The sequence below is a fragment of the Pangasianodon hypophthalmus genome, chromosome 1 (genome assembly GCF_027358585.1).
Source record: "Pangasianodon hypophthalmus isolate fPanHyp1 chromosome 1, fPanHyp1.pri, whole genome shotgun sequence".
In the NCBI taxonomy this organism is placed as follows: Eukaryota; Metazoa; Chordata; class Actinopteri; order Siluriformes; family Pangasiidae; genus Pangasianodon; species Pangasianodon hypophthalmus.
Genome location: NC_069710.1, coordinates 5,833,342 through 5,952,501, shown reverse-complemented (window position 1 = coordinate 5,952,501; position 119,160 = coordinate 5,833,342). Strand labels below are relative to the sequence as shown.

General features: G+C 38.1%; 1 protein-coding gene across 4 annotated transcripts; it reads left to right on the top strand.

The window, feature by feature from the left end:
- Positions 1-1,559: 1,559 nt before the first annotated feature.
- scn5lab (sodium channel, voltage gated, type V-like, alpha b) lies at positions 1,560-117,477 on the top strand. Of its 4 annotated transcripts, XM_053234764.1 has the most exons (27): positions 1,560-2,309; positions 22,325-22,632; positions 25,684-25,802; positions 29,520-29,609; positions 31,481-31,609; positions 34,557-34,648; positions 36,301-36,552; positions 40,564-40,627; positions 47,701-47,842; positions 47,984-48,181; positions 48,490-48,666; positions 49,070-49,420; positions 52,976-53,075; positions 58,618-58,856; positions 65,252-65,425; positions 66,355-66,711; positions 87,217-87,669; positions 100,086-100,206; positions 102,316-102,470; positions 104,923-105,096; positions 106,952-107,074; positions 109,664-109,936; positions 110,729-110,782; positions 110,923-111,064; positions 111,189-111,289; positions 112,023-112,293; positions 113,314-117,477. In XM_053234764.1, exons 2-27 carry the CDS (start codon positions 22,366-22,368, stop codon positions 114,537-114,539), a joined length of 5,844 nt encoding a protein of 1,947 aa, XP_053090739.1. In that variant the 5' UTR covers positions 1,560-2,309; positions 22,325-22,365; the 3' UTR covers positions 114,540-117,477. The 4 variants fall into 4 exon arrangements, with proteins under 4 accessions (XP_053090739.1, XP_053090729.1, XP_053090733.1 ...); XM_053234754.1 differs by lacking the exons at positions 1,560-2,309; positions 22,325-22,632; positions 25,684-25,802 and adding an exon at positions 106,401-106,523 and having other exon boundaries at positions 27,851-29,609; positions 110,923-111,060; positions 111,185-111,289; XM_053234758.1 differs by lacking the exons at positions 1,560-2,309; positions 22,325-22,632; positions 25,684-25,802 and having other exon boundaries at positions 27,852-29,609.
- Positions 117,478-119,160: the final 1,683 nt, after the last annotated feature.

Below are 119,160 nucleotides of genomic sequence, written 5' to 3'. Positions count from 1 at the left end.
AAAAGTGTGCAGCTTTTCTACACACTTATAATAATAATTATTAATAATAATAATTATTATTATTATTATTATTATTAATAATAGGGTTGGGGGTTCGAAGCCCACATCTGTCCTGTGTGCATGGAGTTTGCATGTTCTCCCTGTGCTTTGGGGGTTTCCTCCAGGTACTCCAGTTTCCCACCAGTCCAAAGACATGCATTGTAGGCTGATTGGCATCTCGAAAATGTCCACAGTATATGCACTTGTGCCCTGCAATGGGTTGGCAACCCGTCTGGCTCCAGGCTCCCGGTGACCCTGTGTAGGATACGTGGTACAGAGAATAGATGTATTATTATTATTATTATTATTATTATTATTATTATTATTATTATTATTATTATTATTATATTATTGTTGTTGTTGTTGTTGTTTTTGTTATTGTTATTAGCACACTTGCCTCACGCCTCTAGGGTTGGGGGTTCGATTCCCGTATCTGCCCTGTGTGCATGGAGTTTGCATGTTCTCCCTGTGCTTTGGGGGTTTCCTCCTGGTACTCCGGTTTCCTCCCCCAGTCCAAAGACATGCATTGTAGGCTGATTGGCATCTCGAAATTGTCCATAGTGTGTGCACATGTGCCCTGCAATGAGTTGGCACCCCGTCCGGCTCCAGGCTCCCAGTGACCCTGTGTAGGGTAAGTGGTACAGATGTATTATTATTATTATTATTATTATTATTATTATTATTGTTGTTGTTGTTGTTGTTGCAGATAGAGATATTATTGTTGCAGTTAGAGATCAATCTGAGGGTGACACATTGCAGCTCAAAGTACAAGTAACAGTTTGTCTCAGGTATGGCTTTCACTGTATTCGGAGGTGTTCTGAGTAGGTATTTGGAGAAGCCTGGTGTCAGTCCACCATCTGAAGTGATTTTATATCATATAAGACTTCCACCCTTGATGAACCTATGGTGGCTATGATCTCACCACTTTTGGGCCCTTAGCCATTAACTCTGCACTGCTCAGGTGTTTGGATTGGGTCTGGTATCAATTGTCAGCTGCTTTGTTGGTAGAAATGACAGAAACGCATGTGAAGGTCTTGTGTGCCTCTAGCATTAGTGATTCGCCAGAGGGAGCTGCAGATTCAGCAGCTGTGTGTGTGTGTGTGTGTGTGTGTGTGTGTGCGTGTGTGTGTGTCCACTCTTAGGTAAGCGCGCTTTGATCCACATCTTCAACTATAATAAACAAAATACTCAAGACTTTATTTATATACTGTATAAATAGCCTATAATTCCCATTCCTCCATTGTAATGTCACTAAATAAATTAATTAGTAATAAGTTATTATAAGTGCTAATGTACATATTAAGGTAATAATCTTTGCTTTCCTCAAGAAAGAAAAAAAACAAACAAAAACAAATCGGTGTCCTTCACTGAAATATCTGTGCAAACACTTCAGTCCCATATTAAAGGGTGAAAGCAAGACATCAGGCTTAATTGCTCCAGTGAGTTCATAAACAACAGTTGTTCGCATGATATTAAACACTCCAGTCCCCAAAGACTTGTCCTAGATCAGTACAGTCCATTTCCACTGCGCGCTATCCATTCACAGAGCTATCAAAATGTGCAGGATTTTTTGGGGTGTTTTTTGGACAAAGAAAGTTTTAAAGGGCCAAACAGATGTGAGTCGGAGCGGTGCGTAAAGAGAGCGCAAAAGCAGGCGGGAGTAGGCGTTTCCCGTGCGCCGACCAGCTCACTTCCTCAGTCGGCGGCTCGACGGCGATCACACAGGTTTCCTGCGCGTCTGCGCTCGAAGATTTACAGGAGAGCGCCGGGAACTCAAGTGCCTGCGATACACAGAGCCTCTTATTCCCGAGACGCCGCTTGGACATCATTAGAAAGCCGGGAAGACTCGGGTTTGGCGTCACTGACCTGTATTTTTTTTTATTGTTTGTATTTTTTTTTGTTAAGACAACGAGGTCAACTTTAATATGTTGGAGTCTTTCTGATTTGGATGATTTACCAAGAGGAGCCAGAGGGGAAAGAATTTGTGCTGCAGGTTTAGGCTGTTCAGAGCTGTGCGCCATGTCGTATGGAGCGGAATTTAGGCTGGCGTCGGTTTGCGCCTGAGCCGCGAATGGATGTGCGTGTTTAGCGCGAGTGAACAACTCATCACAGGCCGTTGATCTGGACGGGATGAGTTTCCAGAGAGGGCTTCACATGCCCTCAGGCTACTCTGGGTTTTGCTAGCGCTCATTGGGAAATGTCGGAAGTCGCTGAACTATAAGGGCCGCTTCTTTTGGATGCAAAGCTGTCAAGAAAAGAAAGTTTCACACGTAAGTAGCAGCACGATCAGTACCCGTGCCTGGGTCAGTCTCTCTCTCTCTCTCTCTCTCTCTCCATGTTTTACAAAACAATCTGGAACTTTCTATTTTACAAATCAGACCTGTTTTGTCAATCAATAATCCCTAAAGTTGATCAGTTGGTCAGTTAGGTTCTTTGGAAGTGAAAATGGTTCCCATATTTCCAGTATTATTCACTTCATCCCTTTGTTGCAACTTCTAGACGAGCCAGATTGCAGGAAAGAGCATGCACCGAGCAGTTGTGTACATGTCGGGTGAATTAGGGAAGGAGAACAGCCCAATACTCAGAATAGTGCAGGTAGATTATATAGGCTCAGGTTAACCTCAGGTGAAGTGAGGGCTGATGAGGAGCTCAACATATGCTGCATGTCTGAATTCAAATCACAGCTATGCTCGTGCAGAAAGACTTAATCACGTTTAGTAGCCCTCTACAGCTGATTGCATTGTTTGCTGAAGTATGCATGGAGGGGGAAACTGATGGCAATGTTCAGACAACATTTACAACACTGATCTATGGAATAAATTCACATTTATTTTTTAGACCTAGAACTTTTCCCCTATTTTAATCCTGATGATTTTACACAAGTGCACCTCTGTAGCAAAAGCTATACTTTTTGTATTTATTTATTCAATTATTTATTTATTTGTTTGTTTGTTTGTTTATTCTTGCTTGTTGTGCACTCTCAGAAAAAAAAGGTATTATAATTTACCTTTCCTTATTACTAATCTGACCTTCAAGTATACATCTTTTGTACCTTTACTGATTATCTTATACCTGTAAAGTTGTATATAGTGCACCTTTATTCTAAGTATTTCACTCAGATCTAATTAAAGGTACAAGTGTGGCCTTTAAGATCTAATTATAAGGCACACTGCATCTACATTCCCATGCAAAAGTTACAAATTAAAGGTACAATAGATGCATCATATCAGTGACGAGAAGTTTATAGCCTGCTTTTTCCTGACAGTGTACACATTAGGACTTTAAACAGGTTTAAGTTTCTATTTCGATTGAGAATTAGAAGTGAGTGAACAGGTGTGTGTGTGTGTGTGTGTGTGTGTGTGTGACCGGGTGCGCCAAAACAAGCCACTGGTTGCGTCCCAAACCCCACATTACTACTAAACACACCAATAAAATTATCCAGAACCTCTTCGGACCTGTCACACACTGTGCCACTTACACACTGATTAGGATGGCTGTGTGTGTGTGTGTGTGTGTGTCAGCCCGTGGCTCGCTTGGCGCTTAATTCCCGCTTCTGAATGAGTTTTCAGCATGTCGGAATAGGTGGAGTGCTATTTAGACACAGTATTTAGTAGACAAATATGCGGCTTTGGGAACAAGCCCCGCCCTCTCACTCAGTGACCTTTAAACGCGGAAAAGCTAAAGCTTCGGGACGCCTCGCGCTCCTGTCCAAGGTCCTGAAAGTTCAGCTCTCACCGTGCCATGGCAAAAAATGCACGATTTTAGGTAAAATACCTTGAAGAATAGCTTTGGAGGATTGTAAAAGAGGGGCTATTAGGAAAGTGGGTTAAAAATGATGTAAGTAAGTAATATAGCAGGCTATAATCTGGCCATTTTTCTTATAAAGTGCAGCCAAACAACACCAATGTAATAAATATCATCGACAACGATAATAATAATAATAATAATAATAATAATAACAAGGGCAAGGTTGTTTAGTGGTTCACACGTTTGCCTGACACTTCCAGGGTTGGCGGTTGGATTCTCATTCTCGCCTCTGCTCTGTGTGCGTGGCATTTGCATGTTCTCCCCGTGCTTCCAGGGTTTCCTCCGGGTTCTCCGGTTTCCTCCCCTGGTCCAAAGACATGAATTGTAGGCTGATTTCCAAAATTTAAGCATTTCCAAAAATGTCCATTGTGTGTGTGTGTGTGTGTGTGTGTGTGTGATTGTGCCCTGTGATGGGTTGGCACCGCGTCCAGGGTGTCCCCAGCCTTGTGCCCCGAGTCCCCTGGGAAAAGCTCAGGGTTACACTGTGACCCTGTGTAGGATAAGCAGTACAGAAAATGGATGATGATGATAATAATAATAATAATAATAATAATAATACAGAGTGTCCCAAAAGTCTCCATACATAAGGGAAATTAACACTTATTTTTAGAAAAATGTAACTTTATTTACAAAACATTCTCTAGATGATTGCCATTTCTTTGTAAACACACACAGCGTCATCTCTCCCAACTTTGGCTCCCTGTTTGGCAACAGTGTTGTGTGTGATGTGCTCGCCATGTTTCCTGTTAAAGTCCATCGCAACCTTGCAACAGCTGCCCAGTCCAGCCATGAGAGCAGTTTCAATACGTTCTTCTTCTGTCAAAGGCATTCTTAAAGTCTATCTGAAAAAAAAAAAAAAAAAAAAAAAAATATATATATATATATATATATATATATATATATATATATATATATATATATACATATATATATATATATTATGTGTTTGCTATGTATGGAGACTTTTGGGACACCCTGTAATAATAATAATAATAATAATAATAATAATAATAATAATAATAATACACCAACATGTTAAAATGGCCTTATTCCAACAAAGCCCTCTGACTGTGTGTCCTATACATGGAGCTTGTTTTAATAAGCTTTACTGTTAGCTCCCCCTGACATAATGCTGTCACTGTGGGCTAACAGACATGGGATCTCCATCAACCCTTCCTGTTAACAATTCTTTCATTATCAGTACTTCAAAATAATCAGTACTTTAAAATACTAAACTGCTCAAAAGCAACCTCTTTCTGTGTCTTTTGGTTATGATCGCCATACAATTCCACTGATGTTGATCAGGGCCGCTTGTCTCACTCACGCTGTGTGGTTGTGACAACACCAGGTGACCTTGGAGTCATTATTTGTTTTGTCACTCGTAATTTATTTGTGACAACTGCCCTTATGTCACTGATCCAATGATTGTCTCGTAGAGCAATTTGAAACTACTGTGTCCCTGTGGGAAAGCTTCATTATAGTTCTTTTTTACTTACGTCTCTTAAGTTGTAATATTGAGATATTTTAAATTCACATGTAAGACTCTTCCTGGGTCTGGTATTTCTAAATGTAAAATTTCCCTCTGAGTTAATGTTGTATAAACCTCATGAGTGTTGCACAGGAGAAATAGTCACGATCTGGCTTATATATATATATATATATATATATATATATATATATATATATATATATATATATATATATATATTTCTCAGTATAACATCAGTGAGGGCAGAATATGGCCAGGATGTGTATCTGTAACTATATGTTCCTGCTACACTCAGTACATATGGGGCTTTAGTTGACTATGCAATAAACAGATATGAGCTGCTGAGAGTAAAAGATCGGATAGCGATTGTCACTGGATGTTTGCTTATACCTTTGGTACTGACAAATCTAAACAAAAAGTTAGATCAGGTTGCATAGAAATGCATTCGTTGTTGTTTCATGGAAAAGATGGATGATAAAATAGAAAATACAGGAGGCTTTTCGAGAATTTTGTGGATAGATAATCAAATAGAGAATATGGAGAGGCTTTCTGAGAATTGTATGAATGTATACAGAACTGTGCAAAAGTCTTTGGCACTTCTAAAGAAATTTTGTGAAGTAAAGGTGCCTTAAAAAAAAAATGAAACGAAATGTTTATAAGTATAAATAACCACTATGTTGAAAGGGGACAGTAAAGAAACCAATAAAAAAGAAATCAGATGATCATTTGCCTTTGTATTTATAGTGTACATTAATTCTCTTACACCATTGTGCAGTTTTATAAGGAAATCGACAAAGCTTCTTGGAAAACGTCTGCTTCTAAAGGTAAAATCAGACAGCCTTGATGATGTTTTTTTTTAAATCAGAAACATGGTCTATTACTTTATATTGTCGATTACTTACCAATACACAAAATTTTGCTTTTTAAAAATTACTTTTTGTTTTTTTGTTAAAAAAAAATAATAATAAAATTTATGCCGTGGGCATAAAATAAGAATCTAATAGAACATTTATATAAAAATGTAGTGTGCCTTAGACTTTAGAACAGTACTGTATAATATTATATTATATAAATAAACATATTTTCCACAGTTACAGTTTTATTTCTTTTGATCTCTTTGTAGTTTTGCTTTTTACTGATAGTCGTACATCATTGTAAAAATGCTTGTCGTCCTTCAGCCGCTGTTGTATTGACCACAGGCCCCAAAAGGGCAGTCAGAAATGATCTCTTGAAAAGGCCCTTGTTTAGTCCTTCAGGGAGAGATTTGTCCCTGCCTGAGAAAAGCGTGCATGACATTTGGCTGTGCATCTACTGAAAATGACAAATGATGAGTGACCTTCATGCCTCACTCCTTAACCTAGAGGACCTTCAGCGTTTGGGGATTTGGATCCCACTCAAAGTTTGGTTATTTTGTGCTGTTTTGATGAGTACACACAGAAACTATGAGTTAACATGCGCGAATGGCCAGCTACTAATCTGGACTTTGAAAGGAGCCCCAGGGGAACGTGGATACTTATGTCAGGTCCTCCTTTATCTTGTTTTATTGATCCACTAGTTTTCTGGTGAAGGCTTGTTTTTAATGTCAGTGATTCACAGAATGGATGAATCACCTCCTGATGGGAATTGGTTAAATTTTTACAGTACTTAATGTTTTCTGTTGCTGGTGACACACTGGTTCTACGCATACATTCCTCCCTCTTGTAACTACATACTTTTCATATTAGATTTATTGTAGTTATTGACTAAATTCTAATAATTGCTGAATATGCTTTATGATAAATAACCGAATAATAAGGCACAAGTTTAAGGTGTTAAATAATGCACAAAGCATTACAAAACTGTATTGCCTTATTCTGCTGTTGTTGCATTTAGCTTCGAACCAACTGTCCTGTCTGTTACGGTGGCTCCTGATTGAGGCTTTAAAAGCAATTTTGAGGTCTGCAATCATTCTAATCATATGGATGCACTTTGATTGTTCCTATGAAGCATGCGCCTAACATGCTATGAATTTACAGTCTCTCCTAAATCACTAAGAAGGCTTGAGTTGATTGTTATCTAACTAGGCCAGCAGAATCATCAGCTTGGAGAGGAAAAGTGGATAGCTTCAGGTGACACCAGCATGCTGGGGATATTTATCTCTGCCGGAGGTATTTACAGTGGTGCTCATAAACTGTCCTTGAACCTTTAAATGCGTGGTTATTCTTCAGTGTCTGGCATACAGACGAGTGCACAGTGCTCTCTGATAAAGAAAAGGTCCAGCACGAAATAGAAAAGATCAACTGTGAGCTTGTCAGACACTTGTGTAAGGTTAGAAGAGAATTGCTTTCAGTGAGGCGTGCTGTTGCACAACTCCTTTCTGCTCATGCACCGACAGTCTCCTGGGAAATAAACACCAATTATGTATTCACTGATGATAGGCGAAGTTAGTTCATCAGCTTGAAAACAAACATTCTTTGGTCTCCAAAAGTCATCCTAACCACGCTCATGCTGGAGCAGTGTTCAGCAATGTAACGGGAACTTTTCCTTCAGCTATTTTTCTCTTTACCTTTAGAAGAGCTAAGATTAGAGAAGTGATAGCGAGCGGGAAAGAGGTGACGTATGATCAGTATTTCCTGTAAACAGGCAGCACCACATATACAGTAGAATCCCATAGATTGGATCATCACTTAAACTGTATTGGATCGCGTGTTATTATTAGAGAGATGTTCAGACCCGTTATGAATTTCACACACACACACACACACACACACACACACACACACACACACTGATTGATTTTGGCTTCTATTACACTCTGTGCTGGCTAACACTCAAAGGGAAACACAGCCATTGCACTTGTAGCATAGTTGCAATGCAACACTGTTTTATCGTGCTCCTTTCCAAGTCTGAAAATTAGTGGTTGAGCTTGGCAGGCATCGCTAGCATCATGTCTGAGCTGAATATAGCAAAATATTGATAATCTTAAGTGTCCAGTGAATGTGTATGTTTATCAGAGAGTCGATGCAAAGTTTAATTTCTAAAGTAACATAATTCTATGTATCTTTTTCGTTTTTTTAATTCGATTTATTATATGGCGTAATTAGTAGGTAATGATGTTTTGCGTGTTTCCATACAAAATGCAAACAACAGCAGAGGCAGGCAGAGAGATGAGCTAAAGTGCACAGAGGGTGCTGTGTGATTGTGAGAAACAAGGTTTTACAAAAGCAATGAGTGTAATTAAAGAGGCGTGCAGTCCCAGCGACACAGCGTCGAGGGCAGAGCTCAAACAAGATGAATCTAAGTGGGTCGCAGGAGCACAATGCATTCTTCCCGCTATAGCACGGCCAACAGCGGAGAAATCGATGTAAGCATTATTAGAGTAATCAAGATCATGCCGTCTCAGACCAAAGTCTTGAAAAAAAAAAAAAAAGCATTATTAGCTTGTGTAGCATTAGGCGTTTCTGTAGTGTGTCTGCACTTCCAACCTCTGAACTCTTCTCAATCCTAAATTGATTAATAAGAACATGTGTGAACATGGCAGTTTGGGTGCTGCTGATTGTATGTAAAACTAAACAAAGTAATAGCAATCTTCCGTTTGATGTTAAGAGCTCTGATTAAATAACAAAATAACAGATAAGAGGTTTTTTTTTTTTTTTGGAAAACTAAAGTGATATTATTTAATGATGAAGATATCAAATACTCTCATAACTGATAATGTCTGTATGATATGCCAGCGCCACACGTCTCTGTTGCCTAACAAACGACAGCTTCTCATTTTACTGCTCTCAACATGGCCATTCATACCCCAAGGTCTCTCTATGAAAACAGGAAAAAAAATGTACCTCTATTTTACAGTATAAGTTTTAGAAAATTATTAACATTCCAAGAAGTTATAAATGAAATGTTGGGGTATCTTGCAGCAAATCCAAATCTTAAGGCAGAATCAACAGGAAAATAGTTTGAAAAGATATTTTGCCACAGCATGATGGCAGATAAAAAGGTGGACAAATAGTGGGCATATAAAACGACAGCACTGTTCTCGATTCTGATTGGTCAGAACTTTCTGAATTAGTCAGAATTTTCTATAACAGTAGCTCTGAGAGTAGTGACAAGGAAAATAACAGGTTTATATTAATGCATTATATATTAATATGTTATTGTTTTATGTAGTAACAACTTACACAGGGATTTGTATGATGGACGCTCCATATAAATGGATTAAAAACATTCTTAATTTTGGAAGGAGTCTCCAGTGTCAGTGCTTTGTAACAGTCAGAGGCAAAGATGTTCCTTGAAGTTTTCCGATATGGAAAAGTCTTCACTGAGGACGACGTTGTGCTTTTTTCGTAACACAACAAGCTGCATTGTGTTATCTTCAAAAGAAAGAATGTAGTTAGTAGTATATAGTAGAGGGAATGTTTATAGCCGTTATAACGTAAGTGATAACAAGAACTAACTGGTTTACACAACTTTAACTGGATAAAACGTATGATGTGTTTTTCTTTAATAAAAAAAAAGTCAGTGTTGGCAAATTGCTGTGGTCGAGGAACAAAACACTATAGTGTTATTGTACGATAAAGTGCAGTAACAGCCCTCCACTTGACATCACACCACCCCGTCATTGATTATTTTCTGTCATATTTTATACCTTTCTTTTTACGTGCACCATTCGACCGTTTTTAAAAACGTGTGATGATGAAGGAACATCTGTGAAATTTCTTTGTCTTTTTCATTTTAACCTCAAAGGTTATGCAAAAATTTATGCTCAGCTGTATACTTTGTGGCATCTTTTTTTCAATTGCTAACATGCCTGCTTTGAATGTAAAGATATAACGTAACATTTAGACTTTCTTATTAGAAATGGGCTTATTGTTAAAAGCAGTGACCACTGTGTTGAACAAGGTGGTGTGTTCTCTCTGTAATATTCAGTGTTTGTGACTCTTTTTTCAGTATTTGTGACTCTTTTTTTCAGTATTTGTGACTTTTTTTCATGACTGGCATTTTAATGTAATGACTCAAATGTTCCTTTGTGTGTGTGTGTGTGTGTGTGTGTGTGTGTGTTTGTGTGTGTATGGAGATGAGGGTGACTGTTGACAAAAATTAGATAAATAATTACAGTTATGCCGCAAATGGTTTTCATGCCCAGTAAAGCAGTTTGGTCAAAGGGTTATTAGTATTTTGGGAAAAGAAGGATCTTTTGGTGTAATTAGTTTCAACAACATTACTGTTGATTATCAACCTTGCTGCATAATTGCCCCCTACTCTAATTGTTTGTTTGTTTGTTTGTTTGGACTTTGTTATATCGGCTCAGCAATGTACAAATTTTCCTCTGTAGCCAGCACCATGCTAGTGATTGATCCAAAACTTACCAACCGCAGCGGCTGCTTTACTGTTATTCTGCCTTATTGATGTTTAGGGTAGTAAATGTCAAGAGGAAAGTCCTCATGTGTGCAGCCTGCTGTTGCCTTGTCAGTGAAAAATGGACCGGAGTGAAAACTGACGCAACAAAACTGCTAGAGACAAACAGAGAACAGAGCAGCCCAAACTAATGTGACCTCTTTGAAGTGAAATTAAAATGTGTGTCAGAGCAGTGGGAAGGCTTAATGAGAGAGAGAATGCACAAGCCGAGCTTAAAGGAGAGCACTCTCATAAATTACTGAACCCCAGGCCTCTATAAAGAGGTGGAAATGGAGTGAAAATGGGACTGTTTCCACTCTCCTCCTCCCGTCTCAGGCACTCAGAAAGTGTGCACCCCTTTTAATTTGGGTGTTCCTAATATCAGTGGAGTACGGCTTAATAATGGCATAATAGCCATGATAACTGCTAACAGCTGTTAGTACTCTGCATGTACATTCAGATCCAGATTTATCCAAGGCTTTTAGTACATGAAAAAATGTTTTTCACTTTTCAACAGCATTTCAAGCTACATGTACATGTAAGTTTATGTCCAAGGATCACCCTAGCTTCAGTGGATAATCTTACATGGATACTGTGGAGCTGCTGCTCATGTCATCTCAGGGAGTTTTTCCTTGCCACTGTTGCCTCTGGCATGGCTCTAAATCTACAATCAGATTTCTGTGAAGCTGTTTTGTGACAATGCCTATTGTTAAAAAGCGCTACACAAATAAGATTGAATTGAATTAAACAGGTTCATGATTTGATTGCTAATTAAAGTACACTGCACAGCACCATTGATGCTATTTGTTCACCAGTCTTAACTTGTGAAGTTACTGGCATTCACATGATGCTGTCTCCCCATTATAACACTACAGTATATCAGCTGATAAAGTGCTAAGTGATTTCCATAAATTCCATGAACACCCCAGATAAACCAGTAACACAGCTGTTATTTTGGTCCCTTAGAATTAAGAAGCCCATCATATTTACCGAAGTTCTATTGCGATCATAATGATCACAGAAAGCACACTGACTTTCTATGGAAAGCACATTTACTTCTCCCTGAAATTGAAAAACTGCCCATGCTTGTACAGTTCAATAAAGCCATCACAGGTAGTCATGACCACATCCTACATCACTGTCTGGATTGTTTATTCAACTGCACACTCCAAAGGCAACCTACAGGATAATACCAACTGTGCTGCTCGCCCTCCTACACAAACCTTGGGTGGGATTCAAAGTTAGACGCATGTTAAGGAGCTGCTATTTGAAAGACAAACTCCATACACTGTGTTCTAGTACATAATACTGTTACACTCGTCCTAAGGAGTGGGCGATACAGCGTACTAACTCTACTACTAACTACTAACATCAGCATTTTGAACATTAGAGTACTGTACATACTGTGTGTTATAATTATTTATTTCCAGACAGTACATGTTTTGGAACATAACATATTGAGGTTATTCCAAACCCTATACGCATGAAGTATGAGAGTAAAGGAATGTAGACAAGGAATGGGAATTTATAAAGAGCAACTTCATACACAAAGGCAATGCAGAATGATATACAAAAGCATGCAAAAGAATTAAAATGACCTCTAAATTAAGACCAATATTAAAATAAAAATAAATTAAATGGGTGTCGTCAATCAGTGTGATCTGGACTCGTGGAGAAAACAGGGTTGCATAAACAGAAACTTTCTTCTAAGTGGCTCCAGGCCACTAATAATGTCATGTGGCTCATTTGGGGCGCGGCTTAGGATGCTTGAGACAGCTTATAAAAACATTTTCTCCAGTCACCTACACAAACTCTTAATGTCTGGCTCTTTAGACGACATTATCCTACTTTAAAAGCGATATCTGAGCAATAGCAAGCAGACACTTGAGCGTAGGAGGAACCTGAATCATGCAGCAGAGGTGAGCAGGGCTAACCCACACTCTACTTTAGACCCATTGAAAATACTGGACTTGACTTTCTAAAGGCTTGGTCATATCTGGGTTATTTTAACATAAATAATGCTAGGCTTGACCTTTTAAAGGCTTGGTCTTAGGGTTATTTTAAAAGAAAGAGAGTCTTTGTTCTCAAATTATTTTCAAACAGACCTCCAGTAGACAAAAACTTTGAGCATAGGATCATCTTTATCTTTGATACTGCCTGATAATACACAGTTTCTCAAGTGCTAGATAAGGCTAACAATTGATATTCGGTGTCTAGTTGTCTTTCAAGGATAGTTAATTGTACGCTGTACCCCAGATGAACCCTTTAACCCTTGGCTGCATGACTGAGCCACTGAGTGGACATGGTGGTTATAATGTTATAATAAGGTGTGGCCATTGTGGCCATGAAATACTTAACTTGTGGCAACTGCTGTATTTTATTAGACCACGAATTAGACCTTTGTGGCCACAGAAACCTAAGTATGGAAATGGCTGATAAAATTACACTTTACTTCAATCTTGGAATGACATAGAAACACATACTGGAGTCACTGGAGTCACAGGAGTTGCGGATATGGATATAGCCTACCATTAGCCCGTGTTCTCAAAGTGAATTCTCAAAATTAATAGATTTTCTGCCAAATACTGAACTAGAGGTCACGCATTAAGTATGACATTCCACAGAATATTAAGTTGTGGTTGACGCTACTCAATTACTGGACTCAATTACTGGTATATTTGTGGCTATACGTTATTAAAAATAACCATCATGTCACCTCAGTAGCTCTGTAGTATATAAATGATTATGTATTAAAATCATTATGTAATAAATGATTATTTATTTCATAAATGAAATAAATAATAATAATAATTATAATTATTATTATTATTATTATTGTTGTTGTTGTTGTTGTTATTATTAAATAGAGTGAGTGTAATAGAGTGTTAACATAGTGTGAAAGGGTCATATAACATAATATGACAAAAATATGACAAAAATTAAGCTATAAAGTTGTCAGTTGTCCATGTTGCTGCAAGTTAAATGTATGGTCAGCAAGACGTGGTGGGAATGGTCTTTGTGTCTCCTGAAAACCACTGAGTGCCACTGTAGATCTCTGCAATCAGGATAATCGCTGCTTAAAGTGACACTGAACACCACCCTGAAGATTTGAAGCACAGCGCCTCACTGTAAGGCCCACCTGAAGTGGCTGCTGAAACACAGATGTCAAAGCTATCAGGGAGCTGATGACATGGTCCGCCCACCTTCCTCTCCATGGCAACCGCGCTGCCATTCTGCAGCAGCTAGCATTTAAATCCTAATCAGCATATTAATCACTAATTGCTTCCCCTCACACACGGCCTGTCGTTCCCCTGGAAGGTGAGTGAGCGTGGAGTTCCTGATTGACACCGAGTTCAGTGGGCTGTTTTAATCACAGTGCATGCTGACTGAATATTCTCTAGGTTGGCATTCTGGTGACGCACTAATGACGAAGAATGCAGTACCATTCTGTCGGCAGCGTCTAAAATCAGTACACCCACTGAAATCAAGCTTAAGTGACTCCTTAGCTCCAACAGCCACCTCCTTTAACATAAGTCACAGCTCTAAAGTTCCGAAGAAGGAGAGTGAAAAATGAAGGGCTATTGTTTTGATTAGTCACTTTCGAATGAAAGGTAAGATTCCTCTCCAGGCATACATTTTGCATGTCTCAGATGATCCCAGTTATTCTGTCGTCTCATCTCTCTCATTGTGACCTTTTTTTTTTTTTTAGTCATCCAGTGGATCATGCTTCACTTTTATTAAACTCATCAGTGATCATTGTGGCTTAAACTCTACTTGACAGTTTGCATATACTTAGGATAAAACCTCAAGAAATTCTTGTTTCATAATACTGTTATGCCCTAGTAAAAAATAAAAATATCCGAACAGGGAGTTTATATATAGAGGAAATCCCCAACTGATGCTTATCCGAGCTTGCTCAAAGCCGTGGTTAATTTAATTTCATCAAAATAAAACAGATATCGGTTACTAGAATGATACTAGCTACATAGAATTTCACAGAACTTTCTTTATGTAGGCCACACAGATTTCTGAAGCAAGTAGTGTCTAAATCTTTATTGCCTTGACATTCAGACAACAGTTTTATCCTGAGGATATGCAAACTGACACATAATTTCAGTCATAATGATAACTAATGCAAGTGGGATGTGTTTCGCTTGATGACTAAGATAATCTGACAATGAGAGAGCTGAGATAACGAAAAAATTCTCTCACATCAATTGAGACTCACAATAGGAGAGGGATCATGCATTTTATTTGAAACAAAACCTAAAAAAAAAAATAGAGCATCCTGTTGCTTGTTAACTTATTTAATGAAGGCCACACCATCACCTTACAAGTGACATCTTAAGGGAAAGTGGTGTACTTGTTTGCCATCTCACCTTCAGAGCGATCGTATTTCACTTAGTCTCTATTTCCATGCGCTCGTATCACCTGCACAGAGCACAACCCATCAGTCAGCTCGAGTTTAGTCTAAGAGGAGATTTCATTCTGGCAGGTCACATAACCGCACAGGTGTGTTTAAAATCTGACGCATGAATATTACAGTGTCAGGCTGTCACTTAAAATGTCTTGCTGGCATTAGAGGTCACGGCACACAATCAGATTGTACCTCGCTCCGTTCCAAAATCACATCGTATTGGATACACATGCATCATGACGGCTGGAGTTCAGACCAGGTTTCAATTAAGCTCAGTTCGCACTGCATAAAACTATTTTGCACGTAATCAAGCTTAACCTGCTAAGGCTCTAGTCCTAGCCATGTTTCTGTACTTCATGCAGGAAAATTGCTTTGCTGACCCTGAAATTCTTCTGGTGAGTACGCTTAAAAAGAGATGAGAGCGGAAAGAAAGAAGGTCAGGAAGGGAAAAAGTTTCCTAAGATGTTCTGCATAGTCTTCATTGACATTTAAAAAAAAAGTGGAACAGCGTGGAGGGAAAAAACTGCACAACCAGCACACTCATCCTCAGTGAGTTTTATGTTTAGATTATATTAGGAAATTACTGTAAATCAATTATAGACTAACAAACACATAAAATCAGAGAATATTCTAGAATATTTTCTATTTTTCTAATCAAACCAGTCTATATCATAGCAAATGTGCTGCAAAGCTGTCTGCCTTTCTGACGTAGTTATAGTTATACCTCAATCTCTATTTATGCAGGTTGATTTTTATAGCACTGTTAAATACAGAAATAAGCTCTAAACCTAAATATCCATGCTGACCAGGCTAAAAGAGTTAAATCATCTTTGCCTTTTGAAACGCTGCCATTTTTTTCTACAATAGCACCTGCCTGTAACTGCCCGTCCTGTCAGGTGCTTGATCATCAGATTTTGCTTTGCTCGTTTGTTTCGTTAGGTCTCTGGAGTATATTGAGGGACGTGATTACTTTTGGGTTCATTTAGAACAAAACTGTGGCCATGCACAATCCATTGTTGATGACATTAACCACACTGGTCACTCATTAATTAACAACATGGCATCTGAGGCTTTGAGGAATGGAACAGCAGTAGTCAGTAGTCAGTAGTCAGAAATAGTCTCAAAAAAAAAAAAAAGTTCCAGATTAAATGCAGCACATAATCTAATTGAACCGAGCATCATGTTAATAAACATGTCAGTTATTTAACATGGCACTATTAATTGCCCATTTTATTCATATATTTTAATCTATTGCCAGACTGAACTGACAAATTGCTTAGGAAAGGAAACATCTCCACAGCTCTATGATCAAAGGCTCCTCTCTGTACATGCATTAGATGATGCATGTGAGAATGAGACCAGCCTATCAGAGCTGTCACCCACAACAGCCACAACAACAACGAACACGACAGCTCTCTCTCTGAGCTCCTGTCATATTTCCACTGTCACTGCAGAGTACACATTTGAGCAGTACACTGAGTATGTTCAAGACCTCAAGGATGCCTAATGTCATTGATACAGAGTCTTCATCAACTGAAGAACTGGAAAGTCTAGCGGTATGATATACGCTACGGTATTCAAGGAGAGGCTATGGTAATATATCCTATATCACTGTTGCTGAATATTTTAATCTGATTCGTCAGAAAGTGTTGATTCATTTTCCATAACTTCACGGCTCTGACGCTAGTTCCGGCTGTAATTCAAATGATTTACATTAATGCGCTTGGTCTAGTATTTTTTCGTTTCTATAGTAACAGCAAATTCACAGGGACTTGTATGGCACACGCTGCACATAACCTAAGGCTAATAATAAACTGATTAGAAAAATGTGTTGTTATTTAACAAAGAAAAACCTCATACTCATTGATATGGAGAAGTTTTCTGTTAGGAGACATTAATTTAACATCTATGGAACAAGTCTCGGTCATCAGTGCTTTGTAACAGTGACTTTTACGCCAATGGAAAGTCTTCAGGACACAGGAGTTTGCACTTTCCGATTTCTCTATGACATGACAAGCTGTCTTTTTTGGTCTTATTAACTTAAAGAGAGGCTGGTAAGGAAACGACTATTTATATCTCTTATAACATAACAGGAACTAACCTGTTTTGCTAACATTAAATGCACCTATATACAGGTAAAAAGCATGATGTGTTGTTAATTAATGTATTATTAATACATTCAAAAATTATAACTGTTGGCATATTGCTGTGGTATAAGAGGAATTAATTGCTTCAGATCTTGCTGTTATAGAAAATAATCCACTTCGAGGTGGTAACCACACCACTTCATTGTAGATTATTTTCCTATGAAAGTATGGCCCCTTTTGTTGACCCATCTTTTTAAAATTCTTTTTAAACTTAACACCTAATGGATGGTTTATAGCAGTGAAAAACCAAATCACTGTAGCAGAGAAATCACACAAGAGTGTGTGTCCTGGCCTGAGCCAACAAGCACCCTGCTTCCTGTTAATGCTCTCCGCTCATGTATGAAGACTTTATTGGTAATTTCCCAGAGGACCAGGCCAGTCCATTGGAGGAGAAGAAGCAGGGCAATAGGGAGGCTGGTGTTAGTGCTGACCATTACAGCCAGGCAAATATGAGATCTGGCTGAACAGAAACTTTTTATATTACTTCTGGTGGTTATTAATGGAACAAATAGTTCAACATGCATACAATTTCAGGTTAGTTTCTTCTGCTTTCTTCTGCTCTGTTTGTTTTTGTACTATGTGACTCACAAGTGAAATGGAAAAATGCTATTTATTGTGGTTTATATTTTATTCCGTTCATGTCAAAAAGACCTTTAAATACACTGTAACGATGACAAAACAGTCCTTTCCCTGTAAATCTTGATGAATCAGCAGAATGCATAACGAATGGTAACAAATGCGCTTTTATGCAGCTTATACCTAAAGGCATACTCTTAAAGATTGTACTACAGGATTTATTGCAGCATCGAAATGCACAGATATGCCCAATGATTATAAATGTTAGCTGTCGCCTGGCATCACTTCTCTTTGGCATGCTATTGCTATTGCACTTATGCTTGACATTCTCTCAAATGTTTATGTGGTACAATGAATGCCCATGTTTTGGTTTCTTTTTTGTGTTTTTGCCATTTGATCTGGTCCGAGAGCTTTTTTTCTGATGTCATTCATGATACAGAGTTGCTAGTAGTGGCTATGCTGACATTTTGCTCAGGTTCTGTAACGGCTCAGTGTCAGGTTCAGAGATAAGGCCAGCATCGCCTTGGCGCTCGCTGGCCCCTCTACAGGGCTGCCAGCACAGCCACTAGTGACTAATGACAGCACACAGCATTACAGAGGTACGTGAAGTCCACGTGCCTGACTGGACTACAGAGCCAGTCACTTCACATTGTAGTGCTCCGAGTCTGATAGAGTGGTATTAGGTTTTGAAAACTGATCAGCTGTACACATCCATTCTGATTGCATTCGAACTGCTTAAAGCAACATTCATTTGTAATTAAATGAACATCATTGCAGCAGTTACAGTATGTATGTAATTGAGCCAGTTGCCTAGTGTTTTTTTCCCCTACACAATAAAATAACTAGTGTAACTACCTCCCACAGGGTAAAGCTGGAGTAACTGTAAGAAATTTAACTTTGTAGCACAGAAATTTATTCAACAAAATTAAGTTACTAATTCCAAACCAGGCTCTCAGAAAATACATTTGCATGCAACTTATCTGCAGCCTCAAATGAGGTGTATGAGACATTCTGCACCAATGTATTTTTAACCAAGCTAACCTCTACCACTACACTATTTGAATAAAATCGGTATGTAATAATTTTACTTCTTTTTTTTTTTTAAACATATTGAGCATTGCGCACTTCATATGTAAAGTTTGTGCTTTTCATGACATTAGACTTACTGTGCTCAAGAAATTTCAGGAGATATATTTTCAAAATGTGGAAAGTGTGTATTCTCATTAGCCTAAAGAATTTACAGGATATAAAACTATCCACTTTTTGAAAATATGCACGCTAACGTACTGCATTACCATGTGACTTGCAAGATTGTGTCTGATTGTGTCTGCAGAGAAGAGCAGAAGTTTCATGAGCCCACACTCTGAGAACCACTACTATATACTGTGTATCATGATATGCTTTCACTTTCAAAGGTGTTGGTGCATCCAGTCATGTCACACTCCTTCCTGCCTGACATCCGCCACCTTTTTGCTCATCAGAGCCATGTTTCATCCCACCCCAGTCAGCTGACTTGGCTGGAGCTGTGTTTGTGTTTTGTTGTGTTTCAGCTCCAGAGAAGCAGCGAGTTGAGCAAGAGGCCAACCCTGGCTTTGCCTGAAACAATCTGGGCGATTAAAACACAGAGCGCTGCTCTCAGTGACAGGCCTGCTCCCCTTTATAGACATCTGGAGCATAATGGTTCATGTAAAAGACACAAAGCAAGAGGATATAGAATGGATGCAAGAGGGATAGAAAAAGAAATGAGAAAAGAGAATGATACAACATAGGGAAAGAAAGAGAACCGAAAGAAGAGTACATAACACTAGGCTATGGGTTTTATTTATTTATTTATTTATTTATTTATTTTTAAGATTTGTTCAGTGTATTTTGCTTTTTTCTCCAGATCTTGGAGATGGAGCCTTTAAATTTGACAAGTTCACTGATTCGAATGACCAATATACTATAGACTCTACAGCACAGTTAGCAAATATCTGGCTCATACAAAACCACTGAGATGACATGGTGGTTGTTTTTTAATAATTCATGGGCACAAATGAATATATTGTTGCTATGAGTTAAGTTTCTCGAAATCTATTTTGTGGCCACAACTTGTGGCAACTGTTTGTGGCAAAATGAGTGAGAGACAGAGAAATCAATTGATTTAGACCATTGTGGCCACAGGAATCTAAGTATGCAGATGATTGATAATATTATACTTCATTCACATACTGGAGTCACTGGTTTTGCGACACGGATATTGAACTTGTGCTTGCATTCTCAAAGCGAATTGAATTTTTCACTCGTTCCTGCCAAATCATGGACTGGAACTATCATGTTCCTACAAGTTCTGAGCTCAAGTTACATAATTCGTGGCCGTGAATAAGAATAATTTGTGGCCATGAGATACTCAGTTTGTGGCCTCGAAATATTAACCCATGGTCTCAATATATTCATTTGTGGCTATGCCTCATTAAACGTTAACCACCATGTCACCTCAGAGGCTCTGTAGGCTCATGTAACTAAGGAAAGCCATTGCTGTGTAACAAACTGGCACTGACTTTGCTCATTAATTTGTTCAGAAATGTTGTATACTTATATGTTGCATACTAATGTTGTATAATAACCAGTTTGTTCTTCAGATGTTCTTATACAAATTCTTGCCATAACACATCCAGCTAAGTGGCTAGATCTTTGTCAACGCTGCACGATGAGTGTGCTTTGTTATAAATAGTCTAGTCACCGCCTGCAGGTTTGGTGTCCATGCTTTCATCTCAGCTTAGCTCTTAACAAACAATTACCTTAAGTAAGCTGAGAAAGTGCTCATATTCTGCTCTCTTAAAGCATTTCTTTGCATTTTTTTTTTTAAACATGACTCTCTATAGTATGCATACTAATATACTGTATGGATATCTATTTGATATAATGATGTGTGCTAATTTTAAGGACATTAGCATAATAAATGGGAATACATATGTATTGTGCCTCAGTGGATAGTCTAGCAAAAGTAGAGACACAGATTCACACAGGGTAAAAGGGGGGCATGGAGACTGCAGGGTTTTGTTCTTCCTCAAAGGAAATCCAGAAGTCTGAGATGCTGCTGCGAGGCGAGGGAAACTATTGGGCCATGTTTGGGTTTTTGTTCCTTTCAGCAGGATATAACGTTTGCTACATGGGCTCTCACACTGTGAATAGCTGAAATGGTACGGAAATAAAGAGCAGGATTATGTTCTGTGCTCAGGCCAAAGGAAGGTCCTGGCTTTAGTGCAGACTCATTTAACCTATGGAGGACAACAGGGAGGTGGCGTAAAATTCATAGTCACAGAACTTCCTTTAAAAAGCTTTGAAACTGGATTCTCTCACTTTTTACTGTTTTAAAAACAACAACGTACAATATATTTAAGTGCTCTTGCTTATTTCCATGATTTAACCTCCTCAAATCCCAGGACCTGATTTATATTTAGCTCTATGGTAACTCTATGGTAACTTTCATATTTCAGTATAGTTTCTGAATTTTATAATTACTTAAAAATGCTCTTAAGTGAATTATTGAATAAGAAACTTTAAGGGTTTATATGTGAGATTATGAGGCATCTATTTACCATGTTAAGTATACTTTCGTTCAAAGTTGCATAAGAAACTGTAACGATACAAATAGTCTGGTTGTGCAGATGATCTCTTGTGTCTATCATGAACACCTCCTGCTAGAACACTGCATGCAAGAACAGATGAAAAATGATCTCTTCTCCAATTATTTTGCTGAAAGATATAACAGATGGCTGGTCTGTATGAATATGCACACAGGCGTGTTTTTGTTCAGAGGAATACCAGTCATACAGTGAGGAAACCCTGCTCCATTCACACGTTTAAACAACACAACAATGACATTTCACTGTTTGAATTATATTTCATATTATTTGTATATGGTGCTGGAGAATTGTAGATTTGTTAAAGTTTTTCATCGGTCAGCATGGTGGCTCTGCAAGAAGAGTTGCCACCTCATAGCTCCAGGATCCCCGGTTTAATTCTGTGCTCGGGTTACTGTTTGTATGGAGTTTCCCTTGTTCTTCCCAGGTTCTCCTGTTTCATTTCACCTCGCAAAAACATGCGAGAAGGTGGACTGGGGACTCTAAATTGCCCCTAGATGTGAATGTCTGTGTGTGATGCCAAATGATAGACTAGTGTCCCATCCTAAATGCTTACTCGGGATGAATGAATGATGAAAATCTTCAGATATCACACCCTTTACAGTAGATAGTAATTAGGGGTCTTCAACATTGTCAAAAAAAAGGGCAGACGTGGCTACAAGTTTTCATTCCAGCCGCACCTAATAGTTGTTTAAAGTCCAAGATCAGTTGAGTGAACCAGTGGAATCAGATATGACTCCTTCTTGGTTAGAATGACAATCTGCAGCTCTTTGTGGACTAAACAAGACTGATCTATATTTTTACAGTGGAATGAGCTCTCTATATGTCTCTTTCTTGTCTTCCTCAGCTGTGAAGTAACCATTAGGACAGGACGCTCAGGATGAAAAGATGGCAACCTTGCTGTTTCCACCGGGTTCCGACAGCTTGCACCGGTTCACTCGTGAATCCCTGGCTGGCATTGAGCAGCGGATCGCCGAAGAAGAGGCGCAGAAGGCCAGGGAGTATCAGGAGGACTTGGGTGACGTGGAGACTCCCAAGCCCCGGGCAGACCTGGAGGCCGGGAAGCAGCTCCCCCGCATTTTTGGAGACATTCCATCAGGACTGGTGGGGGTGCCGCTGGAGGACATCGACCCATTTTACTTCCAGAACAAGAGAGTGGGTGCTGAAGTTTCATACTTACACTCACGCACACACATAGCACAAGCACACACAGGCCAAAGACAGTGTTTGGTGATAACTGCATTCATCTTTTCGATGCATTTATACCATTTAGACATCTGCAGTACCGAAAGTAATTAAGCCAACTATGTCTTTACTTTAAGCAATTAAACAGATGTCCTATAATGTGAGGAAGACTGTTTGATGAAGGGTAACTCTCAGTGCAGATTTTGAAGTTGGCCAGCATAGTTGATTTTTTTTTTTGAGCTGATTCAGAGAAGCCTGGGAAAAAAGGAAATAACTGATGACAAGCATGAGTCACTGAGCTGATGATGGCTACTAATGCTGGCGCTGCTGTGCTGGCTGGTGTCTTATACACATTTTCTCTGAGACCCACCACACAAATCTGCCTTTTCATGAGTTTCAGATTAGGCTAACATTTCGGTGCATTGTTGTGTGCGAAAACTTGGTGTATTTAGAATAAGATTCAGCTGCTCTTATGGCTAAAGCTAAAAAGAAGCTTTATAGCCAGAATTATGATTTCCTCTGATTTTTTTTTCCTGATTCTTAACTCTGGCTTACTGTGAAAATATTCATGAGGTTTATTTTATTTTCTACATTACATGTAATACTTTTGACTATTGTAGAAGCAGACAAATGTGCATCAGTGACTTTGCTTTTAATAGACCTCTTCACGGTGTTATCAGCAAACTATGTCTCCCACATGCCCTGCACTCGTGAAATCCATGGTCCAGCGCAAGCCACAATTGTCAGCTTAATACGTGTTCTTGTTGACACTGACAAGGCCACTGTACGGGAGGATTAAGTCAGTTATCTGAGACTGTGAGCCAAGGAGAAAGGTTAGCTATAGCAGATGAAGGGTAGCGTGGTCTTTTATTCAGCCTTCTGTTTAATTCAGCAGAAGGGCAAGTCTTGAGCAAATGCTGCTGTTGTTGCATGCGCTATGTTTTTGGTTAAACCTAGCTTCTGGCTTGGAGAAGTCTGTGCTAGGTTACACGAAAGACAATCCTAACTAAAGGCAGGCTACTTTTTCGACTTTATCCTTTTTTTTTGTCTGCTCTGTGTTATTTCCCCTTTTGTCCTTTCTTTTGTTATTTCCCAAATTTCATATGCCCGCACTCTGCTTGCACTGCAGACAATCTCCCACAGGATATCTGAGGGAGGTAGAAACAAATAGCAGCAAGCGTGACCCAAATGTTACATAAAGATATGCAATGTGATCCACAAATCACTGCATTTAAAAAGGTTACAGAAGGGCAGGGGGCCAGAATGCTGAGAAAAGTGGCTAGCATGTTTCTAACACAATATATTGTTGCAAGAAAAAAAAGAGAAGGAGAAAAAGAAGAAAGAGAGAGAGAGAGATCTGTTGACACATCGTGCCACAGTTGCAGTGGGAAAATTTGCTGACCCTGATGGTGGCAATTATTCTTCATGCGTTGACTACTCGCATTATTTATGCGAGGGTGAGATGGTATAAATTTAGCGCGGTAAGGAAGCCATGAATCCTGGGCAACCAAGCAGGGCTGTTTGCGCAGCGTGAGGATAGAGAGCCTCCCTGTTCCTGTCACCCATAGTGACAGTGTCCCCCGATAGCACATATCCTCCCATTGAACCCTGCTGTAATTCATTTGTTAGCTGCTCTTTCCTCTTTGTCTTCTTAAAATTTACTGGTTTGGGGATAGGAAGGCTGTTTGTATGAGAAAGAATTATGAGTTTGCCATTGGAGGCACACGTTTATATTTTTAACAAATTAGCACAGCACTGAGTAGCTCAATAATAGAAGAACAGATCAGGTGGAGGGCTGTCGTATATTTTTGACTGTACAATGATGAATTGCTAAGAGGAATCTTTTTGATATAACATGTGTACAGCTAGCTGTTATAAGCCTGTCCTTTGTTAAAGTTTAAAGGGACAATCATAGCGACATTAGTACTGTACTACTATTACAAACAGGGCCGGCTGGTATAAATGGGCTAAGCGTTCTCTCTTTCTTTTTCAAGGAAAATACATAGTAAAATAAGACTCAATTTTTGATATCCACATTATTTAATTTGCAGTAAAGTGCAAGTAAATTTGCAGTAAGGTGGATTATTTTTAACTTTTGTGGAAACAAGAACGACAGACCATAAGTAAAACTCCACTGAATGCTATGAAGTAGAGGCTAGGGCTCATTTTTTTCTAGTTCAGACTGCAGATTATTGCAGCCTATCACTGATAGTCAGGAAACGCCTGCTTGATTTGTGCCCATTAGTGCTAATTTATTTAAACCTGATGCACTGACACTTCTATACCATGTCATCAGAAGTGATTGTGAAGGTGCATGTAAAATACAACGTGCAATAAACATGAACAATGTCGATTATTTACTCAATCATTGATTTTTCAAAATGCTCTTGGAGGAGAAACTTGAAGTAAATAGACTAAGCACACATTGCGCAATCAAAGTACCAATTACACAAAGGGACAAAAATATAAACTCTTTAAAGAAGTTTCAGTGAAAGAGCTGGCTAACGGCAAGGAAAGTCATTCAGAAGAGTCATGGCATGATTACAGGCTTGAAACATATTAAATATAAACATATTTAATATGTAATATGAAAAATATTAATCATGAATGGTGATGCTTATCAGTCCTTTAATGAGTGTATTTGTGTATATGTGTATGCGTAATAGTTTTATGCCTATGATGAGACCTCGTTCTATATGAAGCTCAGCTATAATTTTTTTCATAATAGTAACACTGTAATAGTAGTTGATTTTTTTAGCCTTCACCTTTAATATCGTGACAAGCCGTCTCTGATTACAAATGAATTGTAACTACACAATACCACATTATGATAATATATTAGGCCTGTGTGTGACGTGTCTGTGTGTGTGTGTGTGTGTGCACTATTTTTATTGTTCAACATACTGCATGTGAAACTTGTGCTAAGTTTGAACTTTAATATCTTTGGAATGTTATATCCTATTTATTGTCACTTTTGTTCTAACCTATTGATTATTTCTCTCTTTTCTCTCCTTTTAACAGACTTTTATAGTACTAAACAAAGGGAAGGCCATCTTCCGATTTAGTGCCACAAATGCACTCTATATTTTTAGCCCTTTTCATCCTGTTAGAAGAGCGTCGATAAAGATTTTAGTACATTCATATCCTTTCTGCTGTCCCACCAAGGGCTCAACTGTATCTGCTAAAGTTTTGAAATTGTACTGTTTGCTCATGATACTAAATCTGTATTGTCTTTTTTCTCCCGTTTAATTATTTGTATTCCTTTTATCCCATGTATTTATTCCTGTTTTGTTGCTAAATTATGTTTGATTTGTTGATGGGCACATGGGCATATTTTTTTCTCTTTTCTATTCATTTTATTATTATTATTATTATTATTATTAATAATAATAATAATAATAATAATAATAATTTAATTTTTTCTTTTGAATGCTTTTCCTTTTCTTTCCTTCCCCTTTTTTGTCTCTCTTTCCCTCTCTTAAGACGCGCTTTAATAGTCGAAAAAACTTTATATATTGCTAGCAAAGTCCTTACTCTCCTCCAAAGAATGGGGGTGAATAGATAATGCTTCTTTCTAAATGAAAAAAGAGGGTCTTTTTTTCCGTGCAACTGCTTCATTTTATCTTAAAAATAAGGTCAAAATATATAGAAAGTCCCCAAATATACAAAGTTAGCATGGGTATGAGTGACATTCAGCCATCAGTTATCAAGTACAGGAAGTCAAGATGTCTATCCATGAGCTCACTTGTCTAGGCATTCTCAACAAACTACTCAGACTCTGACATTCAAGGTCTTGTATGCTATGTATGGGTGCTCCTTTGTGTGAACAATGCCAAGTTTGGATGGCTTGATTCCCAGCTATGGAGTGATCAAACCTCCAAAGACCTCAATGCCCCACACCCTTCCTTTGCCAGCAGCTGCTAAAAATATCAGGCAAAGCAGTTAGCCATGTTTCAGGGTGTTGAGAAATATTAGGCTCGTGGACACTTTGCTCTTGTCAGGGCGATAAGCAGGTGAAAAGAGTTACTCTGGAGGTACTGAGAGGGTCCGCCCAGCCCCCCTTTGCAAAAATTCTCCTTCTAGGGCAGCGGGGCCAGCTGTATGATCCACACCCACCACAGTGATGCCCAGTGTTATGCCAGTCCCAAATTTCAACTCTATCTCAGATTTCAGAGGTATGATATAAAAGACAAGGGCATGGTTTTGCGTGTGTGCGTGTGCTGGCTGAGTGGTGAAAAGTACTCACTTCCAGGCGACGGCACAGACGCCACACGCCTGCGCTAATAGCAGATTACCCGCAGGAGTGGGCGCCTGGAAACATGTTTGATTAGCCAGTGCCACAAGAGCACAGTCATAACTTGCAGCCTAACAGAGAAGGCAGAACACAGCCCCGCCGCTCCACGCTGAAGTGATTGCACTCATTAGAAAAATGCGAGAAATGCGATTCACAAATCAGTGTGTCGGCGCCAGGCAACATAAGCAGCCTATCGGAGGGGTGAAATAACCTTAAGACAAGCTGCCGACAACACATGCTCTCCAGCACGTCCAAGACTTGACAGGCCATTCTGGAGAATCAGAGGACTCAGATTGTAGCGCTGTAAGATTTTCCCATGAAACGGATTTAGGCATAATTGATTAAGCTGAGTCTTCAAAATAAGGTCTTAACAGCATTCTGGCAGCTTTATTTGGCTGTGAAGCTGAAATGGACTTTTCCCAGTACAAATGAGAGCAGATGTGTAGCATGCCTTTGTCTAGCCAGACGGCTGTGTGTGTGCGTGTGTGTGTGTGTGTGGTTATGATGCACAGTGAATGGCGCAGGGTAAAGGCTGGAGTAACGAGAGAGCCCCCACAGGCCTCTGGTAATTTAGGGCTGATAGTACTGACACCGCAACTTTCATAATCAGGAATATTTCTTCATCAGTCACAGAGAAATGATTACACATGAGTTTTTTCTACATAGGTGGCTACATGATAACAAACTCCCTCAGTGTAAATTTAAAATTATAATATATTTGAGTAGTGATGATTTACACAAATTCAAGAGGAGCCATATGCAGAGAGAGTTGATTGTTTCATTTACTTTACTTTTTTTCCTTTAAACTAATACAAATATCTTGTTTCTCCAAACTAAGCTTATAATTTATTTCATTTTTTTATATGTTTGTGAATTTATACATGAGCACACTCTATGCACCAAAGAAGGTGAATAGCTGTACCTTTTGTAGGTATGAAAAGGACTGTACCTTTGGCATTACTAATTATTCGGAATATGAAGCATTGCGCTGCTCATTACTTTTTGATATATGCCATCCACACAGATAGTCTAGTAGCAGAAATAAATCCGGATGTTCCTGTAAGCATCTTCACAATTAAGATGAATTTTAAAGTATAGTTAAACAGGTATTCTAGGTGAGAGATTGGAGGAAAACATCTTTAAAATTCCCCGATGTCACTGATGGAGTGAAGTGGGAACATAATAAGGCCCAGATTATGTGGATATGCAGAGGTTTCAAATTGCACGTTCCGAAAGAAAATGATGAAAATAAGACAAAGTAGGAGGGCCACATACTGAGACTGTATTTACAGAAGCAGGATAGGCCCACGCCTCACTGACTGAGTTATAATTTTCAGCATCATTTAGCAGAATGAGCAGATGTCAATTACTGTCAACTGGTTGCTGTGAACAAGTCTGTTTTTTTAGACCCCTATATTATAAGTTCTATAAACCTGTAATCAAACCCTGCTATGAAAACTCTACTGCAAGAATGAGTCTCACATAGGAGTCTGCCATTACTTTTCACTTATGAGTGCTGTATTTAAAAAAAAAAAACAGTTCCAGATGTATAGAAATGTATTATTTTTTGAGGATTTCGACATTTTGTGAATGTAATATTAATATCTGAAATGCTGCGCTTAAGTAATTGAACAGTGGCACAAAATTTTATGTTTTGGCTCTTTACTCCAGAACCTCAATACTCCTACTCCTACTCCTACCACTACTCCTACTACTACTACTACTAATACTAATAATAATAATAATAATTATAGATCCACTATGACTCTGACCAGGATAAAACAGTTACTGATGATGATAATGATGAATAATCTTCATTCATCAGTAAGTGCTTTATCCTCATCAGGGTCACAAGTGAATCCGTAGCCAGGAACGCTGGGCTTGAGTTGGAAATACACCCTGGAATACACCCACAAACACTGACACACAGGGACAATTGAGTAGCCAATAGTAGCCAATCCAGCTACTGGCATGTGGATTACTGGCATTGTACATGTCCCATCCAGGGTGTATTTATGCCTAATGTTCCTTTCTGTGCCTGGCCTTTCTGTTCTTCAGGCTTAGCAGTCTTCTTATCTATCTTACAATCAAACATTACTTAAAGAACATCATTGGTGCATTCTTGCCTCTGATAAATGTACCAGTGAACAGATTTTGTCACATGAGACATCATGTGATGCTTAATCTCTGATCTGTTATTCTAATATTTCCATCTCATCATGGTCTGCATTACTGGCACTTCGTTGATGCTTGTAAGTTGAGAGCAACAAATGCAAATGTCACATCTATAATCAACTCTAAAGCTTTTGTTAGCTGTCTTGTGCTTGAACTAATTTTGCAACAACTGACCTGCCAAGTGTCAGTCTAAAGGGGGAGACTATGTATTAAAAGGGATGTGCTTTTAGTGTTGTTGCAAATACCCTTAAAATTAAAATTTAATTTAATGTCATAGTCATCATTTCCTTACAATTTTAATATCATAGACGCCTTTCGCTGTCCAATTAATTACAGAGTTCTCAATATGTGACTTTCTGAATGTACAGATTTTCCTTAACACTCTTACATTATTCAGTCTGTTCATTATGTGCACTATTTTGACAAACTGTTGCTTCATGGCCATGTCGGAACCAGTGCAGTGGGCCAAGTATGTCGAGTAAGTATCCACTTTTCTCCTCTCTCTGTCTCTCTCTCTCTATAGGCAATGAAGCCTGTCCGGACTAAAAGACTCTCTGTCAGTTCCTCTGTACCTCTTTCTGTTCTATCTCATGACCCTCTTTGACTGTATTGACCTCTGAACTGTACCCTGTTTGTCCTGATGTAAAGCTTTGCCAGGTGTTTGTTGCCTTGCCAACCTCAATTAGCAAGTAAGTTAACAATACGACTGTGTCGAGCCCATGACTTTGCTAATTGCACCTCTGCTATGCTACATTGGAATGAAATCATGGTATGGTTGTCATATACTGTTATACCATTCTGCCTTCCTAAATTTTCATTAAAGGGAGTAATTCTTAGAAAGGAAAAATTAGGTCAAAACAAATAAAGTGGCACAAATGGGATTTGAATAGTTTTAGATGAATTTGGCCAACACAATATATATTTTTTATAGAAGAACATGGGTTAAATCCTATCTATCTATCTATCTATCTATCTAGTTGTATTGTTGGTTCTGTCTTCTTTGTGTTCTGTTGTCTGTCTATCTGTCTCTCTCCCCCTCTGTGTGTGACAGTCGACTTGCCTGTCCATCTGTCTCTCTGTGCACTTGTGTGTCGCTGCCACGGTCCGTCCACACAGATCATTGCTCTTTCAGCGTGTTTGTGGATCCTCCTGTTTGTCTCACAGTGTGTCTGTTGATCATTTCCAGCATCAGTAAGGGCCCAGCTGCAGTTTGTGCATGCTCTACATGCATCAGAATGGATGGAATGGATTTATCCCATGTTTAAATGACCTGATGTAGTTTGCCGTATTCTGAGACTTGCTCTACAGTGTAAGTTACTCAACGTGAGCAGTGAGGCTTGTGTCAGTTCACACAAGTTCACCTTTAATGAAGACCACTGCACTTGTCTCTTTTGGACTCAGTGCACTGTCACAAAGCATTTGGGCTTTTTCTCTTTGAATAGGTGTTGATTGGCATGTAGCATGCAGTGAAACTCAGATGATGACTAGACCTATTCTGACCCAGTTAATCGTTGTACCTCTCAGCACCTCGTAACCTGATTTGTCTAGCACTACATGTGTGTATGCGTACTATGGCAAATGTGAAAGGAGCTTTGGAGAAGTTTAGATGCGCAAGTTTTTAACTGCCAACATTGAATTATAAACCAAACAGGTATTTAGAAAGAGAATTTAAAAAGCAAGCTTCCACCACTTTCTTTTTAGGACAGATGACATAAAAATCATACCCTTTAACTTAATAAGCTGGGTTTTATTTTAGTTTTTTTGCCATTACCTTTATGCTACAAGCCCACGCTTTGGTGTGTTGAGAGGTATGATATTCACAGAGCAGATTTGACATAAAAAAAAGAGCACCGAACCTAATTAAATGAGAGTGAGAGCGAGGAAGAGAGGAAGAAACAGAAATATGAGCGTGCACATCAGAATGCTGCATCCTTCATCTCAGTCACTATCCACTCCATCAGATTTTTTTTTTTTTTTTTTGCTGGATTTTATGCCAATTCTTGATGATTGCAAACTAATCAATCATCAACTGTCAAAGGAGCTTGTCATTCATTCCTCAGGGGCTGCTACTGTACTGTACATGTGCTTCCATGTCTTGTTGGTTCTCATAAGTCTCACACACACATGCACACACACATATACACACACACACACACACTCATTCCCTATTGCTCCATGTCTGTCTTGTGTCAATTTTTCCTCCTTTTTCAAACTCTATTCACTGTGGATCAGACCATGTTTTAAAAAAGAGGGGAGACTCAAACTATTGACTTCTCATTGCCAATAATTCTCAATTGTCTGCCCATTTCTCTACCCTTTTTCCTCCCCTATTCTTTGCTTCTTGCCTAGGTACACCTTCACGGGGATCTACACGTTTGAGTCGTTGATAAAAATTTTGGCGAGAGGATTCTGCATCGGACCATTCACCTTCCTGCGGGATCCATGGAACTGGCTGGATTTCAGCGTGATTGTCATGGCGTAAGTACATCGTCCCCTGGCCTTTGATTATCTCCAGTAACCTCTTTGACCCCGTTTATCCCTCTGCCACCACCTCCTTTTGGATTAAATGTAAATTATGTGAAATAAATGAAAATAAAAGGTCAATATTATAATAATAAGCATTTTCTTTAGAACAGAATTATCCTCTATGTTTGCTGTATAGTCAGACTATGATGAGTCTGATAAAATGATTGGTCACATATGTTCACATCTTCCATTTTAAAGCTACAGTGTGTAGGATTTTGGAAATTTTACCCTCTCTGGTAGAAAAATGCTATTGCTAGCTACATGTGGAATAATAAGTGCATGCATTTAGATAGAACATTACAACATTGATGGTGTAGTGGCATACTATTTAGTCCAGTAGAATGCAGTTTGTGATGCATTGACTTCATGAATTGCTCAGTATTTGCAATAATATGAGGATAAAATAATTTGAATGTTCATTTACTGCGGATTATTGAGTATTACGAGCTTGCCTTTAGCTACCGTCAGCCTGTTAGCTCTTTCTGTGACTGCCTGATCCAGGAGCAGTGCCTATGCAATGCCTACCTGCCACGGTTTAACTGTGCTAATTCTGCAAGATCATAAACAGCACATATCCTACAGAATGAGCTAGTCACCTGATGGTAGGATGTTAGCCAGCTAGCTAAAATATAAGCTCTGATTACCCTGCTGTAATCCCTCAGCACACTGTGTGCACCAGATATGAATCTGACTGAATGTAGGGCCTGTCTCTGAGGCACTGTGTTCTCTGTGTATTTTGTTCTTCAACTTGTCAGAAAGTTTGGCACAAACCAGATAATGTTTGCACACTAGCTAAATTCTATACCAGAGGATAAAAAGGTACAGATCAGGTGACCAGAGGAGACCACTGTCACCCAATATAACCAATTTTGAAACTCAATAATATGAAGAAACTCATTGACTCCGTAGTTTATCTCCGTAGTCACTACCAGCAATCGTTAATTCTCTAGCAGCTTCTCAGTGATATAAACTTCACAACAAGGAAAAACTCCACAAAGTGGATAAATTGTCCTCTTTGGTAAAACAAATAAATGCCTTACCTGTTGAGCAAGAAAAAATCCTGAAAACTCCATCAGTACTAGTAGTACAGTGTTATAGTGTAATATTTGACTCTTTCACTCTGTGTTTCCTCATTGGCTTTCGTTTTCTGTCAGTCACTGTGTAGTCGGACTTCATTTGCACCTGAAGTTGGGGAGTGATGATGTTTAGGGAGCAAATTTCCCACCAATTCTGATCTGACACCCCTGACACAGCGCTGATCGAGAATTACTATTACAAGATTGCCAGGAGGCTCACAGCTGCTCAGGAACATCATATGATACAGTATTTTACCTTCCTCTTACTCAAAGAGTTTGTTTATATATATATATATATATATATATATATATATATATATATATATATATATATATATATATATATATATTACCAGAAGCAATCCTACACACTGTAGCTTTAAATTTATCATCGTTTACCCTGTGCATGACCCTAAACCCCCAACAGGCGTTGCCATAGGAACAGGGGTAGACTCAGCTTTGGCCAAATCTTCCCAACTATTTGTGAGCTATGGATGTGGTGGTGGCAACCATGCAGATATCCACTTATGTTTATTGTCATTAAGGATATTATTTATTGTCATTTATTGTCACACATAATTTTTTGATTTATTTTGAACGGATGTACAGGTTATCGCTAAAAGATGGGCAAAGGTCTTTCAAGAAATGTTTAATCCCTAGGAAATCAATTAATTGAGTGCCAACAAGGACATTCATAATGGACCATCTGTAAAAATCATTTATAATAAATAGGAAAGACAGTTGAGAAGCAATTTGCCTTGAAATTAATTAAAAACATTCAGGTAAATAAATGAGGAATTAACATCCCAAGTATGCTCCCAAGGAGGTTTCCCATAAATGTATTCTGTTCAAAAGTATCCAGCTGCATAATAGTAAAAAAAAAATCCGACTATACAGAAATAAGCATTGTGAAGAGGTACTTACAGATTCAAGGTATACTTTCAACATCTTCTATGATGAACATTTTCACCCCTTCCTCTGCAACAAAGCATTGAAAACTGGTTATAAAAGCTTTGGGAAATTCCAGCTCAGGCACAGGCACTCTAAAGTGCATTTAAGTGACCTGCACAATGTTTTTTCACCACTCCAGCTTTATTTAACAGATACAAGCAGTGACAAACGATAGATGCTTCTCCTTGCAATCCACGTTCCTATGGAAACTGAATAGCCGCCCTTTCGTGCTTGACTGCCACACATCCGAGTTATATGTCCAGACACAATCAGATTCTAACACCACTAGGCCTCGTCAGTGTCTCATTTGCTGACTACACATGTTATATAACCAGTGGTGTGGTCAGTGACTTTTAGCATTTCCAAATCTTAAGACAAAGGATAAAATAAAGTACATGAATTACACTGGTTTATATTCTTCTGTATCTTCCTTGTTTTTTTTTTGTTTTTTTACTGTTCCTCTCCTGTCACTCAGGTGCTTTATTTATCTCCATTCTCCTTTTCATTTCTTTTTGAAATAATTGTAATTTGATTCTGCAGGTTGCTAACTGAGTTTATTAAAGTAGGCAATCTGCAAGCACTTCGAACGTTCAGAGTCCTCCGAGCTTTGAAAACTATATCAGTAATTCCAGGTAAGGGGTACGTGTTGCTGCATTCTAGGAAATAGGCCGCAGTGTTGCTCGTTGTCCAGTCCAGTGCAAATCTCCTTTGAAGTCCAGCTGCCTCAACCCACCTTCCCTCAACATTGTCCCCTTTGAGCATTTCACGCCCACGTCCCAAGAACAACCCATCCTTTCTTCCCTCTCCTGTCTTGTTTGCCTATTGTTGGTGGTGTTGTCATTGTGTGCGCTTCGGTTTTTGGCTTATTGCAGATATGTTACTGAGTTTGTGGACCTGGGCAATGTCTCAGCGTTACGGACGTTCAGAGTCCTACGAGCACTGAAAACTATCTCAGTCATACCAGGTGAGAAAGGCGTTAACCACTAAGGCCAACCTGTGTTGCCCAAGGGCTAAACGCCTACCACACATACCCTTCTCTTCCAAATCTGGAGACTCCAAATCTTTGGAAGCCAGGGAATGCTATGTGTAGGCAATGAGACTTTTGATTTGGTAGCGTGACAGGTGCCTTTGAATGACTCAAAGTTAATAGTTCATTGAACATCTCAATGAACCGCTATAAGTGCAAAAAAAAAACCTTATTATTATAGGAACAATTTTGGTCTAGAGAGATTTGGTATGACCACTTTATTTTAAGTGCCCTTATAGATGTCATATGACATTATATGTTTGAGTGTCAAACAAAGGATATTCAAGTGCAGACATATTGTACATTACAGCAAATACAGTCATGCGAAATTAAATTAGGGCTGATGGCTCACGTTACAGCTTGGCCTTCAGCCTGCAGGCTTGGTTGAATAACACCAAAAGTCTCATTGGACCTTAGTGCTTAACACCTAACACAGGCATGGATAGCTTTAGAGTGACTTGCATGGTAAGCCATGAGCATTGACTTCAGACGCACAACCACAAAATGAAAGAACTCAAATTTCAAACATTTCTTCAATTTAAGCGACCACTAAACAGTGTGTTTTACATTTTGAATTACGATGAGTGATTTTTTTTAGCTGAGTGATTGAGTGAAATTATGGTTGTTAAGCACAATGAAAGTAGAAAATATTCAGTCACTCCAGTTTGAAGCTAAACTTTTCCCCATGGCGTCTGTTGTCAATTGTTAAGTCCGTGGACTTACAAAATTATGTGTTTGTTTTGTCATTGTGTGGTGTGTTTATGTTGATTTGTGATAGATGGTACCATTTTTGTTATTGTTAACACTCAGTATTGGTTTGCATTATCATAGAGTTCTGTTCACAAGTAATGGGCATGCAAGAAGAAAAGTTATTTTCATTTATTTTAGTTGATTTTAGTTTGTACTGAGTGTGTATATGCAATATGACAGTGCCATTACTTAGACAGTACAGTGATTTATATTTAGATTTTGTTTTTTTATCCATAACACATGCACTTCCATTCAAAAGTTTGGAATTAACATTCTAAATAATATAAAATCAATTAAAATCCATTTTAAGTAGTAAGCCGGAAAACAGTATGTATATGTAATATAAAATGTATATAAAATATAAAATATATATAACACCTCAAAAAATAATTTATGAATAAATGTAATACTCCAAACACCTCTTATTTGGAAAGCAATGATTAAAGATTGAAACTTTAAGGAGAAATCACTAAACTTTTTTTTTTCTAAACACACCTAAAATGCTAAAAATAAATAAATAAATAAAAATCTCAATTATGTTTTTTGTTGTTTGGTTTACATTATGCAGATTTAAATTGAATACATATTTAATAAATTAATAATGAATAAATAAAAAAATGAGATGAATGAATATTGAATAATAAATGACAGGAGATTCCAAATTTTTGAGCGATAGTGTACATCCCGGCAGAATTATATTTGCATATACGAACAGTTATATTAGCATATTATTTTATTTTACTCCTGTAGCTGTCACTAATTCCTTGCTTGAAACTCACTGTTGATAAATTGGTTCATTTGTTGACTATGCCTAAGACTGGCGTGTATTTCTTATGTAGGCTTGAAGACCATTGTGGGTGCCCTGATTCAGTCAGTAAAGAAGCTAGCAGATGTCATGATCCTGACTGTGTTCTGTCTGAGTGTGTTCGCTCTCATTGGCCTTCAGCTCTTCATGGGTAACTTACGTCAGAAATGCGTCCGCACTACAGCCAACTGCTTCAACACCACCGACACCTCTTTATACAGCAACGTCTCCTTCTTCTGCAATAACAAGACCTGGTCATCACTAGAAGAATTTATCACGGACGAAGGTATGAGCTGTTCAGTTGGAGTAAACAAAATGTGATGTGGCATTTCATTTGAATCTGTATATTGATCATGGTTCACTGACACTAAGCGACCACATATCTGTTATGTCAAGATGAAAAATACAAAATTTTGGGATACTTTGCTTGCTCGAGGCTAGTCATGTCAATATGGTATGGATATTCTATTCTTTCAAGGGATAAAGGGTGCTTAAATTTTATTATATGTATTAATTATAGACATGTAATTTGTATAATCATGAGTAATAGATTTTGTATTTAGCCTCTTATTTACATTTACGGCATTTATTCAACTGAGCAGTTGAGGTTTATGGGCCTTTCTCAAGGGCCCAGCAGTGGCAGCTTGGCAGTGCTGGGATTTGAACTCACAACCTTCTTATCAGTATTCCAACATCTTAAATGAATCACTGAGGTCCATTTCCCCAATTGGGAGATCCCCAAATCCCCCAATGTTTTTAATTCCTGACAGCAACTCGATTCTGACCTCGGGGTTGCACTCTGTGTGGTGTTTTGCATGTTCTCCACATGTTTATATTCCTCCCACATTCCAAAACCTGCCAGTATGTGAATTAGCTACACTAAAATGGCTCCAAGGTGTTATTGAGTGTGCGAATATGTGTGTGCAGAGTCACATGCGATACACTGGCATCCCATCCAGGGTGTATTCCTGCCTCATGCCCAGTATTCCCAGGACAGGCTGCGAATGTATCACAACACTCGAACACCAGAATAAAAAACTAGAACACAAGAATAAAGCACGTACTGACTGTGGTTGCTATGCACAGTCTGTCAGCCCCCCTCTACTCCATCCATTAGTGGAAAAAGACCACCATAGGACCATCGTTTGGGTGGTGGAGCATTTTCAACATAACAGTGACACTGAAATAACAGTAGCTAGGTAATTTGTTTGGTGCTGGTATGGGGGTAGCAGGTGCTGTAGTAGTGCTGGTGTAGTTAACCACCTCAACATCAATGCTGGGTCTCATAAGCAAAATTGTCCAACCAACAGTGTCCTGTGGTCAGAAACTGACACTGATGAAAGGTTAGAGCAGTGGTTTGAGAACCACTGGGCTAGAGGATGATTACAGCAAATTGCTGAACTTTAGTCTCTAAAAGCACGCCTACAAAGTAGACCATCAGTGTCTAATAAAGTGAACAGTAAGTTTTGTAGCTATTACTTTTGAGTCTTTAAGGAAGCCTTTATTTGTATAAAAAAAAAGAAAAAACAGAAAGAAAGAAAAAATCCATCAAACAAGAAGTCAACTGTTTTACTATTTGCATTATTGTTTAAACACTTACATTTACATTAAGGTTCCCTTAACTGACATTATTTAATGTCTTACTTACCATGAATAAACCATGATCTTCACCATTAATAAAGTAACTAACAAGTATTATTGTATTTTTTAAAATAATAAACGAAAAATAAACCATATATTCAGCACCTGCTGTAACCAGTGTTTATCCCATCCTCCTAAAATTAAGTCCATGATGATCAATATGAACCAACACCTTAATTAACATGCAGTTGCAGGTGCTAACATGTGAGTTATAATTAGGTAAGTTTTAATATTTACACATGCAGACCAGAGTTCATGAAATTATAAACATTTAGAAATAAGCTGTAATGTAATTTTTGCTAATTCATGTGGATTTATTTTTAGTCATGGATTGAATAAACATTAGTCAATACAGGTGTATTTAGTTAACATTTAAGCAAAGTTTAATTACTAATTTAATTGTTAACTTCCTTTGTTACTTTGTTATCATTACTTATATTATACTAATGTTGAAGTTTAACATTTGTTGTTGTTAACTATTACAATATATAATGTGATAATAGTGTTACCAAATACCTTTAAAAGCTCTGCAATGCCTCTCTAAAATAAAAAAAATGATAAATATATCTGATCATTTTAATTCCCAACAATTTTCACCTTGTTACATCATAGAAGAATATGACAAACTCAGTAGTCCTTTAGTATATTAACCCATGTGACCCTACGCCTGTTTCATCCACAGTTTAGCTGGGGAACATTTGATTGGTGATTCAACAGAAATGTATTCATAGCCCATGTATTTCTGCCCAGTCATGCTACTTTAGCTGGCCTCGTCATCATTAGCTAACATTGTTCAGAAGCACATAATAATAACCTCAGACATTTCCCAGTAGGACCTTATCACATAATCATGGCCTCATTTAAATGCATAAATATAGTCCTAACTATTTAAAGCAAATATTGTTGTTGAGTATATGCTTGGTAGCCATGCAGCAGATTTATTCAAAGGGAAATAATGTTAATAGACTGTTAAGTGTATTATCTAAAAGCTGTTTTCTGTAATGAATTACTTTGATGATTAGCATATTTCAAATTGTAAACTTGAAAAAATGTTATGCCTGTTGATCATCACTTTGTCGATGAATCACGATGCTATTAGGTGAGCAGACATCTATTTAAGACGAGATTTAGTATTATTTTTGGTTGGACTCATTTTATTAGAATAGCAATTAGGACAGTGCTGGCACTCAATAACATGACCTGCAGTACAAAGATGTAGGACACTGACTTAAATAGATGGATATGTTTCCTGATATGCCTTGTCATACCATGATAATGAATAAAGTATCTTCCAGTAACCTATAAGCTCATGAATACAATCTTTGCACTCACATATTATGCATGAAAAAAGATTTTTTTAAGACCGCCACCTGCTCATGTTTGGATCAATGAGAAAATGTGACCCACCCATGCTTTTTACTATTTTTATTTACTGTAAATTTATGATCAGTTTAGAGGAGATGAGGGAGGGGAGGCCACTTATCTCTTCAATACACATGATGAAGGAAAAATAAGCACTTATGAAAACACAGCCAGCTTTTAATGATAGTTTTAATGCTGCGTTTGTGGAAAAACCGCCAACATCATCTGCTCCTCTTTAATTTAAACTAAAAACGCCATTGTCCAAAACAATAGCACCTGATCAGGAAGCACTCGGCAGACGTTGCAATCTGATAAGCCTCGCTGTCGAGTGCTTCGGTGTTGTACATGTGAGTCCGGGCCACACAAGAGACACATTTAAGGCCATGCTGCTGAAACCAGGAATGCTGACAGCTGGAGGCTGAGGATGGGGCGGTCCACTAAACGTGACCTGTCACGGATCCTCCTTCAGCTCCCGTCACCTAAAAGCACTCCAAGCCTGGAGAGGCAGAGTGAGTCTGCTGAAAATGGGGATAGTGTGAAAACTAGGGGGGATAAAATGGAAGATTCAACCTGACTGGCAGAAGGTGCATTGGTACCGATGTCAAAGCAACTGTACACATAATCTTCCAGTCACTCCCTTTAGCTAAGGCAGAAACACAACTCTTATTGTGTTTGAAATGGTGACCTGCTTACCATTCCCTATAGCAGGAGCACTACATAGCTCTATTATAAATAAAATAAATTGTGATTGAAGCAAACAATTTCATACGCTTACAAAGATTTGCTCATTACTTTGCAACAGTAGTCACATTCACAATATTAACCAAAGTATTGACCTGTATCAAACCTAAAAACAATAACATAATTGAGCCAACTATAGACTGAATATATGTGTCTTTAGAAATGACTTAACAAAACAATTCCACTGCTGAAATCTGTGAGATATCAGAAGAGATGTTGCTCTCTTAGCTTGCTGTCTTCCTCATGGAGCATTCAGGGATTGAAAGCATGCACGATAATGTTCCCTATATTTTTAGATACCACTACAAAAAATAGTGCACTACATAGTGAATAGGGCATAGTGTTGGCCCTAGCATGAGTTATTTTGTTGTTGCTTGTTGTCACAGTGTATCCCAAATGTCATTGTATAAGAACTGAAGCTTTGACTTTAATCATATATTCCTTCAATATGTTTATTGACAAAGAGATCCTGCACATGTGGCGCTGTGTATGGAAATTGTATTGCCATTTAGACAATGTTAGTGACAGGTTACTTTGCTTTTCTCATTTGCAGGCAACTATTTCAAAGAGGATGGATCCAAGGATGCCTTAATATGTGGATTCGCAAGTGATGCTGGGTAAGTGAAACAAATTTTATTTGCTATTGGATAAGTGGTCATCTGGAGCCTCCTTAAAAGCCACAAGGCTTAATCCTAAGATTAAATACAAAATGAACCAATTTAACTTTAAAACTCGATCTCACATTTTTAGATCTAAAAAAAAATACTTATAAATAGATGATGTGATGACTCGTAGGTGAGTGTGTGGAGTAATTGGAATGGTGATTGTACAGCAGTTGGGCTTTCCAGTGGTCTAAAGCGATAGATTGCGTTCCTGTCAGAGTGTGACTAAAGCAAACAGGACTAGGTGGCTTTGAAGGCCTGAATCAGCACAAGTGTGTGTATGCATGAGTCAATGGCCTTGAACAGCTCTCCTCAGCACCGGATGGAACATGCAAGCCGCCAGCCACGGAAATAAAGCTTTTAAAAGTTATGCTTTCCAGAGGAGTACTAGCAGTTTGGTTGTTATTTTAATATTCATGATAGCTTGTAACATGATAGACTGTAATTTAAAGTGAACTGACTATGTCATACTGTTTTACTGTTGCTGAAAGCTATAGCTGTCAACACCCATTATTTATTAAAAGCTCTGGACCTTTTTTATGGTAAACCTGTTTTATTAACATCTTGTAGGGTGATAGTCAATCTACAGTATATGTCACATTAAATGACATGTATTACAAGTAATCCTTTTTTTTTCTTGATTAAACCTCTTGAAGGATATTGTGACCTTAGAGTTATAAGGTTGTATCTGGGTTATATCTAAGATATGGGACATCAAATTTTTGACATTCCAGCTAGAAAAACTCTAAATACTGAAATTTATATTTTACTTCAAATGTATATTATCAAATTTTTTAGATAAACAGAAAGTTAATATTTGAACACTATGCACAAACAGATAGAGCCTTATTATTTTGTAAGATTTCAGTTCTATGTAACTCTTAATCTCATTAAAAATAATAAAAATAATAATAAAAAATAATGCTTTATAATATATATATATTTTTTTTATATATTTTTTTTTTCTGAACTTATACTGGAGGACCTAAAACACAAATTGACATTTGAAAGTTGTTCCTAAACATTTTACCTTGAAATTTTGCTGTAAAGCTTTGAACAATATTAAAATATATTTCAACATACAATACATGGTTCTTTGCAATGACACCAACACATCTGACATGTCTGCTAGCTGACCTTCAGTCATTCCTGTTCAGTTTATTAAGAGCATTGCATGTAGCTAGTTAATTTCAGTTATTACTAATTACTAATATTTCTAATATCAGTATTATTTTCTCTTTCAGTTCATCATTCAGAGGCTTCAAGCTTGTTCTTTTCTGTCAGAGTGTAAATAAAATGTAGATATAGATTGGCCAAGTTTGCTTATTTTGTATGCATCCTGTGTTCATCCTGGATGATGATTGGCTGTTGGATAGAACCAAGTTTATCTGTTTAACTGAAATATAACGTTTTAATTCAATATTTTTCAATTAGTTGCTATTATACTTACATCTTTGCAAAGAAAAAAAATTATTCTCCCCATAGGAGAATAAAGTGATAGTTTATGCTGTTAACTCATTTTTGATCAAAATGTCAGCTTGTACCTTATAATCCAGTGGTCACATGTGGTCATATGCCTACAGTGCTAAATGAACAAAATGTTCTAAGCATGTGTTGTAAATGATAATTGTATATGGCCTTGTGTGATCTCTGAGCATACATACACAGCTGCTCCTTTCACTGGGAAGATTCAGTATTACAGTAACACAGACATAATACATTTGTTGTTCTATAGAAGTTATTTTGAGCAACACTATCTTTAAGGCTAAAGCTCTATAGTGTCAATACATTAACTCAAGTCTACTGAAGGTCTTTCACTGCCCTGTCTGTGCACTCTGAAAATCATTACCACAAGACTGACAGTTTTCCTCTGCCCTATCCATTATGTTTAGGCGACTATAACCCATAAGATGCTACCCTGGGCTTCAAAATGTCTGCTACCGCTCATTCGGATGTCTGTTATTGACCATTAGGAACATTAGGAGCATTAGGACTTGTCTGCTCTATGTGGGAAGAACACATATAAAAAAGAGAAGATAGGATGGAAACAGTTTATTTAAAATACCATTAGCGAAAAAATATATCTCTTAAAGTGGCACTATGAGGACTATATTTGGAGTGCTGGTAGTTAGAAGGTGAAGTACAATAACACTGAAGTGATTTGTTTACCCCTTGGCCCATGTCATGTCCGCACCCAAACTTTTTTGTGTTGGCTTTGCTATAATGTGCTGACAGAATAACAAATTAATCAGAGTTAAAGTTTCTCATGGAGAATGTATTCACTTCAAAAAACTATCCATTTCAGACATGCTAGTGATTGCAAGCATTACATGCTATAGATAGATGGATAGACATACAGACAGACAGACAGACAGACATGCATACAGACAGACAGATAGATAGATAGATAGATAGATAGATAGATAGATAGATAGATAGATGGCTTACTGCATTTTATCACAGCCCTTCAAGGAATCCACTTATGCCTTACACTTTAATAGCTTTTATTGCCCAGAAGGTTAGACCTATTAATGACATGTATTGACCTTGTCTTGGCTTCCCAAAAGCACCATAGCACAAAGATAATCACAAGATGGACAAGCAAATATTACTCTGAACTCTCTAATGGTTAAGATTGTTTTAATGCTACTGTGGGATTTAGTAGTAATGCTGAACGATAATGCACTGGGCACTTCGCTCCCCTCTCTGCACTCAGCAGAAACAAAAGCCTTTAAAATGTCTATCAATTTCAAATCATCTCAGCATTATTATTTTTTTTTATTTTATTTTTATACCTACACTTTGTACTTTTTGACCATACTGCTCTTAGCTATACATTAGAAGCTAAATATGCAGACAAAAGTCATACTGCAGACAAGGAACACTTTATTTTTTTTCTTTTGGACAGCTGACATTTACAAGTCAAGCAAGTGCATATAATTGCCATCAGAGAGTTAAACTAAATAAATTAAATAAAACAATAGTGAAGAGCGAATGGGCATATTGATGGCTTAGAAGGAATCATCATCTCTCTGAGGCTTCTAGGGTTTCATGCTAAGTATCTCTGCTCCTCTGGATTTTAAGTGCTGTTCGATGAGAAGTAGACAGTAATTGCTGTACATGCTTTTTATTACTGAGGTTCAAAATGACGGCCTCCTACAGTTTTTGGCCCAGTTGCAAATTGTTAAAACATTATCTTAAAAGCAGCTACTAATCGATAATGTGATATTTCAAATTCCAAAGCATTTTTCCCCATAGCAATGGTACAGGAATTGAACACAGAAAATACACTACAATCTCCTTCTGTTTTTGGGCTGTAGCCATGAAGCTCTAATGTTGTTGTAAATTATAAAGAGGCCTATAATTGGTGACCGTACATCTGCCTGAAACAAAGGATGTACCTGTTTGTCTTGTCCAATGATAAGAACATTGACCTAGACCTGTGTACAGCAGAGATTAAACAGAGTCATGGATGCTCTTTTGTGGAAAGCTTTTGTCTTCTAAAGCAATGGCAGTTTTACGTTGGTGAGACATCTTGGCAGTGGTGGTGAAAGTGGATATACAAAATAATGTAATAAATTGAAAACGTAAAATATAAAAAATGACTACAAATCAATGAATATTAGATTTGACCTGATAAAACTGTTTCATTCATTCATCTTCAGTAAATCCTGGTCAGGGGCATGGTGGACAACGAGCCTATCCTGGGAACTCTAGGCGTGAGGTGGGAATACACCCTGCCTGGGATGCTGGTCCATTTATAAAACACTGTTCTCTCATGCTGACTAATAAAACACATTTCCTCAGTACTACAAATATGTCTGTTAAAATTGGCCCATCTATTTAAGCATAATACAGAAGTAATTACATGGTGTTAAGGCATGTTCATTAAAGCAAGACGGACTATATATAAACCATGATTAGGTTGTATTTTGAAACCTCTGAACATAACACTAGTGATTATTGTAGGTCACCCAAGTGAACAGATCAAGGTTTTGGGTTTAAGCCAGAACAAATTCAACTCTACATAGCTCAGCAGAACCCAATTAGCTTCTTTTCATCTTAGACCAACTGTTTGTTAACTACTTAAGTAGTAATTGTTAGCTAATGCGTAAGCAGCTATTTCCATTTTTTAATATGAACATGTTGATGATTATTGTTAAAACTTTATTATAGGGCTTATAGGGTTAATAACTTTGGTATGCATTCCTCAGATATTTTACTCCAGCTTGATTGTGAGCTAGGTAATCTGTGAAGGAAGGCACAATGTGTTGTCACACTGTCAGCATGGACGGAAATCTATGCTCAGCACAGGGGCAGAATCACTAGGTTTTGAAGCCTGCTTGGCATCTCCCTCCTCCCCCTCCTTTTTTTCATTGTCTCTATTGTTTCAGTATGGACAGGGGTGTTGCACACACTGCCAATGTTCCCCTTCTCTGACCCAACACTCATGCTGTGAGTTCAGCCCCTGCTCTCCCTGTTATACGTGGCCTTTCGCCAACTATGGGACCTCATCAGTGGCTGGTCCATAGTTTTGGGGGAAGGGAAAGCTTGTTGTCGAATACCTATTGTAGCTCATGTAGTTTGGTCCAGCTACTGTATTGTGAGGCTAAAAAAAAAGCAGATTCTCTCTCTCTCTCTCTCTTTTTTTGCACGATCTCAGGGCACTTCGTTATTTCCAATGGTAAAACATAGTAAACCAAGAAATTGCAATATGAGCCCTGTTTCCATTTTAAGTTACCATTCTGGACCATGCTAATTATAATTTAGCTCCTGCCAATCATTCTGATCAGCGTGGTCATTTAATTCAAGCCCAGGCATTCTAAGATTGTGACCGTTGTTCATTGGAAGTAACCTGTATTACAGTTTGGCATAGACTTCTAACATAACACACGTTTAAAAAGGACAGCTGTATAGGAACAAGAAGACTGTGCTTTACGTGCGCCAGCATTGAACACCAATTCCCAGAGTCCCTCACCCTGGCCCTGTCTTCACCTCTTTCTCATTCCCTGGACCGCAGCAGTACAGAGGTACTCACAAGATCCTAAAATAGCTTATGTTAGAATGGCTTGTGCTTCAGTGATATGATCCCAGCTGTTATTGTGCTGAGTGAGAGCGCTTTCTTTGACAAATTCTTCAAGTTACTCCATGCTAGGGTTCACATCAACCTTAAATGACAATGGAATTAGACTGCCACTCTGTATTTCAGAAGATCACCGATTAGGATAATGGTTTGTTGGGTGGATTATCAATGCCCATACGGTTGATGCTGGTTGTATGCCAGGCACTGGCAGGATCTAATTGCACACACAAAGGGATCTGCACGTATATTAAGCTGTCACTGCATATCACATCACAATATTAACAGTAAACCTCAACCACAATTCATTTCCTAGAAGAAGATGCGAAGAAAACAAAGTCTGATATTAAGGTTGTAAAAACATGCAGTTTAAAAGGCGTTGTTATAAGGTTAGACTACGATACTGTAAATAGTTCTAATCAGTGGAACATTGCTTTGATAGCATATGTTTGCATCGCTGATTGTTCGAGAAGAAACTGAGGGTTCTGTCCGTACAGCAGGGTACAAAGCCCCCGTTCAAGACGAAGTCAAGTGGGGCCCATCCATTAGCACCTCCTCCATGGCAAGGTGTCTGAGAGCGATAGAGCCCATCATCCCACACCCTCACACTCATAGTGGCCTGGCACCAGACATTGCCATCCTGAGGAAAGCAAAGCTGCTAGGAGATGGGGTAAGGGGCAGTACCATTGGGCTGCTGGCGCCACTGGTCTCTCAACTCACCCATGCTGACAGTCCATCACCTCATCTGGTGGCCCCATGACAGCTTGAGGTGTAAGAGGTGCTTCACCTTTGCTCTTCATGTTAGGGAATTCTAGAAACACATAGCACTGGAGGCAACAAGATGATGGCATGTTTATAATTATAATAAATTTTATTACACAGTGAAGTCCCATGCACTGAAATTCCTCATTAAGTACTCTCTTGTGTGGACTAGGGATGTAACCGAATACGAATGCATGAACAGATAATGTGTTCTAAGCAGATACAAATACAGATATAAAAAGGAGGCGGGTATTTGGTTTTATTTTGTTTTGTTTGTTTTTCTGTCTATTGTCATTGGCTTCCTGAATACTGCCTTACTAATCTCTGAAAATAATGAAAACATATTTCTACCATATTTCTATATAAATTGGCACTAAATTCACAAAAAAACTGCTTTTATTTATTTTTTTATTTATTTATTTTATTTTCAGTCACCACTCCATATCCATCTCCCCATGCAGATCACACGCTGTTCACAGGGCAGCATATGTCTGCTGGGGTCTCCAAAAATAATCTTTTAATTAAATTTAAAATTAATAACTTGTGTTTTTCATCATTCTTAAGTGAATATTCTCCTTTCTCATATCCTTTTAAAAAAAACTCTTCCTGGAAAATCATATGGGTGTTATATTGAAATGCAGCTTAAAGAACCCCATTTTGACTAGCAGCAGCACTGCGTCCCAGCTTCGTAGTAGATTCTAATGACATGTCCAGCAAAAATACATTAGGTGGCTATTTTTGTCAACTATAAACAATAGTGCCCTGGTTTGGGAAAGACTGGTTGTTTTGAAAGATAGTTAGCTAGCTTATTCATTAGATAGAATGCTTGCCAGAAAGCTACACATGGCATCTGGTTCAGACCAGGATGTATCTGAGGTTGAGGAAGTGTAGAAGTTCAGTAAATGAAAAAAAAAGGAAAAAAATATAGCCCTGGGTTAATTCAGTGTTCTCCAGTGTTTCCTGGGGCATAGTGAATGGTTCACATTTAATATTAAAAAAATAAATAAATAAAAAATGGCCGGCCTAGGCCACACCCACTTCCTTCTTCCAGTTCAAATCTGAATACAGATACAGATATTCGGAGTACTAAACAGATACAGAAACGGACAGTGGCGTTGTGTTACACCCCTAGTGTGGACTGAGCCTGAGAATTTTTGCTCAACAATTGCTGCTTTCTTTTCCATAGGAAATGTCCAGATGGTTTTGAGTGTCTGAAGACAGGACGTAATCCAAACTATGGCTACACCAGTTTTGACACCTTTGGCTGGGCATTTCTCTCCCTCTTCAGGCTCATGACACAGGACTACTGGGAAAACCTATACCACCAGGTCTGCCTCTTCACAGTCTGTGTAATCGTCTGGATTAATTCCATTTGATTGATATTTTAGGGAGATAATCTAACTCATAAAATTGCTAATCTAAATAATCTTTATGCTCAAACTAAATCTTGACTAAACTGATTTGGTCAGACTCTACGGTCTGCGGGAAAGACCTACATGGTGTTCTTTGTGGTGGTAATATTCCTGGGCTCCTTCTACCTGGTGAATCTGATCCTGGCAGTTGTAGCTATGGCCTATGAAGAGCAGAACCAAGCTACCCTTGCTGAGGCAATGCAGAAAGAGAAAGAGTTTCAGCTCGCCATGGAACAGCTAAAAAAAGAACAGCAAGTATGTGTGCACTTTGCATGGAGATTTTTAATTAAACATTCAAGAATTTGTTATTCTTCATAACACATGATTTCATATTTTTTAGTTTCCTTGGAATATCTTACGAGTAAAATGAAACTGGTGGTTAGAACAGAGTTAGAACAGTTTTTTGGTGTGGTGCTAATCCAGACATCCAACACTTACAACTATCATCCTGAATAATTTATGATATGTAAAGAAAATTCTTTGATTTTCTTGCCTTTTTTGTTTATATGCCTCAGTCTTCTCAGCTTGACAATTTACCTCCCTTCTCCCACCATGCCTTACAGGCAGCTCACAAATCTCAGGAGACTGAGTCAGTGTTGGCTCCCGACCTGTCTCCCTTGGCTCCTCAAGAAGACAAAGAGCACAAGAACAGGAAGAAAAGCCTGAGGCCACTTTCAGAGGAGATGGAGAACGATGGTGATGAAAAGTCACCAAAGCAAGATACTTTAGAGGGAACAAAGGTAGATTGGTCTCCTTGATAAAGCTGATAACACTTATCAAATATGTCTGAAATGTGAAAAAAAAAACAAAGAATTATTTTCTTAAAAATTCATAACAATTCTCTGACTGAAGTTATATAAAAAGATATAAAGGTCAACATTAAAGTTAAAGGCTGGGTTAGTGTTCAGCTTTTCTTACTTTGATGATATTCAACCGCATTGCCCTCCCCTTTTCAAAATCACACAAATTTCTCATGAGAGCTAGTGAGTATAATTTGTTTAAGAAATGTTATATAATCAAGAACAGTGACTGAAATACAGTGAAACAACTCATAGCAACAAATTTCTCTTAGAAATAAATCACTTGCAATATAGCAGATGCAGAAAACAGTAAATGTTGGACCAGTCTGTTCTTTGTTTTCAGCAATCTCATGCTTTGGTGGTGCGAACTTTGTCCTCGTGGACCAAACGGGAAAGCCAGGCCAGTATCTTCAACTTCCGGCTGCGAAACAAAGAATCTGAAGCAGATGCTGACGATGAATTTAGCAATCAAGGCGATCCAGATAGTCGTCCTGGCTCTCTTGTTCTGCCCTGGCAAAGGAGACGGATTAGCGCACAGAGCACGAGCAGTCATGGCTCTCAGGTCTTCTACCCCAGCCTCAATATCAACGGAAAGGTGTTTGTTGCTATAGATCAGAACGGCATCTCGAGTCCAGGACCGCTGACCCCTCTGCCATTACCAGCATGCACCATGGAGAAGGTCAAAGAAGAAAGTGTGAGTACCTCTTTTGTTTTAATGGAAATTATATGTGTAGGTGTACTAAAGGGCAAGCAGTGTAATAATTATATAAAATAATAATTAAGATTCAAAAATATTTCATGATTAAGTTAGTTTGCTTACAATCAGGGCAATGCAACATGATTGTTTGCAGTGATGTACTCTTTCTTGAATGTATTATGTGTGGTGGCCTAGGAAAACCCTTCAGATGGTATATTTTTCTCTTTTACGTGTATCTCTGCCTAGATTTTTCTCTTTTACGTGTATCTCTGCTAACATTTTAAAGTCTGGTCACCCCAAAAATGAAAAGGGACAAAACTGCATTCACAGCTTCTATTCCACTTCCAAAGAAACACAATGATTATCTAAAAGCAACTTTTATTTATTAATTTCGTGTGCATTTAATGTAATGTAATAAATAAGATATAAACATTATAATATTTCTTGTTAAACACCATATCACTTATCACACCTGATTAGCAGCACCATCCACACCAGTCTTAGTGTCATCACCTGAGGTAAAAGTTGCTTACAGCATTTATACTGGCCATATTAACATCAAATAAATCAGTCATTTCTATTCTATTGACTAGTTTTCCCATGTTTTTATTACAGCACTTAAAACTCTGTCCTCTGAGTGTGTAAGCGCTCTCCTCTGTTTTACCGAGGAGCATAACAGACATTTTATGTGATTACAAACTAAATGGATTAGCCTTATGTCTGTCTTGCTACAACACGTAGCTATCTAAAAACTTGACTGAAACATGATATTCACTGTGTGAGGAAGTCACGCTTAACTAGAGCAAGGTTTTGGACATCTATAGGCAGAGCAGAGCAAGATTTTTACCACTGCATTTTTTAAACTGATAAACTTTGCAGATGCACTATATTACAAAGTGTTTTGAAACCTGACCATAACAGCCATATCTTCCCCAAACTGTTGCCACAAAGTTGGAAGCACACAGTTGTATAGGATGTCACTGTATGCTGTAGCATTACAATTTCCCTTCACTGGAACTAAGAGGCCCAAATCTGTTCCAGCATGACAATATTCTTGTGCAAAAAGCAAGGTCCATGAAGACATAGTCTGCCAAGGTTGGAGTAGAAGAACTACTGCACAGAACCCTGACCTCAACCCCACTGAACACCTTTGAGATGAACTGGAAAGCAGACTGCACCCTAGACCTCCTTACTTGACATCAGTGCCTGAAGCCACTAATGATCTTGTGGGTCTTGTGGGAAAGCTTTCCCAGATGAGTGGAAATTATTATAACAGCAAAGGGGGACTGGAATGGGATATTCAGAAAGCACATGTGCATGTGATGGTCATCTGTCCACAAACTTTTGGCCAAATAGTGTATCTTAGAAGATTAAAATGTAACTAAAAACATTTCCATGTGTTTTTTTTATGTTTAAAGTAAAGTAGATGTATCAAAGTACTGCATGTCCTAAGCAGAAAAATCCAATTTTGGCCAAATCATTTTTGGCTGTTTCCCAGAATTTAGCCACAGTGACATCTGAAGGGTTTTCAGAGACTGTCACACATGAGAAAAGACTCTTTTCTGGTAACATTCGACCAAATTTAAATGTACTGTCTCCAAATATCCCACAAGTGGTTCAGTCATGTTGTTATGAACTAGAAAAGAAGAATAAAAGCTTCATTTAGCTCTTGTGGAAAGCCCAGGATACAGTACATTTTTAAAATGCATTCTGGGGTTTAAAAAAGACATAAGATATGTATACATTTCCAGAAATGCAAACAGATTTTATTTTTCCCACTCTGAGGTTCTAAGCAAAATTCCAAATTTTATTGATGGCTGAAAGCCATTATTATTTAAGGACAATAGAGGCGAGACATTAATGGTTTTATTAATACCTTGGGATTTATTACCCTCCATTAATAGCATTGTGAATCTGATGCTACTGCAAATAAAAGCAGATCATTGATGAGACCATCGTTTCTTCGATAATACTTTAACTGTTTATTTGACCTCCATTAGCGGCATACGGAAACTAATTCTACTACAAATAGATTTAGGTAACTGCTTTTGAATAAGTAGACAATATTTAAAATCATAATTGATGTGACAGTTGATCTATTTTAAGAGCAAACACACCTGTACTGAGACATCAAATTCTGAACTCAAACTGCAGTATAAATGAACGCATTGAGAGTATGACAAGCTTTTCCAGGGAAACAAAAGCCTCTTTCTCCAAACCACCCTGGTTAATACCCTCAGTGACACATAACTTACTCATGGCCCATTCAAAGCTTTCTTTGAAGCATTTATTGTGCAGAAGCTCAAATTAGTACTATATATGGCTTAATAGCAGTTAACTGTGCATGTGATTGAATTATTGCAATACTAATAAATATTAAATAGTAATTCATCTGATTAAACTACTAAAGTAAACTTGGACAGTATTTTGAAAGAACTAGAAAGAAGGATGTGTTCTAATACACTGAGCATCTAATTTGCCAGACAGGATTTTCCATTATGGTGTGTGGTATTTAAAAAAAAAAAAAATCAGTAAGTCAGACGTTAATTTATAGTACTGGTTTTGGATAAGTGTTTTTTTTTTTTCTAATAAATATGCATTTTCATTGAGAAGCATTGGTTTGAGGGATTTGAAGTTGTTCTTTCTTCAAAGAAAAAGTCTTGAATGGCTCACAGGTTAATCAGGAGCTCTCAGGAGACCTGACAACCTCATCCCTATCTGATAGAAATGAGCCGGGGGAGGGAGTGAGGATACACTGTTGTCTTGGCGATGCAGCCATGGTAACATAGCAACAGTTGAATAGGAGTTGTGGAGTCTCGCCGCACACACATTGTCTTTCCCACACACACATACACACAAACACACACACACACACACACACACACAGGAGAAAGGACCACTTTTTTTTTTCTCCAAAATAGCATGCGTGGGCGTTCTCGTTGCCAGTGACAAAGTGACTTTGCGTCATACCTTTGATTACCTGGGGGTCAAATAAATTTGAAATAATCAGCGAGTCCCTGCTTAAAACAAGGCCTAATATAATTGATACTGAAACTCTTACAATTAATCAAAGATACCCACAGTGTTATTGCATGGTTATTATTGTTAAAAAAAGCTATATGCAGGTTTCCTGTGCACTTCTGTTAACACATACACTTTACAGAGTATGTAGGAGCACTGTATCAGTAGGATACCTCTCTAATTGACCAGAGGAGCTGTTTGTCATTTTCAAGTTTTTATTCCTTCCTCAATTAAATGGTGCTTGTCTTAAAGCAGAATAATTTATGAACTCATTATAGTTCCGCTGTAGCGTGTGCTCCTTTTAAAACAAGCCAACCAAACTGGTCCAAGGTACATGAATGTTTAATTTAAATGCATTTAATTGCGCAAACTTTGAATTTTCATGATTAGAATTGTTGACATAACTGTTAAAATTGTACACATACAGTTTTCCACAGCTAAAGCAGGTACAGTAGAATGGCACTGGCAGACTTTTGTTGTTTTTTTAAACTCTGCCATTCACATGACCATAGTCCCTTTTGCCTTCAACAGGGATCAAACGAGCTGAGCAGTACGCTCCTCCCGCAGCTCTCCCTGGAGGGCCGCGACAGGGCGCTAAGTGCTGCTAGCTACCTCACTGACGCCATGGAGGGTAAGATACGCCGAGTGGAAATTTTTGCTTCTCAGAACTAGTCCACAGTCAAATTCCACAGCCACTTCGGAAACACAACTCAGGATTGCTTTATGTGACACGCTCTGCAATTTCAAACTCTTTTCTAGCATCTCATATTTGAAAGTGTTGTGTAGTTAAGATAATTACTTATTCAAGGCACAGTTTTAGTTTTACATCACTGGACCTACTAGTGAATCCATGCTGATCTCACCTATTTTGGCACTGCAAGCGTTCATCCTAAACGTCTTACCACTATAGATTTAAAATGTCAGCTCTGCCTTTTGGAGCGTGTGAAGACAGAAGGGCACCTCCATCTGCTCCCTCTTAAGGTGGTCCCCTGAGACTCCACTCTCTGTTGTTTTCAAAAGAGAGGTGTTATCCTCCATAAACCCGATTAATCATGAAACAGCCTGTTTGCTGCATCATCAGGACCTCACAAGAGGTCTTTCCCACTGTAGCAGCACTGCTCTGCTGTTCCACTTTGAGAACCAACTTAAACTACCTCTTAAATCCACCAGGACTAATGTAGATAATGCAGAGAGTTAGTTTACTGCAAAAAAAGGTGAGACGACTCATTTAATCCATGATCAGGTTAATTACACTTTGCTCCCATAAAAAATGTTCGCACTCAATCAAAATGATCCTGCCTGTGCTGAAAACAATATGTGCATACTTGCATGCTCAGATTCATCCTATTTACTGTTCTATACTGTTGAGATTGCTGAAAGTTGTAACCAATCAGAATGGGTGAACTCTTCTGACCGATGACTCGACACTGAAGCAAACCACAGGTTTTATAGACGTGACATCATGTCAAGCATGTTGGCTAGGAATTTGGAAGATGGACTAGTTTGTTTAAATGAATAATCTTATTAAACTATCATTTTGGATATAACCTTGAAGCATTGATCACTGTATCCCTCTCTGCTGGTGTAATACTATTAGTTGTGTAAGCTTTAATTATGTTGCTTGTACCTGGGTTTATGCATTATGTGAAACTCTTGCCTGCAATTTCACTACCATAAAGTTCTCAAAGGTATTTTGACATAATGAAGAACAACCTGCTAATACAATTAGAAGGCTAAATCAGTAATTGGCAAGTCTTTATCTGCTTATTGGTCTGTTTCATACCAAGCCGTATTAATCTGGCACTTAGCAACTAACAGCCGAAAGGAGTTATATAAATTACTAGCAAAACACTTTCTGAAAATTTCTCACTGTTGCAAATCTTTTTTTCTGTTCATACGAGAAGTTATTGAACAAATCAGAAACACTACAATGGTCTGGAATTATAAAATTAGCTGTCATTCTTCGGCTGTATTCTGCAGTGGCTTAGCCATCTAATCTAGTAGTTAGCCATCTAATGAGAGCAACTTGACCACTATGTCTCAGCAAGCTGCTCAGTGGATTCATTAATGCATTAAAACAACTTTCCCAACAAAATAAACAAATCATATGAATTTCTAGCACAGCACTGCTGAATTCTCAGAAGGTGTTGATTAAGTTTCTATAAGAGTACAGCTCGAATAGTACTTCCAGCCACAAGGCAAATCACAGGTTTATATTAATGCACTCTTTCTAATATGTTTCTATAGTAACAACTTACACAGGGACTTGTATGGCAGTCTTTCCTCATTAATAGATTTAAAATCTATTTTAAAAAATGATACGGTGAGGATTTCTGTTAGGAGATGTTTATTTAACATTTTTGGAAAGAATCTCTAGTGTTAGTGCTAGAGATTACAGTTAGACGTAAAACTATTCCTTTAAATTTTATGCCACAATAATATCTGCAGGATGGAGGGCTTTGTGGTTTCTCAGTAACATGACAAGCTGTATTCCTTTTATTATTAATTTCAAGAGAGAGAAAAAAGACAGGCTGGTGAGGGAACGAATGTTTATAGGCATTATAACAGGAACTAACGTGGTTCACCGAAGTTCCACAACACCAAATGTAGCTATAATCGACTGAAGTTATGAGATATTATTATTTAATAAAGAAAAAATTGTGTTAGTGTTGCTAGATATATGAGGAATATTATCAACTTCAGGGTGCTAACAGTAACTCTGCCTTACACTAGGCTTCATCTCAAGTTTGGTATTTTATGTAACTTTCATGGTGTCCGAGTCACAGGGGCTTTTCTTCCTTACCTATAAGAATGATGGAGAACAGTAACAATTTCATTCATTGAAAAATGTGTCCATTTCTGATTGTGTGAAGATTTGTGGCAGACTGAGAATGAAACCTGAATATGTGAAAAAGTATGTGATACAGACAGTTTTGTGTCTGCAGATCTGTGTGTGAGCAGGAGGCATTTAAATGCACACAATTTGTGAGATCAGACAGAATCCTGACATTTTATATAGGATTATATAGGTTATTTGTGCATTTAAAAGTTTTTACCAAGTGATATGAACTAATTAAGTTGTCTCCTGAATTTTCTGAGGTTTAAGGTTTGCAAAATATCAGATACATCTAGGCATTCTTTTTCTGAAGCCATACTTCATCAGACTGAGAAAGTGCTTGTCCGCCTACCTGATGTCGAAGTGGAGTGGGTGCAGGAATGTTCTGTCTCTCATATTATTAGACAGCCAGTATTTAATTACTAATATTATGTGACATGCAGAAATGCGAAGCTTTAAAATAGTGGATATTAAAACACTTAGGCTGTACAAAATCTTTAGAATAAATACACATTTGAAATATTAGGGTAGAGAACAGAGCAAATTCTCACTAAAGCAATGTATTAAAGCATATAGATATTTGTATTCGTTTGCATTGAACTAAAATGCTGGCCAGATTGTCTCTTATTTTGGGAAACAATAAACATTAAGTGGTTTCACATGTCAAATAGCAGCTAAATTGTATATTCAAAATTCCGTGTGTATACACTTAACATTTTAATTAAATTAATTAAATTAACATTTTGAACAAAATCCAGTTTAGAAATGACTGACTGAGGCTTCAAAAAGCTACTTCTGGTTTCCAAAGTATAATAAAATCATGTTTAATATAAGCCTCACTTATAAATCTTACGGTCTCCAATTGTGGATTTGTCAGCAGAAAAGTTGCTAACAAAAGGACAAAGAGGTCCAATTTTAGGTGTGCTAGCATGAGAAAATGCCAATCCTCATTATCACTGATACAAAAGCTGACATGGCAAGACACAGTAAAGCCAAGTATAGTACTGAGCATGGCTTGGATTTGTCACATGACTGAATCTATGATAATTATTTTATAATAAAGCATCACTATAGCCTTAGCTGTTGCTTATAGTCAAATTGATATTTAGTCACATTATCACTGTGTTTGCTTGCATCCAGTCAAAGTAGGATCATTAGCAGTTGAGTATAGTTAACTACGTTTAGAATAGTTCCAAAAAAGAAGCTGGAAAATCAAATCTTCTATTTACATTTGTGTTCTGAGCAAAAGTTAGACGGCCACTGTGTTCACTGATTGGTAAATTTCCTTTCGGAGTGGATGAAATGGAGTCTGACAGGGTGGCTGCACTCGCAGTAGAGAATGACACGACCACAAACACATCTGAGGAGTTAGCTCGCACATTAGTCCTCCCAAGTCAAGGAAATGGACGTGCTGTCTGTCTTTATCACATTCCTCATTAGAAACGGATGCATCTGCTACAGCCCCCTCTCCCACAACACATCCACAGCCCACTCAAAATGGTCACATTTTATGTCAAACTGAAAAATAAAAATGCTGACCTTTTCCTAGCTCTCATATGCAGTTTGTCACAGGTTTTTTTTTTTTTTCACATTAGCTAATCGATAGCAATAACTAACATCATATACTGTAGTAGTTTACATTTATGAGCCCTGAAGCCCTGAGCTAACAATAACAATTTAAATAAGCACATCACACTTTTTAATCAGGTCGTAGTTATTGTTATATTATGAAATGTCTGCAAAAAAGTTAGCTCCTGTTATCACTTACACTGTAGCAGCTATGTACAGTCAGGGCCTCACCAGCTTCCTTTTTTCTCTCTGATGACGTATTATTAGACCATGTTACTGAAAAAAACACTAAGACTCTCCTGTGGCAGAAAACTTACTGATCGTTACAAAGCGCTGACACTGGAGACTCCTTCCATAAATGTTAAATAAACATCTCCTTGTAGAAAATTACACCATATCAACGATTATATGTTTTGTTTTTTTTTTTGGTAAATACCACATTTTACCAAAAATATACCATCTTTTTATTATTAAATTTGTGTCAAACAAGTACACTGATATAAACCTGTGATTTGAATTACAGCTGACACTACTATCAGTGCTGCTGTTATAGAAATTAATCAACACCTTCTGACCAATCAGATTTGAATTCACCACTACTGTGATATGTCATGTTAAATGGCGACTGGAATGAAGAGTAGTTTTCTAAAGCTAAGTGCTACGTGGTGTTCTAAAACCTTGTTAAGTAATAAAGATAAAGTCTTGTTAAGCATGTCACATGGTGCTTTATGGCCTACACAAAAAAGGTAAAATGTCACAAAAGATTACACACTGATGAAGGCTTAAAGCTGAAATGTTTGGGTGATCTTTCCCATTAAAATAAAAAACTGAACAGAGCTAAATATCTGCAGACTCTATTTTTTTTGTATAAATGTTAAATAAATACAGTCATACTTACCTGATAAATTCTCAGTTTATTATTCATATTAAAGCATATTATTCATTACCTTCTCTGAATTATTCAGTAACTACAGTGAAACTGATATTAAAGTGAGGAATATGAGCCTGGACCTGCCAACTAGTTCTGGGAGTTTAAGGTGTTAACTAATAGTTATTTACTTCGTGAGTAAAAATAAGTCCACACACATGGTCATCAATTAAAGCATGTTACTAAATGTTGATAATAAGATGAACTCAGGTCTCTGTAAATACTCGAAGCCATCATTCAGCCTCACTTATTCAATTTGCCAAATAACCACCACAAATATTAATTAAGGCATTGATTCAAGTTGATTATTGTGGTTTTGTCTGGAGTACAGATGGAGTAAATGCTGGTAAATGCAGATAAGATTTTTTGTCTCGTTTGGTTCATTATTTAAAAATGGTCTACTAATAGTAGCATTAATTTACCATTGCTTTGTTAATGCTGTGATTCATGGTTTGTTAATGTTACAACCGTGTTAATACTGATTAAGTGAACTTGAGAGTAGTCTAGCATTTCATTGCATTACAGCCTCAATAAATGTGTTTTCCATCAATCAGTCTCCTAAATCCAGCCTAATCTCAGTCCTGTTTGGGATAAGGGTAATTGACTGACCATGAAAAGTGAATCAATAATGATGTGACCTCTCCATTTACTCATGGTTACTGCCTTAAATTGCTGCCATGCAGGAGCTTGTTTGGCATGTCAATTGCGACAAAACCTTTCATATATTTTATAGTATAATTTATACAATGAGCCAGGTACTATAACCACTTGTAGACTTTGAGATCTGGTATATGTATAAAACACTTTAGTAAATGAAAACTGTATGTTATATGTGGACAGAGTTGGAGGAAGCCCATCAGAAATGTCATCCTTGCTGGTACGCTTTTGCCCACAAGTACCTGGTGTGGACGTGCTGCCCTGGCTGGCTCAAACTCAAAGAGTGGGTCAAGATCATGGTGATGGATCCCTTTCTGGACCTGGCGATCACCATCTGCATCGTGCTCAACACACTCTTCATGGCTTTGGAGCATTACCCCATGACAGACGACTTCAACAGGATGCTTTCCGTGGGCAATCTGGTGAGTAAGAGTCGGTTAGTTTGTTAGATTATTAGCTTAGATAGCGGGGCAGTCGAGGTGAGGAAGAACAGGACAGTTTGTTAGATTAGAATGAAAAAAACCTTGGAAGGGTTTCTGGTGAAAGCTTAAAAATGATGTTTTCTTTGCTGTCCCTGAAAAATGTTATCTCTATGACTTGTCATGATAAAGGGACATTCTCACCTCTCCCGCTGCTTGCTCATTATATCCAGCACTACAATTGGTGCAACATGCAAGAGCAGCATTTCTGGAAGTCTGTTGTTCATTACAGAAGACAAAGCGATTGTAGGAGACAGGCTTGTTTCCTTGGGAGACATTTAAAAAAAAAAAGAAAAAGAAAACAATGTCTGAAGGAACTAGGGTCAGCGAGGAGAATTTAAAATGGTCTTCAGTCTAAAACACCTTGTTGCTTGGAGAGAATGAATATATATATTTACATATAAAGAAAAAAATGGCATAAAAAATAGCATGAAATATTTTTATACAAAAAAAATGCTATTTTTTGAGTATGTAATCTAATATAAATCCAACAGTGATTAACATTTTGGGAAATTCCTCTGTAATATTCTTCTAAATAGGGACAGGTTCTGAATATAGAAAAAAAAATATTTTGTGAAAATTGGTTTTGTGTGGTTTAATGTGTTTCCACTCTATTAAATTGGGTTTATAAGATCTACAAAGGGAATTGACTTGTATATCATAATGACACATAAATTGACATAAGATATCAGGAAACAAACATTTCAGGGATAAGGGATGACATGATTCATGGCCACTTATGCAAAGCTTAAATCCTTCTTCAAATTTGCTTCAAACTTGCAGCTTTTTCAGCTGTTGTGAGTGGACAAAAACTTTTTTTGTTGAATTTTAAAATTCACATTACTACACAATAAGGGAAGGCACGTTATAGATGCAATCTATCCAAAAATTAGAAAGAATTGAGGTACGCATGGAGCCGCTGTCTGTGTGATACATTATGCAATGCAAGCAAACAACATCCATCCATGTCACCATTCCTTTGTTCTCTGCATTATACTCCTGCCGTGTCCCTCCACATGTTGTGAGTAGATGGTCTGTATTATGTCTTGGAGAGAGTCATGTCAGGACAACAGCGCTCACTCAAATCAATATGCCTCGCTCCACTTTGTGAGCTGGTGTTTATCAAGCTGTAGATGTGATGCAGTTTCCTCAACAGTGGGGTTAAGGGAATATATTGGGTGACAGAGCTTGCATATGAAAATATATGCATCCTCCCAGGGTGGTCGAAATCATTATTTTTGTATGACTTATGCTGGTATCGACTCAGTCTCACCTTTGTCTCAGCACCGGTGAAAAGCCTGTACTGGCCACGGTTGCTTTATAGATGTATTCATATTCAAACCAGAGTAGCAGTGCTTGGTAGAGAGTACATTATTTGGCACTTACATCACATGATGGATCACAGAATTGTTCGTTGAAGGAGATTCCCCCCACAGATTTTCTGATTGACGCATAAAAGTAGCGTTTTCACAGAGTTCTTGGTGTAATAATGAAAACAATAAAAAGTTTTATCTTCAAACTCTCATTCAAACTTGGTATTATGATGTTCCATCTGGGGAAAGAGATGTTTTGAGATGTAGAGCATCAAAGTTTTGACATTCTAGCTAGCAATACTCTAGTATAGTGGATCTCAAAGTGGGATCTCAGAGGCCCATGAAGCCTAGCCTGGGGATAAATGATATTTTTAATTTTGTAACAGGAAATCCCAATCCATCATTATCAAAGCTATTCTGTTTATTATTGAGTTTTTATAGTTATTAGCTAGTTTGCCTGGTCACTAGACTTGAATGGCTTTAATCCAACAAACCAGTCTACTTATAAAGAATTTCAGTTTGAACTTAATGTCTTTTGCTTTTGGAAATTTCAGGAATATAGAATTTACTGAAATCTACACGTACAGTAGGTTACTTCAAATTTACAAAATTCTGAGACATTTAGAAAGTGGGGATTCTTGAATGCTGGCCAAACACAGATAGAAACTTATTATTCTGTAAGCTTAGATTCTGTTTAGCTTTTATAAAGTTCTGTCTGAGTGTTTCTTATTACGCAATCCCTCAGTCTCTTAATAAGTTTCTTTCTCATCCAGCTTGCATCATTGAAGCTTTGAGTCTGCTTTTTTCTGTCAGTGTCTAAATGGAACATGGCTCTTAATTGGCCATGGTTACTTATGTGGTGTATTTATCCTGAATGATGATTGAGTAGCAGATAAAACCTTATAATACTATGGTACGATATAGCCATAAACTTTTGGCTGATAAGAAGGTTGTACCTATTTTTCAACTTTGTGTTTTTGTAAACTTTTAAGCAGTATTTGACAAAAACATCTCTCAAACATGTGTCACCATAAAACCTATTGGTTGTTGCTGTGGCTGAATTCTTGCTAGTTATGTGTGAATGCCACATAAACAGAGATAAGCGTAATCATTTCAGTTTGTAATTACAAGGGTGAGTAATTACAAGGGGAACCTTACAAGCGTGACATAAATTAGAATTGAATCAAATTTTTTTCTAGAGGAATCTGGATACTCGTCAAGAGTTGAACGAAGTAGAGTTAATATAGAACGTTCAATGTTCTTGTATCTCATGTCTAATTGGGTCTACTGTTGGCTTCTGTAGTGTTGATTCACTATGTTTGGTGTCGCACAGAAACAACGTCACAGAGGATCTCTTCTCTTTCTCTCCTGACATTGCTTTAATAAGTTGTGTCATTGATAGAAAAAAATCACCCAGACTTGTGTCTGTAAGAGCCTGCGTGGATCTAACATACACAGTACGTCTCAGAGAAAACACACTTGTTATATCGTCCTATGCAGCGTTTGTACTGTTCAACATTTCAATATGAAAAGTCTGTCTCCTGGATGAAGACATGGAAAGACCGAATGGTAGGCAGCTTTGAGTCAGCCTTTCGATGAGTCATGTGTGCCACAGTCTGCAGTTGTCCAGATAATGTTTCACTAACCTCCGACACTTGCTTTGTTTTGTCTGAGTGTCTGAGGTCAGGTGTTGCTTATAAGCTTTGAAAAACTTAAGCCAGGTTACAAGTCCGAATCAGTACTAAAGCTGTGATTTTGGCAGTGCCAGTCCTCTAATACATAACATAACATAACATAACTAACCGAGGCACACTACTGTCAAATTTTCTCACATTTTGGAGGATAAAAAAGAAATTGTTGAAGATTACACAGTGTAGGATTAGTGTTCCTGCTAATCCTGAAGTAATCTAGCATTTTGTTACAGCATTGCCTGAGGTTTCTCCCATTAATCCTTCCTACTCTCAGTCCTAAAACTGAGACCAAGAGTGCTTTCAAATCTGCAGTGTTTAGTCTGTTTTTCTCTTTGGTGCAGTTCATTTAGGTAGATAACACAACAATCACACTCGGGTGAAGACCAAACCAACTGGTCCGAGACCAAACACACTTCAATTGCCATGAGAAGGCAAATCGACCATGAATCAACCTGACTGCATGAAGTGAACCAAAAATGTGTGTTTTTGGGTGTGGATGGCATTTTTTTGTTGCTAATCTGAGTAAGAAATGACAGAGCTGTAGCTCTACAGAAATGCCACATGTGTTCTGGATATTTGGATTGATATCCAAAAAGAGAAAAGAAAAGCAGGAATTGACACAAAATTGCTAAAACTAGTTAATTAGTATATAATTAGCTAGTAATTCACTGACAGTAAGCTCCATGTTCTCCATGTTCAGGTGATTTTTGTTATTTCTACATGCACTTGGTAAATGTCTACTTTTTTTCTCCATTGCCATATTTCTGACCAATGAACAAAAGTATATTATGAGGATTTTTTTTTTTTTTTGGTTGATTCCATTATGTGTAGTCTGAAACCAAAGAGCAAACAAACCAAAAGTGTTACAATTCCACGCTGATCCTAACTAAACAGGCTAATAGATGTGAAATCTCCCTCCAAAAAGTTGTAAAGCAACGATAGTATAGAGTAGCGTTCCAATTACCCTGTCTTTGCTACTGAAAATTCTCAAAGAAAGCACTTACTGGAAATGTAGAACAGCCTTGTTCGCAGCTGCCAAGTCACTCATAATAACCTCATTTTTACTGTACAGAGTAAAATGTGCTCTACACAACGATTTGTTCGAGTAGAATATCAAAATAAGTACAAGGACACAAGTAAACCATGACGAAATACAAAAGCTTTTGTTGGCAATATGTAGAATTTTAAGATTTGTGACTTTTCATCATATTGCTTGAGCTTGTTTCTCTTTGTACACCATAGGTTTGGCTCCTGCCTTTTCATTTCTATTTAGACGAACGCTCGTTACATTGCAGCTTTTTGGCTGAGCTGTTGTCTTTTGGAATGCCCCATGGTGATACAAAATTTATATTAGAAACCCCCAAATAATCAAGATGCCCCCTTCTGTAGGAGCTTTTTTTTTCTGTGTAGTATGATAATCGCATTTGGCAGCAGCTCATCAGGGCTAATGAGCAGTATGCTGAGCTAATTACTCTGTGGAGATGGAAATGAGAATGCAGCTCCTTTTTGTTGAAAGGTGAGTGTTGACAGTGGCCCACTTGAGGCGATAGAGGATGAAGCTCTAATCCCAGTCACAATGAATCTGCCTGATCATACATCTTTCTTACTTAAGCAGTATGCACAGCCGCTCTAGGTCTCAAGTGTAGTAAGCATCAATGCTGTTTACATCCTTCAGAAAAAGATGGCCGTCATAGGGTCATGAGAGGTGAGAGCATGGCAGATATGCTTTAATGCTTTAACATCTTGAGACATTATATACTGTACAGGATGATAATTTGTGGGGTGAAAAAGAGTTTAAAGAAATTAGGAGAGATCCCTTTTGGCCAGGTCTTCAGATTAAAGAAGTGAGGCACACACAGATGACAGACAGAACACACTCAGATGATGTAATACTGAAATCTGCAAAGCTTCACAAAGGTGAACCTTGTGACAGGGCAAGCCAGCTTTGAAAGGCCCAGCTCTGGCTGTGATGTGCATCCTCCCCCCAGTGCTTGGGTCACGTATCCTGTGTCACATTCACGAGCCTTTCTCTGGGCAACAACAACCAGAACGACACCATCTTCAGGGCAAAATAAACTCCCAAAAGCAGACCTGTCAGAGTAGCTGCAGATTTTACTAATACACTAGCCCTTCTTGTCCAAAGTTCCAATCATTCATGTGTTAAAAAGGTTATTTTAAGAAAGTAATATCTCTATGATCATAAGATAATCAAATAATTACTTAGGAGATGTTTTGAATGATAAATGAATAATTAGTAGTAGTTCTAATCTGTAAAGTATGCATAATTACCAAGGACAAGAATTTTGAAATGCTTCCCTTGACATGTTTGTTGAACTCCATTGATTAAAAATATGTGACCAAAACCAAACCAAAGTATTAGCCAGATCCACCATTAGCAGCACCTTATTGTACAATTGCAATGGTTTATACACATGGACAAAACACCACTCGTCAAAAGAAGTCACTGTATTCGCTGGTACTGGCACTGAGTTCGCAAAGAACAGTACAGCAGGTCTAAAAAAAGAAATACATTTATTTGGATCAGGAGGTGAAACACCAAAATAGGCACCAACAAACTCCTACAAAAAACTCCAGTGGAAGAGTGAGCTACACTCGACAGGAACTGTCTCAAGGCACTGGTGACATTCTTACCTGACAGGATTGACATTGTTATTAAGGTGAAGGGAGACGTAACGGGCATTAGCAAAGAAATGACATGACATTTATTGCCGGGAAACTTATAATGCAAATTCAAACTGCAACCATTTCGCTCTAACAATAAAGGTCTTGAGATGAGTCCAAAAGGTCTTACCAAAAGACTGAAAGAAGTGCAACTTTGAAGAATGAACTGTGGAGGATTACAGTAAAAATAAATTCTGTTGCTTGTGGTTACTATCTCTCAGGTCTTGTTGTATCCGTGTTATTTGTGGGTGACAAATAAGCACAAATTCCTCTCCATGACAAAAAGCAGTCCCATTGCTGAAAGGACAAAGTATACAAATTTCAAGCTTAATTTACAAATACATTTTAAATAATTCATGAAAGCATTCTACAAAAATATGAGTTTCATATAAATACTAAATGAATATCCCAACAGTTGCCCTTACTGTGGACACTAAAAGTGAGTTTTGAGTAAACATACTTTCAGTTTTTTTTCTTATTATGGCAATTGCACATTATAGATGTGATAGATAGAATTAGGTTGAAAAGTATTTCTTTAAGTGTAAATTTACACACGTGCTTATATCTTTAACTATAGTAACAGCAGTATATAAGTGCTAATTGTTTTTTAAATGAAATGACACTACATGACTTCTTGTTTCTACACTCACAGGTCTTCACAGGAATCTTCACAGCCGAGATGGTCCTGAAGATCATTGCACTGGACCCATACTACTACTTCCAACAGGGCTGGAACATCTTTGACAGCTTCATCGTTTGTCTCAGCTTGATGGAGCTCGGGCTTTCTAATGTAGAAGGCCTGTCTGTCCTGCGCTCCTTCAGACTGGTAATGTCTTCTTTAATAGCCACGTTAAATACTTTAATCATACACCAAACAGCAGTATAAAATAAGCCCAGCTGAATATTACAAGACTCAAGCAAGTGATGGAATTTAAATAGACAAGGTCATTTTTCAAAGTGAACTATTACTCAGGTCTTAGTACTTTCTTACCATTAATGTCTTAATCAGACGTGAGCAGAAATGCTGACATTGCTAACAAGAAACTCCTAGCAGGCAGAAGAAGATTAAACTGATATTTAGCTGCAATATTAGTTAGTTAGTATCTGAGTGTATTGTATAAGCTTACATTACACAAGTGTTACAAAATTAGCATAAGTGCATGTTCATGACAAAAGCTGCACGTAATCATAAAGTTTATAAGTATATAATATTATAAGTATGCCGACTTTAACAAAAAAAAAACAGTCTTTACACTTATTGCTAACATGAATAGTAAACATCATACAAATCAAGCAACTTGAATGCACAAAATAGTTCAGATGATTATTAATAATAATAATCAGATAATCGATTAGTTGATTACTGACACAGAAGTGCTAAATATTCACCCTTTTGTTTTTTATCGGGTCACAAGACATAGGTTTGTGAATTCACAGCTCATTTTGATAAAGTTGTCTTTCCCATCCTGTGTGCTTTCCCCTTCAGTGAATTGCCTTTTCCATTGCTTAAATCTTATTCACATATGGTCTGACCTCTGATTCAGTTGAAGAAAGCAGGAAAATGGAGCAGCAAGGGGTCAAAAATCATAAATACTACATCTAAACTACATATTTTGGCACCTCTTTATAAGGAGAAAAGCACTAGATGTTGCAGAAAGTAGACTGCTTTAACAGTGGCTTCTTTAATTAGATTCATTCCCACAGCATTATTAAAGACAGCAAAAGTATAATGAAAATCATTGTTTCCTCTCACAGTTGCGAGTCTTCAAGCTGGCTAAGTCGTGGCCCACCCTGAACACCCTGATAAAGATCATAGGCAACTCTGTGGGTGCCTTAGGAAACCTCACTCTGGTTTTGGCCATCATCGTCTTCATCTTCGCCGTGGTGGGCATGCAGCTGTTTGGGAAGAACTACGAGCTGTGTGTATGCAAGCTCTCCAAGGATTGTAAATTGCCACGATGGCACATGAAAGACTTCTTCCACTCCTTTCTAATTGTGTTCCGGGTCCTGTGTGGTGAATGGATCGAGACCATGTGGGATTGTATGGAGGTTGCTGGACAGCCTCTTTGCATCCTGGTCTTCATGCTAGTCATGGTGATTGGGAATCTGGTGGTAAGTCTTTCAGCTGATTTTTATTTTTTTTGCATCCCATATAGACCAGATGACTGTTGCTGTTGTTTGTGCAATGAGTTCAGTGTCCAGCATTGAGTAGTTTGAATCAGGGTTTGGAAGCGCAATAGTAGAGAAGTTTGTGTCTCTTTAGATGTGCCATCTTGACTTGTAGATAGATTGTTTCCCCTAGGTCAGCTTGGCTCTGTTTGGTCTGTGCAAACACAGTCAACCCATGTTCCCTACTGTCAACAAGGATAGCTAAGAGCTAGAACCCTGCAGCATCCCTTGAGCGTCTGACCCTTTCTACACAGCTTTTATTTTCTCCCCTTATCTTGCTATGTTCCTTTTTGTTTCTCTCTGTCTTTCCCTCAGTCTCTCTGGGCTTCTTCATTGCTTTCTGTCAATCTTACTTGTTGTCTCTCTTTCTTTGCTTCTCCCCAATGTGCTTATTCTCTTGCTCTTATCAGACATTGCTTCAGTGCCTTTCCTGGCTAAAGACAGTGGTAGGTCCACACAGACAGTTTTCTGTAATGGAACAAGTGGAGACATCCCTCTGACTGAAGGGCCTTCTGACAATTCTGTGCGTGTGTGTGTGTGTTTGGTTCTCTACTTTCAACGTCCCCTCAAAGCTATGATTTCAGCATTTCTCTACATGAACAATGACATTTAAATATCATTTTTAAATTTGTCATGTCCACAGATATGTCAGAATTTAATTCTATTGTTGTTTTCTGTTCTTTTATCCATTTGATGTTAGAGCATTGTTTTAAACATTTGATAAACAGATAATGTTTTCTAAACAGATACAAATATGAATAGCAGGTGCACTGTTAGTTCACTGGCTGATGTTCAGCTTAGCCTGTGCCAAAGGTAGACTCAGATTCCTGTTCTTGGCAGACAGAAGCAGAACCCAATGTGGTCTTCTGCTGTTGTAGCCCATCTCCCTCAAGGTTCAGTGTGTTTTGTGTTTTGAGATGCTTTTCTGCTCACCATTGTGGTAAGGAGTGATTATTTGAGTGACCGTAGCCTTCTTGTCAACTGGAATCAGTCTGGCCATTCTCCTCTGACATCTCTCTTTTCTGCCCAAAGACCTGCTGCTCACTTGATCTATTTTTTGCACTGTTCTGTGTAAACTCTAGAGACTGTTGTGCATGAAAATCCCAGGAGATCATCCATTTCTGAAATACTCAAACCAGCACATCTGGCATCATTAACCATGACAATTACATTACTACAAATAACAATTACTTGAGATCACATTTTTCACCCATTCTGGTGTTTAATGTGAACAGTAACTGAGGTTCCTGACCTGTATCTGCATGATTTGATAATTGAATGAATGTCCAGGTGTTTCTAATAAAGTGGTCGTTGATTGTGTGTTTGTGTGTGTGCATACATATATATATATATATATATATATATATATATATATATATATATATATATAGTACAACATGAATATAACATTTTCCATAATATTATATTCCTGTCAGATAAACTGCTTTCAAACAACAAAATAAGTATCATCTTCAGCCCTAGTCCAAAAAAAAAATATAAAAAATTGCAGATTATTAGTCTGCTGTTAGTCTGCTATCTAACAAATGTAGATAGTGAGGATTGGGATGTCATAATTTAATGCTGATTGGATGTGTATGCTTCTGTTGTACTGGACATACACACACAGACAGGACAACACCCATAAACCCACAGCATAATGATGCGTCCTCAAGGCTGTCAGCACGAGGGCCTTTCTGTCCTAAATCATGCATGGACAGGTGCTGCCTTTTGGACTGTTAAATGTGGACCTCTATCACAGTACTGATGTGTGGCATTGTTTAAATGCACTCTGACTTCTTCTGTCCTGCTGTAAGCCCAAATTTAAAGATAAAACAAAGTCCAGATTAATGTCCAGAAGATAGTTTAGAGAATTAAGCAACCATCTAACTGATTTACACAGTGGAAATGCTAGGAAGGCTTTTATATATAGTTTTAATTATTTCTGTTTATTATTTTATACAGTATTTTGTATGTAGGATGAAAAACTAACCTGCAACTGAGCATTATAAGTTACAGGTTAACAATGTTGTAGTGTCTAGCAGCGATCGTGGTAGATTGATTTTTTTTTAGCTAATATGAAGTGTAATATCCCTGATACGTGTTTTCCATCACTAGGCTTGGTCTCTGTAAAGTGCTGTGTATCTGCTGACGTTGTTCTGTGCCTAATTGAGTCCCATTGAAGGTGGAGCATTCACAGGACAGCATGTGGTGTTAATAAGCCCATGTCTTCCTCTGGCTCTGGCCTTGTGCAAGGTCTCAATACCTCAGTAGGGCAAGTGCACCCAACACCAATTATCCAGCCCCATGTACCAGCTAATATTGTCTTTCTCAGTAGGGACACATCCAGTGTGCAGCATCATTTGCTTAAGTACTTGTGTAATGCATGCTACCACCCTTCTTCTCTCTCTTTATCTTTTTCTACTGTGCTCTCCTTCTCCTTCCTGCTGTCACAGGCTGATTATAGTGAACATACAGAGAGCTGTTGTGTAAATGTGGGTCATTTTTAGAATAGCTGTAAAGTTGTCAGTATATATTAGTCATGTCTGAAAGTTCTGGAAAGATCTCTTGTAATTGTAGCTTTCATGCCTTGCATACGTAAACTATTCAGAGGTTAAAGAGAAACTGAACTGAAGTGAAACTGAAGTCGAACTGACTGCTCGCATCATTTCTGTGATTTTTTTGCATCGAGCCTGGTAATTACACAAGTTGTAGAACCAAACTTACAAAACCAAACAGGAAGAGTTTGTTAATCTGTGTGCTAATTTTTTAATTATATGTCTCTTCCTTATTTTGTTCTTAGTTCTACTTTTTAGTCTTAGCTTTGTGATATAATGACAGGCTCCATTCGCTGTGGCTGTCCAATAGATGATGTAGATAACAGGTGTGGCTGCAACCCAGATACCAAAACGAGAGCGTTGTTTCCACATGGAGCTGAGAAAGAAAGAGAATGAACAGAGAGACAGAGGGCTAGCATTGCTCAAAATCCATGTGCGCATAAACACAAAGGCATTATGCCACCAAGCACATCCCAGCAACACGCAAAAAAGAAAAAAAAGAAGGCTTGAGCTTTGAGCATGAGCCATGGTAACCTGATAGCAGTATATACAGGTCACTGTAGTTCAGGTGTATGTGATCCTGGTGTAAGGAACTGCCATGGTCCACTCACTCACTCACTCTCTAATCACCTCCTCTAATCTCAGTGGATGTGTTATCTGAGCATAGTGTACACCCTGCAGACCAGGAGGTGAAGGAGGATGTCAGTCTGATGAGGTGCTTCAAGCCAACAGAGGAGTGAAACTGAAATCTTGGGGAGTGTTTTGTACGTGGCTTGAAGTCATCATGCCAGATGTGTGTGTCGATATGTTTTTGGGTCAATTCACTTGTGTGAATAATCATAATTACTTTAAACCAGGGTTCTGTAACTGGAGACGTTAAAGTTGTGTCATCAGATGGGCTGATTCCCAGATACCCACTAAAACGTATCAGGGTTGGACTGGAGACTCCATATGGAGTCCAATATATGAAGAAGAGTGTGGCAGAAAATGTGCAGAGCAAACAGACCCCAATTAAAAGTCCATATAGATAAGAATTATGATTCTCTCCAAAGGACGTGTAGCGGTTTCTAAAAGTGACTAGAAAATTGCGAACCACAGGATGTTCAGTTGTATCAGACTCATGCCGAGTGTTGCAGTGAAAAATCACAGAGACAAGGAGAACTTATTACCAGTAGCTGTCATTGGACTAAAGGAAACCACATTCCTCCTTTTCGAAGCATGATTACTGCACTAATGGCTTGTTATTGAATCTACTATGTATAAAAATGTTCATGCCTATTACTTGGTTATGACCCTAGAGTAGGTCTACATGTTTGATGCAGTGTAACTCTGCACTAAATATTTACTGTTGTAAATACTGTACTTACTGTACTGTAATTATTAGCTTAATATACTGTCCATTGAAGGATGGAATGGTGTCCAGTCCAGAGTGTGTTCCCACTTCATGCTCAGTGTTCCCAGGATAGGCTCCAGATCCTCCAGAAATGATTATCATTTCTACTCTAATGAAACGTTTCAATAGCCAAACTAAAAATGTGCTATACAGGATGACACCATCACACACTTACACACAGAATGTTGTAAGATGAACATTGCGGTCGCAAGTTATTATTATTTTTTTTTATTTGATCATAAAGGGTTGGAGTTTCTTTGTGCCAGCCAGTGTTTTTTTTTTTTTTTTTATCAGACTTTTAGTATTTGTGACTAACCAGGTAGCTACTGTACTATTTAATCTCAAACTCACATACATTCTGTACACTTTTCTGGCTACAAGCCTCATAATCCTGAAGGCTGCAGTTCTGTATAGTATATGCACAAATATGCACTGGTTTCTAACAAAAAAAATTTTTTGGAACACTATGACTCAAGGATCTTTTCAGATATCGAAAGCTGTTAGTATCAAATAAATGTGATGCTGTCATGAGTTTGTCGAAGTACTCTGAGAACGGTCTGTGACTAGTCACAGGCAATGTCAGTTAAATAGCCTTTTCCTGTTCAAATAGATGGTTCTTGGATATGTTTTAGTGACAAAATATACCAGAATTTCTAGTAAAAACTAGAGGTCTAGCTTGGAGATGGCAAGATACTAGGCTGTTAGTAAATATGTCCATATTAAAATATATTTAAAAAAAATATTATACTGTTTTAAGCTGTTAGAATTATACCACTATTAACATATGCACAAAACACAATGTCCATGCACAAGGAGTTATAGTTCCCACACTTTATACACGACCACTGCTTTAAGTGATGGTGTATGACTCTTCTTAGAATCCCCATGGCTGTGAACATTGGCACTGATCACTTTCAATCTACAAATGTTGTGATTTAATCCCCAGCCTTCCCTGGTATGTCTCAGGTGCTGTTAACGGTTGTGATTCTCGGTAACGTGCGTCAAAGAGGCATGAATTTTGTGAGTTATGACTTCACTCAGGTGTCCTTCGTGTCTGTGGATGTATGAATGTATGTTACAGGAAGTGTATAGTTTCTGTCTCAGTTGTAATCACAACTTGCTATTGGTCATTATATGTGTTTTGGCCTCTTTAGTATGCGGCTATGTGCTAATTCCGTAGTAGTCAGTTGGCAGTTAACACCTTGCCAAGCGGGATCCTGCTGTGTTGGTCATTCCACATTGAATAGAACATGACATCTATGCTCAGAGATTATCCACTTTTCTTTCTGGGTTCCCCTGTGTTACTGATCCTGAAAACTATCAGATACACAAGCTTGATTGGAATTTGTAAAGCAGATGGAAAAAAAAATAACTCACCAGAGATGTGTTCTATTGAAAGACCTTTATATAGGTAGGACTAGGTATAAACTAGAAACATATATATCCATATGTCTACACCTGTGATGGTTGGCAGGGTCTTCTGAGAAAATGGATCTATGTTGAGGATCATAGTTCAGGGGTTAAGCTGGCATTCTGTTAAAGATTACACATCATAGACCGTGACTCCATCCAGATAAACTACGGCACTTACAGGTCAGACTATATATATGGATATATAAGTATCTAGAGAAGCCAGACACAAGATCGTTATGTTAATATTGTACATACTGTAGGCAGTGTAGAGATAGACTAGCTAAGCAGACAGTTGAAAGGAACGGATATATTTAATCAGATCTGTGTCCGTTAGGGATATGGGATTGTTTCAGACATCTTTAACTGAGTTATTAGCATGTTACTTAAACACAGCAACTCTGATATTCATTATATAGCAAGTTGGACAGAAATATTACTAATTTGACCAATTTAAGGCGAGACTCTACAGGTGAACAGGGTTTTTTTTTTTTACATTGGATATCACAATCTATCTTTGCTAGACTGTTTATATACTTAGTATTCTTAGAATTACTGTTTGCATTGGTTTTTTTTTTAAAAATTTACATTTATTTTTGCAAATGAGACTTTGTCTAATTAAAAATGTGTATATTTGTATACTTAATAAATGTTGTTAGATAAATGTATTGATGATGTCAGAACTGAAATATTTCATTCCAAGGATGCTCACAAGAGAAATTAAGCAAGTTATTCCTCTGTAATGTCCTTATTAGGAATAAGATTAGCATTAAGAATGAACATGAACTCAGATCATCTAGATGTGGCTTTTAAGGTTTATAAAGGAAATTTAAATTAAATGACATTTAAATCATAATGACACATAACTTGACATATATAATCAAGGAACAAGCTTTTCAGGAATATATGACATGATGTGTTTGTGCCAAGTGCGTGGAGCTTAAGCTTCTTTAATGACAGTAATATATGGTTAAATATACCATCTAAAGAAATATTATTAATACGATGTATTAATATTACAATGTATGTGTGTAACAGAAATTTGGTCAAAACTGCACTCAGGGTAATTAACATCAAAAACTTAATATCTGAATTCAACAGCAATTTTATTTCATTTTGAGAATCTCCATTTCATCACACAGTTGTCGTTAGGGATTGGGAGAATTAAGAGTGATGAGGTGCGTGTTTACCTACGGCTGCTATCACTCGCCCCCTTACTGGCTGACTGACACATTCACCACCTGTTGTCTCAGAAAGGTACAGTCTGATAACCCTGGTCAGCTGCCTATGTTGTGTTGCATAGATAATGCTCTATTTATAGTGTGTGGTCTGTGGGACTCGCTAGGTTTGTCTTTGGCTCTCATCTGCAGCGAAGTGAGATGCCCAAAACCAGAGCTACCTGTGTGATGAGGTCATACAGTCACATGGTGATCTACGTTACAAATTAAGGGGTGTGTTCAAATCTTTGTTTGCGTGCAGCCTTTGCACGTTTCACTCAGTTAAATATTTTTGAAACTGCTAGGCTTAAATGGCTTAGATAGGCATTGTCATGTCTTTTATTTTTATTGGGGGGTGAAAATTGAGAAGGTGGATGCTTAGATAAATGCAACAGCCCCAGGTATCTTTCTTACACAGCTAAACAAGTCTAAATGTTTAGACTTGTGGAGCTTGAATGGAACAACTATGAATTGGATTTATCTTCTTTCTTCTTTAGTACTGTACACTGTTTGAACATGTGGAACGTCTTGGGAAATATCTATCTAGATTTTGCCAAGGCTGTTAGAGAGCCAGTACTATTGAGCACTATCAAGACAGAGCTCAGAGTCTACTATCTTTGCTTGCTTATTTATAGCTGTAGATGTACATCTGTTTTTTTTGTAACACTTACAAAAAGACATCTGACATTCTGTCCAATCATCCACATGTCAAAAAACAGAGCTGCATGCATGTAGAGAGTTGTAAGCCTGCCCCAGAGCTGTGTTTGGCTGGCTACTGTCATAGCCTAATGTTAGAATTGTGCACCCCCTGCCACCAGAGATCTACATTTCCCTGACAAATTAGATTCAAATACAATCCTCCACCTTTTACTCACCCAGGTTACACAACAATCTTAAATGTCAAACAGTCTTAATGCACAGTTTATTAGTATAGTCTTACCTATTTCTTTGCTATAAATTAAATCTTCCCCATTTCTAAACTGAAACAGCACATTATTGAGGAGCTGCCAGAGCTTCTCCTGATACAATTCTACCACCTGTCTTGAGGGCTTCTGCTCCAGGAGTATGCGTTACTATCAGTGAGCTCCTCATGTGTTCTAGCTAAATGGCATCATTAGCTATCATAGGCACTTGATGTTTTCTGGAGTGCATTATTTCATTATAAAGGCCTCAAGTGGACTGGAAGATTCCGTGCTTCAGTGCACGGTTTTATTGCGCTTAGTGCAATGATGGCATGGAAGTGCAGTCTCTCCCTCTCTGTTGGGTATTTGGGTATTTACAAAATTATAAATGGTTTATTATGATTATTAATTACAAAAGTGCATCTAAGATAGGTGCATACTTGCCTCTAAGGCAGAGAGAATGTTCTAACTTGAAAGTTGTATGTTGAATGTTTTATTTATTAAAATAGTATTTCAATAAATAGTATACTTTTTTTTTTTCAAAAATATTACCAAATTATAAAGCAGAAACAGACATAAATACCATACCAGTGCATGGCATAGGCACCAACTTATGAAATTCTTCTATTATAACAGGTATAACAGGTTACAAATTTGTGATGTCATACAATTTCATAAACTAGATGTCTTGAGATGTCCTGCCCTCCACAAATTGATGTATTATCCAAAAAAAAAATACTTACAGAAAATTATGTGCACAAATGAGCATCCATGAAGTCTGTTAGTATCAGAATGAGCCGAAAACAACAGTTACTCTTCACATTCGCTGCCATCTATTTACGATAAAAGCACTATTCAAACAGTCAACACTTCAAGCCCCTAGCAGCATGGCGAGTAGCCGGAGAATGAATTTCACTTCTGTCACTGGCTGAGTCCCAAACCACATACCAGTGCACTAAATAGTGTGTCAAAATTGCACACTGTCATAGGTTACCTGCTACCATTAGGGGTGTACTATTTTACCATACTATTTAGCATGCTAGTTTAGGACACTTTAAATCGCCAGCTGTCATTGAAAACAAATAACATTTGGCCACTTTGAAAGGGTAACGTTAGTAGAGAAGACCAAAAAACGGATGCTATGACAGGTGACACACCTGGTATTATACTCTAACAGGTATTGTCCTTTCCAAAGCACAGCATTTAGCTCACATGTTTAATGGGAATTATCTGAGCTGGTGCCTATGATACATGGTGGAAAACAAAGAATGGCATTTCATTTTGGGAATGTGCATGAAAATGTTTCCCCAACATACAATGTACACATCAGTAGTGGCTATGTAGATAAATGACTAGCTCCTCACAAACTGCCTGGGTGCTTTTACTGTGTCAGGCCATGCATGTAGCCATCAATGTGCCTAATGCAGTATCTCCTAAAAGGGTCTTCCTGCCCCAAACGTTTTACATTTTCACCCCTTCCCAGCTCCCAACACACCTATGCCTTTGAGAACACTGAGTACCTGCTTCATGTGTGTTGCGAGTCTGATGGGGCCCAAGCACTGGTTTGGGAAACGCTGGTCTAATGCAATACGCATACAGGAGTGCTACCAATCCTATCAACACCAGGTAAAGAGACTATATTCATTTGAATAATAATGAAGTGTAATAGGAACCTTACAGCTTTTCCTAATTTCCTATCTGATCATCCAAAACAAGACTAGGCAAGCTTGCTTTTGTCTAACCACCACTGACTGCACATTGTTTACTGACAAACACATAATAGCCTATATAGACTTTATATATGAAGGGAAAACTAATTTTCTGCAACTTATAGAACCTCAACATGCTTTAGTTTGCAAAAAAGATGTCCACATGTGTTGCCATATCCCCCATTACTTCTTTTTTTTAGCAGTTGCACTCATTAATTTATACATTCTCCAACATTCAGGAATTGAAAGCATCAAAAAAGGTGCTTGCTGGTCAGCTGGCAGATAACACTTGCCTTTCAGTGATAAAGCTCAAAATTCTTTCTGGACCAATACCTTTATTTATAAATGCAAAGAAAAGTGAAATTATATATGTGCATCAGTTAGACCTGATCACTGTTAATGGAATGAGTGTGAAAGGGTATTTGTAGATAAAACCAAGCTGAAAGAAAACTTAAACATGTCCAATCTAAATTATATAAAGTAAAATATTTCTTCAGTTGTTGGCTGATCTAACATTGTATCAGGGAATTGTACTGACTAAAAGGATCAGATGTAAACAGCATTTTGTCTTCATCCTGGTCTTACAGTGATAGTGTGTAAATTTGGGATCTGAAGCCCTCTCTGGCAGAAGAATGTTACTACACACAACTCACAGAGGAACATTTGTGTGAACATAATGTGAATTGTGTGGCATCCCCTTCCCCCCCACACAGATTAAACCGATGATTGTGAGTGGCAAGTCAATGGATATTCAAGGACTGATGACACTATTGGCCTACTAACATGCTACCTAGTGTTGTATTATCCGGTTTGGAACACAGCTCAAATATTCAAGAAGAATTTTCTCATTATTAAAGAAACGTTATGATGATTAAAAACATCTTTTTGTCCATCTAATGTGACTATCAGAGTTACCAAGTACTATGCAAATGTTTTGGGCTAATCATTAGCTGTAAGTCAGTTCAACAGCTGACAGTGATGTTAGCCATGTTAGCTATGAGAAGGCAGTGTAACTGCAGCAAGCTATGAATCAGAACAAACAAAACTGTAAAGTGCCTGGTGATAGTGGCTAGATAGGTGCGAAAACAATAATGACTCATAATTTGGCTTTCATGCAGCATCATGACACCATTAGCAAACTGATCGCTTGTCATTAGCGTACTATCTAAAATACAAAGCAGACAGCTATGGACACTAATTTGACACAGCCTCAACTGAAAGACCCAATTTTGGAGTAGAACAATACTAAAGACACACCATTAGCTACTAGCAGGCACGCATACACTTTGAGAAACTCTCTGTCTCCTGTTTGAAGTACAAAAATACAGATAAATACAGGTAAATACAAACTGTTAGCCAACTGTTTAGCTAACATTACCTGCCTGGCTAGCACAATTTCAACTGGTTGACAATAGCTACATTTACCCGAACATCAAATTCCATTTAAGGTCTATATTCAGGTTGCAGCCGTATTACGATTATGATGTTTATATGTGTACAGACATCAGAATATTCCTGTATACATGGTTGTTGTAAGTATGCCTGAGCTGCCATTCCTATATATATATATATATATATATATATATATATATATATATATATATATATATATATATAGTCAATTAATAAACAATTAACAACTTAGCAGCTGGTAAAGATGGTCTACCAGTTTGACCAGCTTGGTCTGTGATTTGGTGGCTGGTAGCTTCAGACCCAGCTGGATTTTTCACTTGGGTTGTGAGTAGTGGTGCTGCAGAGAATACCTGTGAGGGGCGTTTAAGGAAATCTTCCATGCACAGCTTCCTCTGATAATTTCTGTGGCTTCTCAGCACTGTGATAGTAAGCCGAAAACCCCTGTCAAATCCCACCCGAACAGCTCTGACTGTGATTTACTGGTTTTCCTTGAGTGACTCATAGCTGCTTAGGAACACCATGTTTTCGAGTAATTTTTTTTCTCTCTGACTCAATAATGCTGCTATTTCCTTTTTGTTAATTGAAAACAATATTTAAATTACTTTGAAATACCAAGCTGTACAAACATCTTGACAGAAAGCTATAATGATGATGTGCTTGTTGCTTTCAGAACATATATATCAGAATGTATTTTGTATTAGCTTTTTACTAGTGGTCTCTGAAGCTTCCTTACAAGCTTTGTTTTATTTTGTAGTATCCTTAACATTTAATGTGAGGTTGTATATGACAGAAAAAAATGTCTTACTACACGCACCATATGATAGGACCAAGGAATTAATCAAGCTAATTCTCACATTGCTTTGTTGCTTGCCATTGATGCTGAAATCGCAGCTCTGTGTCACACACATACAGAATGGTCACAGTGAACGCAGGGTTAGACTAGCTGTCACACTACCTCATTACTAAAAAAAGTCAATCTGTCGTCCCCACATATAATTACTTATAAGATAATTAGTTATAAGTATGGATTACATGGAAGGATCAGAGCATGTGTCAAATGACTAAACATAAAGGAAGTGTATGAATAATTGTGTTTAATTAGAGAATAATGGGAACTATTCATAGGCAAAAAGGTTTTCATTTGCTGCCTTTAGTGTTGAAGTCGACTATTATCACATTGTAGCTGAAGCAACTCCTCCACCTCCTCTATTTTGTAGGTTTATTGCCAGTGTTTTAGGCTCATATCACCATATAAATTTAGCACAAACAGCAGGGCTTTTCCAAATACCAGTAATAAAACACTTCTGTTTGTGCTGTTATTGGAGAATAATCAACTCCAGGATGTTAATGTCATCAAACCAGCACATCACTGATTATTTTCCTATAACAGCACATCCTGAAATGTTTTATTCCCTACATATACCATCACCACAATATTTCAGATTTCCACCATTATTAATAATAACTCAAATTGTTAAGTAGTGCTAACAAGTGGACTGAGCTGATGATTTCTGAAGGTTTTTGGTGTCAGAATTTTGTGAGTTTATACTAACTATTTTTAGACCACCAAAAATGCCCTGCATCACAACAGCATGATGTGAGCTTAGAAAGATCAGCTATGTACCCTCACAGGATAAAAAGTACAGCATCATTTATCTGTGACTCACTGGGGAACATAAAGGTTAGGTACAGAGTAAAGTATGAAGCTGAAGTTTTGCTTCTTGTGTAGTTGCTCTGATTGCGCGGGTTTGGCAGACCAGCTCCCAGGAGGATGAGCAGCGTGCCGGGGGCGTCTCCCACAGGTTAATCATATGTAATTACACAGTTCTGCTCACCCAAGAGTAAGTCATCCATGCAGCAGGGGTTTTAGAGCTCTACCACACCATATAATGCAAAAGCAGCTACAGTGCTTGGACTAAATTTACTGTGTGTTAGCCAAAGTTTTCTTTCCTGCTGATTTAAGAGTAATTTCGAGGTTTTTCTTTGATTCCTTCCACCTTATTGGTGGAAAGGATCAAAAGGAGGCTTATACTCAGTGCTATTTACATCTGCATGGCACATCTGCCCAGAGACACCTTAAGACTTGAGGTCATTGTGCCTGATATCTTTAATATGTACATTTTTCATTTTGATTGTTTCGGGGATAGACTCCAGATCCACAGCAACCCTAACTAGGATAAAGCAGTTACTGATATGAATTATTTATTTATTTATTTATTTATTTATTTATATATTTATTGCTCTGTTGCCAAATGGTGGGAAAGTTAGTAAGTTATTAACCTGAAGAATAACACTTAGAGAAGAAGAAATTTCAGTTCTGAAAGTATATAATTTGCCTGTTGATGAAATGTTAATGAAATATATATATATATTTCTATATATATAACTATATAACTATATATATATAGTTAGGCATATTTGAATATGGTTGAAAAAACTAAACATGGAAAAAATATAAATTGTATTATTTAAGAAAATACAAATCCTTATAGTGCAAAGCTGTATACCTCTTAACTTTTTTTATTTAAAACATTTTAGATCTCGTTAAAAAAATGTCATAATGTATACTGCATTATGATCTTGGCAGCTGTAGCTTGATAAAAGAATTATTTTCTGTTATGCTCAAAAAGGTGATAACCAAAAACAGAAAGTTATATTACAGGGTGAATTTTATACTATTTGTTCTTCATTTTTCAGTACATGTATCTTTCACATTCAGGGATAAGATCCACAACTACATAATAACTATATTTTAAGTGTAAGCAGCTTCAAAGTAGCAGAAGAAGTTATTCATGTGTTTCTAAAGTTCCTTAAAATCAGCCTTTAGTGTTATGTGCTGAAGTTGCGACGAGTCTCCCCTCCCCTCCCCGCCCTGCTCCTTCCCACTGCAGTCCCTGGAGCTAAAAATGGCAGTTATTATTTGAATGTTGGTACGCCACCAGTGGAATTATTTCCCCTGTGCTGGGACTTGGACCTGCAGCTCTTTGGATGCTAAATGCTCTTATCACTAACCACTAACCCACATAATCCACATGGTGGAATACTGCCCTACTGAACATTAACTGTGGTTTGGGTTGTTTGTTTTTTCATCTTAATTAATATGTCCTACTGTTGTATCGAATCTGATCATCTTGATTTTTTTATTCTGATTTTTTTTTAGCATAACACTGGCAGTATGATCAGTTATGTTTAGAAATTCTGACTTTGAAAAACATATTAACATTGCATTAGATTTAATTGTCACCTTAATCAAAAAAATGACCTAATTATAACAACAGGATCCAAAAATCAACCAACCATTACCAAGACATGTTGGTATTAAAGTTGGTGTTAGTAATACATCTAATACATTTTTTTCAATAATAAAACTTTTTAAAAATGGTATGAAATTAAAATATCACAAAATTTGTTTTTTTAATTGTTAGTATGGATGCTCATAACAGTGTTAGTCACTGTTATCTTTTCATATTGTAAACCTGTTACTGACACAGTTTATATGATTAATGATCAATGCCTTATGTGTTATGATTGCTACTGCTTTTATTAAATAATAGAGTAGATAATCTTTTTACTTATTAGTGAGGAATAATATAAACCAGTTTAAAGCTACAGTGTGTGATTTTTGTTTAAAAAAATGGAAATAAACACATTATTGAGTGATGGAAGAAAATATTCTCTAAAATATGATGTTGCTGAGCTTCTGTCAGTCTCCCTGGAAATCCTGTAATAGTATTTCACAGTCAGAGCTGTTGGGCTTGCATCGACTGGAGGTTTCGAACTCGCACTTCATACACCAGCATAGTCCACATCATCATGCCTGAAAGAAGTAGAGCCAAAGACTTGCCCCGGTACACACAGAGCCGCAGGCATCCTAACAGAGAAGGCTTTTCTCTTCAACTATTTTTTGAGAAAGATTGTCCGTGATAATCAGAATAAACACAAAATGAACACAGACCGCAGCACAAATGGATTGACGATTCACAAACACAGCAAGGTGGATCGAACTGAAAACTCAAAACACCTGATATTAGCTCTTTGTTAAAGCAAATGGTTTTGTGCTCTCATTTAGTACTCAGAAATTGTGACAGTGATTGTGTCTGATGTGCACAATAAAGTTTTTAATCTAACACTTAAAATGATGTAGTATGTTGGGAAACCAATTGTGTCTATGCTATATAGGCATCCTAGCATACAGCTGAATGTGTATTTGTCTCTCACAGCCTTCAGATATGGGGATGTGGGGTAGAACAATGCAGCACAACATACATTATGAAATATTCTTTCACAACTAGCTCGCAATAGCATTCTTCTACCAGAGAGGGAGAAATTCCAAAATTGTACATATTGTAGCTTTAACAAGTGTATGTTTTTCCTAACCAATTGAATAAAAAATGATCTTGTTAATGGACTTTGGACTCTGAATGGCAATAGGCATTCAGCGTAAATTTCAAATCTGTTCAAACCTGTACAGCTGAAATGACAGCTCAGGTAACAGTGGAGTGAATCGGGGAGCGAGAGAGAGAGAGAGAGAGAGAGAGAGAGAGAAAGAGAGAGAGATGAGATATCTGAGGAAATGACTCTCTGGCTAAATAATGTCTCAGCCATTCAGCACGTCTCGGGTTTGTCACGCCCCCCTGGCGTCTTGAACATACCTAATTTGTGTGTTTTTCTGTCCATCCCTAGTTGACCTCCTCCATCTGGCCAGCCTCCTCCTCCACCTCCCTGTGTCTCTCAAATCAGCCTGCACTCATTCCTCTCCTCTTTAATCTGTATACTGACAAAGAGGGCTATTATTCACATATAGACACTGTAATCAGAGGGGCTGTTCTTCTCAGTCTGATTCAATGGATGCTGCCTTCGATTTCTAGCATGCTTTGGCTTTATTGGGCTACACAGTAATCCAGTAGAGCTTGTGGATCTCCCCAAATTGTGCGTAACTCATCAAGAGTGAGAGCTGCATCAAATCCAGCAACTAACTGGCCCAATTAGGTAAATGGGTTGGGATCAGGTGGAATTGCATCAGAGCGATTGATATTATTTTTTTCCAGTTGAAATGGATGAAATAAATCACAGCCTAATGAAACAAGGGAGCAAAGGCAAGCCCTCAGATATCTAATATGGTGATGTTGTTGGGGGTCCAAGGCCAGTGGATGAAAAGAAGAGGAGGAGGGGAGCCATCTCACATATTGAAATGCCACGCTGGTGGTCAGGCCGTGATTTATTCCCTGTAAGGGCCTTGGCTTTGCCGGAAAAGGGCACTCCTCATTGTTGTGGGAGGAGGAGACAGAGTAGAAAAACAATGACGTGGATTCCTAGACATTAAAACATCGTGGTTATTTTGTAAATAGTGTCGTATCTTGCCATATTTTATCACTTTGTTTTTTATAGTTGTAAACTATTAAGTTAGCGTTTTCCAAGTGAGATTAAACTGTGCCATATAGCATTTTTATACATATCTGTGTGGAATAATCAGCCTGGGCCACAGCTTAGGTAATAGGGTTCATTCCAAACAAGAAACCAATAATGATCATGCCTTCATGAACTAAACACATTAGTTTTACAGACACTTTGGCCATCGTGAAGCCAATGAGCTGTATCAGAACAAGCCTATTGGTTTTCGATTCTGTTAAACAAACGTGACCTCCATGACACCATAATTTAAACCCTGAAATACAGGAAGCACATCCAATTGGGTGACAAACTGAATACAAAGATTAATGATTAAGGAAATGGATAAACCAATGATTTAATGAAAAGGGAAAAAAATGCATGCATTTATTTGTGTATATTTTATATTCTTCATATATTTATTGAGTTATCAATTTCTAATGTAATTCTTAACATTTTTATTTCTTTACTTACTGAGTGGCTGGGGTCACTTGTCCCCTTTAAGGAAAGCATCACTGAAAATCAATACAAAGTTCTTCTGACTGATCACCTTTATCCTCTGATGAAACATTTTTTTCTATCCTGATGGGAGTGGTCTCTTCCAGGATGACCCTGTCCCCATCCACAGAGCATGATGGCTCACTGAATGGTTTGATGAGGATGAACATAATATAAATCAAATGCTGTGGCCTTCACAGTCACCAGATCTCATTGAACACCTATGGAAGATTTTGGAGTGAGGTGTTGAACAGAGCTCACCACCTCCATCATTAAAACTCCAACTGAGGGAATATCTTTTGGTGTTCATGAATGGTGTTCATCCCTTCAGTACAGATCCAGAGACTTGTAGAATCTGTGCATTTAACATTATATTGATTTTTCCTTTAATTTTTCACCCATCTATTCTACAAACAAATACATGTGACATTACTGATTATTGACTACGTACTGAGAAAGAGTAGGATTCTTTTAGATGTTTTCATGCCACAATATAAGATTTGCTGTATTACTTGCTCAGTAGCACATTTCTGCCATTTACTCAGCTATATAATGTGATAATGCTGTGTTTGTTGGTCAGTGTCCTGAGGAGCAGATTAAATGAACTTTCAATATGTGGGTTTATTAAGCATCCCTGTATTAGGGCTGGGGTTTGTGACTCAGGGTTTAATGCATTCAGCATGATGCCATCTTTGGAAAGGTCCACATTTAATGCATTAGTGAAGAACAATACACGTTGCCCCAGGAGGTTCTCCCTGCACATTCACGACCCTCTCAGTTACCATTGTTAGACGTAAAGAGCCCATTATAGCCACCAGCCAATGTCTGTTCAAGTCCTATTTATTGAGGAATTCATGTACATTTTTGTTCATGTATTTTTTTCTAGTCCATTAAATTCAATTCAGTTTTATTTTTATAGCACTTTTAACAATAGACATCGTCACACAGAAGCTTTACAGAAATCCAAACGTAGATTTAGATCTCTAATGAACAAGCCAGAGGCGAATGCTGGAGGCCATGCTGAAAAACTCCCTGATGCTACACTAGGAAGAAAACTTGAGAAGACCCAGCTCTTCTGGGTGTCACCAGAAAGTGGGATTAGAAATGATTTAATTCTACATTTACTTGTAGTCATTTCTTTGCATTTACCGTACCATCTGGTAACACATGATATCTCTTCATGCTGGTCATGCAGCAGTATTTACACTGAGCACCTCTACACTCTCAAAGGAGAACACTACGCTCATTCCTGTAATGTGGATGCTTAACTGCACTTAGTACAACGGAGGGACTCTGCTGTCCTTTTCTCCCATTGAGATTATGGCTTGTCACAAGTTCTGGAACGTGCAGCCATGAACATAATATAGCACAGCTGGGATTTGAACCTAATTCTCCGTTGTACTGAACACAGTCCTACCGCATTTAGTGTGTGCACTCTGGAGGGACCGCGACGTAATGTAAGGAATGTTTTACAAATAGCTACCAGGAATGAAAATTCTAGAGAAATTGCTGTTCTGAAAATGGCAGGGAAATAAGAAGAGATTTGAGAAGTAATTGAAGCCACCCACACTAGCAGTACTCTATATCTTTCTGTAAGTAAAAGGAGCTTGTGAGCCATTTACATAGGAAACTTTTATTCAGTACCATATCTCTAGATGATTATCTGACCAAGACAGGGCTTAAATGATTTACCTACAGACCATCTTTGAGTTTTAATTAACTTTACAGTGACATTACAGTAGCCTTAACCGAAGCTCTAGTTTACCTATATGGAGGCTCTGTATGTGTATATCTATGTCTTCAAATGATTTAATTATTAATAACTTGAAATTATTATAGCATCTAAAATGCTATAACAGTGTCCGATATTTATCTGGATATGGTGCTTATTATGGCATTCCAAAAGCCCTAATGGTTTTTTATTTTTACAATTACACTTACAGTTTAAAAAGGACTCATGTAATGTTAAATTAAAGCCCCGATTCCACTGCTTAAAATAATCCTCCATGATATTTTGGTCTGAGAGTTCAATGAGTTATCAATGAGTTATGCTAATGTAGCATTCTAGAAACTAGGAATAACAAAGTAAATATAACTGATGTTTAAAATAAATGAAAAGTGGTATTGTAAAGTAAGCAGGTGTCTCTGTGAGTAAGCTGTCACCAGGTAGACTCACTCTGATCAGCCTGGAGTCTGGAGCATCTGTGTTCTGGTCAGTGGGGCAGAAAATAGGGGACTCAGGCTTCTAATTCCCTCTGTCAGCACCAGTGAGAAATTCACACTGAGAGACTCACACTGAGTCCAGCATAGTGGGGGTGGGGGGTCTGGTTTGCCCTCTCTGTACAGCCCACCGTGACGGAGAGGAACTGGCAGCCATGCACTCCATGCAACATCTTTTCTTTTTCTTTCAGTATTTTTCCTAATTGTCCAAAAGTTGCAGTATTAGTGGCGAGTTCTGGAGGATTGGTTAAGTCTTAATAACCTAAAAAGGTCTTGTTTAACAAGAGCAACACTACAGCTCTGGGCATCGTTAAGCTGTGAATTCCCTCTGCTCTTATTCTCTCTTCTGAAGATACTACTAATGTCTTTGTCACTTTAAACGTCTAGGTGTCTCATTAAAAAATAATTTGTTCTTCCTTGTAAGTACAACTTGGAAAAAGAAGAGAAAAGGGGTTAACTCTGCATTTTGTCTTACCGTGCCTCTTTATCTATATAACAGGAAGTACTATTTTTAAGACAATCATACTACTCTGGTTTGAAGGCCCTTGTTTAATGCACAGTCATTTTTAAATGGATGTTGTTCTTGCTTCCAGTGACACATTCCCTTGGCTGTAGCGATAACCTGTGACTAAAGCAACCACACAATGAGAGTATTGCATAAGACCACACGAGCGCAGATCTGCTTTTGTGGAGGTGACCAAAGCAACGCGGTGCCATGGTAACGGCCGCAGCCCCCGGGTAGCCAGTAGGGCACCTGAGCCCTCTTTCACAGACAGGAGAACTTTAATTAAGCTTGTTTGGCCACATGGTGTGTTATACAGCGTTTCACTCTGTGTCTGGCTTAGGAAATTTAGCGTAGCTTATGGAGGGGAGGACTGGCCCAAACGAGGACCACATAGCTGTGAGAATGTGGCACGCATGTTCCCTTTACTTTTGAATAAAAACACAAAAAGATTAAGAAGGGTACTATTTCAGATTTTACCATTCAAAGACGGACTCATAGATGGTCTGTAAACAGGGACTAAATACAGAGAGCTCGTAGCTGCAAGGCGTGTTTTTTTGTTTCTTACAATCTTTAAAATGAAACCATATTTTATGTTGTAAAATTATTAGTTAAACATCAGTTATTTCTACATTTGATTGCTTTGTGAATTTTTTTTAACTATTAACCTCTTACAATAGCAATTGGACTATCAGGCAAGCCCCAGCTTCATATTGTTTAATTTAATGGTTCTCGTAGGTAGCTTTCATTCATAACTGTGCATAATTACTGAGAGGAAATTGGAACAGCATGCATAGTTATCGTTTGATTACCAAAGCAACACCATAGAGGATGTGGTTGCTGTGTCTGCCTAATCAAAGTCTGCCCCCTCCATAGACACACACACACACACACACACACACATACACACACACACCTATGTACACACGGTTCACTATTGAACATGGCTCCCTGTGTGAGTGTCAAAGTTGGACATGACATTTACAACAGCTCCCCCTTTTCCCACCTGCTGTTTAACAATGCTATCACTGCTGCTAGCACTTAGAGGCCTGTCTGAAATGCCTATGGTCATAGTAAAGCCAAGCTCCTTATCATGGACTTTAGCTTAGGTCCATCTGTACCTTGGATTTTGTACTGGTCAATTTTGAAGGAACTGTTGAAGCAATTGAGACAGAAATTAATATCCCATTGTAATGATATTGTTTTGGTGTGTAATGTGCCTGGATCTGCTTTCTCTTCAGGTTCTGAATCTCTTCCTGGCTCTGCTGCTCAGCTCTTTCAGTGCGGACAACCTGTCAGCGCCGGACGATGACGGTGAGCTGAACAACCTGCAAATTGCAATAGGTCGCATCCAAAGAGGGATCCTGTGGCTGCGCCGGGCCCTGTGTGATTTCTTCAATGGCAACTTCAAGCGGAGAAGGCAGAAGGCCAAAGAGGCAAAGGCTATGCTGAAGCTGAAGAGGCTCAGCCAGCAGGCCCAGAGGGCCGAGGGCAACGGCACAGCAGGGGTCATTGGCCGCACTGGAGATAAGTGCGCCTCTCCAGATGACAGCTACATGACCAACCCCAACCTGACCATCAGCGTGCCTATTGCGCCTGGAGAGTCGGATGTAGAGTTTCCAGAGGAGGAGGAGGACGATGATGAGGAAGCGAGTGAGAGCTCTGATGAAGAGGAGGAAGCAGAAACCAAACCGGTGAGTAAGATATACGATACATGATACATGATCTTCAGAAAGTGTGTACATATTCAACTGTATTGGGGTTCCAGTGTGCATTTTAGATAGGCAGGCCAGTTTTGTTAAGTAAGGAATAAAACACTTCAGGGTGTGCTCCTATAGGAAAATAATCAACTATAGATGGTTTTTTATTCCCGTTACGCCACAGCAATTTGCCAATGATTACTTTTTAATAAATGAATGAACTACACCTTATACTTTTTTCAGTTTATAGTTCACATACCTAAAACACTTACATTCTAATAGCTATAAACCATCACCAGCCGCTCTTTTTTCTCTCTCTTGAAATTATAAGACAAAAAAACACAGCTTGTCATGTTACCGGGAAACCGGGAGGCACAAAGTCCTCTGTCCTGAAGACTGTCCTTTGGTGGAAAGCTTGTTGACTGTTACAAAATGCTAACAGTGGAGACTCCTTCTATAACTGTAAAATAATAATAAAAATGAATGTAAAAATCTCCTTACAGAAAGCTTCACCATATCACCAATTTTTATACTGTTTTTGGTGAAGAACAACACATTTTTAATCCATTAATTATCAGTCTATTATGTCGAGTATCTGCCATACAAGTTCCTATGAATTAGCTATTACTAAGAAACGATACCATATTAGAAGGAGTGCATGAATATAATCCTGTGGTTGGGAATTCAACAGTGTTGTGGTATAATGGGGAATAATTTTACTGGTCTTACCATAAGCACTTAGACTATTCATACATCATTGACTACACTGCCATTTACCAGATGTCGTTTCATCAGACCATCGAAACCCATGTATAATGATACTCTGAAAGTCCTCAGTGAATTAAGTAGGTGCCTTGACCCCAGCATTCTGTTGAACATCCCACGTTTGTGCTTTCCACACTGGACTAATTCCAGACTTTAAACCGGCTAATTCATTAGTCGCCTCTTCACCACGTGGCTGGTGGATGCTGAGTGCACTTGACACACTGAAATCCACCCCGGCACGCAGGTGAGAGCCACTCCACATTACACCTGCAAAGCACTAGGAAGTCTGATGCCCACGTTAGTTAATGGCTTTTAATTTATTACAAGTGCTCTAAGTTTGATTGCTATTATGAAGTTTGCCGTTTCGTTTTTAAATGACCATTTCCTACCTATTTTCACACAGATGTTCTCAGTAGAATAAAAGGATGTATGTGATCTAAGGATGAAAGGATGTGTCACAGACTGGCCATATTGGTTGAACAACAGTACCACCAGTCTGGGAGGCACCACACATAATGCTCTTTAATCCATTCTCATTCGAATCGCATTCAAGTCAAATCATTAGATGCTCTTGAAATGAATTTAATATTACTCAACAATGAGCAGACTCTATTCAAACACCACATCACAACTTTTCTTCCAGTTGTAGGGTCATTATCAGACTGGCTGGAAACAAATAAACCACACATCCCCACCTGATATCTGTTTGCCTAACATGCTATTGACTGATGCTTATCAACAGGTCAGGTTTCCCTGATTTGACTATATTGCTTTTTGGCCACCTGCTCCATGGACAATAAGTGGCTCAGGAAACAGGATAGTGGCTTATTGTTGTTTGTTAGTTCTCTAGATCTGTCAAAGACAAAAGACAGGCATATATTGAATCTCAATTGAATCTGTCTACATATATGCAAAAAAAAAAAAATCTTCATTTCAAATCTTCTAATCCCATGATTCTCAAAGTGGACTACAGGGACCATAGCGAGAAGAACCTGTGCAACATAGCCAGTGGGAGCACAATAGTTTTTTTTGTTTGTTTTGGGTTTTTTTTCACATTGATGGAAATCACAACTTACTATTATCAAAGTTATTATATTTCTTACTGTGCTCTTATAATAACTATATTATATTGATAAATAAATATTAAGTCACTTAAATTAAATGGGTTTAATACAAAACTAAATAAATCAAAAACATGTAGGCCTATTAATAATATCAACTTGGACGTAATAAAAACTAATTAAAAATGTGTTCTGTGAGTTAAAAGTTCAGGAATAAAACATTTTATTTCCCTGAAATAAATAGCCAAAATATTACTGTATACATTTAAATAACGTACATAATATTTGGATATTTCATAAATGGATTATATGTATAAAATAAATCTGTACTGAGGAGGTCCATGGATTCTCTTCTCTTTTTTCTACAGAAAAAAAATTGATGATTGAAGTACAATAACACAGTTATAGCAATTGATTCAGCTTTCAACTAGAAAAGCTTTATGATATCTGAACATATTGTCATTATATACACTGCTCTACAACAGATGTCATTACATTCAAGCATATTGAGACACTCAAAGTGCTCAGTGAAGTAAGTAGAGGCATTAACCACATCACTCTGCCTAATTCCAAACAGGCTAATTCATTAGTCGCCTTTTCACCATGTGGCTCGTGCACAATAGCAGCAAATAGCATCAAGATGACCGCAAATCTCAACGATGTGGAACAAAGTGTGTATTTAAACTCAACCCCTAATCACCCTTTGCTGCGATACAAAGAGCTTCACTATAGTGCAGCCGATTTAGCTTAGGATTCTTCTCCTTTTTCATTCTTCCTTTCTATCTTGCCCACTCTGTACCTCCAGGGCAGTACACAGCTTTCTCCTCTCCTGGAGAAAGAGAGCCACGCAGAGGGAGCCTAATAAGTGGCTATCAGGCAGACAAGAGCTTTCACTCCACATGAACTGCAATTCTGAACACCCACGCAGAAAGGCTATTTTTTTTTTCCTGTTTTGTGTTTTTGCCTCCTCCCAAGTCATTTTACTTTGAGCAGACACTGCTCCTGACCCCTAAATAAATAAATAAATAAACAAATTAATAAAAAAAGAAAAAATAGCTGTCTCATTTCAGTGTACCTTGCTGGAAAGAATTATTTGTCCATTTATTTGGTCCAGAGCCTCTCCCTCGCTCACCCCCACCTGGAATGGACTGTGAAATGATTGAGGCGGATTTATCTCGTGAAACACACATTCTGCAGTGCCATTAAAACTGTTTTCATGTTGCAAATCTAAATTAACATCAGACTCTATTTTAAACCACATTGTTATGCTGGTAGATGGTAACATATCAAATGCTAATTGATGCAATTGATACACCTTGACATACACACAGTTCATTGGGTCTGTAAATTGCAACCCATTGAACTTGAGAGGTATAGAGCAGCTCTCCATGGGTCAGATAACAAACCCACTCTCTTTTTATGTGGTTATCAGCAGATCAGTGGCTCATTGGCCCCTGGCTGCCCCTGGCTCATGCCTGGCCCTCGGCTGAGCTCCCCAGTGTTCAGCGTGTTGGCGTGTGTGTGTGATGTGAGAGAATATGCTGCCGGGGTGCTTGGAAACTTCCTTCATGCACACCCCCGTGTGTCTGGTTGCGTAAGCAGATGCCCTTGCAGGCCTGCTCTCTTTCATAAGGGTCATGTTGCTTAGAGAAGCAAGGAGTCCAAAGAGAAAAAAAAGACAGAGACCACTGATCTACCCACACCTCCCTGGCATACAGTGACACTCAGATTTACATGATTGTACACTAACAGAGCGAAGTTCTTAGTCACACACACACGCACACACATACAGTGCAAGCTGACATGCAAATATGCTAGTAAGTAAACTGACATTTTAGATGTTAGCGACCTACCCGCAGTAAAATTATATATATATATATATATACAGAGAGAGAGGGAGAGAGAGACAGAGAGAGAGACAGAGAGAGAGTATATCAGTATATCTGTATATACATTGTATATACATTTATATTATCCATTAACAATCTGGGTACTACTGGGTACTTTATTAGGAACACTTGAACACCTTCACATTCATGCAGTTATCTAATCAGCCAATCATATGGCAGCAGCACAATGCAAAACATCATGCCACAATCAAACTCACAGAGATCACACCTTTTCTTCATTCTGATGTTTGATGTGAATATCACCTGAAGCTCTTGACCTGTATCTGCATGAATTTCTGCATTGTGTTGTTGCCACATGATTGGCTGACTGGATAGCTGCATAAATGAGCACATGTACAGGTGTTCCTATTAAAGTGTATAAACTATTATGATGTGTCATTCTTTAATTCATAAAACACTGTTATCATTCGCAAAACACACCAGTTCATCATTGATTAGGTTCCTATAACTATATTTCGTATTTTATTCCTTACATATTATAATTCATTGACTGGTAGAAGAACCTAGGCCACATCTGGACTGGGGAGTTTTAAACTCTATACTACATATACTGATTATTTAAAAACGGATGAATGCAGGGAGTTTTATTAAAAGAAAAGTGTTATTGTAAATGTGAAGTTCAAAAATAACTCTTCAGTATAGCTTTATTGTATGTACAGACTGCTCAGACAGTTGCTGTAATGACACTCTTTTCAGCAGACACATTTCCACATGGCAAATGCAATTTAAGCCTCCCTTTGGTGCATAAAAGACAGCATTGTGACATTTTCTGTAAAGATAGGGTAAAAGCTACTCTTTTCTAAATCTAGTCTGCCAGCCCATAAACTGAACATAAGTTTGCCCTGGTTTTTGAAAGAGAATAAACAGCACCATTTTATCCTGAGGCTGTTTCAAGTGGTCATCTTAGAGCAATTGTACGCAAATGAATGGAAATGTATCAAGATCAATCTGACATACATGCATATGGACATGTATTGTAAGTGATATTTATCTTTCTGTAAACTTCAAACTTCAACCAAGTTTACTTGCCCATTCTTGAGCGTATCCTCTTCACAATGCCAAACAGCTTGCTATTTTAGAACAATGATAGCGTTGTTTTAATGACTCACATAATTTAATAATCACTTATTATACTTTAACTGCAATGATAAAGAGCCATATTTAGATCTATGAAACTAAACTTCCGGATGTTCTTTTGGCTTTTGGATGTTCTTTACCAAAACAACAGCAGATTGATACAGTATGTATAACTAGCCATACACATAACGCAAAGAGAAATATGTACAAAATCTACATATGGAGGAAACTACATATCCCACAATAGAGGCTCTAGATATGTATGACAACTGAGAAACATTACCAAGAACAGCCAGTAACAGCGCTGCATTTTGCTGATCATACAGAAAGCCATTCTTGATCAGAGAGCCAGTGTAATCTAGGCCACCCTCCCCGGCTCCAGCACGTGACCAATCTCCTCCTGCACACCTGACTAGACATGTTTCTGAGCCAGCTGATATTTGTTCTCTCACTTTAATCTTTCTGTACACCTGTTCTGCCTCATTCTGTCTCCCTCTACATCTTTTATCTTTTCGTTTACCTGTCCTCCACACCCTCTCTCTCTTTTATCTTTTAGTGCACCTGCACCCCCTAATCTCTTCCACTGCTTTGTCCTCTCAATGGCTGTGGTCTGTTGGTCCCATCTTCCTTTTCTCTCTTTCACTGTATGCTAAACTACTGGGCCTTTTGCCTTCCTGGTATCCCTGAACTAAACACACCATGGTAGCCTTGGGAATATGGGTACAAAACATCTTGCAATGAGCTTCTCTCTTTCTCTCTCTCTCTCTCTCTCACATTAGAACCACTAGGGACATGCATGACAAAATGGAAAGTGCCTTCAACTTCACTCTCACGCATTAGCACGTATACATTTCCAGACACATTAAAGGAAAACCCAACATAAAGTGTCTTAGTAAGGTGTTTGGTCACCACAAGCCACCAGAACATCTTTAATACGCCTTGGCATAGATTCTACAAGTCTCTGGAACTGTACTGGAGTGATGAACACCATTCTTCCAACAATATTCTCTCAGTTGGTGTCTTGATGATGATTAAAGCACACTCTCTAAAATCTCCCATAGGCAGGTCGAGATGTGGTTACTGCGAAGGCCATAGCATATGATTTATATCATTTCCATTGTCATAAAACTATTCAGTGAGTCCTCATGCTCTGTGCAGGGGGGCAGAACTGGGGCGGTCATCCTGGAAGAGACCACTTAATTCAATTTTATTTATATAGCACATTGAACAGTGGATATTGTCACAAAGCAGCTTTACAGAAATCCAGATATAGATTTAAATTTGTCCCTAATGAGCAAGCCAGAGGCGACAGGGGAGACAACATGAGGAAGAAACCTTGCTCTCAAGAGCCAGACTCAGAAGGGAACTATCTGGGTGACACCGGATAGTGCAATTATAAATCATTTCTCTTCTATAACTGTGTACTGTAGAGTCAAGCAGAGCTAAGTGTGTTGAAAGGAACTTGTACAAGTGCATCAGAGTCATTTCTGATTTCCTTAGTGCTTTACATTTACATCTGCAGTATCAGAATGAAGTTATCGACTGTTCAATGATTGAGACTTGCATGAGCTATTTTTAGCAACAGTCTTTAGGCTATCCAAAATCCAAAAACATCCACAGCCATATTTAGGGTGTCCGTGTAGTACAATCCACAGCAATCTCGTGGTGATCCTCAGGCTATCCATGCAGGGCAATCAGAAGTCAGGAGAACTTTGTATTGATTAGTGATTGATTATTGATATTGATTTGTTGTGATGCTTTCTTTTAAGGGGGCAAGTGAACCCAAACTGAGCCAGAGCATAACAGAGCCGTGATTTTTTCCTATAATTTGTCACAAATAGACAGAAATAGATAAATCTATGAAAACTGAAATGAGATTTAAACAACAGTGGTTTGTTATGTGAATAAAAAGAATGAAAATTTAAAGAGCAACAATGATCTGAAGTGAGGATACTATTATTACACTAACAAATGAGGTGTGTGTCCCCCACACACACATGTGCATACACTACCTTTTCTATTGTTAAAGGAATAGAGTATTCATGTATATTCAAACAATTCAATTCAATTCAATCCAAGCTTTCTCTTGTCTGGTTCCTTCTTATAAAGATCCATAAAATAAATGACTGTTAACAATAACGTATACGTAAAGTGTGTGCCTAACAAACACTTGCCTAAAAAATTGGCCCGGCTGATTTCTCCTAAGCTCTCCAGATGCTGAATGACATAACACTGGGCATCATAATGAGTACATTGCATTTTTTTTTTACCATATTTACCTGACAGTTTAATTAATTAAATTTAAAAATTGTGGAAAGAAGATACTGTCTGGTCATAACAGCAGAGCATGACAGAGAGACAGAGCTCACACACCTGAACTACAGTCTGCTGAAGCCTCTAACCCTAGATTGAAATCATTACAATCAGAATCGAATGTCTCATATATCTTACAAACAAGGAAAGACAAACTGCCTGCATATAACCCTGTAATAAATAAAAGTGTTTTCAGTTTTCCCTTAATAAGCAAGATATATATGGTTATACAGTATGGTATAGATTAAGCTACTTTACTCCCTATTTTTGACCTGATAACCTTTAAGCCTGAACTAAATTACGTGGTTCTCAGGCAAAAAAAAAAAAAGTCTAAGTGGAGCTTGCATTGTCAAAAAGGTGAAGCAAAAGGGTAAAAATCATATGGCAACGTGTTTGAATCTGTCCCTGGGGGTGTGTGTTTGTCTGCATGGTCATAAAAAGCAGCTGAGTCATGAGGCAACAGTATTTCTTCTTTTGTCTGTGTTTATTCTGTGTACTTGGTTTGGTAGACCTTCTCAGAATATAATGAGGAACATTCCTAGAATCGGCCGTCCCATTTAAATCCCAATAACATTCATTTAGATATTAGTTTTTGTTGTGTGGGTTTAGATAAATATGATATGACCTGGATCAGGTGTGATTGTCTGTTTGTATGTCTGATTATTAAGTTATTCTGACTAATACATGAGAGTTGTCCTCAACTGCATCACATTAGTAAAGAGAATAAAATTAGCCTTGCACTTAAGGCTCGATTTGAAGAGGGGGGATTATTCTCCTTGTAAACCCACCATCCCTCTTTTCCATGTACTTTGAATTCATGTTGTTACATCAATGAATGTTATCGATATTTTAATTCCATTTGTGAGATGCACAAATTAAATATATAGATTTTTTCCATGTGAAATCAGAGTGCACATGCACATAGTGAGGTGTGCACGTTATTCCGTGGTAATGCAGTGAACGCAGTGTTTCATGGTGCAGCATGCCACGGTTTCAAACTTTAACAATGGCAAAGTGAGCAAAAATTTATAACTGACTATAGTATACTGTATCAATGAGAAATCTATCAAAGCAAAACCTCTGAATTGATTCTGTCTCATCACTCATCACCTATTTACATCAGCGAACCCCATAACCTTTTCTGCTATAATAAGAACAACCAATCCTAGCAAGACTGAACCCCTGTAGACACAACACATAGCCACAGCCATACCACGCATATGTAGACCTTCATTAAAACATTCAGTCGCACTTGTGGAATCTACATTCCACAAACACATACGCACCAAATGATGGCTGTTGATTTTTATTGTTATTACGATTGTTACAGTTATGATTACTTTGCCATTATTTTTTTTTCATCGTTTTGCCTTATTTCTTAGTGTTTGTTTTCTTAGTGCTGGTTTTCATGTTGGTATTCTTGTATTCTCCCTCTTTATAGGACCTGAAGTATGTAATAACACTAACAGCGCCAATCAGTCCCCAGAAGTTGGGTGAACCTTTCCAATAAAGGAAAACCATTTCGATAGGATTTTTAATATGTTTATATGTGAGATATGAGGGACAAACACTTAACTGGCATGCAATGCCAGTATGAGTGGGCTCATTTTTACTACAATCAGAGTTCTGAGATGTTCAGTTTGCTTTATGCTTTCGGTAGGCTGTAAAGTGGTACTGTGCTAGACGTACCATGGCGCCATCACTAAATGCTTCAGCAAATTGGATCAGGAGTGTACCGTAAACAAGCATAATGCACAATGGATATGTTCTATAAGCATTTGCTGACTATAATACTGACCACAATGTTGTACACTCTAAAGAACGGGTGTAGTTTCGAATAACCCGATGGCACCGTCTGATTTGATTGCATTATTGATGTTTTTAGTACTTTGTAGTCTCTCAGTCGCCCTGTGACATATATTTAAAGTTCTGCATCCCTTAATGTCTTATAAACTGGTTCTATTCAGGCTCTGGGTTAAATTTCTGATAAATTTCTTCCAGGTCAAGGTAAATCAGAATTAAATGGCTGTTTAGCTGGTTGCTGCTTTGTACTCTTGTTGTTTTCAGTCATCCCTAGCAGTAAACCTCTGTAAGAGTACCTTCATAAACCCTGATCCACCATGCCAGAGAGCCTGGCAGACACACAACACACTGTCTATAGGTCTGATTTCATTTGGCTCCAGTGTTGAATGGCATGCTGCAGGCCCTTGCACCCCTGCATTGATATTTATAGGGCTTTTGTGGTGGTCAGGGGTGCTGGAATGTGAAACTCTACCATGGTCAGTGCTTGAATTCCACACATACATGCCCTGCCAATGAGAAAGGGCCATTAACTGGCGTTTGCTCCTGGATGTGTGGAAGGGCTGTATCCTAACACGCCATAACAGCCATCATATGAAGATGACAATAGCTTAGAGTCAGTGACTTCACTCACACTGACCTACACTAAGGACTTTATGAAAGGTTGTATGTACGACAGACAACAATATCACTGTGTGCTCTGCACTGTATTATTATCACTCCACTGAGGACATGCTGCAACCGTGTTCAATTACAATTCAATCACATTAAATCCTACAATGGAAGAGCTTTCATTTGTCTCTCACTCTATGGTGAGGCAGATGGAAAACTGATCCTCAGAGCCTCCACTATGTGTTTACGTCGTCTGAATAAAGGTTGGCTTGGTGAAGGCTTCAGTTTATTGTTAGAGGAGGAAGTCTGTGGTCTGTGTGGGCAGGTGAGTGCATCGGGAGATGGCGTGACATCTCAGCTCCTCTCACAGGGTCTTGAAAGAACCTCACAATGCCCAGAAAGCAGTGGCATGATCCCAGAGTAGTAAAGAATGAAGAAATGGATAGATTATTCTGGATTGCTTATACAGACACACAGATATTACGCAGAGATGCAGACATTGTTTATAGCCTCTTCTCAAGTGTCACAGTCTGAGACTGCATGAATTTCAAAATCCATTTACAATATACATCATATGCAACAGTCATTGCTTGTTACCTTACATTTACATCTAAGGCACTGAAGCATTGATATTTATTTAACATGTCTGGGTTATTCTGATGATCTTGCACTGTGGTGACAATGCATAATTTCCTGCTCCCATTTGGTTGGTGTGGATTCAAGCTTATTCTCACCTCCTCCACTGTTCCGAGGCACTGCCACACCACATTTCCCTCTGCTTTAATGCGAAACCAAGACACAGCAGCCTCGTGTCAGGAAGGATGCACATCATTTCCACAGCTGCCCAGTCTCCTCATTTTATCTTTCCTCCTCTTTCTGCCCTCTTTCCAAACCGACACTGTCCTTCCTCATATATACGCATACACAGCTTTGTTGGAAGCTTAGCACTACAGATGGGGAAAATTTGCATTAAATTAATTTATTCTCTTATATTTCAATACAACACTCTACAGTTATGAGCAGTATGTACAGTCCATGCATTTTGCTATGAAGTGTTGAACACGTATGCACTCATCTAGAAGTCGGAGATGATACTGAGACTCATTTACTAACTTCTTGTAATTAGGCTTGTAAAACAGAAATTCCTCACCTTCAACGTCAAGCAATATTGTCTAGCCATGATGACGTGGTGTCAGTTTTTTATTGCGCCAGAGAGGCCAGGGGCAAAAATGTCACCCACAGGGTCTCACAAACAAGGGAGGGCAATGGGGTGTATTAGGTTTCATCAGACACTCACGTCAGCACTACCACACTGCCACACAACAACCTGAGTAGCTTTCGTCTCATGTGAGTTTTTCAAGGAGGTAGAGGTATGACGACGAAGCCGAATCAATGGTTGAGCTAGTCCCAAAGGTGCACACGAACCCAAACCCCACCCCAAATAAATATCACCTATGTGTGCTGTCCATAAACTCTGTGTGAAATATCAATCCTGCAAACACTCCTGAAATAAAGACAGTGCAAGACTGTGCTTACAAAAGTATGTGGCGAACTTATAACCCATGCTTGAAACAACGGCACCTTCAGCAGAATTAGTGTTAATATAGCAATTGCTCTTCTAATTTGCCAATTAATTTAATCTGCTACACCATTTTGGGGTTGATAAAGCTGTATTGTCTGATTGTCGTGCACGCTATGTGTTTGAATAGAATTAAATTTCTTTGTATAATGATGTGGAAATGTATCTGCCCTTGACCCAGAATGTTATCAGCTCCTCACCTGAAACCCGAGACTAGGTAAAATGGAATCTGACGGACCATGTAACACTGTATATTGACATGAAATATTATTCTTTTCATTGCCTTCCAAGTGCTTTTTGACAGACATGACAAACCTGATCTAGGCTCACTGATGATTTTACGCCATTATTTATAATGTACAGTAGATACGATGACAGGATACACTAGTAGTACTTTCTTTTGAATAGTATGCTTCTCAGTGATGTCTGTTTCCACCCATTTTGCCATTGGTGTGTTACCTGATTGTGTTCACCTGTTCTGTGTCTCGCCCTTGATTAATTTGCCTGTTTATACTTTGTCGTGTCATAATACCATTGCAAAGTCTCATCGTGCATTTATTGCCTTGTTAAGTACGAGCTTTGTTTTCTAGTTCCAGTTTCATGTGTAGTATTTCCTGGTTTTTGACCCATACCTGTTTCCCCTGTTTTACGATTATGGGTCATCCTGGTTTGTTGCTGTCTGCTTGTGTTCTAACCCTCATAATAGACCTTCACAATGATTCTTGGATTTACACAAATAAAACAAATGCTGCATTTATACACCTGCATCCTGTCTTTACTAACTGGACCTTAAACCTCTCAACAGGATTTCGGCAGTAGTGTTTAGGTCATGACATCTTGAAAAACTATGTGCATTTAGAACGCAGTCCATGATGTAACTTTACCAACAGCTCATCTCAATTATGTTTTTTTTTTTTTTTAAAGTGTCACTCACACAAGCATCGTTTCCTTAATCACACATACTAACTCAATTTATAATCATACACAGATTTAAATGTCAAAAGAATCACAGAAGCACAGAACTTTGGTGTACAGGACACCCTGTTGATGTATGGTCTGTGAGATTAAATGACGCCCACTCTAGGACTAACGTGTACTTTGTGCTTTTTAGTAAAATGGCCTGTTAAGGATGCAGCAGAATATTTAACTCTGTGCATAAAATAATAAGAGAAAGCCGGAGCTTGTCAGACATCACTGGTGTTTTTACCTCTCAGCACAAGTGTCTTGTAAGAACCATCATTTAGAAGTGTTACAGAAGCAATCAGTAGACTGATTGGTTCACTTGGCTTTCAGAGTGACGACATCAGCCTATCCGAGGGCAGCACAATTGACCTCCGAAAGCCTGGAGAGGAGGAAGATGAATACTCCGAGATGGCAGAGGAGGACATGGACCCTGAAAATTGTCTCCCTGATGGTAAGTACATTTTATAATCCCAGAAAGACAGTGTTTATTGTGATAAACTCATGCAGATCATCAAGAATATTTAGTATTTCATAGTAATCACGGGGTGAACATTTATCATTACAGCCCTGCTATCATGCTGAGTTGCAAGAGATTGTTCAGTTAGGTTTGGCAGAAGGACACATCTTTAGCTTCACCTTCAATGGCTATTTAATCTAAGACATTAAACAATTAACTGACTTTTAAAAGGTCTGTGGGGCATCAAATGGTGTATCCTGTGTCAGCAAAGATCTAAAAATGTCTGTCAGGATTGAAACACACCCTGGTAATGTGATGACTGATGATGCATATTTGATTTCAAACTCATCGATCGACCAATCAGCCCAGGTGTACTGAAACATGACCAATCAGCTGTCAGTATATGCCTATAAGACAACCCTGGGCTTATTTTTATATATGTGGAAATCAGTGAAGAGCAGATTGCTGTAAAATAATGCTTATATGAATATGTAATTTTATTACGTGAAGTTTAGTGCTGACCAAAACACACATATTTCTTTCGCTGACATTAAGCCAAAATCGTGAGAATTCTGTTAGATTTCTTTAGCACAAAAAGCCATACAGAACTGTTTAAAGATGAGTACAGTAAAATATTGTTTAAATATAAATATGAATAAATTGGTCTTGTGGTGCAACAGATCTCCATGTTGTTGGGAAGTCCCTAGTATGAATCCCAACAATCCATGGCCTGGAGTCCAGGATAGCAAAATTGGCGACACTAGCCAATCGTGGACATCTGTGAGCTCATTTATGATGAAATGGACAGTTTTGCTTGGAGTGTGTTCAGCTGCCCTGTGATGTAACATGAGCAGTAGTTCAAAACGATGCTGTGGCTTCACGTGTCTTGAAGAAGACACATGGTAGCATTCACTCTTTCTAATTGGTAGCTGTCATGTGATAGGAGAGAGGTTGCAAATTGACAAATAACCAAATCGGGAGAAAATGGGGTTAACACAAAGTAACTGTACTGCCTGTGGTTTAGTGCCAGCCCAAACAAATTAACTATAAGTTAATTTGTTATGTCAGCTAAAAAAATCACATTGCCATAGATGGATTTCTTAAAAGTAGTTTGTATTTACATATCTTGCAAAATATGAACCATATATTCTCAAACAGCTGTGTACACTAACCTTACCTCCACATCATGTTCCTCTAAGTGTACTTAACCAGCTTGTCTAAAGGAGGCTTGGATTAAATACAAAATTAAACAAATGCACGGAATGTAAGATTACATATAACTGAAGCAAGAACATCTTCCAGGAAAATATGCATTTAATTGGCAATAGCATCTCGTTTCTGGTGTGTAATTACTCCTAAGTACATAGAGTTCTTCAAGATAAGTAGAGAGAAAATTGACCAATATCTGACAGAAGGGGTGTCATAAAAAGCTCTCTGTAAAATTACCGGTACTCTGTGTTTTTAGCATGTTCGCTGCCAAATCAGATCAGGCTGAGGAACTCTCAGTGCTTGCCATAGTCATTGAGCTGTGTGATTTTTTTTTTTTTTTTACGTTGATAGCTGTTAATTGCTTGACAAATGATGATGCAGGGGTGCTAAAATGTCTAAGGCTTCCTACAGAGAGCTGGAGCATCAGTACAAATTGAATTGAGAAGACCCTGCTACCATAATCCTGTTATTAAGTTTACAGGCAATAAGTTAATTTGGAGAAGCTCAAATGCCGGTAATGGAGACACTTCGACGCCCAGGGGAGGCTCAAATGTGATTTTATGCTAGCGACCTATTGTTATAGATGGAAGGCTTTTAAAGAGTCATTGATGCTGCTTGGGTTCATGTCACATAACAGCCATGTATCACTGACCGATTCGATAAGCGTGTGATTACTGAAGACATGTACCTTTTAACTGAGACTAAATGCCTGTTCGAGGCAGCTTAGAATTGCTCCATTTATTAGGAATGCTTATAATAATAGAGCCTGTAAATTTGTTTTTGTAAATACATGCTCTCTTTTTTTTAATCATTCACAGGTAGCTATTTCGTTTGTATTCTCGTGCACTATGTATAACTGTTTTTTTTTTTTTTTACCCTGTTTTCCCTTGCTAGTGTGCATCCGTCATTTCCAGTGCTGTGATATCGACACTAGTGCAGGTCTGGGCAAGGTGTGGTGGCGGCTCAGGAAGACCAGCTATCAGATAGTGGAGCACAGCTGGTTTGAATCATTCATCATCTTCATGATCCTGTTGAGCAGCGGCGCTCTGGTGAGCACAGCCTACACAAAACTCACACATTACATTTAATGTAAGCTAAAATATTAAACTGATAACACAACACAATTCATGTTCATGTTGAACTTAATGTTAATGTTTATTCAGGAAAATCTGTTTACTTATGTTGTCTGCGAGGGAAAATATGCCCCCAATAATCTTCCCCACGATTACACCAACATTTTTACAGACTTGACAGAATTGACAGAATTGATAGATTTGCGCCAGGATTTTTTCATACACTATGGAGATTGTTCAGAGCAAGAGCAGTAGACAACTGAACTTTTAGTATTTCACCTCCAGTAGTGGTCCTTTTAAGAGTTCTCCACAAAGGAGTCAATAAATGTCAGAGCAAGAACAGTACACGGCTTCTGTGTAAAGTCTCGAAACCACTCAGGCACTGCACAGCCACTGTTTGTCAGGTCTTTTGGAAAAAGAAGCAGTAATAGAAAAGTTAGTCTTGCACTTTAGCTGAGTCAATGAGCTAAAGCTACCATTGTCCTCAATTTCTGTGCCTACAAACTTCATAATCAGGCTGACCTTGGAACAGTTTCCAGAAGGTGCTCTGTTAGTTAGCTAAAGGAGTCAGACCGCCTGCTTTGTGATCAACATCCAGGATCAGGCATCTTCATGAGAGAGCTGTGACAGGGCAACAAAAGCACAACTCTCAGCTGACGATAATCAGTTTTAACAGATGCCACAAGCCGCTAGAGATGCTGAGCAATAATCTCTTTCATAGTTCACATCGAGGAAATGGTTGATCTGCCAGAAGATTCCAGGGAATTTGACAACGCTGAGAAAGTTTTCCACTGTAAAGCAAATATCATGCTGAAAGCATTGCCATGAGCTGACTGATCTATACAGCACGCATTTTCTTTAACCACCAACAGCTGCCTTTCTTAAAAGTGCTGCACGAAGGAGTCAACAAATGTCAGAGCAAAAAAAAAAAAGCTCACCGCTACTGTGTAATGTTGCAAAACCTTTAACTTTCGTACTGTGCAGAACCTTCTTAACTGCACAGGAGTGCCTTTTGTTAGTGAGTGACTCACAAAGAGAGGCTAATGCCACTGGCCTGTCTGAGGGCCTGGATGCCAGGTGAACTAGACTGCCTGGTATTTTGGTGGCATTTACCAACACCTCCTCAGCAAACAGCTGCTCTTTCATACAGAGTTGAACGATCACACATGAAAAGCAAAGTAAGCGGGAAAAAAAAGGGGATGGGGGGGTGGAAACAGCTAACTTTGCTGAAATCAGTGGGTAGGCAAATTGCAACAGATGCATAGTGCTGACTTTCTTAATGACTCACTGTATTGTGCACTAATTTGGATATGATGCATATAAGGGTGCAGGTTGTTTTGAATGTCTTGCAGTGGAAAGTCAGGATATCCGCACCTGACCCGTTATCCTGTAATTCAAATCGCAAAGGTTTTTATTAAAGTACTCATTCTAATACAAGGGTGAGTCAAATTTTGCATTGTTCATTGCAAATAGGTGTCACAAAAGTATTTCAGGTTTAAGGTAGCAGTAGAAGGGGCTATTGAGAACAATGGACCTGTAGTACCTTTTTACTTTTGCAACTACATATTTAATGTACCTTTTTTTTGTATTTATGTCACACTTTTAAGGTTTTCATTTGACTTATCCTATAGTAACAGCTCGTTCACAGGAACTCCACAATGTAATACTAATAAGAAAAAAAAGGAAACTGTATAATCGTTGCTGTGGTGAAGCTTCCTGTAAGGAGACCTTCATTTAACATTTATAAGGGGAGTCTCCAGCGTCAGCGCTCTGACTTTATGTTTTCACAGTAACAATGAGCTGGTTTTTTTTTTTTTTGTTCTAAGAGGAACCAAATTGTTTTGCAGACATTCAACAACATTAAATGTAACTGTAAATGGTGAAAAAGGTTAAACAGGATGCAACATTCATTAATAAAATACACTGTACTTATTTCATTTTAATCAATTTCAGGGTGTTAATAGTACCTCCTCTTTACATCGCTGATTATTTTCTATTACCAGCACTTCTGGTCATGCTTTATTACTGTACTGTAATATAAAGTTGTGCTAAGAGTTAACCCTGAGTTAAATAATCCCTGCTTTAGAAAGAGTCCCATTACAGTGTGAGTAGGTGGATAGTTAGTAATTCTTGCCCAGCACATTGATGATGGAGGGCATGTGGAAGGCAGTGGAGACTCAGCGACATGCTATCCAGTGTTTTCCTTGTCACTTCTCTGTCTGTGCTCATTAATGTCAAAGGCACTAGACAGCCCAGCAGTTCTAGCAAGAACGTGGGGTCACTGGACGTCAGGAGTGCATATTTAGCTTACAGACGCTGTCACATAAACTGCTAGTATATTGGATTAACTTTTTCTTACTTCCATCACACACACTAATACACACTTTTGTCCTCAACTTCATCTCTGTCCTTTCTTCTCTCGTGATAGGCATTTGAAGACATTTACATTGAACAGAGAAAAGTGACCAAGACTGTGCTCGAGTTTGCAGACAAGATCTTCACCTACATCTTCATCCTGGAAATGATACTGAAATGGCTCGCATATGGCTTTAAGAAGTACTTCACCAACTACTGGTGCTGGCTTGACTTTCTAATCGTTGATGTAAGTGATTTTTCATTTCATTCTTACCTTTCGATGTGTGCGGATTACAATATTGTCTTAAACATACAGTCAGTTCCAGAATTATTGGTACCCTTGGATTTAAAAAAAAAAAAAAAAGGTTATAAAACTGTCTTTGTGGTTAATTTGGATTATGCTGGCTAATTAGCTGAAAATAAAATGACAGTGAAACAGGAAGCCAGGGTTGACCACTTTAGAGTTTCTAAACAGTCAAGAATAATATAAATGGTAACATGCTTCAATTAATTCATATGAATTTCAATGGATCAATAACTGCGACATAACTGGTTTTGTTAAAATTGTATTTAATTATAAAATTATATAAAAACATTTTATTTTTCATTTACATTTCATTTTATTAACATTTTTATTTTCTTAGAATAAATGTACTTAAATTAAAGCTTAGATTTTTTTCGTGTTTTCAGCGTGAGATTAAATTGACTAACCGCAAAGACATTTTTTTCATAACTTTTTTAACTGATCATTCCCAAAGGTGCAGACTGTATAATTTATAATTACTGTTTTATCATCTTGCAAATGATATGTGTGATAGAACATATAACTTAAAGTTATGTAATTTAGGCAGAATATTTAAAATACACATGTAAAGACTGTTCATATAGTGTAACCTCATAATACCAAAGCTATATTGTGTATCTGACAGTGTACAGTGTAGAGGGGAAAAAAAGGGACTGTATATTACATCACACTGTAATGTGTGGGCTATAACTGTTAAAGCTATAAAACAGCCCATTAGAGCACATACACTGTGCACACACATTAAAAAAAAAACCATAATAAGCAGACGGTCTTGTATAGCAATATTAACCCCTTAACATTCTTTTAATATCTCCACAAATATTATGCACGAGACCAAATGCTTCTCCAGTGCTTGTTTTAATTCTCCATGGAGAAAAGATAACCTAAGGTTTTACTCCCTCTGTCCCAAAACAGACTACCCATACCGTTCATAAATTATTATGAATGTAATCTAAGCAATGTCTAGGTTGTTCTCTATGGGCTTAAACATTCCCTTATCTTAATAAAATATCATGGCACACGGCAACAAACGGGGAGCTCTCACTTTTCTTTTAAGGACTTAATGTTGGAAGATGAAAATATGGTCTGTCTATATTAGATTAGGAAAGCGCTCCATAGTGATCATTATGCTAGTTCATTTTCTTTGTAGCTGTCTAATGAAATGTCGTGTAACATTATGGCTATAACTTGAGGAACAACGTATAATCTTGGCATTAACTGAACAAACTACACTTCAATTTACACAGATTTCAGTGATTGGCCTGTTGGCGAGTACCTTCAATTATGATCAAATTGGCACCTTGCGTGTTCTAAGGACCCTTCGGGCATTGAGGCCGCTACGGGCCGTATCTCGCTTTGCTGGCATGAGGGTAAGGATTTCTTTAGCCGGCCTGTGCCATTGCCGGGCCACTTAAACACACAGTGATGCCTTTAGTAGATTAGTGATTGTTAGGTCACTCAATAAACGTTTTCATCCTTCCCAGGTTCTCCGAAGCCTTCTGCCGAACACACACACACACACACACACACACACATTCTCCATGTCTGTTCAGCACTTACGACTTTTGTGCTTTCTCCAGGTGTGATCACACATGGACCCGTGAAACAGCAAATACAGCTGTTAAAACTATTTAACTACCTCTGTTCTTTTACCCAGCTACCATGAGTCAGAGGCGGGAAGTCCTTTCCTTTTACTTCCACAGGAAGTGCATGGACCCTATGCCTGGCAGGATTTGTCAGCTTGCTAATACTGCGTTTCTATCTTTTCTGTCTCCTCCATTCTCTGTGCCCCTTTTAGGTGTCTTTAATAAGCCTCGTAGCCAACACACTAGGCTACTCTGACTTGGCTGCCATCAAATCACTTAGGACCCTCAGGGCTCTCAGGCCACTAAGAGCTCTATCCAGATTTGAAGGCATGAGGGTAAGAGCCTCTCTGTCTCTCTCTGTCTCTGTCTCTCTCTCTCTTTATTTCCATCTGCCACTTCACTGTCCTCTGTCGTCTGCCTCTATTTTCTCCACTTTCAATGCATTTTTAAGTTCAGTGCATTTTTCAAAAGAAAAAAAATATTCAAAACACAAAAAGTACACTGTAAACACAAAAACTCAATACATACACACAAATAGTATAACAGAAATAATAATATTATTTATGGGCATTATATAACATTATAACAAGCCAATTCATAGCATTAGACTACAATTAAATCAAACCTACAGATTTAACAGATCAAATTTGAGACTTAAAATGAATGATAAATAAGGCTTTTATCCAGTGGAAAGCGTTTTTCTTGTACTTAAATATTCAGTTAATGTTATTAATGTTATGTTACGAAACACTAAGTCTATTACTACTACTAAATGCTTATAATATTTATAAATATAAAATAACTCTTTTGGACCATACTTCAACACAGTCAGCACAAAAGCTAATATAATTGAAAAGCTCATGCCATCTACCTGTCATTTTCACTCTTCTTTTAAGTTTTAATAATGTCTGATCTATTCAATCCACAGTCTGACTGATTGGTCATTGCATACTTCACATATTCACCAGACTTCTCCAGATGAAAGTGAAACATCTTGCCAGTATTACGTTTCATAATTACTGCACTATGGTTTTGTATAATGCTGTGCTCAATGTAAATGTCTTGTATGCAGATGTACACCACTCAGCTCTTTCAGTGTAACCAATGTTAAATGTATCCATTTTATAAACCAATACTATACTGTTAAATGCATCTTTCTTTTTTTCTGACAGTATTCTAAAGGAGTAACTCTGGTATCATATCATGGTAGCCTGGACTATATAATAAATAAATATGACATATTAAATAGGATCAATTGTACTAAAATAAACATAGTAAATGCAGAATACCATCAGTATTCAAGTAATTCCCCAAATCAGATCTTCCTCATCTTTCTTTTCCTTCAACAGGCATGTGGTCAGTATTAGCTATGTATTATATTTATCTTCTCTTAGTTGCACAACAATGCAGTGTAGTCGTGGCTCGTGCATTAAATGTAAAAATCATATTAACCCTCCTTGACATGGCTTGTTAATTCAGCTTTGAGTGGCAGCTAATCAGCATTGTGTAACGAATAAAACACAACAGGGCTTGCTGTTATAGGAAAATAATCAGTGAAGGGGTGGCGTGATGTAATTGTTGATTGTTTACCAATAACAGCACATCCAGATTGTTTTATTCCTCTTGTACTGCAGCAGTTGTTCAATTATTAATTTTTTTTATTTATTAAAGAACATCACATCATAGATTTTAACCATTTTGAGTTACATTTAATGTCCGCATAAAAAAGTTCCTGTTATCACTTGAAAAGTTCCTGTTATCACTAATATTAGGACGATAACAGCTTTAAACAGTTGTTCCTTCACCTAGAAATTTTCTTTAAGATGAAAAAAAATGCAGCTTGTCTCGAGAAACAGGAAAATGCAAAGTCAACTGTCCTGAAAACTCTCCTGTGACAGAAAAATTAAGTTACAGCTTTATGTCTTTATGACACTGGAGACTCCTTCCAAGAATGTTATATAAATATCTCTTTACAGAAAATGTCACTGATATAAAACGTCCACTATATATCTCCCTGTGAATTAGCAGAGCTGCACGGAATTCCCTCTATTTCGCTGTAGGTCTGGCAAACACGATTAGACGTCACAGCGTGTTAACAGCAGCTGCCTGAGGCACATGGCCTTGTTTACATGGCAGTGAGGCGTTTACACGGCAGTCTCGTTCGCAGAGGATCAGCTGTTTGGCAGATCTCTTTGTGACACTTCCTATTATCTGAAAAATTATTGCAGATGCAAAAAAAAAAAAAAAAACAACTGGGAATGAGAACCAGGGTGCTTTCTAACATGCACTACATAAATAGGTGTCAATGTTTGTGTGTGTATATATATGTTCTCTCTGTCCTGATGTTATTCCTGTTGTAATGCTAAACTACCCAACTGCCAGTGTTACTGTACTGCTGCTAAAGATGGTCCTATAGATCCATTCGCAAAGGTTACAAATGACCTCCGGGGTTGGGGGTTTGATTCCGGCCTCTACCCTGTGTGCACTGAGTTTGCGTTTTCTCCCCGTGCTTTGGGGATTTCCTCCGGGTACTCCGTTTTCCTCCCCCAGTCCAAAGGCTGATTGGGATTTCCAAAATTGTCTGTAGTGTGTGAATTTGTGTGCAGTGTGTCCTGCGATGGGTTGGTGTGTGTGTGTGTATGCACATATATATATATATATATATATATATATATATATATATAAAATGACTCGGATGTTACACTGTACTGAGCTATGGATGCATATGACCATCATCATGATGTTTTTTCATCCTTCTTTGTATCTTTTGAGAAATGCTTATTGGAAAATCACTGCTAAGGATTGTTAGAGAACATAGTGTTTATGTAAATATTAAATTAAAATTTACAGCTAGTCTAAAACAGAAGAAATGCTGTCCATTCCCTGTCAAAACTCTAATTGTTGTTTGCATCCATGGTCACCAGGTGGTGGTGAACGCGCTGATTGGGGCCATCCCCTCCATCATGAACGTCCTGCTGGTGTGTCTCATCTTCTGGCTCATCTTCAGCATCATGGGCGTGAACCTGTTTGCTGGAAAATTTGGCCGCTGCATCAGCCAATCAGGCTTCATTTACAACGTCTCACACATTAACAACAAGACCGAGTGCCTGGCTATGAACGATACCCAGTACTACTGGACAAAAGTAAAAGTCAACTTTGATAACGTGGGTGCTGGCTACCTTGCACTGCTTCAAGTGGTGAGTGATCTTTTTCCTCTTAGGAACGTTTCCTTGCCAAACGCACACACACAGCGCTCAGTGTGAAACTTTCTTTTCTTTCTGTCTTGCACTTTGTCGCTGCCCACCTCTGCTTGTCCATGAGTACGAATCAATCAACAAGTCAGCGGAACTTTATTTTTAGCTATCACTGGGGCCATTATACAGAATTTTGTTCTCAGCAAGAGTGCATGCACTTCGTTCTTCATTTTAACTTAGTTGGTGCGGTAGCCTAGCAACAAGTCACTTAGCTCCTTTCCATCACCTTCTTCAGACTTGACTCAATACAAACCTTCCATTTGCATCTAGAAATAGTCAGTCCTAGCCCATTCACAAAAGCCCTATAATTACTGATAACCAAGGCAAAAAAAGGCAACTTGGTCTAAAAGAGGACTCCCCTTATATTCCCCTTCTTCTTTCTTTTCATTAAAAAAATACATGCATCAGATGGAAGTCCATATTTGGTCATCACTTCCCTATTCACACTGACTGAGGGAGCTTTTTCTTTTCTCTTTACACCTGATTTGTAGAGGAGTGAACATTCAATTGTCCATTACTGACACAAAAGTGGCTGCAGATATAGATATAAGGTTTTAGTTTCACACAGTAAAAAGGAAGAGTGCTGCTATAGGCATGTCCTGTAGATATCTACATATTAACCGGAAGCACACATGAACTTGCGTCATTTGTATGACTATATTAGTATGCGTTCTATAATAAGCATATGCATGTGAAGTGTTGAAACATCTTAAGCCTGTTTTTTTCCCTGCTAAGGCTACTTTTAAAGGCTGGATGGACATCATGTATGCAGCAGTGGATTCACGAGCTGTAAGTGTGGAACAGATACCTTAATTTTTTTAAAATAAGCAAAATAATGTTTTTTCAATCTGTAGTTACAATATAGGAAATATACATCTGTAGATAAATTCATATGATAGAAATAAATTTGTCATTGTCTAATTTGACAGGTGGAGCAGCAGCCAATTAAGGAGCACAACTTATATATGTACCTGTATTTTGTGATTTTCATCATCTTTGGATCATTCTTCACCCTAAATCTGTTCATCGGTGTGATCATTGACAACTTCAACCAACAGAAACGAAAGATAAGTATCAATATCTATTGTAAAAAAAAAAGTCTGACTGAAATTTGCTGCAAAGTATTATACAGTATAATATAATGCTATTTCCACACTATACATCAATAATAACAGTGAAGTCCTTCTGCACTTAGGTGGACAGGACATCTTCATGACTGAAGAGCAGAAAAAATATTATAATGCTATGAAAAAGCTTGGATCAAAAAAACCTCAGAAACCTATTCCTAGGCCTTTGGTGAGTATATAGCTATTATTCTTACCAATTATCCACAAAAAAATCTGTGCAAAATACTGGATTTATTTTGTGTAATACAAATTTTATATCACTATACACAATTATATTTCATATAATGTATGAAATAAGGTCACTGTCTGAGAATTTACATGTAGATACCCTCGCATTAGCGTTCTAACTACATATATTTAGTTTTGATGAATATACACAAAATCGATTATTTCTATTAGGTTAAAAAATGAAGTTTTTAAATGAAAAATGGTGACATGGGAGTTCATGCCTCAGTTCATGTGACTGTACTGAAATACACTATAAGGCCAAAAGTAAGTGGACACCGGACCATTGAGCATCCCATTGGATTTAATATGGAGTTGGCTTCCCCTTTAGTGCTATAACAGGCTTCACTCTTCTGAGAAGAACTACATTTTAGACCATGTCTGTGGAGATTTATGCTAATTCATCTTGGAAAACTATGTCTTCATGGAGCTCGCTTTGTGCACAGGGCCACTGTCATGCTGGAACATGTATGGGCTAGGCTACTTTGTTCCAGTGAAAGAAAATCTTAATGCTACAGCATACAAAGATGTTCTAGACAATTGTGTGCTTCCAACTTTGTGGCAACTGTTTGGGGAAGAACCACATATAGGTGTTATGTTCAGGTGTCCACGTATTTTTAGCCATATACGTATACAAATGAAAGTGTAACAATGATGCAAATTGTTCTCCCATTCAGAACCCAATCCAAGGATTCTTCTTTGACTTGGTGTCAAAACAAGCCTTCGACATCATTATAATGCTGCTCATCCTCCTGAACATGTTGACCATGATGGTGGAGACAGATGAGCAGTCCCCTTACATGGAGACCATCCTGTATAATATCAACCTGGCCTTCATTGTCATCTTCACCACCGAGTGCATCACTAAGATCATCGCTCTCCGCTGCTATTTCTTCACCATCAGCTGGAACATCTTTGACTTTGTGGTAGTCATTCTCTCCATTGTGGGTAAGACAAGGCAGGACTCTGAGTGAGAGTTAGTGTAAGGCCCTTAAGCATAATTCACCGAACACTGATTACTATGATATCAAGCAGGTATCAGTTTCGTCATAGCTTTGATATTGGTTGGGTAGGTACTCATGCTTGGAAATAAAAGGAAGAAAATAGAAAGAGGGAAAATAAATGTAAAAAAAAATAAAAGGATGGTAATCTTGCATCCACTGTATAGTAGGCTCAACTCTTGTTGATTTAGATGAACTGGTCATAATGAACAGTAACATCCTCCACCACAACAGAATACAACTACAAAATCAAGGAATCCCTCAGTGGGGAGAAAAGCTCTTCATCAGCCACATGGAGAAGATTAACTGTAAAGCCAACATAACCTTGGCTTGACTTATCAAGGTCTACCTCCAGTGCAGCTGTACAGCACTATATCTACAAAGAAAGAGACAGACCATGCTTAAGTAGCAAGCCTGGCCAGTTTTGAGACTAGATGTCCCTGATGGAAGAAAATGACACCGACAAAGAGTTAGCAAGGAGATAGAGTGACCACCCCTGCAAAAAGGAGGCCTGAGTTAAGGTGAAGGTAATTGCAGCAATCAAGTCTGTCAGCTCAGGCGATTGGGAAGTGATTGAGGTTTGAGCCATCTGACAGTTGTTAGTTTGCGAGCGCAAAGGAAAATGTATGGTTGTGTCCATTTTTCAAGTGGGCCATATTGCAGATCAAGCCAAACACACACATCCATGTTTAGGACCATGAATCAGAAAAGACATGGTTTAAGGAATGGTTATGCTAACATAACATAGTTAGGGTTTTTGGCTAAAGTTGGACAATTCGAGTTGGCTTTGGGTTTGAGTCTTGTTTCGGAGTTATGGTCTACAGGGACATCTGAACAAACACATATTTAAGTCAGACGGAATTGCATCTGCATATAAAGCTATATCTCATTCACATTAACAGATGTTCTTATTTCACAGATTTATTTTACCAAATTACTGATTTTGTTTTTTACTCCTTTTTTGCAGGCATTGTTCTTGCAGATATAATTGAGAAATACTTCGTTTCGCCGACGCTTTTCCGAGTGATCCGACTGGCCCGAATAGGACGTATCCTTCGCCTTATTCGAGGAGCCAAAGGAATCAGAACGTTACTATTTGCTTTAATGATGTCCTTACCTGCATTGTTCAATATAGGTCTCCTGCTCTTCTTAGTCATGTTCATCTATGCCATCTTTGGAATGGCAAACTTTGCCTATGTGAAGAAACAAGGTGGAATTGATGACATGTTCAACTTTGAGACATTTGGCAACAGCATGATTTGCCTTTTCCAGATAACGACATCAGCTGGCTGGGACAGCCTGCTCAGTCCCATTTTGAATAACTCCCCTGAAGAGTGTGACCCCAATGTGCCAAACATAGGCACCACTGTCCGGGGCAACTGTGGGAACCCTTCAGTAGGCATTACCTTCTTTGTTACTTACATTATCATTTCTTTTCTCATTGTGGTGAACATGTACATTGCCATTATCCTGGAGAACTTCAGTGTGGCCACAGAGGAGAGCACTGAGCCACTGAGCGAGGATGACTTTGAGATGTTCTACGAGGTTTGGGAGAAGTTCGATCCCGAGGCCACGCAGTTCATTGAGTACGCTAAGCTTTCGGATTTCGCAGATTCACTGTCCGAGCCGCTGCGTATTGCCAAGCCTAATAAAATTAAGCTGATTTCTATGGACTTGCCCATGGTGAGCGGTGACAAGATTCACTGCCTGGACATCCTGTTTGCCTTTACCAAGCGTGTGCTGGGTGAATCGGACGAAATGGATGCTCTCAAGCAACAAATGGAGGAGAAGTTTATGATGGCAAATCCATCCAAAATCTCCTACGAGCCCATCACTACAACTTTACGACGTAAGCAAGAGGAGGTATCATCCATTGTTATACAGAGGGCCTACAGAAGGCATTTACTCCGGAGACAGTTGAGGCAAGCCTCGTTCATATATCGACAGATCAATGTAGAGGGAGCTGCCAGCAGTGAGGATGACAGCCCACCAGAGAAGGAAGGACTCATAGCCTTCATGTTGAAGGAGAATTATGGACCTGAGACAGAGGCCCTGTCCTCGACCTCCTCACCGCCGTCTTATGACAGTGTGACAAGAGCCACTAGTGAGCTTTTCCAAGCTCTAATACCTGAGCCCAGGAACAGTGACCTGAGCAAACCTGACCCTGACAAAGACCGTGAAACATTTCTATAACATTAAGTATAAAATGCTCTCTCACACATTAATCTTCTTGTTACTTTGTTTTTTGTTTACAGAATGTAACATAGCTCAAACAGCACTCAAAACTCTTGATACATGTGACTGTGCATCAAGATTTCAAGGTTTTTGTAGGACAAGTTGATGTTTTTAATTCTCCTGTGTTTCACATTTTGTTTGAATATACAGGGGCGAAGTGTAGACAGCTCACATTAACTTTGCTTCAGTTTATATGCATGAGTGAGATTCTGCAGCAGTTAACTGCAGTTATATCACAGATGTACTAATCATATATTAGATTGAAAGAAATACAGTTTATCAACATTTACAAAGTATGCCTGACCATCTGAGTTTATTAAAAGGTCTTACTTAAATTGGTGTGATTTCCTTCTGACAATAGATTTCACACTATGTAGAAAATGCAAGACGTTAGAGATATAGTCTTGTTAATGTTACCAATTGCTCATATTACAAAAAAAAACATTTTGGATACAATTAAGTATGAAAATTACTTCTGTCCAGTCCAGGTTGTGTCACTAGCGATGAGAGGGGGAGCAAGAAGATAAGTGGGAATATTTGCCAGTACTTTGTTTTTGTTTGTTAGGTTTTTTTTTTTTTTTTTTTTGCTTTTTTTCTCTCCACTTTTTGCATATATTTCTATAAGCCAGTCTCTCACAAATAGCCTGGTCTGGTTACAGGATGCTATAATCAGGACTAGTAAAAGACAATCAAACATGACTCAGCAACAGTCTCTTGTGTACAACATCCATCTCCATCCACTGCTACCAAAAGACTGCACAGGCTTTCATTCAAAGTATCAAACGTACTGCACATGTAAACATTTTTGTGTATTTATTTTAATTGTGAGTATTTATTTGCATGTTGGAAAATGCATCACTTAGAGATGTAATGGCCATTTTTATTTGTAAGGCTGAAAAGGAATTCTTATTTTGCACATACTGAGTTCAGCAATAATTTGCTACCTTTCGATAAAAGTTGAATATTGATTTTAGATGTATATTTAAATCCAAAAAAAAAAAAATTGTCATTTATACTATGTCAACCTTATGTCTAAGGGGAATCTCTTGCTGGCTCCATGGCATATTCTTTACTGCAGAACATTTGTTTTGTATCTCAGATTCACATTAAGAGATTAATCCACTTGTTTTTCAAGTCAGGTTAGCAAGTTTGTTGAAGGGCTGTTTTTGTAGCAATAGACCCCAAGTGTGCCTGGTAGAACTTAAATCCTGTTTTATTCCTCTTCACCAGTGCAAAAGACTCACCGTTAAAAGGCATGGTGAGGCTGTTTCATGCCTGAGGATTACGTCAATAACCATTTACGTTTAATGTAATCCTATCATCTAGCTGAACTTATTGTAGTCTTCAATCCATTTGAGTCCATTTGAGCACAAGACATCACTTTCATCAATTCCAATGTATAATACAAGCAACCCTCATTAATAACAAAAGAGCATGGAAAACAAAAGTGGCACAGATTCCCACTGTTAACTGATTTATACATAGATGTTATAAAAATGTATTTAGATGTTCGCTATCATACAAGGAACATTATTAGAATAAACACAGCTACAGCTCTGCATGTATAAGAGTTGCAAATTTGTTTCGAAGAAAAGAAAAATAAGAATATGTTTTAAAGGAAATACAAAGGGCTTTTACCTAAAATCACTCCAACTGAATGAGTGAAATACAAGACATCTGGAAGGTTTGCAATGTCTTACAAGGATGACCGAACAATTGCTTTACCAACATGACTGTGCAGCATATTTGCTGGGAAAATGTATATTTTGTGAGCCTCGAAAACAAATCTGTCAGATACACAGAAGCAACGGAATATCCTGTTTCTCTCAGCAATCTAAGGAGATGCATATGGGGATTGCTTGCATTGTATAACGTTTTAAATAATATTATATTTACAAATGGTACCCAGTACAGTTGAATAAATGTTACACAAGAAACATTGTTTTCACTTCCTGGAATGAATAAGTATATAACTTCTTTAGATTCAATCATGTGTGGGATGAGGTTAATGTAGGAGCTGATGTCCTGTTCTCAGATCTCTACCAGGGCAGACGTGATAATCACTTATCTTCACTTTGAACATACACAAATACAAAAGATAGTAACTGGAATTCTTGTGGAAAAACTCCCTTTGGTTATTTTTTGCACAGGAGAGGAGCCATATACTACCCAGAAGGAAGCTGTGTGTATAAGCCTGTATAATGTGTGTCAAACGGCTGAGAACCTACAAGATAGTATGGGCATAAGTTGGTGTGTATATCCATATAACTTCAGCAAAGTGCTACTCCTTGCTGGATTTAATAACTCCAGGTGGGTTCTGTGTGATGGAGGCAGACCAGATCGGTTTGACGTTTAGAGGAGGGGATCCCAGGCCTCCTTCTGTTGAGCACTTAGCATCACTCTCAAGCTGCTCACATTTGGTTTTACAAAACCAAAGAGTCAAGTCCAGTTACTTCAGCAAGAAGACGAGGGAAGGACGACCTGAACCAACTATGCTTGGAGGCGTAACTCTTATTTTTATAATAATTAGGCACAGTGAAATAGAGAAAGGAAAACGGACAATATAGCAGTACTCGACTGAACTGCAAAATACTTCAAGATAAAAACTACCTTTATCCTACCTTTATACTCATACTGACAAAGACAGCTTAAGCAAAACATACTTCATTTTTCAATTTTGGATTTAAATTGTTGGAAGTCTCTGAAATTTCTGTTCATAACCTTCATACTAATTGATAAAACATTTACAGTATGCACTGCAGGTTACAATAGAGTGTTCACTGAAATGCAACAGCTATAGTATGAATTTATTAAGTGGGATGGCATTTATAACATAATTTTTTTTTCTTGCAGAAACATATGGATGTTGTACCCCCCTCACGCCCCCCCCGCTTGCCCCCCCCTCGCCCCCCCCTCCGCCTCCTCGCCCCCCCTCCGCCTCCTCGCCCCCCCCCCCCAAAAAAACATCCATCAGCACATGTACAAAGAATGTAACGAAACGACTCTTTCTACTTTCCATAATAATGCTTTGGTACCCAAGTTGACTGGAGATTCACACAATATGTATTTAATCACCCACAAATGAAGCACAGGGAAACTTTTCTATCTGTTGTATGTTTTAAGATGCCAGTTTGTGCAATACAAGAGCAGATACAGGAATTAAAAGGCATATTTTGTCTATGCTTTGCATATATGATGTATAAATTATTAGTTATCTGAAAGCAGTGTATTTTATAAATAGTAGAATTTGCTAAACTTGTCATTTTTATTTACATTTTTCCTAAGAAAATTCAGTGATCAAATTCTGATGCTGCTTAAGGGAGCTGGAATGACGGTGTGTGATGAAATAGGGAAAACTGATCTAGTATCAGGCTTCGGGGCTAAATATTCTAGCTATAAGCCGGTACGGATGACCAAAACAGAGCCAGAGTCAGCATCTGGAGTCCTAAAGGTATATATTTGGAGGTTCTCTGAGGTCAAAACATAACACGACCTCAGTCATTTGCCCCTCAAATAATTTTGTGCCTGTTTATTTATGTATGTATTTATTTATTTATTTTTTACACTATTAGAATTTGCATGCTGCAATATGACAACTTGTTTTTCAAAAAAAAAGGTTTCACATTTGTAAATTTCAATCGTGTGACCCCCCCCCTTTTCCCACCGATTGTTTGTTTAAAATAAAAGGAAATGCAAAGGAGATACTGTCGACTGTAGTCCTCATAATCAGGACATTTAGAGAGATCCACGTTTTTTTTTTTTGAAAAGCATTGTGGCCAATTAGAATATGTATATCTATAGTCAAATAAACAAGAGGATTTATTGCCTTTGTGAGCATGTCTCTTTTATCCCATTAAACACCTATCATTCTATCATGCAACTCCTATACGACACTGTTATTTCATATTGTTCATTAACCACAACAACACAGCACATATATTTAAAATGCAAAACTAATGGTCAGGTTTCTGCCCCTTTTTTTTTTTTTTTTTTACTCCAATACTAATGGGATTGAAGAGCTAGTTCATCTGCCTGCCTGCAGGTTTCTGCAGTCTGTAAAGGCTGAGACAGTTGTCACATTAACTCAGCGCATGTTGACATTGTGTTGAACTGGAAGCCACTACCCTACAAGCCCTTATTCATCAGTTTCAATCTAGGAACTCCTTTCACCATGAGGCCACACTGTACAATCCTCAAGGATGAGACAGAAAAACACAGAACAAGGGTGTTCATAGGACAGCAGAGAGGAAACCACTGCTTATTAACATGCCCCTGTAATCAAAATTGGTGTTTCAGTTTTTTTGTCCCTGTCTCTTAGTCTAGATTTTTTTCCCTTTAATCTGGAAACAAAATACCAAGTTGGTCAATTCCAGAAATATATATATTTTTTTGAGGATGATGATTCATATTTGTGCAATTCTTCATTATCGTCCAATTAAATGCTCTCTAGAATATGGCCGCTATATGGCCAAAAGTATGTGGACACCTGACCATCCCATTCCAGATTTAGTCCCCCATTTGCTGTTATAATAAGCTCTACTCTTCTGTAAAGGCTTTCCACAAGATTTTGGAGTGTGGT

Excerpts from the sequence above, each read along its gene's own strand:
- scn5lab (XM_053234764.1), top strand. The coding sequence starts at position 22,366 with ATGGCAACCTTGCTGTTTCCACCGGGTTCCGACAGCTTGCACCGGTTC. Across the intron at positions 109,937-110,728 it reads ACCTTGCACTGCTTCAAGTG|GCTACTTTTAAAGGCTGGAT; the intron begins GTGAGTGATCTT and ends TTCCCTGCTAAG. Across the intron at positions 110,783-110,922 it reads CAGCAGTGGATTCACGAGCT|GTGGAGCAGCAGCCAATTAA; the intron begins GTAAGTGTGGAA and ends CTAATTTGACAG.